This window comes from Cygnus atratus, chromosome 4 (assembly GCF_013377495.2).
Source record: "Cygnus atratus isolate AKBS03 ecotype Queensland, Australia chromosome 4, CAtr_DNAZoo_HiC_assembly, whole genome shotgun sequence".
Classification (NCBI taxonomy): domain Eukaryota; kingdom Metazoa; phylum Chordata; class Aves; order Anseriformes; family Anatidae; genus Cygnus; species Cygnus atratus.
Window position 1 is genome coordinate 12,315,582 of NC_066365.1, and position 144,179 is coordinate 12,459,760.

General features: G+C 42.1%; 4 protein-coding genes across 4 annotated transcripts in view; 2 read left to right on the forward strand and 2 right to left on the reverse strand.

Moving 5' to 3' along the window:
* Positions 1–10,381, forward strand: part of REST (RE1 silencing transcription factor) — a 15,339-nt gene extending 4,958 nt beyond the window's left edge. The window contains exons 3-4 of the mRNA XM_035545178.1: positions 1,897–1,980; positions 5,036–10,381. Of these exons, the coding sequence (XP_035401071.1) occupies positions 1,897–1,980; positions 5,036–6,738 (1,787 nt within the window). The 3' untranslated portion in view covers positions 6,739–10,381. The remainder of the gene's footprint in view (positions 1–1,896; positions 1,981–5,035) is intronic.
* Positions 10,382–14,545: 4,164 nt separating this feature from the next.
* On the reverse strand, positions 14,546–22,967 carry NOA1 (nitric oxide associated 1). The gene is made up of 7 exons (XM_035545169.2): positions 22,007–22,967; positions 20,961–21,125; positions 19,906–20,102; positions 17,747–17,878; positions 16,238–16,354; positions 15,900–16,017; positions 14,546–15,326 (listed from the first exon to the last, which is right to left on the reverse strand). The coding sequence occupies exons 1-7, from the start codon at positions 22,944–22,946 to the stop codon at positions 15,121–15,123; spliced, it is 1,875 nt and encodes a 624-aa protein (XP_035401062.1). The 5' UTR covers positions 22,947–22,967; the 3' UTR covers positions 14,546–15,120.
* Positions 22,968–23,019: 52 nt separating this feature from the next.
* On the forward strand, positions 23,020–40,424 carry POLR2B (RNA polymerase II subunit B). The gene is made up of 25 exons (XM_035545163.2): positions 23,020–23,162; positions 23,347–23,419; positions 25,003–25,153; positions 27,852–27,964; positions 28,226–28,445; positions 29,327–29,485; positions 30,532–30,696; positions 31,221–31,417; positions 32,197–32,316; positions 32,696–32,882; positions 33,013–33,156; positions 33,421–33,560; positions 33,672–33,783; positions 34,129–34,283; positions 34,537–34,735; positions 34,832–35,000; positions 35,473–35,569; positions 36,800–36,894; positions 37,129–37,379; positions 37,466–37,555; positions 37,838–37,945; positions 38,441–38,554; positions 38,644–38,804; positions 39,116–39,311; positions 40,168–40,424. The coding sequence occupies exons 1-25, from the start codon at positions 23,144–23,146 to the stop codon at positions 40,255–40,257; spliced, it is 3,525 nt and encodes a 1,174-aa protein (XP_035401056.1). The 5' UTR covers positions 23,020–23,143; the 3' UTR covers positions 40,258–40,424.
* IGFBP7 (insulin like growth factor binding protein 7) lies at positions 40,370–59,919 on the reverse strand. The gene is made up of 5 exons (XM_035542263.2): positions 59,430–59,919; positions 44,710–44,819; positions 43,508–43,624; positions 42,268–42,394; positions 40,370–40,607 (listed from the first exon to the last, which is right to left on the reverse strand). The coding sequence occupies exons 1-5, from the start codon at positions 59,902–59,904 to the stop codon at positions 40,588–40,590; spliced, it is 849 nt and encodes a 282-aa protein (XP_035398156.2). The 5' UTR covers positions 59,905–59,919; the 3' UTR covers positions 40,370–40,587.
* Between the last annotated feature and the right edge of the window lie 84,260 nt (positions 59,920–144,179).

Sequence of the window (144,179 nt, forward strand, 5' to 3'; positions counted from 1 at the left end):
CAGAAACAATTTCTAGGAAACTTAACCAAAAGTCATTTACAGGGCTATATAAAAAAGGTGCCTTCTTCAGGCAGTCCCAGTGTTTGGTGCCTAGCTTTGAACTGCTGTATTTTTATTTTGTTTGCCATAGGAGATCTCTCTTGTTTGCCACACTGGATTGGAAGTTTGATGGAAGCAATTTTGTTTCAAGCAGAGCTTTTAGTAGCACAGGAAGAAAAGCTTTAGTAAGGAGGTGATCTTGAACTTGTTCACTGACATCATTCTGCCTGTTCATTTGCATAGAGCTGAGTGTCTGCTTCAGCTTTTGCCAGGTCGGGGTTTATTCTCTGAGTGTCTCGTAGAGAGTTTTTTGGTGGCTTGTTTGCATATAATGAGCTTGTAAAATCACAATATTTGGCGAATAGCACTTTATAAAACAGCCCTTGTGACCTAGCCAGGCATAAAGACTCATTGAAAGCCACAACCATTTCTGTGTGACAAAAGCCCTACCCATCTCTTGTACATGACTTAACCTTAACTGGAAATCTGGGGGGGGGGGGGGGAAGAGGTTGCGTGGTGCAGGAGGCTATGATTGTTGGGGTGAATTTGTGTTTAAGTTGCTGATACAAACGAGTGATAATCCAAATGATTTAATGGGAGGAAGGAAGGGGGGGGGATTTGTCTGCATTACAAAGACTGCTCCTACTGCTAATTCAGCAAAGACCAGCAGCTGAGCCTCACGTCCTATACTAGCAGATGGAGGTCTTTGCTGCTACAGATAAAACTACGCTCTGAAAGCGAACGCATAGGCTGTGCACAGGATTTTTGCTGATGTCTGGATCTCAGTGGTTTGGGGAGGACATTGGCTGTATGCTTTGATTGATGTAGCAAACTGCTGTGGTGTAATGCTGAGTATGCCTTGAGTAATATTACAACTGAGAATATCCTTTTCCCTTCCTACCATTACTGCCGTCCCCTGTTAGGCATATCTAAAATAAAAAGTTGTTTTCACAACTTGTAGTGGAGACAAAGCAGCCTAAATCTCTTGAATGTGCTAGCAGTTTGAGGCAAAAAATAAAAATAAAAAATTGGGACTTATCTGGACCTGCCTAATGGATGTTATTTCTAAAACTGTCAGCCTTAATTTTGGGCTTGTCTTCACTTGAAAAGGATTTTTCAAGTGTACTGGTAGTTACACAAGCTAACTCTCTTGTGGAGACCTAATTTATGGCAGGCTAGTTTCCATTAGTTCTCCAGAAACAAAAACTGCAGGTGGAGGAATTTGAGTCTTCAAAGTGCTGCTGCTGTGCTAGCAGCATAGTTTCGCTGAGCAAGGCATTGTGCTTGTCCACGTTCCAGACAATTTCACTTTGCCAATAAAAGATTGTCGTTATGTCCCAGTCTCTTGCACTTGCATTCTGGAAAATGCAGTTCTGAGATGTGGGGGTAGTTTCTCTCCACCCTTAATCCACATTAAACATGGAGGTTTCAGGTAAGGTGTTAAAGGAAGCAAAAATGTACCTGGCTTTTTACAGGGTCTATATCTTCTGTGTGTCTTTGGACTGATGACAGAAAATACTGTAGAAAAATCAGCTCTGGTGGCTTATGATTTCCTCGAGGTGGCCGTCCCGATCACCTTTTGCCTGGGGTTACTGTCTGACCACAGCAGGGTGTCCCTCTCTAATATTCTGTCCCGTCATTACCGTCCCTCATTCATAAGGCATGACACATCTGCTGGCTCAGCTCAGGCACATGCTTCTCGCCGTGACCCTTTTCTGAGAGATAATGTGTCTTGAAATGCAACTGGGGGTTCTGTGACAGCCTGGCATATATGGTTTGGGAACCAAGTACGGGAATCAGCTGTGTTTCAGTGATTAATCGCTGGTGTTTTTGTTTTCTTCTGTTTTGTTTTCGCAGGAGAGCGGCCCTATCAATGCGCTATGTGTCCCTACTCCAGCTCTCAGAAGACCCATTTAACCAGGCACATGCGCACCCACTCAGGTTGGTAAGGGGGTGGCGGTGGCAGCAGCAGCAGCATGGCTCAGGAAAAGGGGGTGGTTCTGGATGAGATGAGGCGGTCATCTCATCCAGTATGGCCTGAGCTTTAGCTACTGGTTTTATCAGAGAAGGCTGTCCTTACCTGCTAAAAAAATACTGCCATTAATAAAAGTGATAATGGGGGAACATATTTTTTTTCTTTCCCTTCACTATCCAAGATGCATTCTGAGGTTCATAGGACTGCCATAGTAGTCTTAGTTAGTCTAGTAGTAAATACAACATTGTAATGATGTAGGAACAAATTCTTGCCTTCTGTCTGCTGCAATAACTCAGTTCAAATCAGTGAAGCTGGGAAAGGTTTGAATAGCTGAGAATCTCCCCTGTGATGTCTGTGATCTCATCGCATCGAGGAGCTCCGAGGAAACCCTTAGTTTTTGCTTAGTATTACAAAAAGATTCAAAACAGTGCCTACTTCTGGCACAGGGGAGAAATGAGCAAACTCAGGAGTTTTTTACAAATGATGATTCAGTCTTGTGGCACTACAGGGCAGAATTAGCAATTTTCACTAGCATTTATTTCCCATCATTGATCACAAAGCTGTGGTGTTAAAAACTATCTCCTGCTCTCTTGTGAATCTTTTTGTTTTGTTCTGTTTTTTGAATAAAATAGCAGCATTTTTTTCTGAGCTCTTACTCCGTAGTCATGCTAAACGCAAGCACAGGTGTACTTAGTGACCCTCTTAGGATAGCTGAGGTAGATGCTTTTGGTTTGCTAAAATCTGAATTGACCAAACCTAGATGAATTCCTATTCCTAGCAAACAGTAATAAAAGCCTGGTGAACAGTGGTTGTTTTGATTTCGATAGTTGACACCAGAAGGCATTTTTAACTGTTGTGGGATGGGGGTTTGGACCCACTGAAAATAGCCAGCTTAAAAATGACGTGCCAGTATTTTGGTTTGAGAATTTTTCAGTTGAAACATCCTTTCAGAAACAAAAACAAAACAAAACAAACAAACAAACAAAAACCCACATTTTTAAACTGAACCTCTGGGCTAAATGTGGATTTGCAAATGGTTTGGTCAAAACTTACTGAGCCTGGAAACTATTTCCTGAGCATCCTCTTCTCCCCTTGTCTGTGCAAAAACGTCTGAAATCCAAAGGGGACAAGGAGTGGGATTTGCCCTTGGTCATTGAGTTGAAGCTCTGGGAAGGAGGGAATGAGAAGTGCTGACAGAAATGGGATTGCACATAGGACATTGCTCTCAGGGTTTTTTATTAACAGCTGTCATAACTTCTGTTGCCCATCTTGCCTTGCCCCCTTGTCCAGGCGTTTCTGTGGCAACTTCTGAGCAACTTCCAGATTCTTGCAGTTCATAGGCTGGACTTTTAGGGCAAACCAGTGCTGATTCTAACTATCTTCAAGTGTAAGGCAGTGAAGTACAGTGCTTTATAGTCTGCTGCATTACTGTAGCTATCTTAGCCGCCTTAGCATGTCACTTCCACTTGCACAATGAGAACTTCGGATTTGGTAGAGGTGACAGATTCAAGCCTTCTGTGTATAACGTGTGCGTTACCCTGTTGGATATGGCTTTTCAACATTTCTGAGCACTCTGTGCGGTTGGAACAGCTTGTTCGAGCGCATGTAAGAGCAGATCTTCTTGTCCTCACTGTATATAACGTGAAGCTGATGCATGAAGCGTAGGTGAATAAGGTCTGTCCTTGGCAGAAGTATGACCAACGAAGCACCTCAAGGTTAAGCTTGTGGAAAAGGTCACTGGGAGTCGAGAAAGAGGTGAGAGGAAGGAAAGAAGATGGGCTGAATCAAACTAATCCTTCATTAAATAATAAAGAGATGCTGCAGGCAGAAATGAAATGTTCTAGACTCCTCAACAAGTGTCACCAACCCTTCTTGCCAGGGAGGCAGCACAACCTGTTACAGTCTGTGTGGCTAACACACAAACGGACACCGCAGTCACAGCGACTTCACGTTAATTGCAGGCTGCTCTGGTCTCCTGAGTCACGGGGCTTCAGAGGAGCAACATGAGTAGGGGCAGTGTTGGGGCAGCGGGTTGGAGGGATGGTAGAAATACTATTGTGCCATGGGCATAAGGGCCTGGAGTGGCTTTTCAGTGTACCTTCGAAGTGGCGTGCATTAGTTCTGCAGGTCAGTTTTGAGATGCTGGTTTAGAGCTCGAGAGCATCCCGAGTTCCTCAGCTGAATTTGCATATGTACAAATATTCTCAAAGTATTTTTGTATTGATTTATTGTGCTGAAAGTGTTTTTCCTACATGCTTTGATGTGTAAATGGAAAGCCAGTTCGGCTGCAGCAGCGTGCACTAAACCTAGCATTTCGAAAACACTTATGCAAGAGTAATTTCAGAAATGTAAATGCGGATTTCAGGAGTAACACGATGGCTTTAGAATGCCTAGGATTGCCTTGCCAAGAGTAACCCGCAGCCAGCACATCGTGTTTGAAACATAAACTCCAGCAAACTGAACTATCAGAGGCAAAGATCATCTAAGCAGGGTGTTTCTTTCACAGGCGTTGGTTTTTGCTAGCTTATTTTCCCTTACTTCTTTTTCAATGCAAGCATGAAGTATGCTAAATCTGTGTAAAGTTGGACTTTTTGAAACGTTTGTGTGAAACTGCTATTCATCAAATGTTACATTTCCGTTTTTCTACAATGCATTCAATGGACCAGTTGGGTATGGATTCCATTTGCTAATATTACTGTAGAGAGATCTCTGCCGGTATGTATGCATAGCCAGAACCCGTGACGTTGTTACCGCTTGTTTGGTTGTGGATCCCCTTCCTCCCAATCCTTGCCCCTCCTCTCTTTCTTTTTTTTTTTTTGTATATCGTTTTTGGTGTCTTGTGGATGTGTTTGTGACTTGTGGATTTCCTATGTTGATAGTATTTAATTTTAAAGGCGCATGGATAATTTTTCTTTCCTTTTTGAGTTTCGTATCTCTGTGCCTGTATTAGCACAATGCCATTTCCTTTCCACCCCCGTGCTTAATAATCATCATCGTTCCCTTCCGCCCTTCCTTCCTTAGGTGAGAAGCCATTCAAATGTGATCAGTGCAGCTACGTGGCCTCAAACCAGCATGAAGTAACTCGACATGCACGGCAGGTTCACAATGGGCCGAAGCCTCTGACTTGCCCACACTGTGACTACAAAACAGCCGACCGCAGCAATTTCAAAAAGCATGTTGAGCTCCACGTCAACCCGCGCCAGTTTCTCTGTCCTGTTTGTGACTACGCGGCATCTAAAAAATGCAACCTGCAGTATCACATCAAATCCAGGCATCCCGATTGTTCAGACATCACCATGGATGTCTCCAAGGTGAAGCTACGGACTAAAAAGAGCGAAGCTGACTTTTCTGAGAGCGTTAATGACAAGGCGGAGAAGGAGCAAACAAAAGGGGAGTCAGCCGCAAAGAAAACGGAGAAAACTGTGAAAGTGGAGAAAAAAGAGAATTTAGCAAAGGAAAAGAAGCCAGCAACCAGTGTTTCTGCAGGCCAGGTGACAACCAGAAGTCGGAAATCAGCTTCAGAAAACAAGGAGGTAGATATTAAAACTGAGAAAAATACTGAGAAACCATGTAAAACAAAGAAGATCAAAAGAAAGGCAGAGGCAGAAGTAAATTCCTCAAAGCAAGAGCCTGCAAATGACACCTCAGCAGTAACAAAAAAGAAAAAGAAAGTGGAAACTAAGCCCAAAGACTACCAGGAAGCTCAAAAAAATGACGCACCAGAGGAGGAGCCTAAAAGGCAAAATTCTTGCCTTAAGAAAAACAAAAAAAAGAAAGCTCTGAAAAACAAGCACAGTAGGAAAAGCGGTAGACCTGATCAGGAGAAGATCGAGGAAGAGGAGATGCCAGACAAGTGTCCTCTTAGAGAAGAAGATGGGTGTGTGAAGCCTGACAGTCTGAGCAGCGACCGGGTGAAGGAGCAAGATCCTGCTGGCACAGCATCATCATCAGATGATGATGGTGGTCATGCTCGCGAGGGGGAGAGCGTCAGTGCTAAAGGAGGTTGCGCAGAAGACCCAGGACAGCTTTGTCTGCCAGAGCAGGATGCAAACGCAGAAGGTGAGGTGAAGGATCAAGACATGCCTGCTGCAGCAGAGGAGAGCAAAGACGCCGTTTGTGAAAAAGAGGAGAGGAAGGTGGAATCAGAGGAAAACGCTTGCTCTGAAGAATCTCCTCAGGAAGTGTCTTCTGAACACACGTTGGATGAGCCCATGGATGCATTACCAGATCTGGAGCCGGAGAAGGAGCCAGAGGAAGCCTGCGTGGCAGAAACTGTGAGTAACCCAGACCCGATGGACCTGACTAAGTCGCACCTGCCGGCGACAGAGCCAACGGGAGATGCCGTGCCAGCACCTGCGCCCCCAGAAGGGTGCATGCAGAGCCCTAAAGTAGCGCTGGCCTTACCATCTCCGGATAACGCAGCAGGGAATGAATCTCAGGAAATGGAGGAGGATGAGGGTATCCACAGCCACGAAGGCAGCGACATCAGTGACAACATATCAGAAGGAAGCGATGATTCGGGGTTAAATGGCGCTCACTCTGTGCAAGAGGAAGCGAGTCCAAAGGCATCACAGGGAGCTGCAGACAGCACAGTGGTCAGGGAGAACTATGTGTGTATTTTTTGTGACCGCTCGTTTAGAAAGGAGGGCGAATACAGCAAGCACCTCAATCGCCACTTGGTCAATGTATATTATCTCGAGAAGGCGACAAAAGGGCAGGAGTAGAAATAAATAGCTGTGGGTTCGGGGTATGTGTATCTTTTGTAAGATCTTATATAGCTCATGTACAGATACTGTAGATTTATTTTTTTTTAAGCATGGTTTGCTTTAGAGTCTGCGTTGGGATTTATTTTTCAGTTGAAAATATTTTTGACAACTTTTTATGTAATGAACTCATTAACTGTTGGATCTCTTCGTTAGAGAAGGCAGGTAGGGTGTATGAGGCTGTGTCCTGTAAAGTCTGTCTGCTTCTAGTCTGTTAGCTTATGCAGTTATTTTATAAATAGAATTTTAGGAACAAGACTGTAGCAACTCATACACAAGTTGGATGTTTATAGAGCCACTGACAGTTGCTTTTTGTTCTAGCAGCCAACTCATCTCTTTCCCCTCTCCTCTGCCTTTGTTTTAGTTCTTCGTAATGTGTCTGGACGTTCGAAGTGGTAAAAACTACTCAATGTTTTTTCTACCAGGGCGATAGCTTCTATTACATAAAAGAGCACTTTGTAAAAACAAATCAAAGTTGGCTAGCGATGAACATGACTGTTGAAGATAATTATAATTGTGAGTGTACATTTCAGATCCCCTAAGTGTGAACAGTGAGCCAAAATTTGGGGTTAGTCCTTCCAACTTTTGATTGGAGAACCTGTCTTGATTAATGTCTTATTAACTATGATACATACTTGGCTCTGCTGTGGGGAAGTAAATTTGTTATTTTTAATTTTCTGCTTTTTTTCTGTGCTTTAAAGGCTTAAAATATTGCACATTGTTTTTGTTTTTACCTATGCAGTTTAATCCTTTAGAAATAGCGCTTGTGCAGTACATGTACACTTTATATATGCATGTTTGGTTTTGTTTGTGTAGCCATTTTTATTTCAAAACATTCAGATTCGTTGCTTACCATGGGCCAGTTTTTTTTGTGATGCTCTTTACTGCATATTTTTATTGTTTTCGTGGGGTATTGCTAATTGTGCATGAAATTATGAACTGTTTGGCTATATATTTTTGACTAGCTTTAAAATTGTATAGCTGTTGAGCAAAAGGATACCAATGCAGTTTCAAAACACTATTTTACATTTTTTTTCATAAAAATGTCACTTCTGATATTTTTAATACATATACAGAAGAATAAATTCTAATTTATAATTTGGGATCACCAGACGGGGCAATACATGCTCTCAGTGGAAATGTCTGCAAGTTCTGCAAAGTCCAGTTGATCTTTTTTTCCTGTTTTAATTTCCACAATGGACAGCAGTCAAACTTCATGAACATGAAAAAAAAAAAAGTAGCACTGATGTAAGTATGGTTCATCAAAATCTAATGTCTCACCAAAAACAAACAAACAAACAAAAAAACACAAATAAAGATAACTGGTAAGCAACAAACCTGGTATTAAAAACTGTAGGAATTCCTGCTCCTTATTCATTCAAGTTGCGTTTAATGAAACCGTCCTGCTTCCATGCAGAGAGAGAAACACGTAAGATTGTGATCTTAGGTCTGTATGCAAGAACTACCACTGCAGGAGTTTTTAATTCTAAGCAGATTTCTCTTCTGGCGCACACAAACATGCAAGAGATTGCATGCCTGCTGCTTATAGTAGTAAAGTGTGAACAAAATCCAAATAAGCAGGGAAAGAGCAAAACACTCCCGTCTCATCTGTGCTGCAGAACACCACCTGTAGCTCCCTTTTCAGCCGGAGCAGTTGGGGGTAGCTTCTTGTCAACTCCAAAGAAGCAAATTTGGAGGCAGGTGTTTGGAGAGAAGAGGTCAATCAGTATTAGTGCGTTTTATGACCTAAAATGTTCTGGAACATACCCTGTTTTTCTCTGCCTGTCCCCATGTCAGCTTCCTCTCCAAACAAACCCTCTTGAATGAATAGAGAACAACAATACTACGTTGCTTCTCCTTTTGGGAGAGATTGGTATAATAGGAGGCCAAAGATTTGAGAGGGAGGACATCCCTCATGGCAGAAACAAGTTGTATAGTGAGATTTTGTTTGCTTAGATAGCATTCAATCCTTACCTTGGCTGTGACAATCAGTGTCAACTAAAGATCATGTTGCAACTATATTTATGTTAAACATTAAGAAAATAAACCTAGATGAATTGTTTTCCTAGACAACCAGCTGTGATAGTCTTAGATATTTTTTTTTCCCCAGTGATATATAATGTTGCCACCATTTGTGAGCAATGTGAACAGATGCTGGGAATTCCAGTACTGTGTAGAGATTTTATAGCTCCCCTTTGGCATTTGCCGTCTTCTGAGAGACTTCAAGGACTTCAGCTATGTTCAGATAAACTTATGGACTGGCCTGATAGTTTTTTTTTTAATTTTTTAAAGGAAAATATGGTGTAGACTGACTTGAAATCTCTCTCTATGAGATTAAAAAAAAAAAGTGTGTTTTTTTGAGATACTCCTCAGCACATTTCTGGGAAGTGGTCAAGGTTTTAATGCTTGATCTATCAAGAACTCTTTGAAAACAACGGTGCTTCTGTTAAGCAGTGTTTTTACCACAAGATAATCTTAATATTGAAATATTAAGAAGAAAAGTCTGTTTGAGACCCTTACCAGCAATGTCCTGAAATACCTACTGTTGGTACGTAGCTGTGTTGGAATTATCTGCTTGGTGAAGGCCAAGATTTGGGAGTATGTTACATTAAAGCAGCAAAGATTTTACTGTGTCACGTGTATCTAAAATGTTAGAAATGTCTAATATTGAATATTTGATGTGGAGTGTATGAATTAGGTAACCTACCACACGTGGTGGTTTTACATTGCTGTATCTCCTTTTTAAACAATGACTTTTGTCTTTTTCAATATTCTTAAATTATTCTGTGTCAGTTTGACCAATACTAGCAATTTCTTTTGTCTCGGTAATAATAACCTACACGAGTGTTCCAATTCATGGTTGGAGGGATTAGCGCAAGGATAGCTCTACACTGCCAGTCCTTGGCTGAGCAACGCGGTGTGTGGGGTTTTTGCCTGTGTGGATCCATACACTCAAAGTAACTGCCCTAAGAAATGATCCAGAAGTGGATTGCATTCATAATCCAATGTTTTTGGATTTTGATGATCTAGGCTGAAACTTCATTACTTGAAAAAAAGAAGGTTTGACAACTGACAGGCCAGTTAAGATGTGGTAGCGTCATTAATTTCAACAGACTTAGATTCAACAGATGTAGCTGAAAAGTATTAACCAAATTCAAGTTTTCTTGAATGGCAGTTCTGTAGATATGTGGCATACGTACAATATTAACAGAATCCAAATAGCTTATGGAATTATTTTACGTGTACATATATTTCCTCCCTCTAAAATTATACTAGCTAACAAACTTTTGTAAGCTGGCACGGAAATGTGTTTATGATGTTTGGTTGCACCATGTTTGATGCTTTTACAGTGCAATACTTGTATTCTCTGAATTAAACCAAAGGTAATTTTTTTTCATGCTCTTTCTACTGTAGTGCATGACAGCCTTTTCTACATTTTTAATAGATGTAAAACAAGCCAGATCATACATCCTGTTTTTACTTAAGACATGTATAAGTCTTTTGTCCAAAATGTAGTGTAAAGTTAAACTAAATTGCATTATATTAACCCTTACAAGTGTATTTTCCTAAGCATAGTTATGATTAAATAAACTTTATTAAGGAACTTGCAGCTTCTATCTACTACTTATTAATAGCTACCAGAGATGTTTTTAACTGAAGGCAGCAGCAATGCAAGCATCATTGCATCTCTTCAAGACATCAGGACAGAATGATGTGGGGAGCCAGTATATAGCTGCCAAGTGCATGCATGTGCAGTCTTGACTGCAGAAAGGGACTGTGGCTCCAGAAATATGTTCTTTTTCCATTTAATCATGTTGTATTCATTTCTCTGCCCACTCCAATTAAAGCTAGGCACGAAGTGAGAGATACAGACTCGGTTCAAACGTAATGCTGGGCCTGTGTGAGAAGTACAGCTTGATGGAAGTTGCAGATCTGAATTTCAGGTTTAATGCTGGTGGCAGTTCCTCTTGCATTCCCAAAGGATGTGTGGTTCTGATGATTTGGGGAATTCATAGTAGATTTATAAAAATGAGGTCACCTGTCTTCCCCATGGCTATGGTACTGGCTGTATAGGGATACTGAAAATGTCTTGAGAGCTGTGGAGCCCGATGTATCCTGCATCTCTGATGCTAACCTGTCTTCCAAGGCTTGGCCATGCTTACCTGGTACTAACGTAGGCATCTTCTTCTTTGCCATGGGAACCACGGCAAATGATGCTTGATTAAATCGTGGGGATAGTTTTATATGCAGTTACTGAAGCTTTGAACAATTTGGAGTGCTCCACAAAGCACAAGAAGTGAGTGTTTATGTTTACTGATTGATCGTTTTCTTATATACAACTTCTCTCATTCCCCCAAGGGTGGTGGTCAGTCTGTCAATGAAAATTTGGGTTTCAGGTAATGCTGAAGCACCAAAGAGCAGGGGGCACGGCTGCTACAGGACATGGCCTTGGAGGGTGCAGGATGGAGGGGTTGGGACCAGGTATGGGGCACGTTTTGGCTTGCTCTGCTTGAAGTCTTGTAGATAATGTGTGTAGGTTATCATAAAGGGGGGGGCGTGTTAGGACAGGGAACAGGCGTGGTACCCAATCCTAATTATGAGCTGCAAGAGAGATGGCCTGAGAGTGTGGCATAGAGATGGAAGGGTACTTCTGTGCCTCTCCTCCGCCTGTGCTGTGTGAGTTAATTATTTCAGAGAGGATCAATAGAGGAGGCCCTGCCCTTTACACAGCCAGCTCATGCTTGTTTCCCTCCAGAAAGAGACAAAATCAGGTGAAATCTCAGAAATAACACAAGTAGGTTGCCAATGTGAGAAACAATTTTCCCTTACACCTATAGTCAGGTCATCCTTCAACCAGCTTCTTGCACTGCTGCAGAAAACAGGGGAACACCTACTAGGCTGAAAACTTGCTGCTTTATGCTAAGTTGTGCACCAGAAGTGCACGGCTGTGTGGTACCAAGGCAGCATGTGAACTCGATGAAATACAAAGCTCATGATTTTGGCCTGGTATTTTTTTGTTTCTTTGTGTTGTTTTCATATGTAAATAGCACTTGTAGCACGTATCTGCAGCACTGTACACATACTGGCAGCATAGCACATGCTCCTGTCTAACACACGTGCAGCACAGCACGTTTGCCTGCCCCCAATCCAGCCTTGCTCTTTGCACTGTTTTTTCAGCATGCCTGAGCCCTGCAGTCATGGAGCAAAACTGAAAAGAAGGCTGAGCTGGAGAACCTGTTTTTTATAAACAGCTTACACTTTTTCCTCCCCTTTATGCTCTATTCCTTCCAAAAAGCATTTCAAGCCCTGCTCAGAGCTGTCCAGAGTAACCCTGATGGTTTGAGGTTCCCGTCCCCCTTTCTTGATTTAGTGCTGCACGGTGGGGCTAGGTTGGGAAGGTGAGGCACAGACTAATTAAAATTTCTGGCCACAGCCACACCAGGGCACCCAGTCTCTGTGAAATGTGACATTATCACCAACTCATTGTCATCCTTGAGCAGCTGGTCAAGAGCACTCTGGTGTTTCAGGCTGCTGTGAGCCCACCTTCATAGGCACAACTCTGCTACCAGGGGGTTGGAGAGGGCAAGTCAATGCCCACAAGGTACCTCGGTCTCTGTCCTGAATGATGCTGGACAAGCACCGGCAGTTTGGCTACAAGGTCTGTGAAATCAGTTGCCAGCAAAGAGTTTACAGGTAATTACAAGTCGTGAATCACATGAAAATAAACCATCAGGAAACAGATGCTTGAAACTTCTGGTCCATCGGGCTCCCGGCCCAGTGCACCTCTTCCACATTACGGGCTATTTTGGGAGCATTAACAGTGAGCAAAAATCTCAAGGTGACGTTTGCATGGCATTTTGTTCTTCTCTTGCCATGAAAAGCAGCAGCTTTTTTTCCTGGGTTGGAGGTACCTGGCCATGGTACATAGCTGCTTTTTATTTATTTATTTATCTATTTCAGTACTCCAGACAACTGAGCTGTCCTGCTGATAATGCACTTTGAAGATTTCCTCACCTTTCTGGAGAATTTATAAGTCATTGCACCCAGCACACTGATCCATGAAGATGAGACCTTCCCAGAAGGTTCAGCCTTCCCAGCCCTGTCCTTACACCTCATTTTTGCACAGAGACTCGAGCTCCATTTGCTTTTGGCTCCCATGGTAAGATTAAATTAGCTGTTGTCCACAGACACGTTAAAAATTGTCTTGCCTCTCAGGCTGTCTGGCATAGGTGTAAAATAGACACGAGCTATCCCTTTGAGAAGTGTTTCTGAGTAGGTCCTCAGTCTCAGTGTAATCCAGCCCTCAGAGCTCATATAAAGTATTCCTGTGCTTTCATCAAGGCACTAGTTGCTTCCACATTAAACCTGCACGCTGAGGTTTAACATTTGCCAGGAGCACACATTTTTGTTCCTAGCTGGGGCTGTTGCTAACTGTCTGCTGCTCTTGTGGTCCGTGGAATCGATAGGTGCAGCATGGGCTCTGCCAAAGCACAGAACACCCCCACGACTTCCAGCCCTCGTGCTGCCCCACATGCACGTCTCAGGAAACACCAAATGACACAGCATGGAGTCGTGGTCTCCCCTGCACATCCTCACGTTGGCAGAAAGATTCTTCTCCTAGATGCAGTTCTAGCACCTGCTACACCAAACACAGCTCACCTGCAATTTTTCACGTCCAGCTTCAGCGCTGAGGACCAGTGCTGTAGCACAGAAAGGTCTTCCAGTTTACTCTTTCTGCATCTGGTATTTGTCTTCTATATCGTGTTTTTCCCCAGACTTACAGCAGCAGAGGAATGTTATAGGAGATGCCTGTTTTGTATTTGTCAAGCTAGTTTTAGCAGGCCGCAGCCAGACCCTTCTCCTAACCTCCAGTTCAGCTGACAGAGCTGTGCCTTTCCCCATGCCCGCACAGCAGAGTCCTTATGGCCAAGGACCCCGGGTGATAACCCAACAAAATGAAGAGTTGCTGGCAGGTGAGGCATTTTCCTCTGTTTTCGCTCATGCCATTATCAGAAAAAGCGTGGCCAGCAGGACCAGGGAAGTGATTGTCCCCTCTGTACTTGGCGTGGGTGAGACCACACCTTGTGTTTGGTTCTGGACCCCTCACTACGAGGATACTGAGGTCAGAGAATGCATTCAGAGAAGAGCAACAAAGCTGGTGAAGGGGGGAGTGAAAAAGACATATGGGGGTAGGGGGGCACAGAATCACATAAATAGTTGAAGAGAGGGTGCAAAGAGGACAGAGCCAGGTTCTTTTCAGTCATGCCCAGTGACTGGATGAGAGGCAACAGGCACGAACTGAAACACAAGTTCTCCCTGGAGAACTGGAGTCAGACCACAGGTCAGAGCATCTGTCTGTGGTGACAAATAGGGTGCAGGAAGGCGTGCAAGATCATCATCACTAGTGAGGATCAAGCTGGACTAACAGGACAGGAGGTGACATGGCCTACTCAGCCAGAGGGGAGCAGGATGAGTCTGCTGGTGCTATGTTCACCTCAGCGTTGTGTGTCTGTCTGCCAACTGTGTGGCCAGACACGTAAGTATGTCAGCTCTGCGTGCGTGTGTCTACTGTAAACACATCTTCAGCTGCTCCAGTGGTTGAACCTGGCAGGACTTCGCTGTAGCAGTCTCATCCCTCTCGGGCTGTCAGACGTGGCATGATACATTTTCCTCTAACACAAACCATCTTGCTTGTGCTTTTGTGTAGTTAGCAGGACACATGCCCATACAAGAGTGCTTTGCCAGCGATTTCAAAAGGAGACAAAGAAGTCTCTAAAAGGTTTTTATTATACACCCTCAGTTTCAGAAATCTTTATACAAGCTACAGAAACCAAATCCAAGCTGTGAGTTGTGAAAGTTTGTGTCAGGCACCTGCGCAGACCTGCTTTTTGTTAATTCATTTTTCCTGTGTCCAGAAGTAGGGCATCGCACTCCCCAGTCTGCCCCAGATATTGAAGGACTGAGAGGGCCTGATTTTTGGTCAGTAATATTGAACTACTGCCAGCCCCTGAGAGCATCATACCCACACCAGAGCACTCCCTGCTCCTCTCCACACCCTCCACCTCCCTCATCTTTGAAAGCAACGTAAAGTCCATGAGAACTCGGTGATAGTTTCTGATCAGCAAGAGCATGTCTGCTAGAAAAGACCTACTCTTTGAGCAGCAAAGTCAGCCCAGGGCTGGCAGCTGAGTTCCATCCTGTATTTCAAGAGGGAACAAGGAAAGGAGTTGCTCCCTGATACTCACAGGTCAGTCAGAACAGGTCAGTCAGTTGAACATCAACAGGCAACAAGGCTCTCCAAAGGCTGTTCTGTCTTCTATCTTGTTCAGATGATGAAAAGTGCTAACTGTTCTCCATGGTTTTCAGATTTTCCACCAGGGAAGGCGGCTTTTTGGTCCTGTAGGCAGCAGAACCTGCAATCCGGGCCCCTCTGATGCTGCTGATGTATGGTAGAAGTGGAGGCTCCCGCACCACCAGGTCAGTGCCCCTGGGAGCGTAGGCTCGGAGCAGCAGTTCCTCTTCCTTGTGAGCTGTCACTGTCACCCAGCCTGCAGAGCCAAGAAAAAAAAAAATGCAGTCAGTGAGAAGAGTCACCCTTATCAGAACAAGGGTTCTCACACCAACTCAGCACTCCTCTATTGGCTAAGAACTCATGCTATCCAGGTGTGATTTCTTTGAGAAACTAAGCTCAAAGGTAATACCAGAGCTTTTCCAGTAGAAGGCAGCACCTAAAGCCACATCCTGCTCTTCCCAGGTACATCTCTTTCCTGCTCAACTTGGAGGGATGGTGGAGACTACCAAAAACATTAATAAAGCTTTCTGATCTGCGGCCCCTTCCCTCTCACCTGGACAGCAGGCAGGATCACATCCATTCCTGATGCTATAGTACCTCTGTGGCAGCCAGAGCATCAATGCAGTCATCCTGTACAAGCATGGCTGTCAATCCCTATTCCTGTAGGCTGCTGAGCCTCAGCTGTAAGTCATGGCTGTCCTGGTTTTGTGTTAGTGACAGTCCTGCCCTTAGCAGAAACCGGCGCTTGAGCCCTTGCTAGGCTACTTTCCAGTAATGTTTCTAGGATAGAGACCCCATACAGCAAACTAATGAAGAAATGTTAAATTACCTGCAGAGGAAAGTTTGATATCTGCAACTGCCTCAGTGGTACCAACTCCTTTCAGTGTAATGTCCTGGGGGACAAGTGGGGGAAACTCCTTCATTCGCTCTTTCCCACCCATGGGAACCTAAAAACAAGAAAAGATTTAGCAGCTAAGAGACGCTTCAGTACTGCCACCTTGAACTGGCAAGCAACGCACAAGTGGGAATAAAGATATTAGACCTTTGTTATCCAAGTAAGAGCTGACTTGAATATCACAATACGAGCTACTTCACATTTGCAAAGAGCAGAGCTTCACCAGGCTTCACCTGCAACCGAAAGCCCAGGACAGCAGCTCCTTCTCTCACCTTTAGTAACTCTTGGCCAGCATGCTTCTCATAGACAGCATCTGCATTACTCAGGGTAGAAATGTGGACTGGCAAGAGGTTAGAAGCCACAACAGAAAACCAGGCAGGTTTTTCTCCCTGAAATAAAACGAAGAGGACGTTACTTATGATAACAGAAAAGCGTCTTCAAACTGCTCTCTTGCTCCATTTCTTTTCTGCGTGTTGAAAACCTGTCTGATTGTTGTCCCCGCCCTGACCAATGGTTCTTGCCTGTGTCACTGCAGAGCAGCCATGGTTTATGCAAACAGAGGAGCACCAACAGCTTCACCTCAAAGCACCCCCAACACCACAGCCCCTGCCACTGGATCCCAATCAGCTCAAGCAAATCATCCAAGAGATGTCTGCTCAAGTTTAATTCCCCAAAACAAACTCGGATTGGTTATTTAGCAAGAGAAGTGAGTGACATCTCTTGTCTGGTGTTCCCTCTCCTACCACTTTGCATTTCTAACACCCCTCAAGACAAAAACAACCCCTGTGGTAACCCTGTGTCTGAACTGCCAGCCCTATCCTCTCCTTCTGCGTCACGTGCGAGAACTGCTTTGGCTTCATCCATGCTCACAGGCTGTGCTGATCTCGCAGCATTTCATGTTCTGGATTCTCTGCCCATGCTGGAGCTCTCCTGCTACACTGGTACACTTCTACTTACAGCAAGCACCCTGTCACCTTCACCTTTCTGCTTTTCTTCCAGCAGGACAAGAGTTTCCTTAGCAAAGTAAGGATCCAACATTTCTACGTTGATCTTGGAAAGTTGACTGAAACAATGGAATAGCCACGTACACAACCCCCTTCTCCAAATGGGGCAAACCACTGCGAAGGGCATTATCTATCATTAGTGGTAGATCCACATCTGGAAGAAACTGCCCCTTCCACAGGTAAGGTGAGGGAAGGCCGGGTCCACGCTGCTCTGTAAAGATGTATCACATGGGATTTGTAATAAATCAAAGAAGTTGGGAGGGGTGCGGGAGAGAGACAGCGTGTTTGAAAAGTATTTTTTCAGAAACTAAAATCCATGTACATTTACTTGCTTCCTCAGACAAATTCTTCAGAGTTCTGTGTCAGGAAAGAAAAATGTCCATGCTTTTTTCTCTTTGCAAAGAGCTTTCACTAAACACAGAAATGAGGAGAAACACTTCTTTTCCCAGTTAATTCTGTCACTTACTCTCCTCCCTCACTGCCTTGTGCCTTTTTATGTCATGGGAAGCCCTTCAACCTGAAGGCGTCTGTCAGCATTCAAAAACAACTACAGCTACACAATATAAAATATTGCACACTGGTAACAAATATCACACCTTTCAACTGCAACCCCCCCATCCCAAGGCATTTTTACTTTCTGCAGTGCTTTATTAACAGCTTTGTCATCTCAAAGGCAGCTCAGAAAGGGGCTGGGGAAGCTATCCAAGCAGCCTTTTATTGTTTGGTACTACAACATGAGATGAAGGAGCTGCTCTTAAAAACCCTTTTTTCCCCTACCTGCAAGTAGTCAACACGTCCCAAAGCTGCTAAAAACAAGACCATTCCTGGCTTGAGAATGAAGGTCCGTGGAATGATGGCTTTTGTTGGCATAACCAGCTTTACTTCTTTCTCTGTCAGGAGATTCAAAACCTGCAAAATAAATTGTATAGCTATGAGACACTGAAGGTGTTTCAACAGTGACAACAGATTAATATTGGTAGAGGAAATAGATCAAGTAGAGCAGCGTGAAGAATGTCTAACACAGGAGACAGAGGGGAAATGCCGCTAGCTCTGTCCCAGACATGCCAGTCATGCAAATACAAGTCTTTAGCAGTCCGGCCACAAGGATTAATCTTATTTAGGCATTAAAAGACCAAACTAACAAGGGCTGTGGTGCAGCCAGAACACTTAATGTTCTTCCTATAGTCACATGCAGACAATCGTTAGTTTGAAAGCCAAGGCAGCTTTTAACACCAATTGTGAAAAACAAAAACCTCTGTCCTACTAGCTGCAGGTTTTCTGATGTAATTGGCAATGCTTAAATGACAATTTACGTTATCAATAGCCTTTGCTATGCTTTCCAGAAATTTGACTTTGAAAGGAGGCATGAGGAAGCAGCTAAAAACAAAGGAATTCCTCCAAGGAATATGGACAAAAACATAATTCCATCATATGGTAAGAGCCCCCTCCCCAGTTCCACCTCCTTCCAAAATACAAATCAAACAAACAAACCTGTCTGTAACTGTAAGCTTCCCCTGCCAAAATGTCACACAGACCATCTTGGTTGTCCTCCAGCCAGAGGACAGGAGCCCTGTCTTTACAGCAGACACTAACTAGCTATCACAGAGTTAAATGCCACAGTAAAGCGGGTTATGATCTCACAGACATCTACTAGAAAACCAGTAGTAGTGTTAAAGACCTTAAAACGCTTAATTTGTAAACACTTACAGCCTACAGTAGCTTGGCTAATCTTATCTATCAACCAAATCAGAATCAGTATGTCCCTGGACTCCAATTATCTGGGCTGCAGAGTCTAATAGGATTAAGTGTTTGGTGCACTGTCCAACATTACAGTCCACAATCCTAGTCAGAGAAGTTAAAAGACCAGCTCACCACTGTAGCAGGCATGACCGCTTAGGGGTCTGAAAAGTCATCAAAGCTTGCCCTCTTAAATGTTGATTGTTCCCTAGTGATTTATTGACAGAACAGAAGAAGTGCTCTATACTGCACTCTAATTGTACGTATGAGGCTAGGAAATGTCATGGGAAATTAAATCCAATTTACAGTTTGATGGTTTTATGACCTTGGGAGACATACCTTCTTAATAAGGTCTTACAGCTGGAGAAATTTATGAGGTTAAAATCTAAGCTAAGACCTTACCTCCTCAAAGGGGGGGACTTTTGTTTTTTTTTCTTTAAGTAAATATTTCCAATGGAAGATAAAGTACTCAAAAATTTAATAAGGGAATGTAGTGTGAAATATCAAGCAGTTTTTCTTGCACTTTGTTCTCTTCAGACCTTTCCTATCTCCCTGTACTTTTTAACATTCCCAAAAAGATGACCTGCAGCTCTGTACAGACACCAAAGCAATGGAAAAACAAAATACAACTTTTTTTGTACATATACATTATATCAGCACTGGCTTCAGTGCCATTGCTCTATTCAAACACTGAGGAAGGCCTCACATATTGGAGCTATTAACAGGAACACTGCAGATCCTGCTGGCACCAGGAGAATGCTTCAGGTCTTTCTCAAAGATTTAGTTTGGTCACACAACACTGATAACCCTCCTAAGGTTTTTTCAATAGGCTTGCACTTTCAATAGGCATTATTGCCTTTCAATAGGCATTTTTCAGTAGGCTTGCACAGCTAAAAAGTGCAGACTTCCCTGAGCAACACTGGTAGAAACTTGCTTTAACAGTGTCATTTACTTCCCTTCATTAGGAACATTGCTGACATAGTCACGCAGTTCCTACAGATCACAGCACGCACCATTCAGAAACACAACACCAGTAACGTCACAGATACTCCCCAGGCAAAGAACAAACCACATTTTCACAGTTGTCCAAAACAAATGAACTCCAGGACTGCAGCAGAAACTCTCCCACGTGTGTAACAGAGGCAGAGCAGTCCTCCCAAACTGTGACCTCCTCAAACATGGAACCAGAGAGGACCTACACAATTTTCCTTTACAATCCCTGGAGTGTCAAAACACCAGCGAGCATCCTTCACTTCATTGTACGTGAACTCTTCTCTCTCCTTAGGCTTCCCGTGTGAATGGCTGGGATCTTCATCTATGCTGTATGAGAGCATGTCAGGGTCAAACTCAATTAGAGGGCTAGACTTCTGATGTTGAAATGTTCTTCCAACTCTTCCTGGATTAAAATGAAAGCGTTTCATTTCACTTACTCGCAATTAATTTATTAATTGCATTTCCTTCAATTGGAAATCTGCCCCTTCTCTTGCTTATCAGCAGCAATATAAAAGTGATAAAGATGTTACGTGGCTAGAAATGTGCGTGTTCAAAAGCCAAAAGGCTAATAAATCCCTTCTATAATTCTTTATTAGCACACCTCAAGCCCCAAAACATTAGCAGGGACCAGATCACAGATACTCCAAAATTTCCTTTACCAGTAAATCAGGCTGCTTCCCCTTTTTTGTGTCTTTGATTCTCGCAGAATTATTCATGTCAGAGCTAGCTTCTGGCAACCCTCCTTTTCAGGATATATACTAAACTGATACACAATCCCTATGGCCTGCAACCTAACATGATAATTAAAAATTGAATTTGTCATCTTCCTCTCGGAACGAAAGGCACAGGCTAGAATGCAATATTCTTGTAAAGTACCAAGCTACCCACACCAGGTCGGCAAGTGTCCTATTGATGGGAGGTGCACTGCACAGAAGAAACCTCTGCCATAGCTACAATGGCTACTACAATTTTGAAAGAAATACTACTGATGTTACCAAGAGAAGAGCCAGATGCTTTGCATCTGTTACTCAGGAAACAGTATCTGCTCAAAATAACTTGAATACAATTTATTTATTTATTTTTATTTACTACAGATACAATGTTCCTCCCGCAACTAAATGAAAACAAGTTCTTTCAGAGTGGGAAGAAACTGCTTTCCAAAACCAGCTGCATTCTGCAGCAGATTAAGGGGTTAACAGTCCCTTGTGTGAGTATCTTCATCAGGACAGAAGGGTTACACCTTTACTTGGACAATACTCACCCACTAAGTAACCTTGCTTTTTAAGGCGATTAAGGTACCGTTTTTCTTCACTGCTTAGCTGATCTTCTGTTTTCAATGCCTCTTCTTTCAGCCTCTCCTGCCTTCGGAATATCCTGTCACACGTAGGATTAATAATTGGAAATTTCAATAGGTTCAGTGTTGTTCCTGGAAAAAAAAAAAGGCACATCTAGACCCACAACTACCTGTCATATTTATGCTCTGAGGAACAAGAATAAAAAACTGCTTTTCCAACTTCTGGGTGAAACCCAGTTAACACAAAGTTGGAGGTAGAGCTAAGCATCAGCAGGTGCTCCCGTAAAGTAACAGCCTCCCCAGACAGGGTGGCTGAAATGAAGTATCCACCTGCTTGATAGTGCTATCCAGTGACAGGACCCAAGGGAATGGTGTCAGGCTGCGACAGGGGAGGTTCAGTCTGGATATCAGGAAGAGGTTCTTCACTGAGAGGGCTGTCGCGCACTGGAACAGGCTCCCCTGGGACGTAGTCACAGCACCAAGCCTGTCAGAGTTTAAGAAGCGTTTGGACTGTGCACTTAGTCACATGGTCTGAATTTTTGGGTTGACCTGTGTGGTGCCAGGAATTGGACTAGATGATCCTTGTGGGTCCCTTCCAACTCGGGATATTCTATGATTCTACTGAGATCTGTTTTCCTGTTGAAAGGGGTCTCTCTGCAATCCACAATTACCCTCACGTGCACTCTCACAAATTAAAATAATGCTAACGCTGGCACAGTCATGGGTCATCCGAGACACAACAGCCACCCGGCAGATTTTTGGATGGTCAATTAGACACCTGAGCACCAAAGCACAGTCCTAGGGCCAATTTCTATGAAATTAAGGGATTGGAATTTGACCAGCAGCAAGATTTGGGTCAAGAAAACTATGCTGCTGGTTGACTTTTATCAGGGCCATACATGGGGAGGCCCAGACCAGCTTGCAGAACAGGGCCTCGCTGGCGGCAGGACTAAAACCAGACAGCCCAAACGCAGCCCACCGCAACGGGGCACTGCGGCAGTGGCACCCCTCACCTGGCCATGGCGAGACGGTGGCCCTGTCGACGACGTCGGGGGCGCGGGACTTGCAGTAGTCGGAGCGCAGCAGGGCGTTGAAGAGCGTCGACTTGCCCGAGTTGGTGGCTCCCAGCAGGTAGACGTCCCCGGCGCACTTCCAGGAGCGCTGCAGCCGGCTGACCAGCCCCTCGAGGCCGAAGCCCGTCCTGGCGCTCACCAGACGGACGTCCACCAGCAGACCTCTCCGCAGGCCGGCTTGGACGCAGGCCGCCTCCAGCCGCTGCCGCAGCCGCCCCAGGTGCCCGGGGGAGTCGGCGGGCAGCAGGTCCACCTTGTTGCCCACCACCAGCAGCCCGGCGGCGGGGACGTCGGGGCCCAGCAGCGCCGGTAGCTGCGGCAGCACCGGGTCTGGCAGCTCGAGCACGTCCAGGAGGTAGAGGAGCAGCGGTCCGCGGCCGTGCCTGGACGGGCGGCGCAGGGCAGCGCTCACGACCTGCCGGTGCTGCTCCGGGGGCAGCTGCAGCCGCAGCGCCCGGCCGTGGTGGGCCAGCAGCCAGCAGCGCTGGCAGACGGCCCCCCGCAGCCCCGCGACTCCTCCCGGGCCGTCCGTCAGGCTCCGGTACTTGTCCGCCGGCACGAAGCCAGGCTCCGCTCCGTCGCGGCACTGCAGCTCGGCCCCGCAGCCCGAGCAGCTCACCCCGCTCGGCGGCACCGCCGGGTCGGGACGCCCCGGGGGCACCGCGACCCCCGCCCGCCGCTCCCTGCCCGCCGCCGGCCCTCGGCGGTGCTCCGCTGCCACCGCCTCGCTCCTCGCTGCCTCCAGCTCCGGCTGCGGCTCGTACTCGAGGAAGACGAACCGCTCCTCCTCGTCCCTCACCGCCGCCCCGCGACGCTGCGCCACCGACCAGGGCCGGGCTCGGGCCAGGCGGGCCAGCAGCGCCCAGGCCGGGCGGTGCATGGCGGCACCGCGCTGCCGAGCAGGGGAAGGGGAAGGGCTGAGCGGCCGCGCCTGCGTCTCCCAGCCCAGGGGGCGGCCCTCTTGCCGTCACAGGGAGCGCAGGCGCCGCCGTTCCGCTCCGACCGCCGGTGCTCAGGCGCCCGCCGCGCTCCCCGTTCCCGCCCGGCCGCCGCCCGCGGCTCCCCCCTGCCGCCGCCATGTACGACGCGGACGAAGGTGAGGGCGCGGCGGGCCGCCCCCATGGGCATTCCTCTCCCCTCGGGGCCTCCTCTCCCCTTGGGCTTAGCTCCCCTTCCCCCCTCATGGCGCCGCGGCCTCCGGGTGCCGCTGAGGGGAAGGGTCCTTGCGCCGCCGGGGACAGCGCGGTGGCTGGGGGCTCACCTGTATGTGCTTCCCGCAGATATGCAGTACGATGAAGACGACGATGAAATCACCCCGGACCTGTGGCAAGAGGCGTGCTGGATTGTGATTAGGTGACTCGATGAAGTTCTCAGTTCTTAATGCTTCCGTGTGTGTGTGTGTGTGTGCTCTTGGTGCTAAAAGGTAAAATCTAGCCAGCAACGTGTAACAGCTGCAGGTCAGGTTGTGTTACATTGTATGCTTTAGTGTTTTCAGACTAGAACAGCTCTCAAGAAAAACAGTGGGGTTGTTCTGGGGGACTAAGGAGCCCTGCCGACACCCGGTGGCTGGCAAGCTGCCTGACAGATAGGGACCTCGGGTGTTGGTCAATAGCTGGCTGAACATGAGCCGGCAGTGTGCCCAGGTGGCCAAGAAGGCCACCGGCATCCTGGCTTGTGTCAGGAATAGCGCAGCCAGCAGGAGCAGGGAGGTGGTCGTCCCCCTGTGCTTGGCTCGGTTCATGCCCTGCTGCATGCCCAGAGATGGGCAACGAAATTGGCAAAGGGTCCAGAGAACAAGTCTTGTGAGGAACATCTGAGGGAACTGGGCCTATTCAGCCTAGAGAAAAGGAGGCTCAGGGGAGACCTTATCGCTCTCTACAACTGCCTCAAAGGAGGTTGTTGCAGGGTGAGGGTTGGTCTCCTCTCCAGAGCCACGAGCAGTAGGAGACAAGAAATGGCTTCAGGTTGCACCAGGGGAGGTGTAGGTTGGATGTTAGCAAACACTTCTTCACTGAAAGGGTTGTGAGGCATTAGAACAGGCAGCCCAGGGAAGTGGTTGATACATCATCCCTGGAGATACTCAAAAGATGTGTAGCTGTGGTGCTTAGGGACACAGTTTAGTGGTAGACTTGGCAGTGCTAGGTTAACAGTTGGACCTGATGATCTTAGAGGTCTTTTCCTCCTTCCCTTTATGTGATAGCAGGCTGTGCTGACAGGATTCACTGGCAACAGCACAATAGCCATGGCTATTCCCCTTCTTGGGGGAAGCTTGAAGTTACTGGTACAAAGGTATTTGTTACCAGTTTTCTCGAGAGATCCTGGCAGGTGTGGGTTGCTTGGATGGCTTCAGGAGTTTGAGGTATAGGAGCTAACGCAGCAGATTTGTTTAAGCTATGATCATTAAAAGCTAGGATGCAGGTCTTAGTATTTAGGCTTTGATTTTTACAGTTAGGATGTGTTGGGTTGAATCTAGGTGACACAAAGGCTAGGGGAAATCCGGAGAGGAATGAAGCTGGGAATCTCAGTGTGGCTGGAATAGAGGGTATCAGAGCTAAGAAAAGTTCTGAGAATTGTCACCTTGATTAGGAGCTTACATTTACATACGTTGTTGAAAACTTTGGCTACAGCCACCTTTGCTGATGTTTGTCATCATGTTTCCTTTCCTAACTGAAGGTAGAGTGTGCATACACGGCTTAGCCAAGAGGTGGCAGCAAGTCAGTCACTTTGTAGTGTCTGTCTTAAAGCACTGAAAGAGAGTTTAACGTTTCTGAGCATCTATGAATGAAACTCATGTCTCATGAAATAAGTGTTTTCTTGCTGTATTTCATGGCATTTGAAGGTTTTGTTATAAATATGTCTTAAACTTGCTGACAAATAAGGTACATGAATGAAATGAGATCTTAATTTAATTAGTGCACTTTTTTTTTTTTTTTTAGCTCTTATTTTGATGAAAAGGGTTTAGTCAGGCAACAGTTGGATTCTTTTGATGAGTTTATTCAGATGTCTGTGCAGAGAATTGTTGAAGATGCTCCACCAATTGATTTACAAGCTGAAGCCCAGCATGCTACAGGAGAAGTGGAAGAACCGGTAAGTGGAGGCCGGGGATGGGATTTTACAATGCAAAGTGATTTTTCCCTTGCTTAGGTGGGTTTTATTCAACCTCCATCTTGAGAGACTGAAATGTATCCAAGTTAGGATGTTGCTTATGCAGCCAAGAGGACGGAAGTGTGAACTGCTTGGATTCCATAAGGAACATGCCCAAGTTTTTAGATAATCAAGTATGCTGCTGAGAAACACATGCAAGAGTTTTGTTATCTGTGGTATCAAACTTCCCTCTCCTATAGAATCACTGTCGCCTGCTAGGTAAATTGTTGGTTGAGTTGAAGAATGACCAAGAACAGTTGGCTGCTGCAGTTTAGCTTGTCAGTAACTGTATAAAGGTGCTCAGGATGGGAGCAAGCATCACTGACAAGGATTTAGTGGAGTGTGTCTGAGAGTTTCGCAAAACAACACAATTAATATAACGATCTGCTTAATCTATAGAGGAAACTAAATCACCTAGCTCAGGTGCTGAATGGGTCGTTCCTGTGGTTCTGTGATGAATAGAATGTGTAATTTGCACCTTTGTCTTTAATAGTTTTTCTGGAGAGAGGGCTGGGTATGAGGACTTTGAAAATATGTTGTGGGAAGGCTGCAATTGCTTGCATTAAGAAGATGAGTTTTTTGATGATGTTTTTGCTCTGTACTAGAGCTTGCTCTGCTACAGCAAGTGTTGCTTTTGTAGCGTGCTGCAGCAGAGTCATTATAGCTGAGATACAGATAGATGCTTGCAGGGAATTCCAAGTTTTGTTTTCGTAATAAGATGTTCTTAGCTAGCTTCTAGGCAGGTATACAAGTGGGGTGGCAGCACAGCTGTATTTTATTTGGGTTAGCTTCTGTTCTGCAACCGGGCACACTATGAAATAAGAACTCAAACTTTGAAGGCAATGCATCTTTCAACCTGTATACGTGCAAGTGTAATGATTTGTTTGTTTCCATACCCATGGAGTTTACTCTGTGAAGCAATGCTTTGTGAATAGAGAAAGCTCATCTCTAGGTTCTTGTGCATGCAAGGAGGCCACTCGACAAATGCCCTTGGCATGCTTTTGCACCAGGACTGAGACCACACATGAAGTGCTTGAACAAAGTAACCGTTGCTTGCTTTCCTTAAGTTCATAGAATGGCTCGGGTTGGAAGGGACCTCAAAGATCATCTAGGCAGGGATGCCTCCCACTAGAGCAGGTTGCCCAGGGCCTCATCCAGCCTGGCCTTGAACACCTCCAGGGATGGGGCATAAACAACCTCTCTGGGCAACCTGTTCCAGTGCTTCACTGCCCTCTGAGTGAAGAATTTTCTTCCAACCTCTAATCTAAATCTCCCCTCTCTTAGTTCAAAACCATTCCTTCTTGTCCTGTCATTATCTGATTGAGCAAAGAGTCGCTCTCCATCTTTTTTATAAGCTCCCTTTAAGTACCAAAAAGCCACAATGGGGTCACCCAGAGCCTTCTCTTCTTTAGGTTGAACATCCCCAGCTCTCTCAGGCTCTCTTCACAGGAGAGGTGCTCCAGCCCTCTGATCATCTTAGTGGTCCTCCTCTGGACCCACTCTAACAGCCCCACGTCCTTCTTGTGCTGGGGTCCCCAGGCCTGCACGCAGCACTCCAGGTGGGGCCTCACGAGGGCAGAGCAGAGGGGGGACAATCCCCTCCCTCCACCTGCTGGCCACTCCCCTGTTGATGCAGCCCAGGATGCAGCTGGCCTTCTGGGCTGCAAGCGTGCGCTGCTGGCTCATGTTGAGCTTTTCGTCCACCAGAACCCTCAGGTCCTTCTCTGCAGGGCTGCTCTCAGTGAGTTCTTCTCCCAGCCTGTGCTCATGTCTGGGATTGCCCCGGCCCATGTGCAGCACCCTGCACTTGGACTGGTTGAACCTCATCAGGTTCATGTGGGCCACTTCTCCAGCCTGTCCAGGTCCCTCTGGATGGCATCCCTTCCTTCTGGTGTATCAGCTGCACCGCTCAGCTTGGTGTCATCTGCAAACTTGCTGAGGGTGCAAGTTCCAGCTACCCTTACTAATTACACAAAAGCACTTTGTTCAGAGCATTGTTTTAAAGCTTTTACACCTGTATTATAAATGCAGGCTTTTGATTTAAGTGAACTGAATGCTCTAAATCTCAGTGCAGTAGGATTCTGAGGGATGAGTGGCTCTCAGAGCAAAATGAAGATCCTGAGAATTGTTTTATTGCTGGATGATGCCTGTCCTTTCATGACTTGTTGTAAAACATATTTTACTATAACATGTGAAAGGATTTGTGTGGAAACAGATTTGATGTGAGCTATCTTATTCTATGTGTTGAAGCAGATTCACCGTTTGCATTGTAAAATCGGCAGTTTTATCTAAAGCTACATACACAGTAAATATTTAAGTATATATAAGGCATATTCTATTAATATATTCACTGACTTGTCAGATTTTGAATTTGTTAGCTATTTCACATGAAGAAGACCTACTTTGATACTTTATTCTTCTCTTACCTCTTCAGTTACCTCTGTGTTTTTTATTAACAAGGTGTTCAGAAATTATTGAATCTTTTTGAGTGTTTTGTTCACCTAGCCATCGAAACAGGGATCATTTCTATACCTTGAGCTGAGGATATGCAGCAACATTGGGAATTAAGCTATAGGGCTGCTCTTGAATAACCAACATGGATGTTTTTTCCATTACAGATAAATGTCTTCTTGTTTTTCAGCCACGCTATCTCCTGAAGTTTGAACAAATCTATCTTTCCAAACCTACTCATTGGGAAAGAGATGGAGCACCATCACCTATGATGCCCAATGAGGCCAGACTGAGAAACCTTACGTAAGAAAGACCTTTGTGTTGATTAAAACACGAGGAAGGACTGACAATTGTTAATTGATAATCTTTTTCAATTTAGTAATTCTGAAGATATGTTCTTTATTGCTCTTATTAAATTACAATGCCTAGTTGTTAAATACAGATGATGATTTGGTAATAATGCTTAGTATTACAAGTGAGGGCTTGAATAACTGCATTCATTAGCCTTCTGTACAGGCCGGAGTAATAACTGACTGATAATGCAATGGTATTTTTATTCTGTAGGTATTCAGCCCCCTTGTATGTGGATATAACTAAAACAGTTATTAAAGAAGGGGAAGATCAGTTACAGACGCAACATCAGAAAACTTTTATAGGGAAAATTCCTATTATGTTACGATCGACATACTGTTTGTTAAATGGCTTAACTGACCGTGATCTTTGTGAACTGAATGAATGCCCTCTTGATCCTGGTGGCTACTTTATCATTAATGGATCAGAAAAGGTAAGGGATGATACCTTGCACAGTTGTCTTTATAAACACTGGAAGTTTTGTTACTTACTTCTACCTCTTTTGCCAGGGACATAAACGCTTTCATTCCAGTTTCTGCAGGTACTTGTGCACTTAGTATGAACTTGTGATGAACTTAGTCCTTTTCGAGCCACCTTCTCTTTTTCTTTGGGATGTGTTTCTTTCTACAGATTCATTTTCAACATTGCAGAGCAGCGTGCACTCTTAAATGTCTCAGCATCAGTGTGAGGAAGGTACTTCCTCACTTGCATTCTCCTCCAGGTTGTTCACAGCTGTATAGATGCATCTTAAGAATAGCATAAACCTATTCCTTTCATTTTTTCCCTCTATGGCTGTGGATTCAGCTTTAGCAAAGCATATCCCCTCCATGCTTGTGCCTCACCAAACTGGTATTTTTTTTTTGTAACTGATGCCTGGGCAACACACCAAAATAAATCTATTTTTGTTCTTGGAGGAAAAAAAATGTCTGGCTTTTACTATCAGAGCTGGCATTTGAATTTATTTGCATGGGTAGTTCATTGGCCTTGGAAACAGATAGTGAAAAGCTTTCTTTATCAGTATTTTGGCTAAAGCTAACACAAATGTCTCAGCACAGCTAGCAGATATGGTGAGTGCATCATAGAAAAGTGTTCTCCAAGTCTTTTATTTTGGTTATTCTATCTGAACGAGGTATATGTTTTGTTTAATGTGCTTTTAAAATGGAGAATATAGTCCAACTGAGTTTGGCAAATTGAAATCATGCTGTGGAGTGCTTTAAAAAGTAAGGCACATGAAGGAACGGTAGAAACCCTGTGCTTGTTACTTTCACATGCCCTTTTGTGAGTTATTTAGTGTTGTTTTTGTTTCTAACACAGGTTCTGATCGCTCAAGAAAAAATGGCTACAAACACAGTATATGTGTTTGCAAAGAAAGATTCAAAATATGCCTACACAGGAGAGTGTAGATCTTGTCTGGAAAATTCCTCTCGACCAACAAGTACTATATGGGTTAGCATGCTAGCCAGAGGTGGGCAGGTAAGCCTAAGCAGTAATACTCCCTTTCCCCAGGGCTTACACTGAAGATTGTTCTAGGGGTTTTGTTACTGTCCTGTCTCTTAATATCACTTTCTTGTGCAATTTTAAGAAGCCATTTCTTCTGATGTTAAGTTGTGAGAAGATAAAACAACTCATTTTCATATAACGTCAGATTATGCCTATCTCTGGGATAAATAATTTGAGGATTGAAATGAAGACTCTCTTTGTGGCAGAGTAGAATGGGGTTAAAAAATAATCTTACAATTAATTACTGTAAATGAGTTTTTAGAAAATCCAAACAAACTACTTCCTGCTTTTTGACAAAGGAAAAGAGTATCAACCCTGTCTATGCTGAGGGCCAAACTAGTGTTTCAGATGAGTTTTGCAGACTGCATGTTAACTAATATTTAACATCTAATTGTGCCACTTGTCACAGTCCAGGCACTGTGCAGTGGCTATAAGTGACATAATTTCAAAGGCAGAAAGTGTTGGTACTTGCTTGCCATTGCACTGAACATTTAGAAATTTCCAAGCATTCTAAGAGCAACTTTAATAGAAGCTTTACACCACTCTAGTGCTTCATAACTGGGACACTCTTCAGCGATTGTCCCTCAGTATCACTCAATGTTTGATCCTTTCTGGGGAGGAGGGAGCACCTACTTCAGTAATCAAGAGAATGGAGATTTGTGCACCTTTGATAAGCTGGACTTAAGCTGACAGAAAGAAAACTGAAGATAGATATGGTTCCTCTTTGCAAATACTCAGGAGGGAGGAAATGATGCAGATGGGTGAATGAATGGTGTTATTCAAATTCCTTTGTATGAGGAAAAACATTCAAGTTTTTGCAGACTTCTGAGGTTAGAAAAAGCTTAAAAGAAGTCAGTTCTGCAGTAAGGTTTCCGAATAGATCTTCACTTAGTCTGCTGAGGAGTCATGGTTTCCTGTAGTAAATACATTTATAATACATCATCTAAGTTCAGAGAGAGTTTTTTTATTTAAAGGCAAGATCATTTTTGACTAATGTATGTTTTCCCCCATCTTTTTAGGGTGCAAAGAAGAGTGCTATTGGTCAGCGCATTGTAGCAACTTTGCCATATATCAAACAAGAAGTGCCCATCATAATTGTCTTCCGTGCACTAGGGTTTGTGTCTGACAGGGATATTTTAGAGCACATAATTTATGATTTTGAAGATCCAGAAATGATGGAAATGGTAATATGTTAAATAACTTATTTTCTTGCTTAATGTTAGATGATGTCCAGGTGTGGTTAGTCTTTTATTATCGAGTATTTTGTTAGTTTTCATATTGTAATTTACTTACTTTATTTCTGTGGGTTGTCTGTTAGAAGTGCAAAGAGTTGTCTATTTAAACCATTCTAATGAGTACTTTAAGTGAATGGATTGCAATGGAAATTGAAAAGAGCTAATATATTTTTGGAGAGGTAGGTTCTTAGCCTGCTGCCACTGACTTTAATTATAAAATCTCCATTTATATGCGCATCAGCAGCAGGCCTAGAATGTAATTGAATGAGAGCTGTTTTCTGAAGTTTAAACTGTTTTGTTTGCTTTCTGTGTGCTCCATTGCTTTCTGCTGCTCTTGAAAGAACTACTATAGTAAAGTCAGAAAGCAGTAATTAGTAGTTCCTGAGAAGAATCATCAGCAGGCTACTGCTTAGTTTCCGTCAACCCGAACAGGCACTGTATGATTCAGGATTTTACTGTATTTTGTGTGTTAGGTCAAACCTTCTCTGGATGAAGCATTTGTCATTCAGGAGCAAAACGTTGCTCTGAACTTCATTGGATCGAGAGGTGCAAAGCCAGGCGTCACCAAAGAAAAAAGGATCAAGTATGCTAAAGAAGTCTTGCAGAAAGAAATGCTTCCGCATGTTGGTGTCAGTGACTTCTGTGAAACCAAGAAGGCCTATTTCCTGGGGTATGTTAGTATATTCTCAAGTGCACTGTCACATGCTGCAGCTGGTCACTGGATACAGATACTATGTGCATGATTGGGAAAGCACTCTGAATAGGAGTTGTTTTTTAATCTCAGTGTTCTGGATACTCAGTGGTAAATTTTAGAGCACTTACAGGTTTTCCTAGCTGAGAAAATGCAAATGATGATGATAAAATAACGAAAAAAAAATAAAAAGAGAGAGAACAAAACAAGCCTCCAACACACCCTGGATTTAAAGTTAGATGTGATGATACTGACCAAGTGCTTTTAACATCTCATTGCATGGACAACATACAGAGGTTGATAAGTAAGTTGTAGAGTTTGACAACTATTTATAAGCTGTATGTAATGTAAATGAATCGTTTAAAACTATTGGTACATCCTCCTGATCGCCACTTACTGGTATACAGATAAATGATAGCATCAGGAGACCTGTTGTTTTACTTCAAATAACATGTCCTGTTCACAGTCTCACTAGCTTAAACATAGACTGTAGTATGATATGGGGTAGACGTGTAGCAGAAGATGTATCGCTATCATCATGTAAATATTAACTTTGTTTTGGTTATCTAAACTTAGTGTGCCATTCAGCTCTAAGGACGTAACATACTTGAAGAGACCTGTCTTAGGTCCAGCAGTATTTTAACTTCATCTAGAATGAGCAGCCTTCAGGACACAGTTCACTGATGTATCTAATAAAAGTATGTGTTCTTCGTTGTGAATGTCTGTTGTTGGCTTAAGATATAAACTTATTTTCTTAGGTATATGGTTCATCGATTGTTGCTGGCAGCACTGGGAAGGAGGGAGCTTGATGACAGAGATCATTATGGCAACAAAAGACTGGATCTTGCTGGGCCACTGTTAGCTTTCTTGTTCAGAGGGTAAATATCTAATCTGTTCTTTGGAGATAATTAATGGAAGAGCCATTGCCAGTTCCATGCTTCTAAATAAAACAGACCATTCTGTTGAGTCTGATAGCCAGTCTTGGGCAGCACAGCCTGTATCTGATTATGGCTTTGTTTGTGGACTAGGGTAAGTTTCCTCTAATAGTGGGTGGCTAGTATCGGTTGTTTTAAAGTATGTATTATGCGTGTTCACAGGCAGATTAGTTTGATGGGTTTTGTTGTTGTTTTTTCCTCTCCTCCCCTAGTTACAAATCACTTGCTTCTGTCAAGGAGGCCAGTGACTTTTTCCAGACAGTTCTGGGTAGGCTGAATTGCTGTATTACTGTTTAATTGTGTTTCTTGACATCTTCTACAGAATGTTTAAGAACTTGCTGAAGGAAGTGAGAATATATGCACAAAAGTTTATTGACAGAGGGAAAGATTTCAACTTGGAACTGGCCATTAAAACGAGAATTATTTCAGATGGTTTGAAATATTCATTGGCAACTGGAAACTGGGGTGATCAGAAGAAAGCTCATCAAGCCAGAGCAGGAGTATCTCAGGTACAATTTTGGTTCTTGTCAAATGCATCATTTCTAGATGCTGTTGATCCTTTGTTCTAATGTATTATGATGCCTGTCAGAACAACACACTTGGGAAGCTTTCACTAACTGAGTTCCATGCTACATCCAGGTGTTAAACCGCCTGACTTTTGCATCTACGCTTTCCCATCTGAGACGCCTGAACTCTCCAATTGGTAGAGATGGTAAACTGGCAAAGCCCAGACAGTTGCACAATACGCTGTGGGGGATGGTTTGCCCTGCTGAGACTCCAGAGGTAATTAAATCAGTACTTACTCATGCCTAACTGCTTTTATCTGACAGTCATTTTATGGCCATAGCGCTTGCAGTGATCATTTGTATTTTATTTGAAGCAGTGACATGAATGTTTAACTTTATAGCTAGCTCTGTAGTTGAATGGTAGAAATTAAGAGTATGTTTTGTGTATAGTTCCTTGAGGACTTGAAACTTCAAGTTCTCTGATCTGCTTAGGGGGGTCTGTTGGTTTGGAAATGCAAAATAATTTTTGTGTTTTCACTAGGGTCATGCAGTAGGACTTGTCAAGAACTTAGCCCTTATGGCTTACATTTCTGTGGGGTCTCAGCCATCTCCGATCTTGGAATTCTTGGAAGAGTGGAGTATGGAAAACCTGGAAGAAATATCTCCAGCAGCAATAGCCGAGTATGTGCAAATGAAATTGTTTAAACAGATATAAAGTTTTTATTACCTGCGCAGAGCTTCAGAGAATTGTGGGTTGTTTTTTGTTTGTTTTTTTTTCTCCCTTCTTTCTAGTGCTACTAAGATCTTCGTTAATGGCTGCTGGGTAGGAATACACAAAGATCCAGAGCAGCTTATGAATACGCTAAGGAAGCTCCGTCGTCAGATGGATATCATTGTATCAGAGGTATAACCTTTTCTTTTAGACTTTGGGTTACCTTTTTAGATACGGGAGGATAGTACTTTGAGACTACTTTGCAAGCTCCACATAGTATAATTTGCAACTGTTTCTGCACACATTGCTTTTTTCTTGTTGTTAAGAGGAACCAGTTGAAAAATACTCATATTGTAAATAGTTAAAAATAGTCACTTGAAATGCTTTTGTTTGTATGAGTGTTAAAAGTTTGTTTGCTGTGCTGCTGACGGCACCTGTAGGGCCTTTGCTTCTGGGAACTTTGCTATCCTATTTTGTGTGCTGTAGCTCTGATTCTAGACTAAGACTTTGTACTCTGTGTGCTGCTTTCTTGTGCAGGTCTCAATGATTAGGGATATTCGTGAGCGAGAAATCCGCATTTATACTGATGCAGGCAGAATTTGCCGACCCCTTTTAATTGTGGAAAAACAGAAGTTGCTGTTGAAGAAAAGGCATATTGACCAACTGAAGGAACGAGAATACAACAATTACAGGTGCGATGTTTTTCTGAAATTCAACTGAATGTCTAATATTCCATCCTGGTAGCTGCAAGCTCCCTCAGATTGAAGGGAGAGAAATGTTTAAAGCAGCACAAAGACACTTTCTCTGCCTGGCAATTTAATTCATTTTTTATGAGACTTTTTGTGTAGTGGTAGTAATAATAAGGCAGAGAAGTCCTTGTTCTTGTTAGTGCTGAAGAGACCCATTTTGTGTGTTAGTTGAGTATTTCAAACATTGATTATTCAGTTGGCAGGATCTCGTGGCCAGTGGTGTAGTAGAGTACATTGATACACTGGAAGAAGAGACTGTGATGCTGGCAATGACTCCAGATGATTTGCAAGAAAAAGGCGTTGCATATTGTTCAACATACACACACTGTGAGATTCACCCATCAATGATCCTGGGAGTATGTGCATCTATCATTCCTTTCCCTGATCATAACCAGGTCAGTGCATCAATTCTGACATTCCGCTTTTAAGGTTAATAGAAAACCCAAATGCATATGTGCATAACATATATGGGTATTTCCTTGTCTGTTTAGTCTCCTAGGAACACATACCAGTCTGCTATGGGTAAACAGGCTATGGGAGTTTACATTACAAACTTCCATGTTCGTATGGATACGCTGGCACATGTTCTATATTATCCTCAGAAGCCCCTTGTAACAACACGCTCCATGGAGTACTTGCGTTTTAGAGAGTTACCAGCAGGTATGTTGTCAGTTAATGTTCAATAAACAAAATTACTATTTTTTTTTGTCTAAACTGTCATAAACATGTGGAAAATATCTAAATAATCAGCATATTTATGTAATTTAAAAATGTATGGTAGGTTAAATGTTAACTTAGACACCTAGACTGGAAAAAAAAAACACAAAACAGCATTCCTAGTGTTGCAGCTGGAACTCCTTTTCTATAGTCTGTTTAAAATCTAACTGGAGATGGTGCATTTTCTACATAGGTTCTCCGCATGGGGTCACTCTTCAGTTGATAAAAAATTTAATCTCTACCCAAAACCGCATTTACTGACACGGCATGGTTTTTGCTCATGGGATGTGGATATTTTAATATCAGAAGAGGCTAGGAGAGCTTTAATTTAGAGAAATCAGCTCATTTTTAGTTGTAAGTAATGCCTGTCTGTTACGTGTTCATCTTTTCAAAGTATTCACTCAATGTATTACAGGTATCAATTCAATTGTAGCCATTGCATCGTACACAGGATATAACCAGGAAGACTCTGTCATCATGAACCGTTCTGCTGTTGATAGAGGCTTTTTCAGGTGTGAATTTTTTTTTTTTTTAAGTTTTGGAACTGTTTGAAAATAAGTAGTGTACTGAGTTGTCCAGAGGCTCAAGAAAAGTTCATCTTAAACTGGAAGGTATCCTTAAAAGGCAGCAGAACAAAAATGGTGAATGTGTATCTTAGCAAACCTCAGTGAGTTCGTTCTTTGTTTGACTTGCCAGGAAGGCAGAGTGGTCTTATTTGTTATGTTAATTGCTCTTTTTATGCTGGTTAAATTAAATGATATTCTGAGTCTTTGCATGACTTGCCAATCACATGAACTCCTTAATGTCAATATTGCAGCACTGTAATAAAATATTTAGTAGCATGACAGTTACTAACTGGTGAGGATTGGCATGTTCTTCTCCTTAGTAGGAACTGCTGTTGAGACAACTTGCAAACGATATGTCTGTGCGTTATTGCTATTGCTAGTTCTTAGGTGGCTGTATAACCTTGACTGGTCAATTGGTTTCTGGCTTTGTTCATTTTCTTTTGTCTGAGTTGCACCTAAGAAGTGTGTGCCTGCTGTCTTGCATCTGCTACCTTCTAATGTAGAATATGTATGGGACTATAACATTTTTAAGGCTTATATGGAACTTTTATAGAACCTTCTGTGTTCATGGGAGCTATTAAATGTGAACAATATTTATCTTAAAGGTTGTGGTTTTGGTATGCTAGCAAATAAGGTAGCAAACAGAAACCCTCAAAGGCCCAGAAAGAAGCTCATATAAATTGAAACATTTCCACCGAAACTCTGAGTTGAGTATTGAGTGTGGCATTGCAAGGTATCAGAAGTGAAAGTGCTTGCAAAATGGCAGATTTAAGGAAAAAAGTCATACGAGATTGATACGATGAAGATATGAATTGTCCTCAAGAATAGTAACTGCTTTTGAGATGTCAGGCAGATTGGAAGATCTCCATAGTTCATCAAAAATAAGCATGTTATCAACAGGTATTTTGGAAGTGTCCAAAAAGTGACCACTAAGATGCTAATCTGAAACTTTTTTTTTCTTTTCTTTCCTTCTTCTTTTTTTTTTCCCCACTCCTTAGTGACAGTTAGATTAACCGGACTTTAAAGTTGTTTGGCTTGTGAATGTTATTTGTTTTGGTTGTCATTAGTAACAGTAGCCACAATATGTGTTAAAATGGTGGTTTTAATGAAATTGAGATGTACATATTAAGAAAAATTATACTGTTTTACAGAGAAGGCTTTGTAACTTTGTTTCAGATCTGTGTTTTATCGGTCCTACAAAGAGCAAGAGTCCAAAAAAGGATATGACCAAGAGGAAGTTTTTGAGAAGCCTACACGTGAAACTTGCCAAGGTAAGATACAAAAGTATATTGAGACAGAGTTTGTTAAGCATTTGTGGGGAAGGTTGTTGTTGAACTGATTCAGTCTTTATTTTGGGACGTGTAAAGTAGCCAAAATGTCTGTGTTAATAGCAAAATGCATCAGCTTTACACATTTTTTAGCAGCAGGCTGGTTGAATTTCCATAAAACATCAAAGTCAATATGTTACAACATGTGGAGATCTTTTTTTTTTCCTTCCCCCCAAGGTATGAGACATGCAATCTATGACAAACTCGATGATGATGGCTTAATAGCACCTGGGGTGCGTGTGTCTGGGGATGATGTCATCATTGGCAAAACAGTAACGCTACCAGAAAACGAAGATGAACTGGAAAGCACTAACAGACGCTTCACAAAGAGAGACTGTAGCACTTTTCTGCGAACTAGTGAGACTGGTATTGTCGATCAGGTCATGGTAACACTTAACCAGGAAGGATACAAGTTCTGCAAGATTAGGGTGAGCACCAACATGTATGTGTTTTCTACTTAATCGTTTTTGCTCGGTACCTAATTTACCAGTTAATGTTTTCTTGTGGCTTTAAGGTACGTTCTGTAAGAATCCCACAAATAGGAGATAAATTTGCCAGCAGGCATGGTCAGAAAGGAACCTGTGGTATCCAGTACCGGCAAGAGGTAGTGATTTCATTTTTTTTTTTTTCTTTTTTTCCTCCTTAACATTTCAGCTTTGATCTTTTTAGTATTGTAACTGCTGTGAGTCATCTGCAGAATATCTGCTAGGGTGCAATATATAGACTTAAGTTTAGCTAGACTGTATTCAGAATGGGACACAACCCTTCCTTACATAGTACTTCAGGGCCCTTGAAATGCCTTAAAAGGATTTAATTTGAATCTATGGACTGCTTTTCTTAAAGCTGGTATTTTGGGAAGTACTGACTGTCTGTTTCTTTGCTGTAGGATATGCCCTTCACTTGTGAAGGCATCACACCTGATATAATTATCAACCCCCATGCCATCCCTTCCCGGATGACCATTGGTCACTTGATTGAATGTCTTCAGGGGAAGGTAAGAAGAATGTTTTATGCTGTGTGCCTAAGGAATATGAATTTATATATATATATATATATATATATACACACATATATATTATATATATATATAATAAGTTTGTTTTAAAGATACTACTGCCTGGTAATTATTAATGCAGTTTTTTTTTTTTTAAATAAAAAGTTCTTCATTTATGTAATAGCACATGCAAGTTTGTTGGAGGACCTACAATCCTGTAAATTTTGTCCAGCAAGTCAGATGAGTATCCTAATCTGTTGCTTTTATTCCAAATGTTTCCTGTAACCTAGAAAAAGGAGTAATGATATTATTGATACTGTATATTTTTGAAAATCTCAGCTATAGAATTTTGCAGCTGATAAACAAAGCAGGATACAGCGCTATCATGGGTGTTGAATCTCAGGTTCTGGCATTAAGAGCTAAAATTGTTTGAAATGTGTTGTTTGATCAGTTTTTGAGAAATCTTACAAGTTTCTGCAAATCTCTTCTCTGTAGGTGTCGGCAAACAAGGGAGAAATTGGTGATGCTACACCATTTAATGATGCTGTCAACGTGCAGAAGATTTCCAATCTTTTATCAGATTATGGTTATCATCTAAGAGGAAATGAGGTATAATCAAAATATGATTTCATAGTAACTTTTTAATATATGTTTGGACGGTAAGGCTTATGTTTCAGTGATTGTATTGACTACCTTAGGTCCTCTACAATGGCTTCACTGGTCGAAAAATCACATCACAGATCTTTATTGGTCCTACATATTATCAGCGGTTGAAGCACATGGTAGATGACAAAATCCATTCTCGTGCAAGAGGGCCAATCCAGATACTTAACAGACAGCCCATGGAAGGCAGATCTCGGTAAGGATGTTTATTTTCTGTATAGTGTTTTGTTTTGGTTTTCCCCCCAAGTCTTTAGCCCTAAAAATTAGCTGCCTAATTAACTGATTTTCCTGTGTAGAGGAGCCCACGCTAGAGGATTTCATCCGGCAGGAACTGTGGCCAGTTCATGTTTGAACAAAGAGAACTTTTCTGAGATAGAAGAAAATTAATGCACAGATTTACTTGTACCTTGGAATATTACTGTTTATTTCTGTCAAGTTACATTTTCTAGCAACTGATGTATTTTGCCAGTGAACTCAAGTTCTTTTATCTTTTTTTCTTGTCTCCAGTGATGGTGGCCTTCGTTTTGGAGAAATGGAACGAGATTGCCAAATTGCTCATGGAGCAGCCCAGTTCTTGAGAGAGAGATTGTTTGAAGCTTCCGACCCGTATCAAGTCCATGTATGTAACCTCTGTGGGATTATGGCAATTGCAAACACCAGGACTCACACCTATGAATGCCGGGGATGCCGCAATAAAACGCAGGTAGGTGTGGGCTTAATCAGGATGTTTTAAGAAACACCAGAACAATTGCTGTTTTAGTTTCCTAAATACTTAAGCGTTCGTAGTGTCCTAGTTGATTTGGATGTTTCCTTACTCATGTTATATAGTGTTGGCTTGTCCCTCGGCAGGAAATGCTGTTCAAATATTTTGCAGTGCAGAGATCTTAAGAGTAAACAGTCAGAGAGCTTATTTTTAGAATAAGCAGTAAATCTCAGAATTGCAGGAATTTACGGTTGTCGCTCTTGTGATTGTTCCCATGGAGCTATTTTATGCCTGCAAGCAGGGTTCCCATAGGAGGTCTTTTGCGTCGCACTTTTAAAGGAGTATTATTTATAGCATGTGTTCTTTTTTTAATTATTATTTACAGTGACAGCGTGTGCTTGGTTACAGAGTTATGTCAAGGCAGAGTGACAGCAGAGATTAAAAATAGTTGACTTAACTAGGCTCGGTGGTGTGCTGGGAATTGACTGCTGCACCTCTAACCATGACATTGGGGTTACTGAAGAGATGCGTGCTGGAAATCTTAACTGTAGTTACTGCACAACATGCATGCTTTGCTATGCATGTTGCCTTGTTAAAGGGCTTTCGTTTTTTAGAACCCATCCCTTGGCTGCAATTTTTCTATCTAAAAAATGAATTCTGCATAGTTGTTTTGCAGCCTCTGCAGAATGTCTCAGCTTCCCTCTTGCTTTGTTACTGTCTTTAAGCAATTCTTGTTAAATGCTTTCAGATTCACCTTTGAGCTAAAAAGGTGACAAATTATTTGTGTACTTATTTGTGTGATGGAAGCTGATGATTTAGAAGTGCTCATCACAAGTCTTTTGAAATCTTTTCCCAGATATCTTTGGTTCGAATGCCCTACGCCTGCAAACTCCTCTTCCAAGAACTGATGTCTATGAGTATTGCACCTCGTATGATGAGTGTTTAGCCTTTAAAAGTTTTTTTTTGTCATTTTTTCAAAAAATGTGAGACTGAAATGTTTAGGTTTTGTTTCATGTGGTTTTAGGTCGCATTTAAAATAGTTTTACTCATCTGCCACGTGCTGTTCAAAAGCATGTTTATTTCCTGTAAATAGAATTAAAGTTTGTAATCAAACTTGTGAATCTCTTTATTTGTATATCTGCAAAAGAAGTGTGCAAGCAAATTGGTAATCAAAGAATAAAGGAAGTAAGAGAACGATTAGTGAGCTAGAAAAAGTCAGAAGTTGGGGCTTTCCAAAATACTGACTTAAAACTGTGCATAAGTGAAAGTCCTCACATCACAGCTCTGCACCATCATCTGTGGAAAAACAAAAACATGTTATGCTGCACCCTGTATCAAGGTGTAATGCCACAGCTTCGGCAGTAGCACAGGAAGTGAGTTTTCTGATGTCTTAGCTGAGCATGAGACCTTATAAATCTGTTCTGACCTTCTTTCCTTCCCTCCCTACTGTAGGCCTCCAGCTGGAAGGGGGGTGGTAATAGATAGCGTTTCTCTGTGCTGACATCACCTGGAACCTCCCTAGGCATGTGGAGTGAAGCTAGGCAGAAGCCTGTTATATCTGACAGTGTGCTCCGTTACTATTCCCAACTTCCTCTTAAGTTATTATCGATTGCCAGCTTATGGCTTAGCTACAGCATGCATACTTGAGATCTTTGCTATAGCTGAAAAGAAACAGCTGTAGGGTGTATGCATAGAATTAGAACTCCTGGCTCTATACAGGACCACACAAAGATTAAATCATATGTTTGAGAGTGTTGTCCAAATGCTTCTTGAAATCCATTGAAATCCTCGGGAAGCCTGTTCCAGTGCCCAGCTCTCTAACATGTCAAGGTCTCTCTGCAAGGCCTCTTTAACCTTGACTGAGTCAGCAGCTCCTCCCAATTTAGTGATGTCTGCAAACTTATTCAGTATACCTTCAAGTCCTACATTTAAGTCATTTATGAAACATTAAAGAAAACTGACCCTAAAATGGAGCCCTGGGGAACCTTACTAGTGACTAGCTGCCAGCCTGATGTAACCCAATTTACTACAACCCTTTGAGCCTGCCTCATGAGCCAGCTGTTCACCCATTGTACTAGGTAGTTGGGGTAGCTGGATGGTGGACATTTTGTCCAGAAGGCTACTGTGAGAAACAGTATTAAAGCTTTACTGAAATCCAAAAGGATTACATGAACTATTTTCCCTTCTTCTACTAGATGAGTGACCTTGTCATAAAAGGAAAGTATGTTTGTTACGCAGGAGCCTCATGTTGGCTATGACTGTTGTACAAGTGTTGCTGCTCATGGTATAACTCAGTAAAACTCAATTTCATTCTCATTCATAAGAGTGATGTTTGAAAAGAGAGGCTTTTAGCTAGTCTCTATGCTAAAGGTTTCTATGCTGAGAGTGATTCTGGGATTCATTTTATGCTGTTATCTCAATGCCAGATGCTGTTAATATTCTCCTGAAGTCTTTCAGCTGTTCCGAGATACAAGGATCCAGTTTTGTCATCCTGATAAAGCCACTAGAATTTAAACTAAGAATTATGTCCAAGAGAGGACGTGGGGGTGCTTGAAGTCTCTCCCGTGTGTCTCGGTGATGGTTATGCCAAACCTGCTCCTAGGTGAGATGGGCAGGTTTAGAAGCCTTCCAAGAACATTGTAAGGATACAAAGTAAGGTCTGGAAAGCCAATGAAAGCTGCTTTGTAGAAAAACAACCCAAAGCTGCTTTTCATATGGCATCTTGATCTCCAGTACCTTAGAGCTCTTGGGGTTATTTGACAATCCCTTGAGAACTCTAGCAGCTGAGATTTCCTGAGTGTGTTTTGCCAAACCTAGTGCATGTTAATCTGATATTTCTAGTATGTTTTTTTTTTTTTTTTTTCCAGAAAGCATTAAACAGAGGTGGTCCTTCTGTATCAAATAACTAACTAAACTGTTAGGGGAAGGCTGTTGAATATTCAGCCATGCTACCTACCTTTGTTCAGGGCTATGTCATTCAGAGTTTCCACAACATGGATTTTTGCAGAAGCTGTTGCCTCTCCTTTGGCATTTGATGCATGACACTCATATTCTCCTTCATCTTCTTTGCTCAGAGGAGATATCTAGGGAAAGAAACATCCCTCAGTATCTAAGTATGAAAAGGCAGAGGTACTTCTGTCTTAAGGGATCTATTATAACTCGTTAATTTCTTGAGAAAAAATGAGATGAACAGAATGGATGAAGTATCAGTTAACCCTTACAGACCACACTGCATGATTTCTTCTGTCTGCTCTAAATAGTTTGGTTCAGATTGTGGTGTTTTTCTCCAGTCAGCTTTGGGACAAGCCACTCCTGGAATTCAGCCTAGCTTTCTTCTGCTTTGCTAGGCCAGACTGAGTGGGTTCTAACACTCGCTCCTTTTCTTTTAGTGCCTACTTAGTCCAGAGATGTATCAGAGCACTGCACGCTTGCAAGGAAATGGAGGCAGGAAGACAAATCCTTCCTGGAACATGCTGCATCCAGTCTGTTAGTTCTGCAAGATTGCAGGCTCAGACTGTTCCCTCTCCCTGTTTTCACCCCTGCTTTGGCAAGTGGTGCAGGAGCCACTCCCCTGACCTGTGCTCCCCAGCTGCTAGCTTCCCTGCAGCTGGGAGCCATCAGACTTGCAAATGGATGCAACTCCATCACAGGGAGGCACAGCAGCTCCCTCTGGCTTCCCTACTGCTTCCCTCTGAAGCACTTGCTCAATAGACTGCAGGAACTCCTCTGCCTTAGGAAGCCTCTTGAATGACAGCTGCTGGCTTCTGCACTGTGCTCTTCTGAGGCAGATGATGTGCTTCATCGGGGCAAGGAGAGTTGCTAAGTCTGTAAGATCTCCTCAGATGTGAGTTTTCTTAGGGGTGCCCTGCCCTCTGTACTGATTACTTCCTAGTCGTGGAGAGGGCTTCTTTCCCACTACTGGCAGCGGTAAAGTAATGGCATACAGAAAGGAGATCTTTTATCTAAGTCGTACTTTCTCTGATCATAGAATGCATGCTTTTACTCCATACTAGATAGAGATGAGATGGGAGGCAGCAACTACCCTTAGCCTTCAGGTCTAACTCCCACAGGTTTGTTTTCTTCTAAATGCCCTGTCCATTGCCACATGCCTTCTGCATTGCTCTTTGTTCACGGGTTGCTTGCAAACTGTGCTATACTAGCGTTTGTGCGCCTCTCTGCATACGTGAGATACTTACCAGTACCCAGCCAGTCACTTCGTGTTTCTCAGGGCCACCTCGGGTCTGAATAGCCAGATTTTCCCGGTCACCAGGCAGAAGCTCCATTCTCTGGACACCATATTGTCCCCTAATGATCTAAACAGAAAGGTAGAAAGGTTTGAAGATTTGCAGGCTTATTTATGTTAGAATTTGTTACGACCACGCCTGCACACACACAAGACCAACACTAGTTTTCTATGAATATATTTTGCGCAGCAGCAGTGTTTTTCTAGTGCTGGCATTTCACCTTATCCTCCGTGTATTGCAGCTCCAGCATCTGCTCTAGGACTGTATTCCCCTTGCCTCAGTGGGAATGGGTAGAGCAGCACCGCTTTCTGGTGTGCCTAGTGCTGGGTAGTGGGGCATGCAAACATGCGCTGTGCTGACTTTGTCTCACAGAACACGTGTGTGCTCCCACAGGAAGAGTTTAACCCATGAAATGATACCTCTGCTGAACAAGGCCATAAAGCAAAGCAGCACTGGCAGTGTAAATACAACATCTGTTTATAAAGGAGCAGAAAATGCTGCTGGATTGTATGCTAACTCAAGAGTTTCCTCTGGGACCCTACAAATAGGGCGTGCTGTCTCAGAATAGTGACCTTTGGGCCAATCTATTTTTTCCTCTACAGCATTTTTAGTGTAGTATTGTTTCAGCTTAATTTTAAGACCTCTCCGAAGTGTCCACAAACTTCTGGCATTTGAAGAGGCTACAGAGGCCGTGCAGTGGCTCGCAGTCCTGTGGCTAAGACCCTCTGTGCTCAAGATTGGCTCCTGCCCTAAGCCAGGTGTTACCAGTGAGCTGCCAGCTATCGGAAATAAGTGCCCAATGTCGCAGCAGTGCTTGATGCTGGGGGAGCTGTGTCCAGCTGCCTCAGCGTCACTGCAATCAGCGAGTGAAAACAGGTCAAGAGACATTCCCCACATACTCTGAATACCAGGCACTACCAGGAAAAACACAAGTCCTGTTCCGTACTGGGGTCAATAAATGTTTAAAAAAGTGATGACTAAAGATTAAGCAAAGCCAGATGGCTGGGGCTGGCCAGAACTGCACAGATGGGAGAACTCAACGAAGACGTGTGTTTCTAGGGAAGGATTTCTTATGACTTGGTCCTGTTACTTACCAGGCAGTTCCAGTTATCTCAGCTTTGCTAGACCCAAAAAGGTCCTGGCAAGGCTCTTACCTTGTTCCAGATGAGGACAGGAGTTGGAATGCCCATGACTTCGCAGCTCAGGTAGATCTGTGCTCCTGTCACGTTCCATATGTCCTTAGGAGGGGTCACGATGGAGGGTCCTGCAAAGAGGCAGAAACACTTCTAAGCACTGGGTGACTGCAAGACCTTTTAAGTGGGGCCAGTCATTTCTGATGGGTTTTGAGGATGAGGTGAGGGGGCCACCTGCTATGAGCAAAGCATGCAGGACTCACGTCACAGCACTTCTCTCACCAAAGCTGCATCCAATCTTAAACTGTTCAGTTCTGAGCAGTTCAGGCCATCAGTCCAGTTACTTGCAAGACTGAGAATCACAGAATCACAGAATGGTTTGGGTTGGAAGGTACCTTAAAGAGCATCTTATTCCAACCTTCCCACCCTGCCATGGGCAGAGACACCTTCCAGTAGACCAGCTTGCTCAAAGCCCCATGAAGCCTGGCCTTAAACACTTGCAGGGGTAAGATATCCACAACTTCTCTGGGCAGTCTGTTCCAGTGACTTGCCAACCTGGGTAAAAAATTTCTTCCTTATATCTAGATCTACCCTCTTTTAGTTTACAGCCATTATTCCCTGTTCTATCACTACACTCCCTGACAAAGAGTCCATCCCGAGACCTTGCACTTGGTCGTGAACCTCATGAGATTCACAGAGGCCCACCGCTCAAGCCTGTTAAGTTTCCTCTGGATGGCATCCCGTCCCTCCTGCGTGTTGACTGCACCACACAGCTTGTACCACCTCAGCAAACTTGCTGAGGGTGCACTCAATTTCACTGTCCATGTCACCAACAAAGATGTTACATAGTGCCGGTCCCAATACTGACCCCTGAGGAACACCACTTGTCACTGATCGCAACTTAGCCATTGACCACAACTCTTTGAGTGTGAACGTCAAGCCAATTCCTTACCCACTGAGTGGTCCACCCATCAAATCCATGTCTCTCCACTTCAGAGACAAGGATATCACGGGGGACAACACCAAATGCTTTGCACAAGTCCAGGTAGATGACATCAGTTATTCTTCCCCCATCCACCAATGCTGTAACCCTGGAGTGGAAGGCCAACAGATTTGTCAGGCAAATCCGAGGTTAGAGGTAAGGCAGCATTTGTATTCTACTATCTTGGGGACCATGCAGGACTTCATGAACTGCTGCTGCCTTTGCTCACCATGTGGCCACCAAGTGCAACTTCGACACAACTGGCATGGAGGAGAGGACTCCCCCATACAAACACTCCCCAGGAGACAGAGGGGTCCCAATCACTCTCCCTTGCTGCATAGAGCTTGGCCAGCTTTGCAACATCCTTTTCCCAGGCATGATTTTAATATGCAAAAGTTTGTAGCAGTTGGCTAGCAGAATTCAATGCTATCTGTGTGCAACAGTCAACCAGAGAAGGCTGGCTGTGGAGGGTGCCAGAGCCCTCGTGGGGAATCTGGGAGGGGATCAGGTGAATGCAGATCTCCGGTTTCCCCAGGGAGTTGTTTCCAAAGCCAGATGTGAGCAGAGCTGTTTTGCAGATCTGGCTGGAGATGTTTATCCTTCAGGCACGAAAATGTCAAAGACACAACCCATATTCCATTTAGGGAAGAATGGCATTTCTGATTAGTCCCTCTTTAGTAGAGGAACCACGGCTGCTTTGCAAAATGTGGCTATTCATTTCCTACCATAGGAAGTGCAGAACAAAGGAAGACATAGTGTTTATTTCCACTTATTGATAGCTTGAAGAACGTAGATGATTTTCCCCTTCTGCCCTAAAGAGGTAGGCAGTAATGGGAAACAGGCTCCCATTAGGCTTCACCAGGACAAGTCATTTCCAGTGCAAACAAGAGACCCTGACGCAGCCTGTTGCTGCTGGCTATGCTTGCTCACAGACCATGGCTCCTTCTGGGGTCCTGAACATGCACCGATCTCAGCTGTACCCTACTCTGCAGCCCTTCTGCAGATGTTGGGGGAACAGGTTTCTGGTGCATCCCAGCGCACCGACATCTTCTAGCAGACAGCTGAGGTCTTTTTTTTTTTTTGCTGCTGGGGATCAAGGGGCAGATCCACACCAGCCAGAAGACATCAGCCATCCCTGTGTCTCAGCACAAGGGATGCTAAGGTGGCTCCCCATTGCTGAGCAGCTGCTGTGACCCCAGAGAAGTGTTTGCTCTTCTCTTCCAAGACCTCCCTGTTCAGGGGTAACTGTACACAACCTGTTTGTGGGAAGCCATGAAGAGCCTGGGGTGGCTGCAGCCCATGCCCTCCCTTACAGACATATCCCATTCCTCCTGATTTTATCAGGAGGGAGCAGCACAGAAGCACGGGAGCTATCTGTGCAGCCCTGGGGGGTAGTTAAAACCACACCTCATGATGAGTAAGGGCCAGGTACTAGGTCTCCTCACAAATATTATAACCCATTTGTACAGAACTGATGCCGTCAGCTGAGAAATTAAATTAAGCAGTGTTTCATTGCATGTATTAACCTGTTGCTGGTTGTGCTGCTGCAGACATTGACTCTTGTGGCCAGGTGTGGCGTTCCGGAGTCGCAGTACCCTTTCCAATATGCAAGGGACTTTTTTGCTGGAGTTATCATTGCTCCAAGCAGTCAAAAGCAGGGCTGCACCTCCAGGCAGCAGCACACACAAGCCTGCACTCTCAACACCACCCTGCTGTATAAACATAGCACAGTGCAGAGGAATTATCCCTGGAGCACATCGCTGCGTGAAGCACTGCCAGACCCCTGCACAGCAGCAAGGACTGGTCTAGCTCACGCTATAGGCTCTCATAACCAGGCCACTTCAGGTCACACACTGTTTTCCGGCCCCTGAATGGCCATTTCCTGAGGAGCTCTGCCATTGTTTTCCTTAAACAATATGCTATGTCCCTTAAACAATAAGGTGCTTGGCAGTTCCGGTGGTACCTGGATGTCTCTAGGCTCTTTAGCTCACCCCCACACCCTGCAAGCACCTCCCAGGGATATGTGTGATTGTAGCCTGTTGCTGTAAGCTTCTGCTCCTCAAACTGCAAGATGCCCTTCTGGGGAAGGGGCAGGAAGGAATACGCTCATCCCCTTAGGACACCCTCCTCTTTATCACCAATTGCTTGGGGTCTCCACGAGGCAGGAAAAACACAGCTGCCCAGAAATGGCCACAATCTCCCACTGCAGAAAAGGAGAGGTCCTGAGTTGTATATTAAAAGCCTGGCAGACTTTAAAGCACTGTTATGCTCTTACCAGATCTGTCTCAATTCTCCCCTGACTGCAAACTGGCAATATTCACCACACCACTAAATCCAGCTGACACTGAGTCTGGCCCTGTATCACTGCCATACTTATTATGGACACGGAGTGGAAAGGAGCCAGCAAGGCAAACTGATGCACCAAGTACTGGCTCACCCTGTGAATCCAGGTCATACCAGTATTTTTCTCTAGCAGCAGCTGGCAGGGAAAAAGAGAGGAGTCATTTCAGCTCCTATTTAGGGTGAGGAAAAATTGTTTATCTCCCCTGGAAAAGGGCATCACCAGCACAGCTTCACAGCTAAGCTCTGGCTGGCTTGGGGCTGCAGCCAAAGCATGGTGAGCATTTGGCCATTATGAGGCAGCCCCACGCTCGGGATGTACTTTTTGATCTAATAACAAGGAATGTGAGAATCTGGCTGCAAAATGAACTGGAAAAGTTCACAGGCCTCTGTCTCTATCTGACGCAGCCCTGAGACCACGACGGAACACACATCCTGAAAGATGCGAGTGTCATGGGAAGAGTCAGTTCGGTCCCCTGGGATCTTTTACTTTAATCCAGGCTTCCAAAACTCTAGAGTTGGGCTTTTTCCTCCACTAAAAATAAATGAGAAAGGCCAACAAATTTTAAGTAAAATCACAACAGACCACAGCAATACAACAGTAGCTAGACCCCCATAACATCGTGATCTCTCCCACAAACCCCCCCAAGTAGCTTCTACCCTGGAGATGGGCAGGGAACGTGGGAACCTGCAACAACAGGAGATGCCTGAGCCTTCCTGGGAATTCAGATGATGTGTGCACATTCCGCCTTGCAAGTGACCCCTCCCGTTCAGGGGACCTTGTGTAGGGAGCAAGGCCACCACGCGTTGTTCAGTAGAACTGGAAACAAGCCTACCCCTTACAGAGCAAAAGAGTTGATTTCAGACAGCAAGAATCCTCTCTGGCCCTCATCTTACATCCTGCATCCTAAAGGTTGTGCTGCTCTAGTTGCAGCACTGCCCACAAAGGGGAACCTTTCTCTGTCTGCTTCCTTTGGGCCGGTTACTTGCAGGTTGTACCTGCTTATGAAAATGGTCACCAAGAGCAGAATCCAGCCCCAGATGACAGAGACATCAACCTGGCTGAGCGGTCTCTGCTCCCTGCCAGAGACTGACCCAGGGGCCCTACGATGTTTGGAGTTTCCCTCGTGGTACTTGCCCTGAATGTGCAGAAGCTTTGACAGGACACCGCAGACTGTTGACAGAGATCAGCTGCTCTCCACAGGCACTTCCCAGCTGCTCTGCCCACTGTTTGTAAGACAAATAGCTCTCCCTGGCCAGGAAAGGGGCTTATTTACAGAGACAGTGTGCTCATTCACCTGGGAGAGGAGCCTGAATATGGCAGGCTTGTTTTTTCCTGCAGATCACAAGGAGCCGACAGTCTGTATTGTGTCAGCAGTCAGAGAGGAGTTACTGTTTAGTTGCTTTTCTGCCAAAGCAGCATGTGGCAGAGCCCGTGACTTCCTCCGTGAGGCTACCAGTTAGCATACTCGTCCCAGGTACCTCTTCTCTGCTCACCATGCTGAGATGCCAGACTGCTGCCTGTCAGCTCCCAGCCCACCCACATGCCCCCTGCTCACACCGCAAGGATGGTCCATCACAGCTCGGGGTTAGCTGCTCCTAGCTGATCTCTCTGTGGTGTTCAGGCCCACAGCCCTTCCCCTTGGGAACACAGACGTGTCTACAACCACGGAGGGTGAAGCATCTGGTCACAGTGGAGGCAAAACCACCCTGCCCCACATCGCGAGAAGCTGCTCTGAGCTCAGGGAGAACAGACTGTGAGGCCACCACGCCTTCACAGAAGCCTCAAAAATTGTTTTCCCAGGAATGACAACATCACAGGAACACCTTAAAAATCACATGCTTTTCAACACAGAGCAATTCAGCCTTTTCAATTCTTGGTCTTCCACGGCAAGTGCCAACAATCTTGTCAGAAAGCAGAGATCACATGTGCGGGCAGGCTGGGCCTCAGCAGGGAATCCAGTCAGAGACACTCCCTCTTCCTGCATGCTTCTGCCTCTGAACAAAACATCCAAATTCTTTAAGACTAAAGGACCCAGGCTTCATTAAAGCACGCACACACAAATCATATACCAGCAAGCAACAACTCCTTTGATAAAATCAAAGAGGTTGCAGGTAGGTAACTACAGACAAAACCAGGCCTAGCACTAAGCACCACTGGGTAGGCTGTGGCACTCGGGGGTGTGTGTATGAAGTCCTGACCAGAAAAATATCAAGAAGTGTACTACATGCTGAAGCTTGCGTGGGTGTCGGCCTGGTTCCCAGCCAGCCTTCCCGAGGGCGGCACTGCCTTGTTGCAGCCCCAGATAGAACACAGACTGGAAAAACTCAGACAACAAATCAAAGCAAAAGCTAGACAGTTTTCACCTACTCAGGCTCTGGCAAGCCTGGCTATAGACCCACTACAGTCTCTTAAATCGCTGGGAAAGTATTTTCCCTTCAAAATTGCTTTATATGGAGAAGGGGAAACCTTCTGTAAGCAGCGCCTGCTAATTCTACCCTAGAGGCCCTTAGCCGCTCCTTCCCAAGGCAAAGCTCTGAGAGGCAACAGCGGGTGGGAAGTGTGAGCAGTGTCTGCCCTTCCCCACGTTCCCTCTCAGTTGCTCTCAGACTTTATCAGCCCAATGATTCTCAGCCACTGTGACAGACTGAGGTGTCCCAGGGGCTGGGACAACACCTGCCATGGATCTCCTGCTTTCCATCCCACCAGACTCAGCACGGAGCACAGACTGATACAGCCAAGAAGGCCAACAGCATCCTGGTTTGTATCAGGAGTAGTGCAGCCAGCAGGAGCAGGGAGGTGATCGTCCCTCTGTGCTCTGCTCTGGTGAGGCCACACCTTGAGCACTGTGTTCAGCTTTGGGCCCCTCACTATAAAAAGGAAACAGAAATGCTGGAGTGTGTCCAAAGAAGGGCTATGAAGCTTGCAAAGGGTCTAGAGAACAAGTCTTGTGAGGAGCAGCTGAGGGAACTGGACTTACTTAGCATAATGAAAAGGAAGCTCAGGGGAGATACCTTACTGCTCTGTACAACTACCTCAAAGGAGGCTGTAAAGAGGTGGAGGTCAGTCTCTTCTCCAACGAACAATATTATTGCAACAAGCAACGGCACAAGAGGAAATGGCCTCGAGTGGTACCAGGGGAGGTTTAGGTTGGGTATTAGGAAACACTTCACTGAAAGGGTTGTGAGGCATTAGAACAGGCTGCCCAGGGAAGTGGTTGAGTCAGCATCCCTGGAGGTATTCAGAAGATGTGCGGCTGTGGTGCTTAGGGATATGGTTTAGCGGTAGACTTGGCAGTGCTAGGTTAATGGTTGGACTTGATTATCTCAGAGGTCTTTTCCAGCCTAAACGAGTCTATGATTCAATGATGCTAATATAGAGACCCTGGGCATGACCTTTATGTGGCTCCATATCAGTCCTGCTTAGTAGTTCACACCTAGGGTAGAAGGGTTGGGGGTGGAATTACTGCCAAGAAGAAAACCTTAATCCATTTTTCACCTAACGAACAGGATGATGGGGCTGCACTGGCTCCAGTGATACACTCAGAGAAATGGCTTCAATTCTGCATGCCTCATGCCACGTACAGTACCTTGCTGCATTCAGCATCCTAAATGCAATGCAAATTTTGAAGCTGAAGTAATGGGTAGGCCAGTGTGGCTGAGGTCACTCTGAAGCTCAATTGCAAGCTTATAACCAAACTTGGCTCTGGAAACAGCAAAAGGTGTCTGTGCTCCCTGTTGCATGAAGGGGAAAGGCCAAGACCTCTGAATAGACAAGAAACAGGCCTTGCTAACAGAGTGCCATAAGCCAATGTCTAACAACTGCCTTACCCTTTCCCCCTCTCTTGTCAGTCTCTCATGTGTGCTGTCCCCAGTGTCAAACATACATCAGCATTCTGCAAACACCTTTGCTGCTTCACAGCCATGGCCTGATGTGTATTTGTTTTTTATCCTAGACCCGTTTGGACAAGCTCTATCAAGAAACTTCTTTACTCCCTCTCCTCCTGGCCTTGGCTTCCCCTCTTCTCTCTGTGTGACCTTGGCTATTTTACTGAGAAAGCTGTCATTATGGCAGGAGGACTGCAAGCTAACGCAAGGCAAGATAAGGGCTAAACAGTAGCTCAGTGTCTGTCTGCTAAGGACAGGAGAACGTGCTCAGCCCAGTATTTCATTCATCCCAGCTTCATCATAGCACACCACCCAGTGCTGCTCCCTTTAGCGTGCCAATAGCAAAGAGTTGCAAAAAGCACTAGGGTATGTTTGTGGCAGTGCACTGCAACAAGACGGGAGAACTAGGAGACAGCTCCATTAACCATCTGTTGAGGATGCCCCTGTCAGTAATCAGGGCTTGCAAGCCACAGGCTAAGCTTTTTTGGTGCCATACAGCATGCTAAGATGATGCAGGACATGCTGTAGAGCAGAAAGGACCTGGCTTCTGCATAAAGCAAAATACAGGCTTGCCTCCTTCCAAAAGCTTTTTTGTTAGGGAGATGTGAAGCAGGAAAGAGTATGAAAAGCTTGCACTGTGAGAGCTGGGAGACATGGAAACTAGGCATGGCAGCATTTATTCATGCTAAAGCAAGCAGGGCTTTCAGAAGTCCAACCTGATTAGACTTATTACTTGATAATCTCCTATTTAGTATGAGCCTCAATGAACCTCAGCCCAACAATGGATTAAAAAAAAAAATTTAAAAGGAATTTAAACACAGCATGCCTTTCCAAGAGCAGAAAAAAACAAACATGGAGAGGAATTTGCTGATCCAAAGTCATTCCTTCCTAGTGAATTCTAATTTTCTACAATGACTGTGAATGAAGACAAGTAAAAAATACAGGATCTCCTTGGATAGTGGAAGTGTTGCAGAGTCCCAGGTATACTGGTGCTTTCCTAAAAGCATGCCAGTGAACATGCTCTGAGCTGTTGAGTAATATATTAAACAGCTTCCCTGATAAGATCTTAGCACAGTAACCATAAAAACTCAAACCGTATTAAGCTCCAGTGAACCAGAAGACTTTTCACATAACTAAATGCATTTTAAAGGGAAATTAAGGACCTATGCTACAACAGTGGAAAAACCCAAGGTTGTAGACGGTTTTTAAAAACACAAGCATAAAACTCCAGCCATGAAAACTCAAAATCCCATGTGCTGGAAAAGCAAGGGGCATACTGAACCCCACTGCATCCCTGCACTGTGTTCCATGTATTTGCCCCTGGTGCTGTCAGTCTCCACAAGAAACTGACAGCCATGATCCTACATCTGTCAGCTCAGTTTTAAGTCCTGTAGACAGCAGAGAAAGCTTGCATCCACCTTCTCCTGAGCCCCAGAGCTGGCAGTAGTCACCCTAACAAAACAAAATAAACAAAAACTTTCTAGGAGGGATGCTCCCTGGGCTTCTGGCTAGCCAAAAACTCACCCCTCTGGGGGACAGCTCAGCTCCACCAACTGGGATATCCCCAAACCATACATTCTTTAGTGCTGGTTATAGTCAGGTTTAAAAGAATTTCTCTCCTGGTCCTACTTGGCCTAAATTTTCCTATACAAAGGCCTGCTGGCTCACCCAAGGTATCTTCCCTCCAGGTAGAATCACAGAATCATCAAGGTTGGAAAAGACCTCCAAGATCATCTGGTCCAACCATCACCCCACCACCAATGTCACCCACTAAACCATGTCCCTAAGCACCATGTCCAACCTTTCCTTGAACACCCCCAGGGACGGTGACTCCACCACCTCCCTGGGAAACCCATTCCAATGCCTGACTGCTCTTTCAGAGAAGAAATGTCTCCTAATTCCCAACCTGAACCTCCCCTGGCACAACTTGAGGCCATTCCCTCTAGTCCTATCACTAGTTACCTGCGAGAAGAGGCCGACCCCCAGCTCCCCACACCTTCCTTTCAGGTAGTTATAGAGAGCAATGAGGTCTCCCCTGAGCCTCCTCTTCTCCAGACCAAACAACCCCAGCTCCCTCAGCCGCCCCTCACAGGACTTGTGTTCCAGGCCCCTCACCAGCTTCGTAGCCCTTCTCTGGACACGCTCCAGGGCCTCGATGTCCTTCTTGTAGTGAGGGGCCCAAAGCTGAACACAGTGCTCGAGGTGCGGTCTCACCAGAGCAGAGCACAGGGGGACGATCACCTCCCTGCTCCTGCTGGCTGCACTATTCCTGACACAAGCCAGGATGCCGTTGGCCTTCTTGGCCACCTGGGCACACTGCCGGCTCATGTTCAGGTGAGCATCAATCAGTACCCCCAGATCCTTTTCCTCTGCACAGCTTTCCAGCTGTGTTCAAACACATCTAAACAAAACCACTGTGGAGGCTGGAGGAGGGGGCAGGCACTTCCTTGGAAGCGCTGCAGCCTGTGGGATGGGCCAAATCCCTGCACGTTCCCAATGCTGGGAAAGGACTTTCACGGGAAAACTGAGATGCAAGCCATGTTCAGATCAATATTATAAAGCAAGCTCCTTGGTATGTTGGCATACCTACCCTCCACCCAGAGAGGCCCCGAGTTTCTACCTCCATGAAGTATTTGTAGCTAGGTACAAACCAGCACCGATTTCCTGACAGTAAAACACTGTTCTCTGATGTCCACCAAGAGCTGCTTTGTGTTACACTGTGTCTGTGCAAGAATGGGAAATTGGCTTCTACGTGGGATGGAGAAGGGATTGTAAAATAAAGACAAAGCTTTGACAGTCATGGCAAAGCAACCTGGAGACCCAAACCCTGTTGGAACAAGTATCAGGGATTTTAAACCACAAGGCCCTTGGGCTGTAATAAGGCAACTTCAGTATTTCCAGCAGTCACAACATGCTCCTTGAAGCAGGTATCTGCTGGTAGCTAATGATAAGGGTAACTCAGGAAGATCTGTCCCTGCTTGCATTGTTTGAGCAAGAAGCGTGTGCCTGGTATTCATCAGCTCAGAAAGATCATCAAGCAAAAAAAAACTTGTAGCTTTTTGATGGAAGTTGGTACTTTGAGGGTTTGTTCTGCCTGTCTTGAGCCGCGTCATGCGACTCTAATTTCTTGTGGCAGGGGGCTTTGCATGACACTAGGTACCACGGTCATTCTGCCTTGGGCCTTGGCTACCTGTAAACAGGTATGCATGAATAGTGCATGCACTAAAAAATTAAATTCAGTCAAAATTTAAAGAAGCCACCGATTCTGTGAAAGTCTCTTCTTAGCATCCATGCACGCCAGGGTGACGCCATCTGAGTGGCCACAGAGGTCAGCTCCCTGGCTGGCACCAAGGCCTATCCTCACGCCATGGGGAACACTGGAGTTAGCACACCTGATTTCCTTTGCCTGTCCTGCCGGCAGGCTTCTGGTTTGTCTGTGGGCCTGTCCTCACTGCCAGAGCTGGCAGCAGACCCCAGCGTAGCTATTAATATGAACGGGCAGAGAGCAAAGAGCAAATAAATCCAATCCATTTAAAGGCAATGCTGGAAAACTTCACCACATTCATCTCCTGCACGGCCTCAGGACTGGGATTAGTTACAAAGGGGCACGGGTAAGGAAGAAGTGTGGTAGCAGCTCCCTGACAGAGTGGGACAAACTCAGAGACGTCTGTGAGTGCTCATGAGGGCACAGCACGAGGAGCACCATGGTGTCACTGGCTGTTCATCCCCAGCAAATGCACGCCCTGACTACACAGCAATGGGAGCAGCCGTGCGGCATCAAAAAGTTGGGAATCTCTCCGTGGGCTCCCCAGCCATCAAGAATGTCTCTTCTTCAGCCCTTCTCAGTGGTCCTGCCCTTGTGCAACCCACCCCAGCGAAAGCTGGCTGGATCCTCGCACCTGCCAAGTACCGGTATGAAGCGGGTTATTTCCATCCTTTCAAACTCTTCTCAAGCAACTTCCTTTGCCCTCCAGTTGGAATTTTTGGCTGCTCTGGAAATACCAATATCGGTTCCCTTTGTTCTTGTACAAAGGACATAGGCAACAGATTAGAGAGGTCTGGAAAACAAGCAGAAGAAAGAGAATCCCGAGGAAAGATCTAAGCAAATTAGGTAGAGCCAAGGAATGGCTCCTTGCTTATGCTATTTAATAACAAAGAAACATCCAGGTTGTTCCCAGTTGTTGGGCAGTACCTCTTAGCAAGCAAAAACTGCAGAGCATTGCACAGGAAACCATGTGATAGGCACTATAAACAATATAGAAAGCTCAGCTGGACTTGTATTTTGTCGACTTTATCAAACAGCATTTTAATGAACTTTTTTTTATCCCCCTGGAAATTAATCTATTAAAAAATGTGTGCCCCTTAAGTAGTATTTTGCATGCTAAGCCTTATGTAATTTCCTCTAAAATTAGTTCTTTTCTTCTAGGTTGCTTTGTAATCTCTCCAATAGTCTCTCTGAATTCCAGTGTAAGTATACAAGTGGTACTTCCTGTGCATTTTAACTTCTGGGACATTTTGTTGGACACTACTGTGCAAATTGACCTTTATCACGCAAAAAAATTGGCCACATGACAGAGACAAAAGTTTGCTCTGTAATACTTCTCTCAGTTAAAGTAGGAATAGGATCCCCAGCCATTTAAGTGCCTGTGGCTGATCACCATGTCTCAGAGCATGTGTTTTAAGGCAGAAGAAGAGGCTGTGGTAAGATTCACTCCCACCCTCCTTGGGAGGTGAAATTTGGGCTAACAGTTGCATGAATGAAGAAAAGGCGGCATTAGACCTACTTGCACCTGTGTCCTGTCTCCTGCCTTTCTGCCCCCTCTTAGCATGCTGCAGAACTAGGGTGGGTGAAGAGGAGCATCTAATCATTCCCAGATGCATTCCTTTCTTCTGCTGTATGCCCCATCTCCAGCTGCCTCCCTTCCTGCTGACGACAATGAAGGCCAACAGCAGTCACAGCTCTCCATTTCCTCCTGCCCAGGATGAGCTTTCAAATAGGATGTACAAACAAGCAAAGCTAAACCAAAACAAGCCCTCCCTGTTACACCTAAACAAAACAAAACAAAAAACAAAAACTCTGAACAGTCAGGACCTGCTGCTCTAAACATGCTTTTCTGGACCTCTTCTCAGACTTGAATGGCTGCTCTCTGTTGTCCCCAAAGGACACAAGCCTGATAGACCACAGACTGCATGCTAGAAATGCATGCTTTTTTTTTTTTTCCTTTAAGAAATCCAGAAAAGTAGATCTCCCATCTGGAAAGATTTGTTCTGCTGCAGAAATGGACAGTGAGACCTTTGTTCCATGTACCCGTGCTATGCTCTACTGCATACTCAGTAGAGCAGTCTTCTCCCATGCTAACTTGCTTTGATTCTCAGTATATTGTTCCCTCTAGGAGTTAATACTGTAACACAATATTTCCAGCTAACATCTAAATCTGATGTTTTGCACAAGGTTTGTCAAGTGACACAGGGCATTTAAGCAGCAACCCAATCCTTAACTAACCTTTACTACTTTCCTTGGGAGTTTCAGAAACATTGCTTTTCAAGATATACTTGGCTCGAGTTGTGGGAAAAAAAGAGAATGAGGAGGGGGAGGTTGTCACCCTCCACATACTGTGCTTCTAAAATTACTCGCTCTACCAAAACGGTACTGGTGCTGAAATATTGCCCTTGAGACGTTCAGTAAATGGTTGGTATGTCATGCTGCCTCCCCTGGCTTCCTGGCAAAATCCACTCCCCTAACTGCCTGGCTCAAGCTCCACAGTAGAACCATTTCTTTCTAGAGCACTGTCCCTAAGCAAAAGCTTGGGAAGAACTGAGCTCCTGCTAGGATGCAACCCCTATCAGAAATGTTGTGAGTACAAACTGCTATGTGTGATTCAGAGGAATGCCACCACCTGCTTTAATTGCAAACTAAAGTAAGCCAGTGACAATAACATTGGCTCTGAATTTCTGTGACTTTTCATATCCGTTCAATCAGAACATTTCTCTTTCTCACTGCTTGCAAACTTCCTCTGCCAAATCCTGCTCTGGATGGCTCATCCCCTTTGTCACAGCATCCTAACTTGTACACCACAGGCAAAGTATCTATGACTGTGAAAAGCAGGGCTTTGTGGTTCCACCCCAGCTGGAAACCAAGGAAGACTGACTACATTTCTTTGTATTTTTGGGGCTTGTCTGAAGTCTTACACCAAATTTAGGCAGCTTCACATGACTGGGCCTCCTTCTCAAATCCATTTAAGGTGGTTTTATAACTATTATATTTTCTCTTCCTTTTCTGTCCTATTAAGCTGTCTTTATCTCAACCCACGAGCTTCTACATTTTTTTTGTTTTTCTGCTTCAATTCTTTCCCCCAGTCTAATAAACCAGCATTACACAGCACAGCAACATGATAACATTAAACCAGCCCCCAGAGGTGAACAGCACAACACGGAAAACATGCACTAAGTAATGTGCTACACAACGCAATTCTGAGACCAAACACAACAAACCCAAAAGCAAAAAAAAACAACCCACAACATTGTGATCTGCAACTATTAAACCGATCTAATGCTTTTAACAGTCTTGTTTTAAGATGACCTGGTCAGATATGTTGTCGTCTCAACCCTTTGGGCCCCACACTGGTTACAAAAAGGATGGTTGTGGCTTAACCCAGTAGGCACTAAGCACCACACAGCCGTTCTCCCCCATTCCCCAGTGGGATGAGGGAGAGCATTGAAGCAAAAAAAAAGAAAAGTAAAAGATCATGGGTTGAGATAAACACAGCCTAGTAGGACAGAAAATGAAGGGAAAATAATAATAATAAAAAGAATATATAAAGCAAGTGACGCACAATGCAATTGCTCACCACCTGCTGACCAATGCCCAGCTCCTGCTGATCGATGCCCAGCTTGATCCCAAGCAGCGGCACACCCACCCAGGCCAACCACCTCATATAATTCTTCAGCATGATCCCATATGATATGGAATATCCCTTTGGCCAGTTGGGGTCAGCTTCTGGTGCACCCCCAGTCTCCTTGCTGGCAGGGCAGAAAAGTCCTTGGTGCTATGCAAACACTGCTCGGCAACAGCTAAAAACATCAGTGTATTATCGCCGCTATTCTCATCAAAAATCCAAAACGTAGCCCCTGCGAAGGAAATAAGCTCTGTCCCAGCCAAAACCACGCCACGTTCCTAAAGCTCCATCTACAAGCACATAAACTACCCAGCACGAGATGCCCTCGGGAAGCAGATGCGGCTGTCTGATCTCGAGCAGCAGGTAGCTACAGGAGGAGGACAATCCCTTGGGCATCCTTACGCATACCGAGGTGCTTGATGTTAATTTCTATTTACTGCGCACCAGTGGTGTGGCTAGGCACAGCTGCGAAGCAACACTTGTTAGTTTCTCCTGATGGACTCAGGCAAGGGATTCAGGGTCCCGGGCCGCGCCCTGAGCCGTCACAGAGCGGCTGGAAGAAGCCGGATGATAAAAACAAGCCGCCTCCTCCCGAGAGGCGCTGCCCGCACCGCCCCGTTACCGCGACCCCGCACCTTGCTCGCAGGCTCCCTTGCTGCGCTGGGTGATGGCCGGCTCCCCGCGGCTCTGTGCCCGCAGGCTGGCGGCTCGGAGCTGGCAGCCGCTGCCGTAGGTCAGCCCGTCGCTGCCGCACACCGGGTAGCGGCTCTTGCACAGGCACACGCCCACCGGGGCGGCGGTGCCGGAGAGGGCAGCGGGGCCAGCGCCCGGCTCCGGGCCGCCCTTGGCCTTGCGGCGCTTGCGGCTCTTCACGCACTCGAGCCCGGCGGCGCAGCGCCCCCCGCCAAAGCCGCCGCACGCCTCGCCCTCGCCGCGCCCGCACTGCCAGCAGCAGCCGCAGGCGTCCCGCACCCGCCCCAGCGGGCAGCCCCGCGGCGGCAGCGCCGGGCACCGCGCCGCCTCGCACGGCCCGCAGCCCCCCGATGCCGCCGCCGCGGAGAGGGCGGGCGCCAGCAGCGCCGCCACCAGCAGCAGCACCGCGGACGGCATCGCAGCACGGCGCCGCCTTCCCCCGGCAGCGGCTTAAGCCGCGGCCGGGGAAACTCCTCCCTCGGCGGCGGCCGGCCCCTCAGCGCCGCCGGCCCCCCGCCCGGCCCCGGCCCCCTGGTGCTGGCCCGGCGGCTCCTCGGTGCCGCCGCCATTTTGGGGGCCGCCCTGACAGGGGCTGCGTGAGGGGACCCGGTGGGTTGGTTTCCTGCAGGAATGGGGGAAAGAGAGAAAAGCGGAGCTGCCGGGTGTCTCGTCATGCTTGGGACAACGTTCTCTGCCTCTGTCTGCCACCACTTCACTGGCACATCCTCCGCGGGATGCAAAAATGCCTTGGGGTCAGAGTGGTACAAGCCCTGGTGCCTCTTGGGCAGCAAAGCAGAGGAAAGGCAGTGGCAAACCTTTCTGACCTGCAGTCAGTGGTGTGCTTGGCAGGAAGAAAACGTAGTGGAAAGGGGAAGGGAAGGGAAGGGAAGGGAAGGGAAGGGAAGGGAAGGGAAGGGAAGGGAAGGGAAGGGAAGGGAAGGGAAGGGAAGGGAAGGGAAGGGAAAGAAATGTCGATCCCTTTCTTTTCCCCTTTATTCACTTACCTCAGCATGGAGCCCCTTTCCTCTCTTGTGAGGACACATTAGCTCATATTTGGGTGCAGAGGGACCTCTAGTGTACTTTTGCAGCTCGTGCTCTTGTGCATTCATTGAACTTTGCAGCATGAGCAACACACGAATAAATGGCAGAACGTGGGAGAGCAGCTGTTGAAGTGCACGTTTCGCACCCATCACTGTGAACAAGGGAAGAGACATTTGTGCCTCTCTGTGAAACACTAGGACATCCAGTGAGAGATGCAACAGATGGATGGGCTTCTCGTACGATGAGAGGCTGAGGACACTTGGTTTGTCTAGTCTGGAGAAAAGAAGGCTAAGAGGCAACCTCATTGCTCTCTACAGCTTTCTGAGGAGGGGAAGTGCAAAGTGCCGCTCACAGGATGTGTGGCATTGGCCCAAAGCTGTGTCAGTGGAGGTTCAGACTGAACATCTGGAAAAATTTCTTTACTGTAAGGGTGGACTTTGCTGGAACAGGCTTTCTAGAGAGATGATTGATGCCCTGTGCCTGTCACTGTTGAAGACATAATACCCTCATTAATAGGCTTTGACTTTTGGTTAGCTTTCAAGAGGTCAGGCACTTGGACTCAATGATCTTCGAAGGTCCCTTCCACCCGAACTATTCTATTCTATCTGGAGCTCTTTCCACTCTAATGACTGCAATATATTTAAGCAAGGAAACATGAAATGTGAATCTTTATCAGCCATTAATACAAGTGTCCTAGTCATTTTGTAGGAACAGTGGAATTGGATGGATTTTAATTATGGTTTGAAGGATCAGACCAAGCAGGAGGATCCACTTCTGACGTAGAGCAGCACACCCATAGTCACCAGTTGAAGATCAAACCTAAACCAGCTCTATGGGGGCTGACTGAAGGTCTGTCTAGTCAGGGCCCAGTACAGACCGCTGAAGATGAGACTGTTCAGGTCTCATTCCCACTGCTAGTACTCATTATGTGAATTTCCCAGCACAGAGCAACATCCTGTCTTCCTATGAAATGATGGCAGTTGTTTGCATCACAACACACTGAACAGCAAACCAACTTTAGTAACACTGTTTTACATTATTTAAGCTACTTCGAAGGATTGCTTTCTTACATTATAGCAATAATTTTATTCATTGCAAAAATGATGAGGAAAAAAATTGAGATAGTTTTCCAATTATGCTCTCTTAATGTGGGCTAGACCTCATATGGAATATTTAATTTTCACTGTCCTTAATCTGACAGCCATTTGTATGTACTCTAAAAAACAGTAAATGGGTACTTTATACTACAGTCTTATTATTTAAGGGAAACTACCCAAAAGTGATGATTTAGAAGCAATCTACCTTCAAAACGCACATGCCACTCTCTTCTTTGTAAAAGTCTGTAATGTGAATAAGTGTTAAAGTATAAGAATAAGAAAATAAGAAATACGTAAAGCGTAGTAAGTGTTAAACTTCTATCTGAATTTTGCATATCAGCTTTTAATCATGGTGTTGAAACTAAAGCCTGAGGCAGGTCCAACATCAGTCCACAAGTCAGGGTCCAAGTCAAGGGTCCGGGGACCAGTCCTCCTCAAACACAATTCAGGGCAGGAGGGAGGGACCAGGATTAAACTCAATTACAGAAGCCCCTGTAACTGTGGGCAGGGTGTAGACAAAGGCCCTAGGTGAGGCTGGTCATAAACATTCAGGGCCATCAGTGCAGTCTGGGCCAAGACACTTGTGACTGTACTCCCCAAAGAACACTTCAGAAAAGAATTAATTCATATTCAAGGACAGGAATAGAAGTTAGTGAAACTCAAACCGATAAGCAAAATCCATTAGTGTTACAGAGTCAGCTGTAACCAGCCTGTAGCACATAAACAACACATACTATTCTAATATGCTATGTCAGGATGTAAGTGTTGCTGCGTATTAGTTCTGTTTTCAGTAAGTGCTTTTATCAAGGCTGTGTTTACAATGAGGCAAGTTAAATTCTCAAACGCTATGCAAGACAATGTTTTCTGCACTCCACCACCATCAGTCCCATTAATGATCCTTCTTGAAATAAACATGCCACTGCATCAGTAGTTTTCGCTATGGGTGAAGCAATTCATGGCAATTAATGTTTAATTTATTGCGGGTTTTCAGTTTTCATTAAGCCTTCTTTGTGCTAGTTGTGTTTCTATGAGGGTGTGGGTTTAGATATTTTTCATTTTTGTTGTTGTTCTTCTTTATATAAAACATGGAGTGGAGACAACTCCTGCTGCAGTATTTAATGGAAAAGTTTAGCAGTGGAAAAATGGCTTGAAGAGCTTGAAGGCTGTTTCAGTGGCTGAAGGAAAATAAGTAGGATTCTTTACATCCTGGCTAATAAGAGTCTGACAGATGGTAAAATTATGTCAGTATCGTGTTTTCTCTTCAGGTGACCAAAGTCACTAAAAACATTGATTAATGTCTTCTGACTGCCCAAATGAGCTAGCGATGGTAACAGCCAGGTAGGTAACAGAGATGATTAGAGCCCAAAATAACAGCCCCAAATAATTGCTGTTAGTTTAAATCCTGACATGTTTTATGAGATGCAGAAACCGGTCTCCCAATCTCCATCTCCCTCCCCACTAGGCCAAGCAGAAAGGCAAAATGGAAGATTGGCGTAAGTCCACTCCATCAATTCATGTTATTATTCACCTGTTGTCTCAGGACCCTATCTTACATTAACCCTCCTATTTTCTTCATTAGCCTTTTCCAGGATTAATATCCTTTCTTCTGGGTGGAGGATGGCATTCAACAGGACTTGCATATCTTTCCAGTCTATTTGAAATACTCTGTATATCTCTTTTCAGGATTTGCACAATAAGAACCTGTTGACTCTTTCCAATTTATAAAGTCAGAGGATAAAAAAGGATTTTTTACCAAGATTGGCAAGCCCTGTGGGCTCACTGCCTCCTGGAGTGGGGCCTGCATGATTGGATTCCTAGTTCTTGTCCTCCCTGTGATAAGGCTGAATCCTGATGCTGCTCTAAATTCTTTGTATCCTCCTGTCTCTCATCACCACTTCCCCTGTCACAATCTCTCTCATTTGGATTTGCACCCCAAGGTACTTTTCTTCCAGGCACCTTTCCTCTCCAAGCATGGATTGTTATGACCCAAGTGCAGGACGCACGTTGTTAAGCTGCAGTCAGATCTGGACTGCAGCTACTAAGGACTTTGGAAAAGGTAGCTCTCAGTCCAGTGCTTCAAGAGAGGAGAGGAGAACATAAGTTTTTGAACTCACGGTATTTTTCCCAAAAGATATTTCTTCTCTCCTCTCTTCCCTTCCTTCACTTCCATGCATGATGCAATTCACCATGGCTTTCAGTCTTGCAGCTTGAAGCAAAGGGAAGAAAAACAATTCACTTTTCTGCTTCTTCTATATGCTTTTTATAAGCAAAGAAGTGTGAGAGAGTGAATGTTCTTCCTCCCACCCAACTTACTGTTTTTTTTTGTTTGTTTCTTAAACTAGCACTTTTTTTCCAATAAATCCAAAACGATCTATTCACTTTAATTTCCTTCACAAACTTTACTTATTCTAACCGCACATTGCCCTTCCACAATGAAAAGGCATAAATAGCCTCATGCTGAAATGTCCAAAGAACACAAAACTTGATAGTCCATCTCCAGCTATTAACAATGCAAGATTAATTAGCTTAAAACCCATTGATGAAATGAGTTCAAAAACATTTACTGTGTCATTCAGACATTTACTCTTTCTTCATCAATCTCTTATTGCTACTTGAGTTACAATTGCTGTCTGGCTAATAGATGAAGCTGAAACTTTCAGGTTATTCCTATTAATGAATTAACTTTTCAGGTATTTATTAAAGTGACAAATGAAGGGGTTGGAAGATAATAAATCTACTTGAAATGTTGAAGAAGGTAAAGATTGGATTCCAGCTATTCCTTTAATCGACATTTACCTTTACAGAAAGTAAGCACAGTAGATCAGTCAGGAGAGCAGTCTGTGCAAGAGGAGGTGTTCAGAATATTTTCAGATTGCATTGACTAGAGAGAGCAGAAGTGATGGCAAAAGTAGGTTCATACTAAGTGGATTTTTGGGAGACAAAAGATGTATTGTTCTGGCTGCTCTGAGTTCACCTAGCACCCTCCTGGGGCATACAAAAACCACTGTAATTAGAAAACAATACTGCACCTATAGTCAATTTTTCTCAAGAAGCCCTCGGACAAGGCCTGAATGCTAAGACCATTTAGTTGGACTGTGGTGTTTGTTTTGTTTTCTAGCACCTCAAGGTTTATCTGTTTTTTAATCACCGCTATTTGTACTTCAAAAGCATTGATGGCCCTAGGTGAGTGCTGAGATGAGATGCTTTGAGTGATAATTCCCTTTTGAAAAGCCCTTTGAACTCTATGTAACCCAGGCAAGGAAGAGAAATTTTATTATTCTCTGTATTGCAGAGGGGAAAAGAGCTATGCTCGTTTTAACTTAACAGAACCAATGTTTCACCTGGAAGCTTGAAATGACTCACCCAAGACCATTCCAAAAGTCAGAGGAGTCCAGATCTTCTTTATTCCTTTAAGTACATGCCTTCTTTTTTGGTCCCATGGTTTACCAGTTACCATTAGTGTCAATGGGATATTTCCCTTGGACAGCAGTGTGAAAAGGCTCCTCAACATCCAGTAACAGTGGATTCCATGGGAGAATACAGTGGTCCTTTTGCTATTTCTCTATGTTCCACTTTGATAGGGTTTCAGGTAGTGGACAAGAGCAGCAACAAGCACAGGTGACAAGGTCACTGATCCTTCAGGCAACATGCAAATTGTAATGCCACATTAATTGACAACTTACCTGAAAATAGGAGAACAATGAAATGTTTATTATGTGTTTTAAGTTCAAGAATTGATTGTTTCTTTATATTTAGTTAGAGAAACTAGAATTAGTTCTAAGTACCAGAACGTACTATGAAGTAGCTGCGATTATAGGTAGTCAAGAAAAAAGAAAAAGAAACTGAAACATATTTTATAGAATGCAGCCAATATACAATGTTAGTCACAGAATCACAGAATCACAGAATCGTCTAGGTTGGAAGAGACCTCCAAGATCATCTAGTCCAACCTCTGTCCTAACACTAACAAGACCTCCACTAAACCATATCACTAAGGACTACATCTAAACGTCTTTTAAAGACCTCCAGGGATGGCGACTCAACCACTTCCCTGGGCAGTCCATTCCAATGCCTCACAACCCTTTCAGTAAAGAAGTTCTTCCTAATATCCAACCTAAACCTCCCCTGGCGCAACTTTAGCCCATTCCCCCTCGTCCTGCCACCAGGCACGTGGGAGAATAGACCAACCCCCACCTCTCTACAGCCTCCTTTAAGGTACCTATAGAGAGCGATGAGGTCTCCCCTGAGCCTCCTCTTCTCCAGGCTAAACAACCCCAGTTCCCTCAGCCGCTCCTCGTAAGACTTGTTCTCCAGACCCCTCACCAGCTTCGTTGCCCTTCTCTGGACTCTCTCGAGCACCTCCATGTCCTTCTTGTAGCGAGGGGCCCAAGGTGCGGCCTCACCAGAGCCGAGTACAGGGGGACAATCACCTCCCTAGACCTGCTGGCCACGCTGCTTCTTATACAAGCCAGGATGCTGTTGGCCTTCTTGGCCACCTGAGCACACTGCTGGCTCATATTCAGCCGACTATCAACCAATACTCCCAGGTCCTTCTCAGCCAGGCAGCTTTCCAACCACTCATCTCCCAGCCTGTAGCTCTGCTTGGGGTTGTTGCGCCCCAGGTGCAGGACCCGGCACTTGGCCTTGTTGAACTTCATACAGTTGACCTCAGCCCATTGGTCCAGCCTATCCAGATCCTCCTGCAGAGCCTTCCTTCCCTCGAGCAGATCGACACACGCTCCTAACTTGGTGTCATCTGCAAACTTACTGAGGGTGCACTCGATCCCCTTGTCCAGGTCATCGATAAAGATATTAAAGAGGACTGGCCCCAGCACTGAGCCCTGGGGGACTCCACTAGTAACCGGCCTCCAACTGGATTTAACTCCATTCACCACAACTCTTTGGGCCCAGTTATCCAGCCAGTTTTTAACCCAACGAAGTGTACGCCAGTCCAAGCCACGAGCAGCCAGTTTCTTGAGGAGAATGTTGTGGGAAACAGTGTCAAAAGCCTTACTGAAGTCAAGGTAGATCACATCCACAGCCTTCCCCTCATCCACCAGGCGCGTCACTTGGTCATAGAAGGAGATCAGGTTCGTCAAGCAGTACCTACCTTTCATAAACCCATGCTGACTGGGCCTGATCGCCTGGTTGCCCTTCAAGTGCCGCGTGACGACATTCAAGATAATCTGCTCCATAAGCTTCCCTGGCACTGAGGTCAAACTAACAGGCCTATAGTTCCCCGGGTCTACCCTCCGGCCCTTCTTGTAGATGGGCGTCACATTTGCTAGCCGCCAGTCGACTGGGACCTCTCCTGATAGCCAAGACTGCCAATAGATGATGGAAAGCAGCTTGGCCAGCTCCTCTGCCAGTTCGCTCAGTACCCTCGGGTGGATCCCATCCGGCCCCATCGACTTGCGTACATCCAAGTGCTGTAGCAGGTCGCCAACCATTTCCTCGTGGATAGTGAGGGCCACATCCTGCTCCCCATCCCCTTCCACCAGCTCAGGGTACCGGGTATCCAGAGAACAACTGGTCTTGCCGCTAAAGACTGAGGCAAAGAAGGCATTGAGTACCTCAGCCTTTTCCTCATCTTTTGTAACTAAGTTTCCCCCCGCATCCAGTAAAGGATGGAGATTCTCCTTAGTCCTCCTTTTTGTGTTGATGTATTTGTAAAAACTTTTTTTGTTATCTTTAACAGCAGTAGCCAGATTGAGCTCCAGATGAACTTTGGCCTTTCTAATTTTATCCCTGCACAGCCTCGCAACATTCTTATAGTCCTCTTGAGTAGCCCGCCCTCTTTTCCAAAGATTATAAACCCTCCTTTTTCTCCTAAGCTCGAGCCACAACTCTCTGTTCAGCCAGGCCGGTCTAGTTCCGCGCCGGCTTGTCTTTGGGCACGTGGGGACAGACCGCTCCTGAGCCGTTAAGATTTCCTTCTTGAAGAGTGCCCAGCCTTCCTGGACTCCTCTGCCCTTCAGAACCTCCTCCCAAGGGACTCTGCCAACCAGTGTCCTGAACAGCTCAAAGTCAGCCCTCCGGCAGTCCAAGACAGCGGTTTTACTGGTCCCCTTCCTGACTTCGCCAAGAATAGAGAACTGAACCATTTCGTGGTCACTCTGCCCAAGACAGCTCTCGACCACCACATCTCCCACCAGTCCGTCACTGTTTGTGAACAGAAGGTCTAGCGGGGCACCTCCCCTGGTAGGCTCTCTAACCAGCTGCATCAGGAAGCTATCTTCCACGCTCTCCAGAAACCTCTTAAGACTGCTTTCTCTGGGCTGTGTTGTGCTTCCAGGATATGTCTGGGAAGTTGAAGTCCCCCACAAGAACAAGCACTGACGATTTCGTGGCTTCTGCCAGCTGCCTGTAGAACTCCTCATCTATCTCCTCATCCTGGTTCGGTGGTCTATAACAGGCCCCCACCAGGATGCTTGCCTTGTTGGCCTTCCCTCTGATCCTAACCCAAAGAGACTCAACCTTATCATTCCCAGCCTCAAGTTCCTCAACATCAAAACACTCTCTAATATAGAGAGCCACACCACCACCCCTTCTGTGCTGCCTGTCCCTTCTGAAGAGCCTATAGCCAGTCATTACTGATTAGCCAGTCAATATAGTCATTACTGTATAAAGATTTCCATTTCAATGACATTACCATATTGTACGCTTAATCAGTAGCTTCTTGTATAAGTAATGGGATAGTTCATTGATAAAATATGCTATTTCTAATGCTTATTAGACTGTCAGAGTCAGGCTTAATAACGTGTTGAGGGCTAATTAAGTATTCTATGTACTGTAAAATTCTCAGAGGTTTAGTTTATATGAATTATCAGCAGGAATATAGTATTAGCAAAGTGATGTCTTACAGGGAAATGACAGACAGAACAGGGGGGAGTTTAACTTTCTGAGCTGAGCAGCTGCATCCAGCACAGAGATGATACTCACCCAGGTCACAGTGAGACATTTGAGTCTTGGATGGATTCATTCTCCTCTGGAAAATGAGTGAAAGGATAAAGACCTGAGGATGTTGTAATGGTTGTGATCTCTTAACAAATCTATGGTTATTATGATTGTTTGTATTTAATTTTCTCATTGTTATTTTTATAGTGGTTGGAAATGAACAACTCTTCTGCATGGCAAGAACATATTCCTTAGAGCAAAACCGTCAGGCATGAAAGCGTAACTGATATTTGCATGAATTTGATATTCATGCTGAATTTTGAAAATCTATTTACTTTGAAACACTTCTGCTTCCCTATCTTCCTTCCTTCTTTCCCTGCTCTACATTTTCCAGGCTCCTTGCATAAAAATACTATCTATATTTCATAACGGTTCATCTGCTTCAGCTACTTATGCCTATAACTGAAGTCACAGTACTGTATTTTTCACATCATAATTATTTCCAATGTAACCAACTGTAATTTTGTAAATTGACTTCAAGTAGTGAAATAAGCAGCAGGTGCAGATGAGCCCTTAAGAAACAATGATTCTGTCCTTGAAAACAAGGAATGAGGATGAACTGTGGAACAGTATAGCAACTTGTAAGCAGAATTATTGGGGAAAAAAGTTTTCCTTTTCTTTTCTACCCTAATATACATCTAGACTACATCCCTACAAGCCAGAAATTGATTCCTAGTTCTTTCCTAGTATAGTTGATCAGGGTGTAGACCCCATATTCTGCTCCTCTGCAAACCCATGATAACAACTGTGAATGAATTGTGAAAGCTTTTCTCTCTGTCACATTTGACAATCTGAGAAGTTCTTTGGCTGTGCCTGTCCTTAAGTCACAGAAAAGCTTCCAACAGCCAGTCATTAATGATTCTGCCAAATGCCTAAGAGGGACACTTCAGCATTTTACTGGAGTACACAGTGATAATATGCCTTGGACTGTGGTATAAAAATGCAAGGTTGAGTGACTTTAATAACTTTGGAAATATAATACACATTTAGAGATATTCTGTCTAGGGTGTGGAATTGCTGTTAGGAGACACAATTTATAAATAAAAATAGGGAAAAGAATTACAGTTTACTCAGCATTCCAAAATCTAGACTAGTTAAAAAAGCAATCTCCTTCAGTTTATGCTACAGGAAAACGGAGTTAAATAGTAGGAAAGCCAGTAATAATATTTATGCTGTTTTTTTCTTGGTGAGAATCTGGCCCCAATTAAGACAGGGACAGAAACCAGCCTAAACACTATTCTTTTGTGCAGCATGAACTGCTTAGTTCAGCAATATCATACTCAAAATACAGCTGGAAAAATATGCATTTGAAATGTTTCAAGCTATTTAGCAGTGGGCAAATGAACAATAGCTAGATATAAAAACCTGTTCATCAGTAAGACTGATTACAAAGAACTAATTCTCTGAGTATCAGACTAAGGGTATTTTCATTCTGTAACCTGTGAAACAATTCTAGCAGCAGTTGCCTATATTGAAGGTTTCATCCTCAGATTCCTTCAAACATGAAAACTTGGCAGAACCACTTCTGAGCCAAATCGAGAGAGCAGGAAGAGTCAAACTTGGTCAATTTAGACTGCTGCAGAGATCATAGAATCAGAATGGCTTGGGTTGGAAGGGACCTTGAAACATCATCTAGTCCAATCCCCCTGCCGGAGCAGGAACACCTAGATCAGGTCACACAGGAATGCGTCCAGGCAGGTTTTGAATGTCACCAGAGAAGGAGACTCCACAAGCCCCCTGGGCAGCCTGTCCCAGTGCTCTGTCACCCTCACCATGAAGAAGTTTCATCTGATATTTAAGCAGAACCTCCTATGTTCCAGCTTGCACCCATTGCCCCCATCATTGGATGTCACCGAGAAGAGCCTGGCTCCATCCTCCTGACACTTGCCCTTTACATATTTATAAATGTTAATAAGGTCACCCCTCAGTCTCCTCTTCTCCAAGCTAAAGAGACCCATCTCCCTCAACCTTTCCTCGTAAGGGAGATGCTCCATTCCCTTAATCATCCTTGTGGCTCTGCGCTGGACTCTCTCAAGCAGTTCCCTGTCCTTCTTGAACTGAGGGGCCCAGAACTGGACGCAATTTTCTAGATGTGGTCTCACTAGAGCAGAGTAGAGGGGGAAGAGAACCTCTCTCGACCTTACCCTTCTTTCTTTCCTTTTGGAGGCAGTCCTGAGAAGTGGTGTCAGCTGCCTCTTCTGATGTGACCTTGTAGGCAGGCCTTCCACCACATCCTCACCTACCTCTCCTTCAAGATCCAGGGCCTTCAAGAGGCCCATATCTTTGAAGAGGGACAACCTGGACTTTGTAACTGGTAAGAAGGGAGAAATGACAAAATTGAGGGTTTAGGATATTTCAGAGGTCGCCATATTAATGCCTTCTGTGTCTGCGTATGTCTCTTGGATATATGATCAGCTTTGCTACTGTTTGAACTTGTAAATGCAAAAACAGAAGCTACATTCATCAGCCTGGAATGGAAAGGTTCCTGGGTCTCCAGGAGCACTGGGCTGGGATCCAGCTTCTGAGCAGAAGAAATTCCTAGGTCCCAGATGAGATGACCTTGTAATATCCCTTAACATCGAGTAGGACTGGGTCACTCCCTTGCAATATATTTTATCCAGCCATCCTTCCTCTAGTGGGATTAGAAAATTCCCAGGTAGAAAAAAATGTATCTCACTTCCAGATACCATGCTCATGTATTTCCACGGAAACCATTTCTTCACTCCTGACATATCTAGTAAGAACTACAAAAGGGAAGCAAAAAATCACTGGCAAAAAGCGCGCTCACTGCCTGGTCCAAGGAGTCTGTGGAAAAGGATTGAGTTTTTCAAGTTTTCTGCGAATGGATCTTGACAGGGAAAAGGATCACTTCAGCATTGCAGTCTGAAAAATCTCTGGATTCTAACTGACTTTTATACTAAGTTTTCACTATACCTGCTGCAATACAGTCTCAGTCTTGGTTCTTAGGTTGGATGGAACAAATGTAGTGGATGACGATGATGAGCGAGCAAAAAAAGAATGAACAAAATTATTATCTGCTCCAGTTCTTCTCTTCGTCTGTTCCTGAGCACACACAGTAAGCCCAAGGCAGGAATTTCCTCAGTGCCAGAATCAGTATTTTTCCAGCTAAGTCCTTTATTTTCTCTTTTCCTCTCAATTCCAGTTCCCCAACAAGTCAAATGTGTTTTCTCATAAGATGCAACTCCTAACATTCTTCTCCAAAGCACATGGGGCCAAATACATCTGGTACATGCTGAGAAGACTCAACTGACTGAAGATGTGCCTGCTTCTGGCTATTGGAATCATAGAATCATAGAATATCCCTAGTTGGAAGGGACCCGTAAGGATCATCGAGTCCAACCACTGGCACCACATAGGTCTACACAAAAATTCAGACCTATGACTAAGAGCACAGTCCAAATGCTCCTTAAACTCCGACAGGCTTGGTGCCGTGACTGTGTCCCTGGGGAGCCTGTTCCAGTGCGCGACAGCCCTCTCAGTGAAGAACCTCTTCCTGATATCCAGCCTGAACCTCCCCTGTCACAGCTTGACACCGTTCCCTCGGGTCCTGTCACTGGTCACTAAAGAGAACAGATCGGCGCCTGCCCCTCCCCTCCGCCTCGTGAGGAAGCTGTAGGCCGCCATGAGGTCTCCCCTCAGCCTCCTCTTTTCCAGGCTGAACAGGCCAAGTGACCTCAGCCACCCCTTGTACGTCTTCCCCTCTAGGCCCTTCAACATCTGTGTAGCCCTTAATCTGATTGCTGAGCCTGATATTTCTTCTCAATATATGGCACTGATCACCCATACACTAGGGAAAGGTTTGCCTCTGGAATAGCTACAACTACATATTCCCTGGAAGAGGATGCCAGCCTAAAGGGGATGCTGATTTTGTTTCATCTTCATTCCCATTGGATTTCATACAAGGAACATGGATGAGACATATTCAATGAACATAATCTGTCATGACCTCTCTGCAGGAGTAAGCTGTTAAAATACCTTCCAGTGTTCTGGAAGACAGGAGACCCAGGCTTCTCAAATGATCCCAGCACCTGTCAGACCTTTGAGACCTCTGGCATCTGTTCTTGAGGTATTTTTGGTCTCCAGCATATGGAAGCAACTCCTTGTTAACCCCTCCACCAAAAAAAAAAAAAAGTATAAAGGTGTTTTAACATAATTGGTAGCAAAGAGTAGCTTTTTTTTTTTAATCTAGAAATGTATTTTTTGCTGTTGACATTTCAGTCTGAAGAGTGGTTTTGCTCTGACAAAAGGCTGCAAAGATTCCTTAAAACAACCTAAAATGTTCATTCTATTTTTGAGATCTATCATCAGTGACTGTGAGAGTTGTCTTTGCAGGTTTTATTAGGAAATTTATTTATTTATTTATTTAAAGTTGATGTGTATAACCGTGAGTTCTTGTCAGGCTTCCTGCTAGTATTTCAGTTTCCTATCATATATTGACCCTATGGAAATGTTTTAGCATTGCAGAAATACAAGAAGGGAGAATGGAAGCTTGGGAGGCTTGCTGGAGATAAATGAGTTACCTTGTATTCAAGTTGATGCAGAAGCTATCCTATTACAGGAAAAGATCTAGTATCCTTCTTAACAGTTAAAGAAAGAAATATAGTATTTTGTTCTATTTTATTTACTTTTATTTATTTATTTATTTATTTTGGCAGGGGTGGGTATCAGTGAGTGGAAGCTTAAGCTTTCATAGTAATGAAAGATGATAATTAGCATTGACATAGACCCCCATTACGCTTCATTAAGTGTCACCCTTTAAGGTATTTATTAACAAAAAAAAAAAAACAATAAAGATGTGTAAAGGTCAGCAGATAAAATAAAAGGCTTGTAATAAAAACATTAAAAGGATGTTTCTTGATCATGCCAGGATGTATTAAGAAAAAGAGAGTCCTTGGATTTTTACAAGGGAGAATGATAAATCTTGATTTCTGTAAAATTAGCAAAACTAATAGTTCTAGCTTCATATACATGGTAGTTTAGGTGTCTTGTAACCTGTACTTTCTCTTGAAGGACCCCTGTGCTGAAAAAGGTGAAAAGTTTTAATATATAAAAGAGAAAATATAGGGAAGAATCCCTTGTATCTAATGTTCCCTACAATTCTTGCCACATGTCATTGTGAGAAAATAAGTGCCTAAGTACTGAAAGTTCACCAGAAGGAAAAAAAAAAGAAAAAGCCTATTTGATTTAGATTAAAATCAAATCCTTCTAGTCTCAGCAGTGGCTTTGCAGCCAGATCTTCACAGTCCAACTGAGATGCAAATGAGGAACCTAAATAATAGGCAGATGTCGTGATGGGTTCAGATACCAGCAGCTCCTCTGTCCGATAAGTAAGGCCATATTTACAGTAAGAGACCCAGTGGGCTACAATCTGCTGCCTCAACCCAGTGCAGCTCGGTATGCCCTCAAGCATCTGAACCTGCCACACAAGGTGGTAGAGCTTGTCAAGCTGTTTCTCCTGAATAAAGAGGCCTGGATGATATGTCACCTGCAAAGGTCACCAACAATGCTCTACTGGGCAGCATGTTACAGTTTATTTTCACATCCTTCTACGCTCTTCATACACAGGGTATATCTCACAGCAGTAAAGAGAGCCTCCTGAGGAAGTAAGACTCAAATCTGAACTCCTAAAGGACCAGGCAAGATACTTACTCTCATCTTCAGTATGTTGTTTGCAAGAACATACAATAATCCAGTCAAGGGCAATAGCAGGTTTTATGCAACATACCAAGCTGTTTAACACCATGTGGCTGACATCATGGCCTTTTTATCCATGTGCCGATCTCACTGCTCTTGCACTCTTTTGCATCTTTGCCCAATAAGCATCCCTCCCATGTGCTAATGCATTATGTAAACCACAGAGCCATCTGCTGGAGCAATTTATACTTTAGAGAGTTCATCTTTGATGTAATCTATTTTATATACTGGTCAACAAAAAGTAAGTTCTCATTATCACCTTTGATATTCTTCTCTGCAGTGAAGGGCTTATGTCACCCTTGTAATTAATTTTCAGGAAGATTCCCCACTGATTTCTTTTATAAGCACAATGCTTTCTGTTCCTTAAGAAATAGCAGAAAAATAATAATAAAAAAATCCCAGTTCTCTTTCCTTATAGACTAAGCAAGAAACAATACACTATTATGAAAAGTAACAAAGGGAGTAGCCCATGTTCATGTTTCCCATATGGTAGAGAGTACATCTTAAGCAATACGACCAAAAAAGGTTGTTTTACCAAAATACAAAGTCACAGATCTTCAGTGAATTAAGTGAGAAACAGTTACAAAGATATATCAAGTGATCTCTTCCTTAGGCTCTAGGAAAGCTCATTTCTTTGATTCAAGTTAAGAGAGGAAAGTCTGTATGCATAAAATGAGAAATAGCCTATAGTCTGTTCATGTTACATTACAGAGACCAAGTGAAGAATCAGTGGCAGTGTATCAAAAGCCAGATAATAATTTTTGATTCATCAGATATGATAAACTGTTGCTAGAAGAAGTTTTCTCAGCTTGACAAAAAATCATTGGAAAGTCCAGGCGTTTAGAATAAAGATTTTGCCTCATCATAGAGGTATACCCTGAATATTCTGAATGGGTATTGACTCAGCATGATGGAGACCCAGAATCAAATCTGGCACCAAAAAGAGGAATTATGGACTTTTACCTAGGATGCCACCTTCTAGGTAAATTAGTTAGGAACCTGCCCTTCCCTTGCTGGTTGCTCAAGGGAGAAGAATATACATACTCCTGAATCTCTCTCAACCACTGTCTGATGTATAATAATTTCAAAATCTCTCCACATTTGCAAGTCAAAATTCTTGCCTCCCAGGCTGTCCTAGTGTTGCTAAGACAAAAAAAATAATATATATCCATATATATATTTCATTTGGATCAGCAATTGAAGAAAAAAAACGTGAAAGCAGTTGTGTGTGTACATGTGTGCACATAGGTGTCTTACACATTCATAATGGTCTAGGAACACAGTATCAGAGCTCCACTTAAAACAAAAAAGACTGCTGCCACAGAAACTGGATTTAGGGCAAAATTAATTTTTGTTTGTTTGTTTTGTATTTTATTTTCCCCTTGAAAAAATTAAAAGGAGAGACTTAGGCTAGGAATCACAATTCATTTGCATGATCTACATTCTTACCGTTATTCCTAGAAGAGTTTCAAATCATTCTTGCATGGCATTTCAGAACAACAAATGGATCCTGAATTTCCCATCAGTCTTCACTCATCAGTCAGAGCTGAATGTAGACATTTCAGTCACTGCAGAATTCGTTGAATACATCATCTCCAAGACAGAAATATTTAACACTATGCAAAGCCAATCCTGAAAAAATATAAATGTGCATAAAACTGAGTGTTTCATAATTACAGACTCTCTTAATTAAATGCTAAGCACTGTTCCTTTCTGGGGTGCAGACAATAGGCAGAAATAAGGTACCTTCACAGCAAAGGGATGACCACAAAATCTAATAGAGCTGCTGTATCAGATATGTGCTTGAAGAACATATGGGAATCATAAGAGCACTTGTTCTCCATGATCCAAAGCGGTGCCACACTTTGCTTTTTTCTTACCAAACTTTGAAACTTACACTTGAAGAACGGCAGCTATCCGGAACTGTCCAGATTTTAGATAATCTGAAATATTTTTCACCTGTGGACGTTTTCAGCCCTTGGCAAGACAACACCATGAATGTCCTGACCTACTGATCTACCTCTGTCTGTAGTTATGCTCAGGGTACGATGAGCAACTAGAGACATACAGAATTCCTTCTCAACAGTACTTTTATGAGTCTGTGCTCCAGGCCAGGGACTGAAAGAGGGCTGGTGACCTGCATTTCTCTGACCAGTCAGATTAGCAAACCAACCTACCGTAATGAACTAGGGATGTGGCTGCTCAGGAGGCAAGCATGTATGCATGTCCAGCACTGAAGGACCCAACACTGAGTCCTACAGCAAAGTGACACTGAAGGCTGCAGCAATGAATAAAAACTCTGTTTGCATACAAGGCAGAGAGAATGATCACAGCAATGGAACCAGACTGCGGAAACGGAAAGGTGCTAAACACTGCACTATGGTCAAAACATGGCTGGTCTCACAAGCAACTTGGAATCAATCCAAATTAACATAAATCCATTCAGTTTAACTACAAAGATTACACAAGACTTTTATGCTGTGCTTTTTCAAGAGAACAACTGGATCTAATTGTGGATGGAAAGCCACCTGTTGGATTGTCATTCCTGAAGACAATATAAGATCAATACAGAAAACAATTTTTGAAATGGAAGTAGAATGAACAGCTGCTGTTCAGTGATACATTATATATATTAACATATACATATATGTTATATACATATATATACATATATACATATAATATATACATATACATATGCATATAATATATACATATACAATATACATTAAAGAATGTAGAGAAGTTCTTGCAATAGAAACTAGAAGAAAATATACTTCAAAGCTCACAAAAATGTACCCAAAAGTTAAAAAAATAGTTGTAATCAAACCAGAAATTGAAGAAATGATGCCAGGAAAAAAAAAAAAAGAGGATTGAGAGAGAAAGGACAAACAGATAAAATCTTAAATGTCAGCCCACAAATATTTTAAAAAATAAATAGAAAGGGAAGATGATAGAAAAGAAAAGGTAGGAAAAAAAAAGAAGCACTCTCCAGAGTACTCATTATTGCTAAAGATCTCCTGACATTTGCCCATTTCATTTCTGAGGAATCTGCAGAAAAGTTTTCAAACTAAAAATCAAACCAATTATCTGGTACTTCCTCAGATGTTTAGTATTGAAATATGAAAGCATTTTCAAATCTTTTAAATGTATTTTAATGGGATATTTCTGAGGTCTTAAACTAAGTGTGCAAAAAACTGTGAAATGGTGTAATAATGCAAACTCTTCTCAGTGGATATGTACCTGCTACATATCATAACCTATTGGTGTGCAAATGGTATAAGTAATGGAATGGCAGAATTATAAAACAAGTGCTGACTCCATGTCAGTGGACTTTTTTTCCATCTTTGGAAATACCATTTAATTTAAATGTATTCCAGGGGAAAATCCCAGTTTTTAGTGTGAAAAAAATATTGATCTTTTCCATTATCTTCCCAGGCACAGAGGTGAGGCTCACCAGTCTGTAGTTCCCTTGGTTCTCCTTTCTACGCTTTTTAAAAATGGGAGTGATGTTTCCCTTTTTCCAGTCACCAGGGACTTCTGAGTGCCAGGACTTTTCAAATATGATGGAGAATGGCTTGGCAACTACATCAGCCAATTCCCACAGGATCCTGAGATACATGTCATCAGGCCCCATAGAACTTGTGCTTGTTTAGTTTCATCAGGTGGTCTCAAACCTATTCTTCACTTACAGTATAATCATTTTAAACAGTCATGATTCCCACAAAGAGTAATTGAAGGTTTTAAATAATACAACCATACTTCAGGTTTTATTTCACAATATTGTCTATATTTATATATTCATATTATTTTCATGTGTATCCAATTTTATTATTTATATTATTTATATCTAGTTTTATTTCACAATATTGTTTTTATAAACAGCTGACTTTACAAGTTAATTTCTTTAGGTATTTGCTCTAATGTTACCCAGTCTAGAAGTATTGCAACAATCTTACCCATACAGAAAACCAAACCAAACCAAAAAAACCATGTCCCTCACTTTTTCTGTTTAAGTAACTACATCAATTATACTGTGCAAAGAAACTCAACAACTTCCCTCCTTTTTCAGCAGAGACCATTTAATTCCAAGGTTGGTACATGCAACTACCAGAGGAAATAAACAGATGTCCTTAAAAAGCCAGAGAAATTAATGGGTACTATAAAGAATGACCCAATAGGCTTCCTAGAACTTTCGTAGGCAAACTAGCATGGCAGCAACCTTAGGTTTGGCTTCACTGATCGCAGAATTAGCAATAGTTATTATTATTATTATTATTATTATTATTATTTATTTATTTTGCAAAATTAAGCATATACCTGCTACAAAAGGATATATCTCTAGAATAAAATAGGCGTTCGTCTCCTTGTTTGTCCCTGTGTCTATGTTTACCATTCTAGAGCAAATCATGACCATGCCGGACAGCTGCTTTGATGAATCCTATGTTTATCACAGCAGAAATGAGAGCATTAAAGCAGGCTGATATTTTCAGTTCATAGCATTGTTCTGATACCACTCCTCATGAAATTGGTTTCCTTAACCTCTTTTTCGCTGAACAACGTTTAAGCAGGGTTAGTGCCTGAACTCAGGACTTCAGGCACTCGGAAACACCAGTCACTATTGGAAGTTGTAGCCTTAATTTGAGAGTCTGGCAGGTTGGCTTTGATGGGTAGAGCAGAGCAGATTTCACTGCAGGCAAGCTCATACTAAGATCTGGCTCCAGGAGGTTGTAGCTCAGAGATGTGAGCGCAAAACCAGCTCCATAGGCAGAAATCCTAGTAAATGTGAATAATTAAGGATACCATTTCCATAACCGAAATGAGTAACACCACAAGCACCAGATGAAAAGCAGCCAACTCCTTGCTTGGTGTTATAATGAAACAATACATCATTCACCTCAGGGGTATCTCCTATTGTTTTGGAATAATGAGAGGAAGCAGGAATCATTACAATGTCAGCCCTTCCAATTATTCAGTTCTACCCACTCAATACAGAGCTGCCTAAAGCAATAAATATATGTGCTAACACTACATGTATTCCTTTTGTAGCTTATAGACCTATCCTAGTGCAGCCTGCAGGTTCAACATTAGGCACTTCCTGCAATTAGAATTTAATCACCCTGGAGAACAGCTGAGAATTCCAATCTTTATTTTATTTATTTATTTATTTTTCCCCCCTTGGGCCCATCAATCTTATTTCTTAAAGTAATTTAATTTCCCCCTCTCTCTCAAAGAGTAGTATATCTTCTCTGTGGTAAGAGGGAGCATGGGGGGAGGAAGAAACTAAATTTCAGTGGAAATTTAAAATACAATGATGATTGTTTGCTAGGAGTACTCCAGTGTACTTGCCGCTGAATACTTCAACACACAAATGTGTGGTGCTGTCTTTTTTTCTGCAAATACCTGACTTTCTGGAGCACTGCCAGCTGTGATTGGGTGAACCCATTTAGAGCTGCAGGCACTGCATGTCTTTGCCATGGGACAACACTTTCTTGTCTAGAGATCAAGGGGCAAAGCACCAAGGCCAATGACACTCAAAATCTCACACAGCAAGGAACAAGATGTTATCATTTCCAAGTAAGGCTTTAACCTTATGCAATATCCTGACGTGATAAATGAATTAAGCTAAACACAGAATACCAAATAAATACCTATTAATTTGCAAAAATCCCTATTTTTATTCAGACAATGTGAAGCAAACATTCCTCATCACCTTTCCAGTGCAAACAGAAAAGATTCTCTCACAGAAATTAATCATTCAATGCACTGTAAGTTACATCTGTGCACCTAGGTAAGAATCTGGACCTGTGTAGCCAGCCGAAACCCAAGTACTTCCTGCTAGCTATATCCCAATACAGCAGATGCTAATACCTGTTCATATCAACCTCATGGCACTGCATATGGGTCTGACTGTTGTCCAACAGCCTGACAGTGGAGGTAGCTTTACCTACACTTCTATAGCCATTTTCCTACTACCTCATGTTATTTGTTAAAGATATCACACCATGAGTTAGTAACTACAAGGATGGCTTCTTTTAATATGTTTTATGTTTATATATTTTTTTCTTTATCATGTGATTCACCTCAATTTGGTAAAAAAAATCCATGTTGAATTATTGGAATTTCTCACAGGATAGAAATTCTGAATTCTCCTCTAATGAATAATCAATTGCTAAACTAATTAAATATTAAAATCCATAAAGATCTGGAAGAGATTGACATATGTTACTAGCATAAAATATTTTATGATTGCAGCTGCCTGTTACTGTGTTTGGCAGCTGCTGTTTGCAACATCTGTGCCACATGGAAAAAGTCAGAGTATCTCTTCTTGCCTTATTTTCTCTGACTCTCTTTTACTTGCCTCTGCAATTCTAGAACCTGTTGAGAAGACATGATTTTAATTTAAGTGGTACTACTAATAAAGTTTGCAAATATGTGGCAAAAATTTAGCATATCTGGCCAAAACTCACTGAAATCTATAATCAGTGGACCCTCTTAGCATTATTAGTCTTTGAGTGAAAGACGTATCTTCGATAGTCATGTCCTGCACTCACTTCCCTGGCTGCATACACCCACTGGAGGCATACTGACTTGAGCTGCTTTTTGCTGCCTACCCCATCCCTCTAACTCTCTCCTTCCTCCATCTTTCCTAGTTTAAAGCCATTTTAGCAGGTTGGCCATCCTGTTTGCAAAGACAGGTGAGACCTCTTAGTGAGGTGGATCCCATCTCTCCCCATCAGTTCTCGGTCTTCAAACAGGCTTCCATGGTCAGAGAAACCAAAACTCTGTTGCCAACACCAGCAACACAGACAGTTGTTAACTTGGAATATCAGTCTCCTCCTCCTCCCATCCTTCCCCCTCACTGGAAGTATTGAGGAAAAAATGACCTGGGATCCCAGACCCTTGATCGCCGTGCCCAGAGCTCTAAAGTCCTGCTTGATGGTTTCTAATTTACCCTTGGTGTCCGTAGCGCCCACATGGAAAAGCAGCAGAGGGTAATTATCTGACTCACGGATGGACTTTTGCAGTCTTTCCGTGACATCTCTTATCTGAGACCCTGGCAGGCATCAAACTTCTCTAGACAAGAGGTCAGGGTGGCAGACAGATGCCTCTATACCCTGAAGTAGGGAGTCACCCACAACAATCACCCTCCGCTTCTTCTGGGTGTGCTCACTAGACACAGGGTCTGTCGGCCCAGCTGCCTCCCCTTAAGCCTTGCCCAGCTCCTCCTCAGCCTGGAGGGCCCTGAACCTGTTCCTTAATGGCAAGACTTCAGGAGGAGTAAGAGCCTTTCTCCTTCTATGAGAAGTGACCAGCTTCCAGCCCTCTTCTGTAGTGTTATGATGTACTGCTTCATGTGGCATGGAGTCCTCTGACAACTCCCCTGCTGTACAAGGCTGGGACTCCTGGAGCTGTAGGGTCTCCATGAACACCCTGTATATCTCCTGCTCATCTTCTTGGATACTTTGCAACCTGCTGACATCCTCTTGTAACTCCCTTACCTGATGACACAGATCATGGACACCTCCTGCAGCATTGCTGACTGTCAGTACAGGCTTCCTGGAGGGGCCCCAAGAACTCCCTGCAGCTGGAGACCTGAGGAAAGACATCTGCTGTCAGAGGGTCCTTCTGGGTTGGCACCTCAGGCATAGCTGATGCAGTGACTCCAGAAGCTACCGGAGAATATTCTCTGTGGTGTGTCGTGACCATATCTGAGGGAGTGTACACTACAAGAAATGGAAACAAAGGTGCTATTACCAACCAAATTACCAGAATAATGCATGCCCGAGATTGGATGGGGGAGAGAATCAGGAGGAAAAAAGTAAGAGTTCACAGGATGAGATAAACACAAGTCAGTGCAATTGCTCACCACCCACAGACTGACATCCCTTCCATCCCCGAGCAGCGGGGATGGACCTCTGGTGTGAGCCCACCTGGTTACTATCATGTTATGTTAGTCTTCAGAAGAAACCTAAGACTGTTTTCCCAGATGCAGGCAATGTGCACATCCTGGCCATTAGCCCTTGATTTCATGCTCCCTGAGCACCAGGTGTGTAGCAACGCTATTAGGCAGGGTCATATACAGATGCTGGGGAAATAAGAAAGGGAAACTCCTGTTTCTATACACCGAATAATTCACACTTAATAACTCTTCCAGGCAGATTCCACCTGCTACAGCCTGAAACTAAGTAGAAGAAAATAACCTGCAGAAAGAGGAACTTGAGCTTTGAAGCCTTTTCCTGGCATAAATCCAAGCTGAATAAGAGAAGGACAGAGCTTTTACTGATATGATGAGTACTCAGTCCTTTATTTCATACACCTAGCAAGGGAGAGAAAACAACTGTGAAACTGTGCCAATAGAGAACATAAATATGGATGTAAAATGACAATTATATCATATCCATCTAGCTGGGTAGAAGTAAGGAAAAGCAAAGTCCCCTTCTAGGTTAGGTAATTTATAAGTAAGTATTAAAATTAATTTATTTCCAACTTCTTCATTATTCACTTTTTAAAGCTCAGCACAATGAGAAATATTACCACAATGTCCATTGCTAACTTTGCTACCAGAGCTAATTTATGTCCTTTTAGATGTAACAGAACATCCCTTCCCAAACAGCCTGCTCTCTGGTCTCAGGATAGCAACAGGACCCTGAAGTGCCTTGGCATTTACTGTCAGATGTTCTCACATTTTCTGTCTTTTTGGCTTTTGCTTTTTATTTACTTATTTTTTTCTCTCCAGAACTGAGGCAGACTCTACTTCCTTGAATTATCCCATGATCTAACAATAGTAACCTCAGGCTATCAAACCAGTATGAGAATTTAGATTGACTTGTCTTAAATGTGCCTTGATTTCATGTAGGTGTTTATTCAAAGTGCATTTGTAGCATGGGCTAAGCAGGACCAAAGGCAAATTGTAAGCTTCCTTAGCAGCATGTTGAAGTTATTAGCTTTCCCTTTGTCTGGAAAACAAAATGTTTCACAGGAACCCTGCCTGCCAGCATCCTGAGACACAGCTGCAAGTTGAAGGGAACACCATCACTGCCTTACCCATAGCCATACCCATAAAAACACGAGAAACAATGCAAAAAAAGAAGCAACTCAGCCATAGATTTACACTGAATGGAGGGGACCATTTGCAGCACTACTTTCTGTAAAGTCTTGGATAGCAGGTTGCAAAACTCAGCATCTCCTTCTTGGTCTTTAAAACCACTGGAGGAACATCTCTTGTCCACACATTGTCAGTACTTCCCAGCTTAGACCAAACCAGGTCTGAAAGCAATGCTTCTCTTCATCTAACACCCAACAAGGAGCCTCTCATGCTGCAGACTTTATGAAGGTAGCACTGGAAAGTTCAGCATCCTAGCTCTAGAGCTTCAGATGTTTCCTTCCCTCCAGCTTGTCCTTTCATCTGGCTGTGGATGCCTCACTGCTCTCAGCACACCACCTGATGTGTTGCCCAGGTAGAGCTGCCCAGTTCTCCCAGACACTGGCCAGTGAGCCCATAAGCTCACACATCACTCTGGATGTCATTGTCACATCAAAATGCTTTACTAATTATAATCCTTAATCTCTTAGACTCGGACCCCCTCAACAGGAATAATAATGCATCAGTCTGCCATCTCTAACACATCACTTGCTGCTTGGGATGGCTGCCGTCTGTGCACTACTGAGTTCAGTGACAGTGTGGAGATTACTATATAATTTTACTCGTAACAAATGCAGAATAACATGGTTGCAAGTACAGTGTCACTGTCTTCATGCAGTTGCTTAAGTGTATCTGGTATCAGCACATTTTCTGCAGGTTAACATCTCCCAGCTCTCAAATACTTGCTTCAGCCTGAGTCTTCCTTTATGTTCTCTACACTGACATGAATAGAGCAGGTAGATGATAAATGTTGTAGCATTGTGTGCTGCTCCTGATAACGTTATCTCCAAAGATTTTAATAACACACACTATTACAGAGAAGTTACCCTCTGTAACTCTCTGTACCCCTAGGTAAGCACAACAGCTCTTTTCCCTGTTATAAGGACTGCAATCATTTACACACTAACTGAGACAAATTTTATGGCTTTCTGGACTATTTTGTCATGATGGTAAAATGATCTTGTTTGTTCAAGATCCTCATTTCTAATTTGCTTTTGGTTTTCTTGCTAAGGGTAAGAGCCACTCAAGTCTCATAGATACTACACAGAAATGCTGCCTTCACTTAGTAAAGAATATGTACATAGACACGTGGCTTGTTTGCAAGAAGGCAGGGCTGTTTTGTACTGGTACTCTATACCCTAGAGTATGCACTTCAGAAAATCTGCCCTCACAGTAGCAGAACAGGGCAAAGTAATATATATATTTGTTCTAAGTTTTCAAACTATCCTTTCTGGCTTGTAGGAATCAAGCATGTCTGCATGACAAAGGAAGGTACAGAACAGAGCAACCTGTGGGACTTGACAGGAATAACGTCAACCAGCCCAGAAGTCTACACCAGACTATCTCAGATACCAGCTTGAGAGGCAGCCCTTTTTCTTCAAGAGGTAAGAGGGAGAGGGGAAAACATTCCTCATGTTCAAATGACTGGCATCAACTATGAGGAAACATTATGGGGCAGCTCACCTCATTATCCCTCTTGCGTTCTTTCCACTGTCTTTCACCCTCTCCTGACACGTTCCTTTACCATTCTCCGGTTCTCTCAGGTATTTTTTTAACCATCCCTGTCCATGTCAGGGTTCCCCCACTCTCCATTTCCAATGTCAAGCTTGGCTAATTTAATCACCTCCCTGATCGTCTCACCATCTTTCATCTCTACCCTCCTATACATTCACAGGCTCTGAGTCAGAAAGTCAGCTCTCTAACGTCAGGCCCATGATCTGTCTCATTGTAAAGACTTTTCCACCATGTTACTTCACATCCTTCTTCTCCCCCATAGTCTTTCATTGGCTCAGAAAGAGCTGATGCTTTTTCCCATGTGAATTTTCCCACTGCCTTTGTACAGAATTGGTCAAGATTACTTGTGGGGTGGAGAGGGCATTGTTATTTTTCTCCCACACAAATTTCTTCTTTGAATGAAATAAGGATTTTCTTTTCACCTTTTATTTACCCACAGAAAATATGGAAGTTCTAGGCAAAAACTGAAATATCATAATATCAAAATAATGATTACTGATTATTGAACACTTTAAATGCGCACTGGAGCAGTGCCTCTTTGGAGCTGCGGTTAAAGGGCATGGTGCTGTCACTCTTTTTCTGTGTGACCAGATAACAGAATTTATTTTCCTTTTTTTCCACGAAACAGAAACCTTGGTGGAAGGGCCAACTTTTCTAAACACTGCGCTATTTGCCAATTAACTTATACAGCTGTAGTCTCCCTTGTAGGACATCTCTTGGAAGGCTGCCAGAACAAGAAGACATGGGTACATGTGTGAGTCAGCACAGGCAGGCAGCAGGAACAACCACAGACCAGCAGCCAAAATGCAAAGAGTAGATTTATTCTCATTACTTAGCCAACAGGGGATCCCCAAAGCAGCACCCAAGCAGAGGCACACAGTGTCCATACTAGGAGATCTCCAGCCTGCTGGTTTCACCTATTTTTATCAAGAGTTCATGCAGGCGCAGATTTTACCACCGTGCTGTGATTCTCACTGTGCTTTTTGATCTTCTCTGTACCAAGGCCGTGAGCTCAAGCACACCTGATAGGGCACCTCCAAGTCTACCAAACACCTACGTTATCTATGCACGGATGTGCTACTTGTCAAACACACAGAGCACAAAGAGCAGCAGACATAATTTATATGTTTTTCTACATTGCTTATCCTCAGACTTTATACATTCCCAGCTGCAAGGTCACTTGAGCGTATTTACAATCCTTCTTGCCATTCTGCCATTCTGATCCCATCCTCCTCGCCATCTTCTGCTTTTAACCCATTCTTCCCAACAGTAAGAAAAGAGTATTTGACCTCTCTGACACGTATGACCACATATCTTCCAACTTTGTGAACCAGAGGATGGGTAGGTCCTCAGTTAGCTACACAAACCAAGTTCAATTACTTAGGAACTTACTGTACTTTGGAGTAAGGAGTCTTCTAAAGCATTACATCTCTCTCTACCCAGTACTTCCAACAACAAATTTTGGAAAGAACATTTAGCAGCAAAAAAGTGTGGGTTTAATTTTAACACGCACAAGAGATCAATTAATGTATTTCATATGCAAATATGACAATTATGACCCTGATTCAGAACGCTTGTTATTTCTGGAATTGGGCATATGCTTCTCTCTAGCAACAGGCAAAATAATTGCAATAAATTGGCTCCTAATGCCATGTAACGAACTCTGATTTATGTTAATTTGGGCAGTACTTAGCAATTTCATGTTAATTTTTAAAATCAGTTTTGGAAGACACTGTATGTGAATTCAGCTTCGTGTCTGGGCTTTTAGCAATGCTAAGAATACAGCCTGGCATTTAAATTCAGGTTTTGTTGCAAAACCGTGTATTGTTAACAAAAATATTGAAGTGCAACAAAGACAGGCCTGAAAGATACTTTCTCTCATGTGCTAATTAACATACAAGGTACTCTTTTTTTATTCCCAGTTCTATGTTTTTGGAGAATCACTCATTGCTTGTTATATTAAAAAGCCATTTCTTTCAACCAGCAGGCTTTCGTGCGGCAATGCTTTGAAAGGGATCTAGGATAAGCACTATAATTTTGCCCCCAGTGAAACCTCTGGTCAGCAAAAGTTTTAAAGCATCTTAAGAAGTCAAAGAAAGACCTTCATTGATTTCACCAGGATTAAAATGAAGCTCTTGGTGTATTAGCAACATATTATAATTCTTCAAACAGCTGCCTGCAAGGAGTATCTGTATAAAAGTCTCCCGCCACGTTAGAAAGAACCGGGGCTGCTTTGAGTGAGACACATGAACTTACTTCCACCTTCACTGAAGAGGTAGGACACTCGGAGTGGGCTCCCAGCATATAGGCATCTCATTCATATATTCAGTTGCTTTGAGATAAGGAGATATCTGTGACAGGTATTACAGTATCAAATAAAAATGGACTGCAAATTGCCTGGGGAAGGATTATTTTTGTTTGATGTTTGCACAGCATCTTGTACACAAGAAGATTCTTAGTACAAAACTGGCACTCCTTCTGGACAAATCATGTTATGACTGCAGAAGTACATGCCTCTTGTGCAACTTGAAAGACAAACGGGAGAGAATAAACTAGTAAATTTTACAGTTTTTAATACTTGGCTTCATTTTATTTACTACTGAATCTATGTACTGTATTCTTCTGGATTATCTGTGCAGGCAGAGCAGCTGTAGACATGCTTAATTAAACAGCCAATGGGACTTTTCATGGGCTTAAAATTAAGCAAGACTTTATGTTCACTGCCAAGCAGGGATGAAATTACATGCTTCAGTTTTTTCTTGAGTTGGTGCATTAGTCAAGATTTAGTGCCCAGGAGCAAGCTTTTCTTGATTAAAATCTAATTCTCGATGTTATCGACACTTTATGTAATAAAATCAGAAAATGATGTTGAACTTATAACAGAAACTAAATGCAGCTTTAAATTTAAAATGGCTCTTACATTGCTGTGATAAAACAAACCTATTAAGAAGCCACATTTGCAATGCTAATTGTTTGGTCTCCCCTTTTCTGCTGCTTCTTCCTGCCTCCTTATAAACAGCTTTCCTAGGGTTCCCATGAAGATAACTCATGAGTAGTAAGGGAACTCTCTAATATTATATAAAGTTTGATAATCATGTCACATACTAAAGTGACCGTGTGGGTTTAGGAGCCTGATTTTAGGCTGCTCTTCATAAATACTACGGGTAGATAAGAAGAGTGGTAAAGACTGATATTTTAACATTGCAGTGTGAGTCTAAATTATACTCCTTGATCACTGTAAAATAGGATTTTATAGCAAGATTGTGCTGGACCATCTGACAAATCTTTGTCCGAATAAGAGGAGAAAACTGGCAATATAAGGGGAAAACTGGCTATAATAGGAGAGGCTATATAAGGCCATATAAGCTGTTACTCATTGAATAGGTGTTTTCTTCCAATTAATCCTGGATTAGGTAAGTGGATTGATAATACAAATATTTGAGTATACATTCTGTTATTGCTGGACCAGTCTTCTGTGTTGTTCTTATTTGTTAAACTGAAGGACAAAGCTGTATTTTTTGGCTGTTGTTCACCTCTCCAGTATTCAAGTTTGATGTACAATAAACTACTGGTGACATCTTTGGTTCTTCTGAATATTTTTATGGTTTACTTCTGCCTACTATTGTTTCTTTCACCTTGCTGATGCAGTTTTGAATGGCCACCAGGTGCCTTGGATCAGAGCAGGGTTAGATGCTGCATGTAGGAACCATTACTGAGACCCAGCTGAGTGATAGAAGAGTTGCTTCCTAAGACAGGTTTAAATGACTTCAAGTACTTACACTGATTCCCATACGTTTCAGTCATGACGCTCCCCCTTTTTCCTGCAGACCAATTCTAAAATTGTCCTGTTCCTCTCACTGTACAATTCCCTCTTTACTCTTCCAACCATCATGAATAAGAACAGATGGGGAAAGATATATATTTAGATCCTCATAATGTCCCTCTGAGCATTCACCACTGTCCTCTGAACCCTGAATGCTTTTTTAAATAGCAGTTATTGTGAACTTGTGTGTAATTTCCTCCCAAAGTGTAAATGTAGTGGAGGACACCGTAATAGTGCAGCTTCTATTTTGTATGAACACATCATGCAGATGATGTGCGCTGTCCTTCTGCAGTTGCAAAGTATAAGCTTCCCTGTTGCTCCTATGAACATACAGCTCCTCTCTTAGCAAGCATCTCTGAGGTATGGCTGCATACGTACCTTCACATGCCTGTGAAGAGGTCTTCACTAACAATCGCTTTCTAAACTAATTTTTAAATTCTCTTTTCTGAGTATCCTTTTGGATGTTGCAATTAAGTTTGTTCTCCATTCCAGTGACACTAAACACAAGTATTTCAGTGAAGGAAAATATGGGGATACTAGATAATCACTAACACATTCACTTTGCATCACTAAAGGAATACACTGCTCTATCTTCCTGTTCACTGACTCTTCTCAGGTCAAGAAATGAATAGTGAAACATGGATAGCTATTGGCCTCACAAAAGAATGGTTTATCCAGGGCAGTACATGAATTTCCACCCTCTCTTTGTACAGTGTATATGAAATCATAGAATCAGAATGATTATGTTGGAAGAGACATTAAAAGTCATCTAGTTCCAACCCAGCTGCCATGGGCAGGGACACCTCCCACTAGCCCAGGTTGCTCAAAGCCCCATCCAGCCCTGCCTTGAACAATTCTAGGGATGGGGCATCCACAGCTTCTCTAGCCAAACTGTTCCACTACCCTATGTCTCTGTTTCACTCATTTTGCAAAGCCACAGACAGAACGTCTGGATAAACCAGCCCCATAGAGAGTCCACTTAAGACCTGTACATGCCTGGGACAGATGCTGTCATTATGTCATTTAAGGCCCAAAAGGCTCCTTATGATTAATCCTTATGATTAACCTGTTCTTGTACAATGTTAATACTCTTCTTTCTTAAAAAAAACCCACACATTACATTTGTCATTTATTTTACATCACTTTCAAACAGAGCTGGACACAGCATGCCCCAAATAAATTAGAATTCTTTCTTCCCCATCCTAATACAGGTTTTTCTTCACAATCACAGATGTTAATTGAATGCACTTTAAGAATGCTACTCTGCTCCTGGCTATTTTAGAAAAATAATGCTCATGGTAGAGCTATCCATAGACTTACTTGCTTTTACTAATTTCTCATTGATCTTATGGTTTGTGCTCTTGCCATTCTTGGTGTTAATGTTCTGAAGATCAGTAGGACTGCTGATCTTTCTAATTTCATTTTGTAGTCAAAAGCCTCTAGTCACTCTTTGTCAGGGACTGTAGTGATAGGACAAGGGGTAATGAATTTAATCTAAAAGAGGGTAGAGGTAGATTAGATACTCAGGAGAAATTCTTTACTCAGAGGATAGTGAGGCACTGGAACAGGTTGCCCAGGGAAGTTGTGGATGCCCCCTCTGTGGAAGTGTTTAAGGCCAGGTTGGATGGGGCTTTGGGGAAGGTGTCCCTGCCCATGCCAGGGATGATCATTAAGGTTCCTTCCAACCCCCACCATTCTATGATTCTATGACACAAATGTAGGGCTGTACCTCAGCAGGACTATTATTCTAGCCTAGACTGGACAAGACTAGCACCATTTGGAGCAAAGATCTTAAGATATTTTGCAGGTATACCAGCTTTCAGATTTTTTTTTTTTGCTATTTATTCTGAATTATTTTAAATGTTTTTCATGGCCTGAACTTCCACATGCTTGTGTCACTGATGCCTAAGCAAAGTGCAATTAAAGCATTACTTAAAAAAGATGGCTCAGCTGTCATTATTTGTTGCCCAGCACTGAGCATGGCAGGAGTGTTGCAATGCTATTTTGCAATAACAGTGAAGGACTCCCAATATCAGTTAGAAATACAGAAAACTGAGTGTGGCTTCTAAGGATGAGGCAGATCACCAGGGATGCAGGATAGCACTTACTTACAGGGCAGAAAGAGGAGTTAACCTACACAGTGAAAGTATGTCATGCAGATGCCTCACCGGCTGCTGGTAAATGAGAGGCCACAGATCAGTAAGGAGTAAAATACCTTAAAAGAAAGGTTAAAAGGACAGAGGCATAGTTTTGTTATCCCTGCTGGTCTTTGGAACCCTCTGCCATCTGACAGGTCACTTCTGGCATTCTGCGATACCTTTCATCTGCCCATCACAGGGAGATCCCTCACTCACCTCCCAGTGCCCTGAATGAATTAAGAAACTGTGAGTGAAATAAAAACAAGTTGTTTCCACTCGTTTATTAACAAACAATATTAAATTGATACTTGCAAATGTTTTCTTAATGCCTTTTTACAGCCAACTTTAATTAAAGTTTTCAATAGCAAAATTATGTTACATTTAGGGAAGATGTCTTTGATAATGGACTGTACTCAGCATGGTATATTAGGTAGTAGTGTTGAGGTGGAGAAAAAGAAACACAAGCTGTTTATGCTTTTAACAAAGTTGTTTTCCTTACAATTTACGGATTTCACTGACTTTATGAAAACAGTTAAAAATCAGCCATTTGTATCATGCTTTTATTCTTCTCTGAGTATCTACAGCAGATATGTTTTTAACAGCATAAAGGGCTTTCTTCTGGGAAGTCCACTCACAAACAAGTTGGTAAGTGTAAATTTGGTTTATGAGAACATACCCTGCATAACCACAGCTCAGAGCAAGGAAGCTAAAAGAAGAGCCATCCATAGACATACCAGTTTCATATGTGAGCCCACTTCAGTCATGAATGTATGATCATATCTGAAATATTGCTGTGCTGTTGAAAAAGTTAATTACAATGTTTTGGATTATGGCGTACCAGAACAGACAGCCTGTTAGTGGTAGTGAATATGCTCCTCTATATTTCATGTAAAAGTGGAGAGCAGATTTTCAAGCATACCAATTACCTGTATTTTCCTTCTGCGAAAAATTGTTGAAGCGATGTTGTCTTTGATTTAGGCTAACTTGAAATGGGAAATAGCTGGGTTGGTGTCCCATTCTGATCGCTCGAGTGCTGCTCATGAGTCACCCACAGCAAGATTAAGACACAAACGAGGTCAGATGTTGTCCAATGGTTTATTACATCTGTATAAAAATATCAAAAGAGAAACGAGAGTTAAGAAAGGAGCAGTGATAGAAAAGGTACAGACGTATACGCAAAGGTGTCTTAGAGATTGCAAGAGATAGTCACCACCATGGATCCAGCAGTGTCCTGTTGATCCGTTGTCTTCAAAGATACAGTGGGGAGGGTCCCTCATGTCTTGAAAAGGCACTGTCTTTTTGTAGTGTCCCCTTGTGGTCTTTTTACCTGGTTTCCAAGGTAAGAGCAGGTAGTCAGTTCATCACTACACACGTTCTTATTCCAGTTGGTCGGGACCGCTGTCACTGGGCAGGGAGCCCTCCAGTACTATGCACCTAGCATGTGCCCTACTTGCATTTTGATCTCTCTTAATCACTTCAACTTGGTGATGATATCTGCCAAAGAGTAAAACTGCTTTCTGCCCTTTGTTAGAGAAGCATAACCTGGCAGGCTGGCAGAGCAGGGTCAGACCTTCCTAGAGTATGTATGGCACACAGTTTCAAAACGTCATGATCTGAAAGGGCACAAGCCAAACGGGTTTCAACTAATGGCATGTCTTCAGTGTCTGAGAAAAGTAAAAAAGTTGAAAAAAAAGTTGCTTATTACAAAGTCTTACTGCCTCTTCAGTAACTCATTTTGATTCTTTGTAATTTGCAAAAATGTGCTTTTGTGATCCCACAGAGTCTTAACTACTTTGTAATGAATGTCTATGAACAGATGGAAAATGTTTTCAATTTCAGAGAGAACCACTAATGGATGTCACCAGCTATTAGAAAAGCTCAGGTGGTTCCATTTTGGGAGAACAGGTATTGTCATAAACCACTTCATATTTAATGAAATGTTTGTTCATTTGTATCTTGATGGTAAGTTTAAGGCTGCCTGTACTAGTCAAAACAGATCAGAACTTGATCTGGAAATTATTCATAGTTAAATATTCCAGAACCTGAGATCCAAACATTTTACCTGAAAATAACAAAAGCTTGTTGTAGGTCATTCCAATATGAGGGAAAATTAATCACTAGAAAAATATTAATTTCAGCAAGGTTAGACTACTTCTCTCCTCTTCTAACAGAAGTATTTTTTAAAAAAAAGTCTGTCTTCTTATCTGAAAATCTAGTATTTCTTCTAACTTTGCAGATGAAAGGAACTATTCTCCTATCTAAAATTTAAAAAGCTTGCTCTGTCTGTCTACTTAGATTTTTATCTACCAATCTTGATGGGATTTCATACTATTTCTGGGCTCACTCTGGCCTCAGACACTAGGATCTTCTCATAAGAAGAAATTTAGGTACAAAAAGATAAAATGAAACTTGATAGGCAAATTTTTCCTGATATTCCTTGCTGGAGGGCATGATTAGTACAGCAAGTAGGGCTAAGAATCAGCTAAAGAGACCAAAATGTTTTCCTGGATGTAACCTGTGTTGAGAGGGACTGGGGGGAATGAGAAGGGGTGGGGAGGGAGAGAAAGACAAAAAAGCTGAACACAACAGAGTCAGGATGTAATACCCTTTTCATGAGGTTCCATACTTCACACATCTCCTGTGAACAACTTTAACATTTATACTCTTTTTTTTGCTGTCGCATTCAGCGATTCCAGGCATAGAGAACAGTCTCTGTTGTGCAAGGTGCTGTATAAATGATATTTTCCTGCCACAAAAACTTTACACTCAGAGCTATGAGTGCCAACAGTTGATTAGCTAGGTGAAACCCTGAGCACAGCTAACAATTCTCTGTGTATAGGTAAAAGGCATTTCAAATAAAAAGTACATTTCAGTTTCTACATGGAAAACTGAAGCAATTTGATATTTTTACTTTCATTCTGAGTGAAGTATTTGATACATGAAAAAAAAAACACAACAAAAATGAAATGAAAATGTCACAGTTGTTTTTTCCTGTTTCTTTTTCTATCTTCTTATTCTCCTTGCAACTTAAAGAAATAGAAATTTTTGCTGCTTCTGGTATGTTAACTTCATCTGATAAAATAAAAATGTTTTAATGGCCTCACTTTGGGCAGGCCCGCCAACATTTCAGCATCTTCCCAATGAAAATCTTCACAATGAAAAATGATATTGCAAACCATCAGGCATTACATGAGACTGCAGATCCTAATTCTGCGGTGTATTTTCCTCTGCAGACAGGCTGAAATTGTAGGTTTATTTTATTTCAATTATTCTCCCAGCAGAAGAAATAGAAAATTCATGAGCAGCTGGGATGTGGAAAGCCCTTTATTGAGACTCATAAAAGTGGCAAATAAACTAACGAAAATCTATACCAAAAGCAGAGAATAGCAGTCACTTCACTTCTCTCCAGCTCTGCACCAAAGGTAACAGATGCTTTTCTCTGAAACCAGTCTGTTGGAATGTCACAGGGAGAAAAAAAAAGTGAAATAAAAACAAACAAATAAATAAAAATAATAAAACAGCTGTCAGGCTCAAAGTGGAGTACTATTTGGTACTGTTTCGTTATGCACTGATAAAAGCGTTCTGTAAAAGTGCTGTTTCACCAACAACCACCTGGTCCAACAGTACAGTGTCTTTGTCCCATTTCTTTGATGTCGTCTGCTGAAAATGCTGTCTTTCAAAATAGGTTGCTTACCTGCCCAGCATGATAACTCAAGGTTCCTTTTTGAGCAAACTGTGTACTAAACCTCACAGAAATGATGACCCAGGACTCAGAGGAGCTGTCAGTTTCACATGGCTCTTCCCTCCAGCATGTGCAACAAAATGAATGCGGAGGTTAATTGACCCATCCTGGCCATGATGAACCCCTGGGCCATGCCAAACATCCACCATGGCAAGACATACTGGGCACAAGCCCTGCTTTCCACCCCTCAGGATTCTATTAACAATGATAAACTGTCTCTTTAATCAATTTATATTGATTATCAATTTATGTTAAAATGCGTAGATAATGTTTGATAATACTTGATAATGTGTCACAATAATATGAATTTGAAAATTTGTAAAGCTTGAAATGCTAAATGCTAAATGAATTATAGAATTTGGAAATTAGTGCAAAACACTGAAGAACGTATTAAAATGATTTGGACAAGTTAAATTTTTTTTTTTTTACAAATACATTTTTACAAATAAATTTTTATTTTTACAAATTCACAAGGATTTTTAGTTTCAACAAGTTTGTATCATATTGAAGGAAAGAAAAAACATTTATTTCCCTGGACTAGTTCTTCCATTTTTGTCATTATTAATTTTACCCTTGGAATGTTACCTGTTCTTTTATCTGTCATCACTGTGATTTTTCACAGAGTAGACAAACTTGTTTTTCTCCTTTTTCACAAATATTTTCAAAAATTAAGAAAGGAATAACACAAATGTTAGTTTTATACCTTGGCTCTGCATTAGCAGAACATGTTTATACGTTGATCTGCTTGTCTGTTTTCCCATGAGAGAGCAAAGTGTCAGACTCCCCAGGTGTCTGCTGGATTTATTTGTGTAACAGAGAAGTGTGCAAAGCATGAATTTTGCTGCTTCCAGACACTACCAAAGCACATTGCAGAGTGGAGCTTTGCCGAGAAGTACTACAGGGCTTTAATATTAATCCTCCTACAACCCTTGTGGTGTACTGGCCTGGACTTTTCAGATATCTGGTAGCCCAGTTGGTATAGGACTGATAGAAATCTAGGACAATTAGGCATTGAGTATGCGCCACAAATGCATGGACTGTGAGGTAAAATTCCACACACAGAATTCAAAATCATTGAAATATAGAATGGCTAGTGTTTGAAGGGACCATAACCATCGCGTAATTCCAGTCCCCCTGAATTTGCATGTGAAATTAAACAACACTAGGGACGCTGCTCTGACTGGGTCACTCATTTTCACTTTTTATTTAATACAAAATGTCCTACTTCTGAAGTTATCTGAAGCTACCAGAGGGTCTCCAGTAGGATGCACCAGACAGCTGCAGGAGCTATGGACCTTTTCGCCAAACTTTGAACAGAATAAAATAGTTCAACTGGATTGAGAATATACCTGACTCCTGACTGGTACTCTTGAGCTTACTGTTAACTGCTCAGGAGGTGTAGCCGTGAAAGCTGCCACGAAGGATCACATTGAATCATAGAATCATAGAATCTTTAAGGTTGGAAAAGACCCCCAAGACCATCAGGTCCAACCACCCCCCTACCACCAATATCACCCACTAAACCATGTTCCTAAATATCGTATCCAATCTGTCCTTAATCACCCCCAGGGATGGTGATTCCAATGTCACTCCATTTGCTGCTTACTTCCTGATCACATGTTCTTCTAATCAGCAAAATAATGAACAATCATTACACTTTCTTTCTGGAAAACCTTTCTCTTTAACATGATGGCTACAATTGACAGGCAAAGAGTAACGTGCAGAGTAAGCACCTTTCCACTCCAAGGCATGGGATCCCTAAAGGGAGCTACCTACCAGGAGAGATCTCCGAGTACACACTGCCAGGTGACATTTGGCATTTCAAGTATCTTTTCTATTATTTCAGTACGTGCCTCTTTGGGAACCCTTTCTGCTGGGCCTGTTGGATGGATTCTAGCAAAACGAATCAACATACCTCTCTCAAAATAACAAGTTTCATGCTGCCTCAGATACGCAATTCTTCCTAGCCCTCCGTTGTCCACAGCCTTCACCGTGACCTGTCAGTGAACCCCTGGTGCCTTCCCCACTACACTGTTCTTGCTTCCGGGATCAGTGAAGCTGGGCCTAGTAGTTAGGCCTATGGTTTTCAGATGCCACTATGGAATAAAAGACGAGACATGCATCTGAGCATTGTTCCTAGACAATAATGTTTGTTTTTTTGCCTGTTTCAAACCAGACTGAAGAATGTGGAAACTTCAGGTAATAGCTCCTGAAATCAAGAGCTATTTCCTCAGGGTTTACATGAAGATTAAGTGAGTCAGTCAGTGGTAAATTGCTGGGACTACAGCTCAGGTTTCTTTACTCTTTCAAGTGTTCCATCCATCTGACTTCACAGCCTTCCATGGTTAATTTTTAACATCTGCAAAACTGTAATGAAATAATTTATATGCTTAAAACAAAACTTTTTGTTTGCTGCATTCCACTAATGTTGTTTAAAATGTACTTCTACAGCTAAACTGCAGAAAAAAAAAAAGTCTTGGACAATTTAGAAAACAATTGACACTCCATAGCTACAGTTATTGTATTCAGATTATTTTTTTTACTAGGAACAACACTTCAAGGACAGATGGATTATTACCTTTCCAGAAAAGTACTCACATTTCTGCTGAGCACCTTCTTCATCTCCTTTTATTACTAAAACTTAATGAGATAGTAATATAAAACTTGATTAATTTTATAATCATTTTTTAAATTAATGTGATAACCAAAGGGGAATTCCATCTACAGAACACGTTTTGTGTCTTTAGTTACTCTTCTAAAATTGCAAACAAATGTCCATCAATTATTACTATAGGTGATGATTACCTCTGGGATTTCATTTCTAGGCAACAGAGAACGATACTCCTGTCAATAGGACATCAAGAAGTTATCAGATATTAAAAACCAACGAAGATCTTATAATCAACAGCAAAGAACGATGGCTCTGCATTTAATGGACTAGATAGGAATTAAATAAATCACAATTTAGTTTTCCTCGAGTGTACTCAGCATCCTTCAGCTATACATACATCACACATACATACCCACACATCCCTTACAGCACAGTATTGTGATCACACACAGTCAACCAAATGGCTTACGAAAATGATTTTAGGTGACAATTTATTAAAATCCAGTAACTTGATCACATTCAATCAGTGCCCACATGCTCATGCCCAGGTCTTGAGTTCAATAACCTTGGGCATCTGGGTCCAAAGCCCCAAAAACAGGAATTATGTGATTACTCTTCAGCACTATGCAAGCAAACACGCTGTGCTTGCATGCATAAAGGAAGCAACTTCATAAATACCCATCAATGAAGGCCCAAAGTGATCTCTGCTTTTGTTTCCCAGGTATAAAATATAATCATGAATGCAGATCACTGTAGGCTGTGAAATAATTTATTGTTTCAGCTTTTAAAGTTCCAGTCCTTCAGCATATACACAAACAACCTTATCATTGTGACAGTGTTGATGTCAGTGTAGCTGCACTAGGAATGAGGTTGGCAAGTTCATACTTACGAGGCCATGGACTGAAAAATATTTGGGATGAGATTTATTCCCCAGTTAAGAGCTCAAACAGTGACAAGGCAGCAGATCCTTTGAATGTTTTGTGGCTTTCCCAGTAAAAATATATGTAATAATAATAATAATAAAGTGAAAAAATCTATCCTTTATCATTTCTCAGGACTGCCATATTTCACATCTGGTACTGTGTTTGACTTTTATTATTCTTCCTGTTAATATATGATACATTCATAGGACTGGAGACTTGGAAGATTGATTGGCCATTTCTAATAAATATTAAGCTCTGGTGTTATACAATTGCTAATCAAGAGAAAGGAAAATAGATCTGTTTTGCAAAGTTTTGAATTTCTACTGTGCAGTTGGCCAAATAAGATATAGAGGTTTCAATTAATAGTGAATCTATTTATATGGACTGATGTACTTCAGACAGGCAAAAAGAAGCATGAAAGACTAAGTAGATAAGGAGTGTTGCTCTGCTTTTATTTCAGTTTCTTTCCACAAGGCTGCACAGTACTGTTACCAGGTGAGGGACACTGAGCAGCATTTCATGTATTATTTAGAAGAAACCACAGCTGTTTTAGATGGTAAGAAGGTGTAATGTAAAGTGAGTATTATCCATTATCTTCACTTGAGCTGAGAAATGTTTAGCTCTGTTTCCAGGGAAACCCAGGTAGTGGGTCAGTTATCATTCCTATTGCTGAGACCTTGAGAGCTGCCTTAATGAATCCAGTGCTAGCTCCTTGCTGATTATTGATTCCATCTTGCTCAATGAACACAAATAAGTAGTTCCTAATTTGTTGTGACATTGCATAGATGTGTTTATTTATTAAAGGAGAGAGCAGTGGCAGCATGCTTTCCATTCAGCACTGGTGCTGAATGGAAGCTTTGTGTTGGAAGGTGCTGGGGAGAGGAAGCAGGTCTCTGCCACAGAGAGGCAGGCTATGCCTGTTAGCTTGTGTGATGAGATACTCACAATTATTGCTCCTCAGCAGCCTCTGGGCTCCCTCTCCTTCTCTCTCCTCTTGCCATTTTTTTCCCTCATTTTCTAATATTTAGACTGCTGAGAATTTAAAGACAGGGGATATCATTTTGTTCTGGCTCTGTACAAGGGTGTCACAGCTCAGGCCAGGTCACAAGCTCCTGTTTATGACCTAGAAAGGCTTATTGGCCTCCATTGCATCTCACAGCTCCTTTTCCAACCTTTCCAATAGCCTGCTTATGCCATTATCACAGCCATAGTGTCTTCATGTCAGTGTGTCAGCCAGGGAGTGGTGTGGCAGTTCATGCTGGAGGGCATGCACAGAGTGCGTAAGGTGTGTTACTTTCTTCTGTTCTGGGAGAAACAGAAGAAGGAGCCTTCTACTGAAACAAAAATCGTGTTCACCCACCACTACGAAGTTGTCTAGGAAGACAACTTACGGTTCTTTCATTTATTTCCTCTAAAAATAGTTACTCAAACCTGCAAATTGGAACTGGAATCGCATGTTCTACACTGACGATTTAATAATCCAATTAGCTCCAGAATTTAATCACTAAATATTCTGGTTGAAGTGTATTTGGAATATATTCTTACAATTATATTTACATTTTTGCAGACAATGAAGAGCAGTAAGCTGGAGGAGAGCGTCTGCCCTCAGCCTATACCTGATATCACTGCATTTTTTGACTAGGTCCTTCATTCCCAGAAATTACTCTGTTTCATCATAGTTAGTTTAGGGAGGGAGAAGTTGTGTCAGAAATGGAAGTACAGAATTCCCTGTTCAGCAGGGCATTCTTCACTGAATGAGTGATAACCAGACCTCTACTCTTCATTGGTTATAAATGTGGATAAACAAATAAAAACTCAAGGAAAATAGGTTTGCCTCTTGTATCTCTAGCCTCTTGTATCTCTATACATCTCTTGTATTCTACGTTGTTCCTCACTCAACCCCTACTGAAGAGAGGCAGCACTTGATCAAAGAAGTCCTGACCACAGTTCCAACATCCACCACTTTTGTGCAGATAGGTAAGGGCCCATTCTTTTATGAAAGTACTCAGTTATTTGTTACAGTGCTTATCTGTCTGCACAAACACAGCATCCATTCTCACACAGATGATAAACTGGAGCACTGTTGTGGTTTAGCCCGGCTGGCAGCTAAACACCACACAGCCGTTCGCTCACCCTCCCCCCTCCCTCTCTGGGATGGGGGAGTGAAATGGGAAAGTGAAGCCTGTGAGTTGAGATAAAGACAGTTTATTAAGACAGGAAAATAATAGTAATAATAATAATAATAATGATAATAGTACTACTACTAATAATGTGTACGAAACAAGTGATGCACAGTGCTATTGCTCACCACCCGCTGACCAATGCCCAGCCTATCCCCGAGCAGCCGCCCCCCCACCCCGGCTAGCCACCCCTATATATTGTTCAGCATGACGTCAGATGGTATGGAATACCCCTTTGGCCAGTTTGGGTCAGCTGTCCTGGGTCTGTCCCCTCCCAGCTCCTGCTGCACCCCCAGCCTGCTCGCTGGCAGGACAGAGGGAGAAGCTGAAAAGTCCTTGGCTTGGTGTAAGCACTGCTCTGCAACAATTAAAACATCAGCATGTTATCAGCGCTCTTCTCATCCTAATCCAAAACATAGCACCCTGCCAGCTACTAGGAGGAAAATTAACTGTCCTAACTGAAACCAGGACAAGCACTAGAGTCCAGCAGCTTACTGGACAACAATAGGAGGGAGAAAATGCATATTTATCAGATGGTCGAAATTGTTGAAGCTTGAAATGGGAGCATTTTCCCAACAACATTGTCAGCTGTCTTGGAGGAGTTGTTGAGATACAAGCTGTGTTTCCCTCCCACAAGTATGCAATTTGGTGGGAGACCAAAGCTCACGGGTTGGTGAGTCAAGCAGCCACCAGGCAGCTAAACATAGTTGCCCTCTTCCACACTGAGCAGGATTATATTCCACAAAAGCTTCCCTCAACTTCTGTGAAAGCCCCTGAGCTGCAAGACTCTTACTCTGATTTAGGGATATCAAAATCTGACCTCTGATCCTTTCTCTATCACAGTGTAAGAGTTTTCATATAATTTTCATTTGAATAGGCTCCATTGTGTTGCAGACTGGAAATATTATAAATGCTGTGCATACTCTTCTTCCCTTTCTTCCCCACCTTTTTTTTCCCCTTTCATCCCTGTACAGTTGTCTTTTGACAATCTTTCTGTACTATCTCTGTGCAATCCTGAACACAATGCCTATTGCTTGTGTGATAATGTGAGTATTAAACAATAGGAATAATGATAATGTTATCAGCACTGCTAGTTGTTTAACATTAACTGCAGTTTTCCAAATTTCAAACCTGTAAAGAATCTTGCCTGCATACATGGAGGTAGTGCTAATCTCCCTTTGAACAAAAAAAAAATAAAATATATATATATATATAGAGAGAGAGAGAGAGAGAGAGAGAAATTATTGTTCTTGTGTCATGCATGGGTTTATTTTAGCTAGCTATTTTCAAGGACAAGGTTGCAATTACCGGGATCTTTAAAGAAGTCCTTTCAAAATAATGCTGACTGAATAAGCCAGTCAGGGAGGATGAGGACTGTCAAAATGCATCAGGACAACTAGTGTCAAATTGGAGCTCATGTTTACTCTGCAGTCTTATTTATCAACAGTACTGCTCTGACAAAGAGTTTGTTTCAACACCATCCCAAGTTAAGGGAAACTTGATTCTGTTTTTTAGGGGTTTTCACCAGTAAGATTAAAGGACTTAAAACCTAAAGATAAGGAGTTCAGAAAAGGGAGCACATACTAAACTTTGAGAAAACCATGCAGAAATAAAGCAACACTGTAAGAGAGAAGTCCTGTGCCTAAACAGCTCCACAGGACACTTAATACCCGAGTCCCTTTCCAGCTGATAGTATCTTCTTATATTAACCCTTCTTACGGTCCAATGTTGGATGTGGCCTGGAGGTATGACAACATCTATCCTGTGGATAGACTAGAAGAAAAAACACAGATGAAAATGCTACCAACCCTGCTGGAAGGGAGTGCCTGCCTGCTCAGCAAGATAACACCTCCGCAGTCAGTACTTCTGTCAGCAGCTGCTTATTGCCAAGGCACTGCCTGTGTCCAAGTGAAGGGGAAGAAGAACTGCATCATTTGGGGTTGTAACACAATCCCTGCCAGGATAAGATGGTTTATTCCGCCAGAGAACGCCCTACTATATAGCTCTAATCATGCAATGTTGATATTCCCACAAAGAAAGCACCATGACCTACATCCTACATGGCCCATCCTGCCATCCTATCTGGATGTCTTTCCTGTGGAAGGGGAAAGCTGATGGACCAACTAAGATATGGGCATGCTGGCTCTGCTGTTGTGTCTACCTGAAAAAAAAACTTCTAGAATAGCCTGCTTGTATCCACTGACATCTGGACTCACAACTCTTTCCTCTTTTTCTACTGGCCCTTAATCACATGCCATGGGGAATATTTCAAGAGGAAGCATTAAAACTTTTAGCACCAGCTGATGAAATGTATCACCCATGTCTTGGGATGTAGCTGTGGACGCACAGTTTACCCAGAGAGACTGTTTGCACTGAACTCCTGTCCTGCTTTTATAACTGAAAAGTTTTCTATATCTGAACTGTATTAAGGACCATCTTAAAACCTATTTCTTTAGACACAAGAAATAAGCTACCTCCTTCATTTCGCCAGATTTTTCTGCAGGCAATAAGGTCAACAGAAAAATAAAAATAATGAGGAACTTGCATCAGGTGCCTGACACACATGCATCATGCAGGATTCATTTATAAACACACCTATAAAATATCATCCATTGCAGGTATCTCTGGATATGCTTCCAGCTTTAAAAATTCAGGACCATTCTTCCATGGCTCTTTGCAGTGAGAATTCCTTACTGATTTCCTCTGGGCCTCATGGATAAAAACTCTGAAATTGCCAATGTACATGTGACTAGCACCAAACTGCTCAGTGCTGATTCAATAAGGAATATTTTATGTTCATAAACACCTGAAAGGTTCTCTCTGCCCTCCCTTCACATTCTTCTCCACACATTCTAGATTATTCTAGCTCTTACTTGCAAAAGCTCATATTCTTCATGCATAGACATATGCCAGGTTTTGGTGGCCACTTACAGTTGTTTCTGCGTCTGTGTGAGCTCACTTAAGTTGTTCTGGAGACTTCAAGAGACAATGGATCTGATTTTTACTTCCCAGAGAGAAAAAAACAAGTCCAAAGCTACTATAAAACCCAGACCTATGGAATGCAGGACAGTCCTAAAGTTGGAGAGGCTATCACTGGCTGAACATAAGGTTAAGCTTTGAAACTATCCACGACTGCATTTTAGCTTCTTATTTGAAAGTGGGTACCAACCTTCCATAAAATAATCATTAGTCCTTCTAGAATAAGAAACTGCAAATGACCTTGATTCCCTGCTCAGCTCTACAAAGTTCACTAAGCAGGTATTGGTAATTAGCTCTGATTTTTACTACAGTTGAAACATTAATTATTTAGTAAGTTTTGAAGAGCTTAAATGTGTTTCCTTCTCAGTGAAATATTTATGCTATAGGACAACCAACAGCTTTTTCTGTTCATTCAAAACGAAGGCATTTAAATATATAAAAATAATGCTCAGCCCTGGGGGAGCACAAAATGTATTTGGAAACTGGTGAGCTGAAGAAGTTAGCAATGAGATGTAAGGAATGTGCTACCAAACTTGGAGCACAAATTGGGAAAGGCTTTCTGAAGATCTCCATTTTGTGTTTCAATCCAACCCACACGTGAAGCCAAGTAAAAGTCTACCCAGGAAATACCACTATATGATCATTTTTTTCTTATACTCTTCATCAGGTACCTGCTTTTAGCAACAGCTGGAGACAGCATGCTCAGGGAGATGGAGCAAACCCAGTCCAGCCACTACTGTGTCCTAACATTTTGTTGGAAAGAAGCCTAAGCGTTCAAAAGTAAATTCAAACCAAGGTGCTACCATGAAAACACATTCTGGTTACAAAATGTTTAGTCTTCAAGCAGTGAATAGATAGGTTAGACTCCTAAGCACAGCTGGCTTAGCCAGCCAAGTTATTTTGAGACCTCTATGGAAAGATTTCCAATTGCGTGCTCTCTCCATGGAGAGAAAGTCACTGGGGCTTCAGATTACTTCTAGAGGTCCTGACAGCAGGAATGGCAACACTCCGCCTCATACCCAGTGTGAGCTAGCTTCCCAGCAGTCAGTGTCAGATGAATTGGGACTACACTTTTAAAAAATGTATGTAGTTTATCTGAGAGAACTGGAACTGTAAAAACTTATTTAGCAAAGCATATAGTCTAACAATTTCATTTAATTATGTCAGGAGAGAATAGGCAGCAGCAGCAAAGCAGATATAGCTAGATCTTTCCTAACCAAAAAAAAAAATAATCCCTGGGAGAACTGAAATATCATCACCAAATGTTGCATCCCTAATTATAATATACACTTACTATAAAGATAAACAATGTTTTATTTATGCTTAAAGTACACCAGTAACTACATTCTGGTGGAAAAATGTACTGCTTTGTTTTGTGGCAGATTGATTTCTGGGGAGTGATACTTTTGCTTACTATAAAATAAAACTTAGTTCTGAAAATGTTATTTCCATTAAATTCTAGTGAATTGAATAAAGACCCCGTGAAGAATATGACAAACTTCCTGTTAATCATCTAATCAATAACCATTATAAAAACTCGCCTCGATATTTTGTTCCACTTTCCAATAATTGCTGTAGAGATGTATAGTGATTAGCACTGACTTGAATTTATTTGAAAGGTTTTTATCATTTAATGAGTTTGCAAGAGTTTGTGTCTTTTTAAAAATACCTATAATCAAATCCTCAAACGTGCAGACCTTACTAAGTGGCATTCTTTTTCTAGAAAAGCACCAAAAAAACTATTTTTTTTTTAAAGAAAGTTCCATTTTTTTTGAGTCCATCACTAGGAAAACAAGAATGTATGTGCAAGGTCATTCAGGAGGCAATCATTGCTTTCTCTGAACCAGAAAAATGAAAGAACAGTACCACATGAAAATTTGTAATCTGCTAGATAGGATAAGCAGCAAATTGGATGTTTTGTGTCACTAGCCCCTCTCACCTTCACACACACACACACAAACGGTGACAGAACTGAGCAAATGTGAGAAACGATCTTGAAAAGACGCAGACACTTACGCAATGCAGCATAAAGAGACAAATGAGGAAAATACCTTGGAAGTAATATTTGGGGGGATGCTAGAAGCCTTAAATGTCAGACAAGAGTTTAAGAGTAACAAGTGACAAGAATTTAAGAGTAAGGCTCAAAAATATGACATAAATTACTAAGAATCTGAAAATAGCTCCCATACTGCTTAGGCTTTACTGGATTTCAGAGTGTACTAAAGACTAGTTATCTTGAAACACAGTCGTTCCTCAAATATAAAGCAATCATTTGCCTGTCTGGACACCTACCTGGGCAGCCTGCTCTAAGGAACCTGCTTTGGCAGGGGGGTTGGACCCGATGATCTTTCAAGGTCCCTTCCAACCCCTTCAATTCTGTGATTCTGTGATTCGAAGCTACTTATTAAGAACCGGGTAGGAACTAATTTTGATGGAACTTGATGAGTATCCAGAAGAAATTACTATGGGAACTAGGAATTGTTTCTCTTGAAAGAGTAAGAACATATATTTTAAGTAGAAGAAACCCTTAAAAAGAGACCATTTGTGACAAAGTATGGCGTGTCTGTAAGTCTATTCCTTAGAAGACTATCAGCATGTATTTGTGGAGAAAAGAGGCTAATGCTACACAAAAATTTAATAATGATGGAAAATAATTCTGAAGCATTAACAATGCATTTTTCACCCACAGTTCTCAAACTGATTGGTTGATGATGCTAATGCGACTGTGGCTATTCCTCTCCTCCTCTTATTCACAATGAAAATCTGTGTTAAAATATTGAATGGAAATCATCGCAGTATATGATTTGTATTAAATTATAAAGCTTAATTAAATTATATAAGTACTTTTACCAAAACCACCAATCCTTTAAACCTTAGTTTCAAGAGGAACGTATGTGTGTGAAACTGTTAGAGACAAGGTTGTCGTTGGGCACCAGAGATCTGTAAATAATGCTCTCAAAGTCATAGGTTCTTTCATTCTTTGCTGAGATAATTGAATTAAACATTGGTGGGGAAAAGAAGTGAGGTGGTTGTGATGGTGGTGGAAAAGTAGATCTATTTTCCTCCTTTGAATTGTGAGCTGAACACTCTTTGTTTTGAGTACGTCTGTCATTGCACGTAGCATTATGAGTAAGAGATGGGTCATAGCCTTTCCCAAGGAATGCATGAAGACCTCGTGAGAAACATCTGCAAATTAAACTTATCGGAAAGCCAAGACACTTTCCTGTTTAGTGCAGCCAACTGATGAAATCAGTTTGCAGTGTATGAATTAACAAAAATACCTATCTTTAGATTGTGTTTCCCATGATAAAGCTGACAGTCACGTGCAGCAGGATTTAAGAGATCTCCAGTCTTACAAACCTAACCCTTGGATGGGACTCACAACCCACATGACTAAGTCAGACTTGTTGTTTTTGTTCTACCAGATAGCGCATTTGACATAGAGGCAAACAGAAATAATGCCCTATTGGCTCTGCTACCCCCAGTGAACCTGTAGTTCTGTGGCTTGATCTAAAGCTGATGTGCTGCCACTAGAACTGGCAACACCTTGCTGGAGCAGCAGATATTTATCCCAGACATGGATCTCAAATAGCTGAGGGGATTAAATGGCTTATTCTGTTCAAACTTCAGAGTTTGCACAAAGCCTCTAAACAAAATACAAAATTCCAGCCTTACAACTTCATGATTCAGAAACACACACCAGTCACAGAAATACCCATCAGTAACAGTCCCTCCTAAGAGTCCTTCCTCTCCACCGCTCCACACCTTGCCCAAATTTCCACTGACTTCTGGTGAAATAACCTTATGTAAAGCACTGTATACTTCCACAACACATCACTATTAGCCCAGATGAGACACCGTACCGCTGCTTTATGGTCTGACCAGGAAAAACAAAATTATCCCTTCTCCTAATATTTATGAGATTTTTGACTACATCACACACTCTGTGAGCTGTCATATATTGCATCTACTTGCATAAGGATTTACTGCTCCTTCTTCCCATATGCCACCGAAATATGTGCCATTTGCTACTGTTCCTAAACCTTCCTTTGCAACATCTGCTGCTCTAATTAATAAGGCTGATGATAGTAAAGTGATCACACAATTCTAAATATTAACACACAGGGGGTGTCAGTACTCTTCCCAGCTAACAAAAGGCTGTCATCCAAGTCTCCAGAGAAGGATGTCATTATAGTGAAAGAAAGCACTGCCAGGGCTTTGAAAACTCTTCAAACAATTCAAACCAAACAATTCAAAAACAAAAAAAAGCAATTCAAACCATGTGTGATGATTTAGGATATACTAAGTCTGTCCGTACACTTATTTTTCACACTTGTGTAGAGGTGCTTATTACTCCTTCCAGGTAAATACTTATTATGTGTGAAATGAAGTACCAAACTATTGTATGTACAAAGAAAATGAGTCCCTCCTGGTCTTTCTTGCACTATATCCACTGTGATGTGTAGTGAACACATACATAAATTCCCCTGGAGCTAGACAATTTCATGCCCTATTTAGAATTCTCCCTTTAAAACAAAGTGATAGGGAGTTTAACTCACAAAGAAATATTTTGCCAATCTGATATGTTATTTATATTGCACCTGTGACAAAAAAAAAGGCGGGAAAATGATCAAATTTGCCTTTTCACTTTGATTTCATCTTTCAACTTTTTTTTTATTATTATTATTTTTTATAGGCTTTCCTTTCACGCTAACAGGGCACATTCATTCTCATTAAAATTTTTTTTTTCATTTGACAATTCTGTCAACATCAGTCAACGTCAACATTCTGTCAACATCATCTGTCAAACATTTTCTAAAAGATTAGGATCATTGAGTCCCATCATTATGTGTCCTTCTCTCTTAAGAAAAATCAATTTCTAACTTAGTATCTCACAAGCTACATTTCAACGGTAGAATGGGTGTTTATCTTAATGGTCTCTTAGTCCTGAAACTCAGAAATATCCTCAAAGTCAAGTGTATATAAATGTACATATAAATATATGTGTATGACTGTATATACATATCTATATGTACAATACAATACATATATATGTATAAATTAAGTCAATATCGGCATTTTTAAAAATGATTGTAGCATGCATAACCACAAGTATATACACATCATTATAAGCCTCTAAGATAACACAGATCATACATGTTTCCAGACTGAAAACTGAAAGATCAATGTTTTTTTGACAGAGAGCAGAGAGGAAAAAAAAATAAAATCAAATGAACCACAATGACTTATTCTTGGACTTCATGACTCTAAACAATCTTAAAAATAGGAAATGGATTTTGATAAAGGTATAATGATGTCTGAATGCTGAAATATAACTGACTTAAAGAACTAACTATGGGAGCCATACTAGTGTTTAGGAATTGTAACTGTTCTTGAAAAACCCCAGAAGCTGGAAAATTCGGATTTTCTCAATAGAGAAGAACCACCCATTCTGGCAAGACACCATGTCAACAGCTAAACTGAACAGCAAATGAATATCACATAGATTTTTTGAGATATAAATATTGTTTATAGTAGCATGCTTATCTAAAGTATTTCCTCCACTCACAAAAAAAAAAAAAAAGAAAAAAAGAATTCTATTTAATTATATCTAACCCACAAATTCTGCTCTAAGAAGTTTAATGATTGGACTTTCAAGACTTTAAACTGCTTAACCTTTTGATCCTCTGGCTTAACAGCCAAACTCTCTTCAGCAGATTTACATTACAAGAAGTAAATCTGTTGTGATCTGACTCCACTGGCAAATATTTATTTATTAAAGACCGTAAATGCTGTTTATTCTTCTCTGCATGTGTAACTTTCCATAAAAATCAGCCATGTGAAGGAGGGGAAAAAACAGCTGTTAGCTTTTATTCTTAAAGGAAAAGTGTTTTTAATTTCTTTTTCAAGTGTTGTCAAGAATGAAACAGAAATATGTTCTGTAACCTGCAGTTCACTTCTCTTCCTCCAGCTTCTGTAATTTGATATATTCTTTTTCCCGTGTCTTTTTTATATGCCTATGTTAATTATAATAGACACACTACTCAGATCCTTTGTCCATCAGCCAATTCACACCCAGTTTAATGACTGTGAGATATATTATTTAATCTAAATGTGCTCTGTATGCTAACAAAAATCTTTGAGTACCTAATGAGCAAAGGACTTCCACTACCACCGTGGAGAAAAAAACAGCTTAATGACTTCTCATATCCTGTGCCCAATCAGATATGCCAAGCTGATGTAACACATTAAGCCAAACTTCCACCAACCATGTTTTTCCATGTTCTCCCTGAACAGTACAACTATCTAGTAACTCGTTTACTTCCTCCAACACACTCTGTGAAGATGGCCTTGGACAACCCTCCACATTTATCCCCTAAGATTAACACTTTTAGGGGAAGGAGCTGCCTTGGACTTGTTTGATCTTCTGTCTCCATGTGCACTTTTATGTGTTCTTCCAAGTAGCAGAGGAGTTGTTTCTGTATTTATTATTATTTTTTTAATAAAGTTGCTTTTACTGGAAAACTTGTGGTTTCCTCTTACAACTATCTGCAGTCTTGACTCCCTGTAGGTGATTAATGGACCTGCTGATAGTACCAGTCATTTTCTTAAAAAAGCACTCTAATAGGAGGCCTTAGATAAAGAGATTTTCATGCATGAGTGATTGTAAGCTCATTGCATTTTTATAGGGAGACGAAGTGGCTGATTGCCACACAAATGTTTCCATGGCTATTATGTGAAACTGTATTTACAAGGTAGATGCAGTCTCCTCTACAGCAGTTATTACCAGCTCTACTTCGGAGCTTTGTAGACAACAGGAAGCAAATCTGAATTCTGAATAGCAACAAGTCAAAGAAAGATGATGGCTTTTGTTCCAGAAACCTCTTTATGCATAAAATGTTTATCTCTAAAGCAGATCAGATCTACCTGCTGGATATAAGGTATACTGAAGTTTTTTTTTTTTTTTCTTCCAAATCTACAACTGAATGAAGTAACAGGATTGCACCACAGATTCTTCTCTCACTGTTATGAATTTGGTTCAAATAAAAGATATGCTGTCAGCACATGTCTATTATATACAAAACACAAAGAGGGAAGAATTAGCCCATCAATATTCTACCCTGAAACACCTTCACAAGATCCTTTTCCCTCACTTTTTCTCTTTTGGCAAACACCTAAGCCCCAAAAGCACGGTTTGTGATGTTGAAAATGGAACTGGGTAAGGACCAGGGGGAAAATTAGGTAATAAAGTAAATATCACACTTCCTACATTCACCTCAAACTTTCTGCAGTGTTCTTCTCCTAGAGTTCAAGAAGTTCATGGCATTAACTCCAACCTGAAGTACAAGAATCAGAAGTTTACAAGGTACAGAACATTTATGCCTTTCTGTGTTTTAGGTAGGACTACAGTCACCAAGTTTTAGGTTTCTCAAAGCTACAGATTAGGGCCTCCATAACCAATTAAAAGGGAGAAAACCTCCAGGGGCGATGAACCTCTTTTATTTTACATACTTAGTCACAGAATTAACCACTGTCTGGAAATTTCTACGCAAAACAGAGTGAGTCTAAATAATCTCTTCAGATGATGTGCATAACTTACAGAAGACTAAGATGGGCTGTGATGGGTATCACCATTATTTTGTAGTCCAAGTCTTGGACACAATTACAACGTTAAAGGACTTGAATAGGAAGCATTCATTAATGCAGGGTTTGCCATCTTCTGTCTCTAGCAGAGACAACTGACTTCTGGGTTTCCTTGTGGGAACCCTGAACTTAGACAACTGGACAAAATGCTCCAAACTAAGAGGAATTTTGTATTTGATGCGTACTACTAGAGACAAAAAAGAGCATTAATATACTACCCTGGATTTCACTATCAGGATTACCCTTGCTGCAGTAACATCAGTGTTGGCAGTTAGTTTTTATGGAAAAATGGCAAAGATTGCAAACCACTCACACCTAGTGTATCCCATATCCAGTTCTACAACTGCAGCTTCCAGTGATAAAATGCAGATTTGTCTCTCCGGTACTGAGCCATGATACATGTCTCCAGTGCCGGAGGCTCCCTGCAACTATAAAAATCCACTTCCTACTGATAAAACGATTCTGCACTGTTGGTGTTACACTGCGACAAGGCAAAGCAGTTGGTGCAATAACAGGGAGTGCCAGGCAGGCAGCACTACTGTAGCTCTCAGTAATATCCTGAGACAGTAAGACATGTCAATTTTACTTGCTATCAAAAAAAAACCTCTGTTTGTGGAGCAGAAAAGACAATTTGCAGGGAGATTACTGGTAAGATAAACAGTAAAAACAGTAAAAATAGGGGTCGTATGTCTGTACTGCTGAAAGACAGTCTTTACTAAAGACATAGTTTCACCTGATACAGCTTCAGAAGTGTAAATGTGAATGGTCTAGGTTTAAGCTAGCTGGCCAGCATTCATCTTCCAACTGGCCGAGGGTGCTGTTTGCAGTCTTCTAGAAACGTGAGTTTTATAAAGCCTGAACTAGGACTCAGTGGCATGCTGTAACAAACCCAGGCTTTTTGTGTTTATCATTTTTAGGGGAGGGACAGGACAGAAAAGTTTCCCTAGCTCAGAAATATGCAAGAATGCACTGGGCTTGTCACTCTGCAGAGTTCCAGGTATGACTTGGGTGAGGACAGTCCAAAATTGCATTAGCGTGTCACCTTCAAAAGGCTGGAGAGGATGGCATCTGACAGTTCCTGGAGAGCAATAACTGAAGCTGGTACCTGTTCAGATACCATGGAAATGGGCGCAGATGACAGTGTGCTGACTGGAATTTGAAAAAGCACCATCCCTTGCATCTTCTCAGTTGCCTCTCTTTCTCTCACTATCCTATCTCATGGAGGTTTTGTACTGCCATCTTTTGGCTAGCCTTATCACCACTGGAAAAAAATAGAGAAAGTTTGAGAAATACCTTGCATCTCCTCCCATCTTTCTCTGCACCTGTGACAAAGAAGCAGCCCTGTGGTGGACCTTCATGTTTACTTCTGAAGCCTTCCTAATCAAGGTCGTAAATGTGCTAGGAAGCACATGCTCTGGTTTTGACCACAATGTCCAGTGCAGCTGCTAATTACAGTCAGGGACAAAAAATCCAGGATTTTCAGCCTCCATTCTGACTGCGTGGCTGCAATGTTGTGCTTGATGCACAATAAGATGCTTTAGTTAACATGACATTGCATATCTATAAACTTGCTTAAACAATTTCCGCAAAATGGATTGAATAATGCTTAACTACTGAATGTAGCCAAGGAATATAAGTCACATTGAACATGAAAATGTTAAATACTCTTTTCATTCCATTGTACAGAAATGCATAATCCTCCTGGATTTAGTGACTCATTAGTGAAGTCATTTTTTAAGGAAAAAATAAACTGTATATTCGTCATTCAAGTAAAAAAATCCATTCAACATGTACTTAAATCATACTGAAACCATGTTCTTGGGTGCTGCACTGCCTAAGAAGAATTCAGGGAATACTTCTTGTATTAGGAACCTTGTGCCTCTTTTATAAATTCTTCTTCAAGACAAAAATTTTGCTTTTACTTAAAGAAGAAATAATTGTTTCGGCAGAGGAGGAGAAGACTTGGGGAATGCTTTACTTTTAAAAATAGTCTTTGCTATTACTTAGATGATTTATGAACATCTTGAATGCATCTGCTAAAAGCATTAATATGGAAGGACTATAATTACAAGAGTTAGGAAAAGAAAAGGGATACATTCTTTTAGGAAAGTGCCTCTAAATATTTTATTATTTTATTTTATTTTATTTTATTTTATTTTATTTTATTTATTTTGTTTTGTTTTGTTTTGTTTCATTTCATTTCATTTCATTTTTTTCCAAAAGTTGTGCTGGACATTGTTCAGCTGTGACCCAAGTACAGGAAACATCTTGGAGATCATTGCAATAGGAAACTACCTCTCTGGGAGGATGTTTCAGTGAATAAGCCACTTAGCTGGCCATGATGAGAATCAAAGAATCACAAAACAATTGGGTTGGAAGGAATCTGAAAGATCATCTAGTGCCAACCCCCCTGCCATGGGCAGGGATACCTGCCACTAGACCAGGAAGTACAGACTGAACATGTGCTCAGTATGACAGAAAGGGGGCCACTCTTAGATCATGGCTTCGCCAAACCCTGATTTGCATATGCATGTATCTCTTTGTGCTTGTTTATCAAGAGAACAAATCCTCAATGAATAAATGACAGTGCCAGGTTCAAATATTGACTGAGCAACTAACAGGATCGTAACATTTTTTCTGGGAACAACAAGATATTTTGAACCCTGCAATTTCAAGATCAGCTCCTGCCTAAATCAACTTGGAATCTAAGCTCTGGGCATACTCGTGGGCTTTGCACCAAGACAAGTTTGGGTTTTCTAGCTGCCCAATCAAATTTTTGATTAAAAAAACACGTCAGACCAAAACTTAGGCCTTCTTCTGACTCTCTGCCCCTTGATTTCTGCATCTGTATCAGTGTAAAGAACAGCACTCGTAAGACTGAAAATAATGAACTTCCGAAGGTTCATTTTGACTTGGACAGATGCCTTCAGGCAGAATGAGGCTGCATAATTTAGCATACTAAGTTGCTTTATAAAAAATGCATGTTTTAATTTGTGAGAGGAGATTTTCAAAGTGTTGTAAAAAAAAAAAGCTTTAATGCTGGATCAGAAAGGAAAGAGGCTGCAATAGGAACTTATCAAGGCATCTGCCACAAAAATTTTAGTTAAATATAGAGGGCAGGCAAACATCAAGGAAGGAAGACGTGTTATAAAAATCTTTCTATTCTAGCAGCATCTGTAGTAGCTGTGGCATGAATGTTATACTGTCTATAAGGCTTTGACAAAGGCTCAGAAGAAGAAAGAAAATTTTTTTTTGGCCTGAGAACTAAAAATCCCTCCAAATATCTGAAGTAGGAAGAAAGGCCTTCAAATCCTCAAAATGCAAGCTCATGCTGGGAAAGAAGTTCTGACTCAACTCATAGCTGGAGAGTCTGATTATTATTAAAAGACATCTGTGAGCAACTATAGCTCTTATGGATATTTTCTTGTGCAATTCCTGCATAGCTAATCCTGATATCTGTGATAGTGTATGCAGTACCCAGAGTTCAGCTCCCTAAATGGTCTCATCTTGTGTGTATCAGCAAGGCTCTTCTGCAGTCATTGCAGATACATTGATTACACCAACCTTATCTACTGAAACTCAAGACCTGTCTATACTCATAAAAGTGCTTTAGCTTTTTTTTTTTTTTTTTTTCCCTATCAGATCCTATATCTGACAGTGAGATCAACACTTTCTGTTTAGGGGAACAGTTTTACTCTGAAAGAAGCAAGATTAAGATTGGGTATTAGGAGGAAATTCTTTATTCAGGGGGTGGTGAAGCACTGGAACAGGTTGCCCAGAGAGGTTGTGGATGCTCCATCCCCAGAGGTGTTCAAGGCCAGGTTGGATGAGGCCCTGAGCAACCTGATCTAGTGGGTGGCATCCTCGCCCCTGTCAGGAAGGTTGGAACTGGATGATCTTTAAGGTCCCTTCCAACTCAAGTTGTTTTATGATTCAGTGAAATTCAAAGAGATGCTTAACAGTTTCTGTGTTGTGTTTCTATCATGTCATTTATTTCTATACAGCTTCAGGATTCTTTTTCCCGTGAGTAAATACTTTTGCCTAGAAACCTTTCTGTTTCATCACTGACCTGCCACTTCTGCCTTTATATCTGTATTTACATTGTATAAATATTTGCGGGTAATAAGAGCTTACTTTCATCAAGCGTCTCTCAAAGATTTGGTATTTGAGGAGAGATTAGTGAAAAATATTTTGCATAGATCACTTCTGATTTTTTTAAAGGCCTTCACTTTATGCTACCGTTAGCTACAGAAGTTGTGCAACTGTTTGATAAGCAAAAGACTTTAGCTTAAAAATACCTTGGAGGCATGAAATCTTATATTTTTGTAAGATGAAATTAACTCAGGCTTTTAACAATAAATGAAGTTGCCCACTAGAGAATTAACTGTCTACTTGGGGCAGCAGGTGCGGATTTCAAGACCAGGATGACAGTAATAAAACCCATTTGAAACACATACAAACATTTTGCAGAGGACCTCAAAGAGTTCAGAACTGGATACTATATAAATAAATAACACTACAAAGAGAAGTGAACGAATGACTCGTGCCCCCACAGATGACTCTCTAAACAAATGTGGGCATACTGTTTTGGAACATTAACATCTTTTTAATATTTTGGGGTGGGGTGAAGCAACTATTATATTTTATTATTATTATTATTATTTATTTTGCATAGACAGCCTGCTTTGCAGATAAATGAGGAATTGTTTCCACTGATGCAGAAATAGGTACAAGGGCAGTAACTGAACCTGCATACTTGAGCTGGTTGGGAGCAGAACCAGGAGCAGATGTTCGGAGGGGATATATGTTGTTATCCAGCTGCAGCTGTCTGGAATTTAACATCTTGTGCAAAATCTCACTTCTGATTGCAGAAAAAAAGATCAGTACCTCACAAGAACATGTTACCCCACATTTCTTAAATATATATCTGAAGACAGGCAGAATCACTGCGTGAGGTTCCTATCACTAAACTAGTGAGGTTCCTTCACTAACTAGTGGGGTACTGTATCACCAGTGAAAATTAGATTGGGATAGATGAACCCCACTGCACTGTATATACAGAGCCCCAAACCAGCAAATTCTTCTGCTGCCTAGTACAAACTGATAAAAAAGCTGCTTTGTCTGATAAGCCTGTATTAATGTGAGAATGGAGAAGCAAGTAAAAGAGGAACTCTTTTTCAAGGAACTGTCTTAATACAGCCCAGGGTGCTTTACAACAAACACAAAAGACAGAAAAGCCTACCTTGGAACTGACATTTTTTTCTAATGTCCTTTATGTAGACCTCTTAATCAATGCTTATATCCATAAATAAATAAATTATTGAAATGTCCCCAAAAGTCTACAATCCTAAAACACCAATCCTCTCATGCTTACTCACTCTTGGGTACTAACTCGTGCAAGTTGACGCACTTTTCTCCTGAGACTACACACAAAGACATCAGGAAAGAGGGCAGTGGCTCCTCCATTTGAATTTTCTTCATCAGTTGCATAACATTGGTATTTCTAATTTATTTCCAAAGTGTAAAAGGAGATCTCTCCTTATAAACATTTCTGCTGGCAATTTGCTCACTCTGTTATTGGTGTGATCAATGATGAAGGAATTTCTTATCTTGAAATGTTTAGATGGAAAGTTAGGACAAATTTACTCTGGACTTAAGTTCATGAGAATTTGCTTGTTTTTCTTTTTACCATCTCCAGTTGCCACCAGCAACATTTGGATAGCTATAAACAGTTTCTAAATATTACAGAAGTGTATTTTTGTTCTGCTCGAAAAACTTCAAACAAGAGGCATGACAAACTGCATTCTTTGCTGGCAGGATCCCCTCTAGACAGGCTTCTGCTAACAAATCAGCATTTATAAAAATTTCATATTGACCCAATTTTGTTCAAGTATAGAGAAAGAAAGATATTCACGAGTGAACACCATGGACCATTTGGAACGACTCTCTATTTCAGATCAAAAATCAGTTGGATCCAAATGCTGACCTAAGTTTTGGGGGAGCTTTGTGGTTAGTGTTGCTCACAACTGGCAAAGTCAAAAGCAAAATCCTTTCTCTGAACCATTTTGCTGCGGAATTGGTAAGAATGACAAAGATCTTCTCTTCTGTGGCAAAAAGCCTACATCAGTCCCAAATTCTCATGTTGCGATCTGATGACATTGCAGTTTTTACACAATGGTACTTCCAAACCGGTGTGGCTGATGGCACATGCTGCTCTGACAATGTTCCTCTCAGTATATTAAATTAGCTCTACCATTGTTGTGCTTTGAAAGTCAGTTATTCAAAATCTGGCAGCAGATAGGGTTATTTTTGTAATGTATTTAGAATGAAAATCATAAAGAAAAATCTCTTTTATTAAGTGCTTGAAGGATGCTTTTTCTCAATGCCAGTTCCTTTAAGAAATGTACATGCTAACTGTATAGCAATATATTTTCCGAAGAAAGCCCAGTCATATGCTATTAAGCAAATTTGTTTTCAATGGCTGTGGAGTAGAGCTGATCACATTATTTCTTTCAAGTGAATTATCCAGTGAATACTTTTTTTATGACTACTTCATTTCTGACTAGGATCTATCATTATTTGAATGCTTCTGCAGAAGGAAAATATTCTCTGGTGAATCATTTTTTTCCACATTGCCCTCCGTATTCCTGTTTCATAAGTTGTCAAACAAATTAGCTGGCATATTGTATGAGGTTATTTATTTCTGTTGTTTAAGCAGCTTTCAGAAACTTATCATTTCAAAGCAGGGCTGCTCAGAAATTCCCTGAAATACTTTTGATTTCCAAACCAATTATATTCTTTCAGGAATGCAGCAGAATTATTTAAACTTTCATTGGATCCCTATTGCCAGCAGAAACTGAAAAACAGTTTTTTGTGCCTGGGCCTCCAATATCCCATGTGAGTCCATGGTCTGTAAAGTCACAATCTTTACTTGGATGGGCAGAGTGGTCTGTCCCCCAGTTAATTCACCACTTTCCATCCACAAGCAGGTGTTCAGCCATTTCCAGGAAAGCAGGGTTTCATCATGCATAACAGTTACATGGGAAGACAAACAACATAACTTTGAATGCCTTGGCCCTCCTTCGTTCCCCATGCTTTTATTGCTGAGTATGGCATCATACGGTACAGAATATTCCTTTTGTCAGTTTGGGTCAGCTATCCTGGCTGTGTCCCCTCTCAGCTTCTTGTGCACCTGCAACATACTTGCTGGCAGGACAATGTGAGAACCAGAAAAGACCTTGACTCTGTGTGGGCACTGCTCAGCAAGAGATAAAACAAGGGCATGAAGGAGGATGTAGGAAACAACAGGCCAACCAGCCGTACCTCAGTCCCTGGAAAGGTGATGGAACAGCTCATCCTGGAAGCCATCTCTAAGTATGTGCAAGGCAAGAAGGTGATCATGAGTAGTCAGCATGGATTCACCAAGGGGAAACTGTGCTTAAGCAACCTGGTTGCCTTCTATGATGGGAAAACTTGACACAGAGTCAAACTAGAGACCGTTAGCTAGCAGTGTCCCCAGGGTTCAACACTGGTTCCAGTATTATTTAACTTATTCATCGGTGACTTGGATGAAGGGATAGAGTGCCTCCTCAGCAATTTTGCTGATACAAAGCTGGGAGGAATGACTGATACAGGTACTAGAGTGCTTTGCTGCCGTTCAGAAGGATCTCAACAGGCTGGACTAATATCTTGAAATTCAACAAAGTTAAGTGCAATGTGCACTAGGGAGAAATAACCCCATGCACCAGTACAGGCTAGGGGCTGACCTGCTGGAAAGTAGATATGCAGAGAAGGACCTAGGGATCTTGGTGGACAACAAGTTGAGTCTTCCAGTGTGGGATACCTTCCTCTTCATCTACCAGAAAATGCTTAAATAAACAGTCCCTGTGCTGCTGTGCTAGATGCAATACCACTTTATAAAGAAAATTCTCACATTTAGATTTTAACATCTACAAGCAGATAATAAAATATATAGTAAGTATATATATTAAACTGTGGTTTGTTTGTTTTTATCAGACATCGGGATTATTTCATTCCTGCTGCATTGGTCCTCCAACGGTTGTTTCCCAAAACACTAACTTTGAAAACCACAAAGATGCAGAGAGCTTTACACATTACAGCTATGTGTCAAAGGAATAGCCTAGAGCAAGCCTAGCAGCCAAGAATAAACAACTACAAGAAGGTCTTCCTGGGCTGTAGCAGTTAGAGCATGGATTCATTTACTAAAACAGTTTCGTATCCTGAGCTACCAAAAACACTACGAAAAACTAAATGGATCTTAAATTTACAGCATGTCTATGCAGCAGTGTGTTAGGGATACCTAAGCTAGCTCTGAGCACAATAACGTTTACACAGTATATTGTCATGCAGAAATGCCAATTCTAGTACCACGAGGCAGCACAGCAGACATGCAAGGCCACACAGCTAGGTCTCAGCAAGGTCTGTCACCACCTAGGCTGCTTCCACTTCCTGAGCTGATGTGTTCAGCACTTGCCCTGCAATCATCATGGGGCCTGACGACATGCATCCCAGGGTCGTGAGGGAATTGGCTGATATAGTCGCCAAGCCTTTCTCCATCATATTTGGAAAGTCTTGGCAGTCAGGCGAAGTCCCTGGTGACTGGAAAAAGGGAAACATCACTCCCATTTTTAAAAAGGCAATAAAGGAGGACCCAGGGAACTACAGACCAATGAGCCTCACCTCTGTGCCTGGGAAGATCAAGGCAAAGATCCTTCTGGAAGCAGTGTCAAGGCACATGCAAGACAAAGAGGTGATCTGAGATAGCCAACATGGCTTCACCAAGGGTAAATCGTGCCTGACCAATCTGGTGGCCTTTAACAATGGAGTGACTGCAGCAGTTGACAAGGGAAGACTGACCGATGTCATCTACCTGGACTTCCATAAGGCCTTTGACACGGTCCCACATGATGTCCTGGTCTCCATATTGGAGAGGGATGGATTTGATGGATGGACCATTCAGTGGATAAGGAGTTGGCCTGAAGGTTGCACCCAGAGAGTAGTTGGTCAGTGGCTCTATGTCCAAGTGGAGGCTGGTGACAAGTGCTGTCCCTCAAGGGGTCTGTCCTGGGACCAGTACTGTTTAATATCTTTATCAATGACATAGGCAGTGGGATAGAGTGCACCCTTGTGGGTAGACGAAAGGCTCAACAAGAGCCAGCGGTGAGAGCTTTAAGTCCAGAAAGACAACTGCATCCTGGGCTGCATCAAAAGAGGTGTGACCTGCAGGTCGAGTGAGGTGATTGTCCCCTCTTCTCTGCCCTTGTGAGACCCCACCTGGAGTGCAGCATCCAGGTTTGAAGCCCCCAGCACAAGGAAGATGTGGACTTGTTACAGCGAGTCCAGAGGAGGGCTACAAAGATGATTAGAAGGCTGGAGCTTTCTCTCTTCGCATACCTTTTTTACCTGCTTACTCTTTCCTAGGCAGAGATTAGAGACAGCTCAGAATGGATGATCACAATGGTCATTTCTGGCACTAGCAGAAAACCCAAACCTTCTTTATGCAAGGGACACTCATTCTTGGGAGTTTATCTTTTTTTGTTCTGCACAGTCATCCTCCAGATGCCTGCTGGATGCCTGCTTTCTGCAGTCAGCATGTCCAAAATGGGACAATGTGACATTTTGTAGTTGGCAGCCCCTGGCCATAATCATACTTCTGTCCTGCCCTGCTGTCCAATTGTGTTTCTTTGCTGCGGAATGTCACGTCTTTGTATTGTAGAGAAACACAGTTCTGTTCCACCTTTCTGAGCAGAGCCATCTGATTGAACATATGTAGGTAAATATCCTGGCAGCTTCCACGTTAGCCAAAGCATCAAGAGACTCACCTGATCATTTTCATTTTGCTTGCAGAGACCAAAAGATATTTTAATGTTCTCCCTATGAAAGAGCACTTGGTGAGTCTTTCTTAAGTATTATATTTTGTAGCTTCCTTGCCAGTAAAATTATTTACTCTGTACTTCAGTGGAACATAAAAACTCTAACCTGTCAAGGACAGGAGATGCCATGGAAGTGTGCAATGGCCATTTCCAGGATAGTGCATAGGCCAGGAACCAGAGGAAACCACCCCTTGTCAATGGGACCCTGCTTCCTCTTCTGTCCTGTGGCTGGGGAGACTGAGACCCTGGGGCAGGTACAGGTGTATTCTGGTGTAAACTGTATCCTACTCTATCCAGACCCTAACCTAGCAAGCTACAAAACACCTGTCCCCAGCCTATGGAAGCAAGTATACCTTGGCTATGCAACTTTGCCCTAAGGAGATATCCTTTGTGGTAATGCTTTCTGAACAGGTGCGGGTTGAGACCATGAGGCTGAGTATCGACTACTGAGAAAAGACTGTGTGTCCTTGACCACGAAAACGTCATCTATTTTGCCCCCCATGTTGGGGCAGGGAAAAAGAGTGACCATGAAGGCATGGTGGAGACAAAGAGTTGTGGATTGACCACAGTCCCCATTTCCTGTTCTTCTGCAATACTCAGGAGGAGGGATGTAGAAGAGGGTGGATGGAGGGAAGGTGTTTTTAGTTTACTTTTAGTTTTTCACTGCTCTAGCTTGTTAATAATAGGTAATATATTACATTATGCTGATCCTGTTTTGGCTCTGACAGTAATTGTTGAGTGATCTCCCTGTCCTTATCTCAACCCTTGAGCCCTTTCCATCCTATTTTCTCCTTCTTTCCCTTTGAGGAGGAGGAGCTAGATAGTGGTTGTGGTAGAACTTGGCTGCCCAGCTGGGTGAAAACACCACAAATAGTTCCTCTGAAAATTGGACTATATCTATGGGACCAAACGTATCACAGTGTTTCTACTTTTTTTTTTTTTCATGTACTTCATCCATGCATTGAGTTAATTGTGTTTCTGGGTTCCTCCACTAATTGTTTTTAACATTTAACTTCCCTTCCTACTGAACGTTTCCATTAACTCCTTTCTTGAAGGTAGTGGTTTTCACCTGGCATATGTTTTACTAACCAACTAGCACCTTAAAAGTGAAAGCTGCACAAAATGGCCAAAATCCAGTTTTTCAAAGATGCCAAGAAATCACTGTTTTCCAGGCTTGCACAATTGCTGCTATTTCTCCGATCTGTTTGCCAAGAGAGGACATTGGTTTTATTTGCTTTTTCTTTGTGAAAAGTGATTGCATTTGCCAGGGTATTTTATAAGCCCATCCTCTCCCAAAGTGCAACAATGTTCAGTGCTTCTTATGGTCTGATTTAATCTCTCATGTTCCCAAATGCAGGTATATAAATTCCAATACAAGAGGATATCTGACAGGAGAAAACCCTTAAATCTAGCAGATCAAAGTCTAACAAGATCCAGTGGTTGGAGGTTGAAACTAAAAAACAAGCAATCTGAAATTAAAGGCACAGGTTGTTGCCTTTTTCTTTTTCTTTTTTTTTTTTTTTTTAAGAGGAAAATTATTTATTTCAACATCTAGTGTCGGGGATAGTTAATAGATATTTTGTCACCACTTCAAGTCCAGACCAAAGACAAGCAAAAGTGGGTACAGGGGCAGGGGTCTCAGACCACCTTATTTTATGCATGCAATTCAAGTGCCTAAATTAAGTGATCAAGCTTTCTAGGTCCTGATAAAGGCAGTGAAGAGAAAGGGAGGTTCAAGACAAGGCAGATTTAAAGCAGCAGCCTAACAGCTGATCTTAAAATCTCTTCTCAGTGGATGTAGGCTATAAGGGTAGCCTTGGGGTATGGCTTAGCATGATGCAGCTAGTCTACACCTGAATGTGACAGATGAACAACAAAACAGCCCATTTGGATCATGGTTACATACAAATAAGCTCCCTTTACCCCTGAGAAATCCTTCTAGCACTGCACAGGAGATGGGGTTATGCATGCATGAACTCCTGCTGATCTATAAGTTACTTATACAGACAGATGATCACAGGGCCATCATAGTTTACACTGCAGAGAGACAGATAAAGTAGGTACTGCAAAAAGAGAGAGCAAATGCTGGTCTTCCCTAACTCTCATTTCCCACTAGTGGTAACCAGGGTGACCAGCACTGCCTTCTCAACCCAAGCTGATTCAAGGCCAGTTCTGATGCCTCAGAAACCTCCAACACATTGATGATTTTTTTGGGGTCTCTGAGTCTGCTAAGCACTTTAGTCCCCTTTCCAAATCTCTCTCCTCTTTTGTCTATGCTTCCACACAGGACCAAACCTCTACTTTTGCTCCTGGACAAACATCTAAACTGAGAGTAAATACTGAAAATCTGCTTGGTTGGACTGTGAGGACAGTAAAAGAGTATATCTTTCCTTATTTTTGCTGCACTAAAATCAGCCTTTTTTTGGGGCATACATCCTCTCCTTCTGTTCATCCCCATCATTGCAGTACTATGTCATGGCTGATGCAGAGCCAAAGATTGTCCTCCAGTGAAAAACCTGTAACTTCCACAATCAAAAAAAATAATAGAAGAGAGATAAATGGATATTTCTGTCATTCTCGCTTTTGTTTTAGAGTAGGACATTAAAAGGAAGGCTGAATTTTCAAAATTAGAAGTAAATCATACATGAAAGATACTTTCCTGAAGAGTGAGGAAAGTTCAAGCCACAATCCAAATTTCCTGTAATCTCATGTGAAATATTAGATGTGAGGGAGAGACTTCGGTAGTGTAAAACAGTTTAGATCTCTTGCCTGAAATGAGTTCTGCTGGTACAGCACAGACAAAGATGGGCCTAGAGTTTTTGTGGTAGATTTGTGGCACAAATTCCAAGCCATGTGCAGACAGTCTATCTCCATCTGCCACTGGCATCAATTTTGACTCCTCTGGTTGTCCTGCCTGGTCCTTGTGGGTCCAGGAACTGCCCCAACACTGATGATGTACACATAACAGACCTATATTCTGCCCTGAGTAAGCAGTTCCTGACTGAATGAAGGTTAAGTGGGAATGCAATCTCCTTTTCTATACTTCTGAGATTTAAAAGAGAATGCCTTACCAAAACAAAACAAAACAACCAAACAACCAAAAAAAAAGCCCAACACACACACACACACACACACACACAAATAAAATATTAAAATTACAAATGGGGAGAGAGAAGAGAAGGACCACACGGAAAGAAAAATATTAAGGTAATGGAGAGAGGACGAGGCTGTCAGGCAAACTTAGTGGCAGTGAAACGACAGATGGGCTATAATTTTAGTGAGCAGTCCCACAGATGGTTCAGCAGATGGATTCTGCTGGGTTCATACTGCTTAGGTGCAGATTTCAGCTGCTGACTGTGACAGGCAGGGCAGCTTCAGCAGAGAGAAGACCCTTATTTTGCCTTGTTTAATGCATGTGCTGTTCTGAAAAAAACTGGCAGTGCAGGAACAGTAAGTGCCACTATATTAGTCAGCCTTTGCACTCTTTACATGCCTCTTTGATTCAGTTTTTCTCTGTAAGTTTTAGGAAAGGAAAGGTTTGCTGCAAACAGATTTACCATCTCATTTCTTCCAGTCAAGTTAAGTGACAAATGCTACTCTATGGAAAACAAAGTTCTCTGCAGATTGTGATGATTTATTTTCACACACACAAAAAAAAAAAAAAGAAAAAAGAAAAAAAATGTTTGTCCTTCTGGATAGATATGTTTTTTTGTTTTGTTTTGTTTATTTTGATGGAATGTAACTTCTCGAGGTGAGAAACCATCTCCTCACCTTATACACGGGGTCTAGATTCTTACAAGTATTAATGCAATGACGAGTAATAAAGCACAATGACATTTCCAAGATGCAACAAAACACTTCCTCCCAATTTTTTTTATTTTTGAATGTTCATGGAACTTGTGGATATGAAGGAAAGGAATTTTTGAACATTTTTTCTCCTAAAGTATATATTGCAAGCTAAGGAGAATGACTAGCCTATAACAATCTTCCTTTTATCCACATATAGAGTTCATCTTGCATATGTTCTTCTCAACAGACTGTCTTCACCTCACATTCTATCCTTTTGAGATTGAGGCTGAGAGGTGGAAGAAAATCAGATAGGTAGGAAACTGTCAGGAGACATTCGTAAAATATCTGGGTCTGGTTTTTAAATACTGCTAGAGAAATACAAGCAGCTGGACAGCAATGAATAAAGAAATGGTAGAGGGAGGTGGGAAAGAAAATAATGGAATAAAACAGAATTGATTTAGGTCAAGATCACTTCCAAAGAAGGGCAATAGGAGAGATTCTTTTAAGGTGTCTTTTTTAAGCTGTGTAGTATAGGTTTTATATTTATATATTTATATATTATATACATATATTTATATATTTATATAATAACTTATTTATAATAAGTTATTTGAATTTTGTTTTGGTAAAAAATAAAGCTATTGTACAAGAACAGGTTGAAGAAGCTATCAGGTGATCCTGAGTTGATTTTGTTTAAGAAATATAAACAACAGTAGTCCTGTGATAACAGTTTGCAATTTTAAAAGGGCAGACTTTGACAAGGGAAGAGATTTAGGTAGTGTGTAAATCATGGACTTGAAGGTGGATGAGATTCGGAATGTATTTTTTTAAGTAAGAGAAGAAAAGTTATTTGAAATTTGTATTCCAGGATGAAATAAACAAATTAAAAAAGAATAAAATAAAAACCCTTCTAAAACTGTTTCTCGGCAGTTATTGAAAGAATAGTCTTCTCCAAGGGAAAAGATGGACTTCTTAGCAAAGACAGCTATTTCCAGTGCTGAAGACGCATAGTAATGAATTAAGAATTGCTGAAAATAATTCTGAATGAGGTACTGTAAAAGAATTATCAGAAAATCCTCAGATAGACAAATGGTGGCCAAGAAGGCCACCGGCATCCTGGCTTGTATCAGGAATAGTGTAGCCAGCAGGACCAGGGAGGTGATCGTCCCCCTGTGCTCTGCTCTGGTGAGGCCGCACCTCGAGCGCTGTGTTCAGCTTTGGGCCCCTCACTACAAGAAGGACATCGAGGCCCTGGAGCGTGTCCAGAGAAGGGCTACGAAGCTGGTGGAGGGCCTGGAGCACAAGTTCTGGGAGGAGCGGCTGAGGGAACTGGGGCTGTTTAGTCTGGAGAAGAGGAGGCTTGGGAGAGACCTTATTGCTCTCTGCAACTGCCTGAAAGGAAGGTGTGGGGACCTGGGAGTCAGCCTCTTCTCACAGGTAACTAGTGATAGGACTAGAGGGAATGGCCTCAAGTTGCCCGAGGGGAGGTTTGCATTGGAAATGAGGAGACATTTCTTCTCAGAAAGAGCAGTCAGGCATTGGGACGGGTTGCCCAGGGAGGTGGTGGCATCACCGTCCTGACATGACCAGGGTGCCTGTGCCGCTGTTGCTCATAGACTGCCTGGGCATCAGTTGGCTGGTGGCCAGCAATTGCATTGTGCATCACTTGATATTTTATTTTATTTTATTTTATTTTATTTTATTTTATTTTTTCAATAAACTGTCCTTTTCACAAACAATGACTTCTCACACTTCCATCTTTTTTGATTGTATCCCACTGTGGCAGAGTAAGTGAATGGCTATGTGGTAGCCAAGCTACCTGCCAAGTTAAACCTCAGCACAAAGTTATTAAACATTGAGAGATCTGAATGTGACTTTCTTGTTAAAGGACATCTTGGCACATATTTTTTTTTCCCCCAGAGGGAGAAGGCTGATGCCATAGAGGCAGTGAATGGAAGCCAAGCAGAGCATCCTCTCAGAGTGACAGAGTCAGCAGTACAGGGGACATTTATCTTCATTAAAACACAACCTCAAAAATTCCACAGTCCTGACCCTGGAGCTCCAAGGACACATTAAGTGAGTGTCCTTCCACTCCACTGCCCAAAAGCTCCTTTTTGACTCATTCAGGAGCTGATCTGTCACTGTCACCTTCACTCTCTTGCCAAACTATTGCTATTGCAAGGGTAGATACTGCTCCCACCCAGACGCAGCTGATCAACTAAACACACTTGTTCTAGTAATGCTATTCATCTCCCTCAAATCAGTGTGGGGCACATGTTGAATCCCTCCTTCCTAACACAACCTTCAGGTTAGCAGTGAATCAAGGCACCATCTTATATACTGCACAAGACTCCAGGGGATATTTTAGGTGTTATGTTAACATACATCTCCAGTCCCTTGCCAAAGGACCAGTTGATGGGGAAGCATTCTTGCTGATACATGGGAAATCGAAGATCGGAGGCAAAACTGGCTACACTGGCAACTGAATTTCTAAGACAGAAAAATCAGAAAATAGCTGTGTGCTGATGACAAAAATGCTGGCTAACCTCAAAGAAAACGCGTACATCATTTTAGTCTCTTTCCATAACTAGGAGGGAAAAAATATTTTTGCAGTATGTTTCAGGAAAAAGTGACCTGAAAACAGAGATAAATAAAGCATGTTAACTAACTAAATTAAGATGGGGGGAGGGGAGAAAAAAAAAAGCACATTTTCAGCTTTAAGGGATGCTAAGAGTAATTAAAACCATATAAAATTCAAATACTAACTTGCAGCTTGTTGGTATTTAAAATTATATTATTCACCCATATGTTAGTTAGAATACTGCTACTAAAAGTAATACTGCTTTTAACTCTTAATATAGTAAGTCCTGAAATGCAATTATTAGAGCTCATTTTGGTGCTAAAATTAAAAGATTTCCTTCATTTAACAACAGAAAGATACAGAATCAAAGGAGTGACTGGAAACTCTCTTACTTGGCCTCATACTGGACTTGGGCTCTTAGAACATACCACAGAGTGAGTTTCACTGAGAAGAATTCAAGATAAGAGGGAATTTGGGAGATTGGGAACAAGTGCTGTGATGGCAGGACAGTACTGTGGCCGCAAACAGATTCTTAAAACTTGGAAGGAAAGCCTAAGGTGAGTGTGTGACAGTCCTGCTAGCTGCAGCCCAACAGATAGGCCAGGGTCAGCCTGCATGGTAACAGCAGGGGAAGCAGGCCATCTTAACATTTTTGTTGATAGTTAAATAAAGCACAAAGTCTCTAGGGTGAAGAGTGTTACGAGTGTTGTGTAAAGAACTATGCACTTTACTCGTAAGAGGGAAGCAGAATATATTTATTGATGAAAATATTGATTTAGCAGGACTTAATCGTGAATGAGACAGCAATTTAACAAAGTTCTAACAGTAAAGGAGACATTAACAAGATTTGGGATGGCAAGGTCACTGGATAATTTACCACATAGAGGACAGGATCAGACTACAAGTGTATAGGAAATGCTCACGTTAAGTCACAAGGTTCAGAATGGAGCCTCTTTTTTCTGTCCAAACTCTGAGGAGTCTAGATACAACCAGATCCAATCCCAACCCCATACTTTATGTTTTATGTGTAAAGGATTATATTCACAATCTATCCTTTATATCACTTACAGAATCACAGAATGGCCAGGGTTGGAAGGGACCTCTGAAGATCATCTGGTCTAACCCCCCTGCCGAGCAGGATCACACACATCCCACAGCACATCCCACAGGATGGCATGACAACAAAGTTTCAGCATGCTTAGAAAATTACTTGCAAAATTTTAACAAGCTAGCTTTTAGTCACTTACTGACTATCTGTTGCAGGCAACGACTCTCTCCACCTGGAGGAGTAACCTTGAGAGGCATCCCTGCTCAAGAGGAAGATCCTGGCATGCAGCCCGCTTCAGTACAGGAGAGCTCAACAGCCTGTCCCTTATTTATGGGGTAAAATGATTGACTACTAGTCAATATATAGCATGCATGCTCTGTTAGCCCTTGGAACTGTCTCCCCTGAATCCACCTTGAGCCTGGTTGGGCTGCCACGATCAGGTGCATTCATCACAGCTGCTGAAAGGTCAGGTTGGGGGGAAGGCAGGGACAGGGAGGGTACACTGCCACAACAGGATGTTTTCTCCAGCACCATAAACCTGGTAGTCATCAAACTGAATGTGAGGGGATTGCCAAGTGTCAGCTGTGGTGACCAGATGCCTAAAAGCCCAACAACCACCTTGTCCAGTGCAGCCATTTCACTGCAACCATCTCTGTAAATGGACTACAAGACTGGAAATAAAAGTTGCCAAATTTTAAGCCAGTGGCATCAGATGAAGGTCTAAGTTAATCTCCCGGTAATCCACCAGTTTTGTCATGGATATATGCATGAGGATAGCCTTGCAAATGTATGGTACTTCATAGGCCAGAATGCTCTGTGTTGCGGTAGCAGATTGTTGAAGCTGAGAAGTGACATGTAACCAGAGGAATTGAGATAATATGGCACAGACCCCCATGGAAGATGCTAAGGGAGGTAAAAATAAGAAACCAAGCATCTGGAGATGAAAGACAAGGCATGAAGATGAGGCCCATTGTCCCATACATGGGACATTAGTCCCCATGTATTGAAAACATTTTTAAAAACATAAGAAACACTTAGGGTGGCTGTGAGATTAAGGGAATGATTGAAGCAAGCTATTGTAAGGTAAGTCTAGGAGAACCAGACTGTGACTGGGTACAACAAGGGAAAATGCAACAGCTTCAGACAGCATAAAAATGCACATTGTAAGTCAGTCCTTACAAAGCAGGAGTGAGTGTCAAATTGATTTAAGGGTGAACAGGATAATTTTACTTTGCTTTTTCTTCTGCTCTGAAGGACCAGCCACATCCACTTTACTAAATCCTTATATTTGCAGTTTAATCACCTTACTGTCCAGTTGTACAAGTGTCATATTTGAAAGGGTATGCAAGTAACTCCCAACGGGTTTTAAAGGAATCACTAACTTCAAAACAAATTTAAAACAAAACAAAGCAAAGCGAAGCAAAATAAAACAACCTTAAAAGCAAAGCAAGCAAGTAACCAAACTGAAGGCCATGCTTCTTCTTGGAATCCCACTCTCCACATCACTTCTGCTACCATTTTTCCTTGAATGTCAGTGGGGTGATATGGACCCTGATAGAAGGATTCCAGAGATGCTGACTGACAGTGCTACTCAGAAAATAAAGTAGGCTTTGGCAGAGGGCATAAGGAGCAACTTCTCATCTTTCCACTATATTCTGCCTTATTCCTCAATGACAGACCCCACATAGTGAATATAAGACTGTAACTTCCTTATCGGTTCATGGACAAGAACACTAGCTGGCTTGCTGACATTTTCTGGTAGACAGTGGCATATGACACAAAGTCTATGTCTCACTATTTCCTGCAAGCAGATATGTAGGGAGTGTGCTGTGCACACCAAAAATTTTAAGCTGGTACCACTAATTGAATGGAATAATTCTCTTTATGACAGGTGCTTATATACATCTTGGGTACATCATACATGCAGTGTGCAAAATTAAAATGTATTGCCTTGCTGAAGAATATTTTGCTTTTATTATATAGTCTGAAGTAATGTTTTTTTGTTTGTGTCTTTGTTTTTTGTTTGTTTGTTTGTTTTTGGGTGGTGGTGGTGGAGGGGGGAGTTATGTTCTGCCTGCAATAGTTGAATGATGAAATACTCAGCTGATGCCTGCACTGAGCACATTCCAGTAAACGTTGGTGAAAGTTAGAGGCTCTGCTGAGTTCAGCAGAGAAACATTAGCATAAAACCAGTATACAATCCCACCTGAACCGCTACATTTTATAGCTGTTTTTCAGAATTTGTGAGCTACACACTGGCCTTAGGCAACAGGATCTCTAGGCACCCACAACTCTTGAAAGCTATGAACAGAGAGAAAACATGTTTCCACAAAAACATAAAAAGGCTCTGCTTCAGAGAAATGTACTTCATAAATGCTCATGCAAGTGTTTGTAGAGTGAATGCAATAAATCAGAACCACAATAAAACATCAAATACCTTATGACCCATCAAATACAAAAATAAAACACTTATGGTGAGGATACACAATCTATACAGGTATTTCTCTTTTTCTGTTTGCTTGGATCTCATTTCCAATTAACACTGATCCTTCTATAGTATTTCTTACCTGATGCTAGCATATATTATAATTATGTTAAACTTGGGTTAAATTAGATTTATTTCTAGTCCGCATTTCTATTTCAGGATTGTCTATTGTTTAGGTTCTAACTACTATTATAACATGAAAATAACAGGAAATTAAGAGCTGCTTGATTTTCCCCCAAATTGCCTGACAGCTGTCATCATCAATGTCACAGCCACGATAAATTTATAGTCTATGAAAATGACATAAAAATATCAGAAGGTGCATATGAATATATACATATTTTAGTGCACTTGTATTCTATGAAAGCAGCAAAAGAGTTAGGTGCCATCAGATATCCTCAGCCACTAGTATTTACCCATGGTCTGCGTCCAGTTATTTATACATAACTAATTTGTCTGAAATAAAAAATTCAACAATTTTGAATCATTCTCCACTTTTGAATAAGCACACATGGTTGCATGGAAATTTGGATTTTTTCAATTTGAGGATACGACTGAGTTGGTCGCTTCATGGATAAAAGGTCTTTCTAGTCCAGTGGTGGGCATCACCTGTCACTTTGTCAGAATTCACATTTTCATCTGGAAAGTCATATCAAGCACACAGGTGCATCTCAAAGTCTTCTTGCCATTTGAGGGCGTCAGAAGGCCAGATTCTCAAAACCAAATTTGATCTAATGCCAAAGCAAAGGCAAATGCCAAAACCATCATGGACTTGAGAGATTAATAGGTATTTACATAGTTCCCTTTCCCCAGCATTATTAATCCCCTCTCACTCTCCTAAAATTTACTGGAGTTAAGAAATCTTGATGGGCTGGGGAGGACACGTGGATACTGGATGCATTCTCTTCTACCAGGTTACTTTAAGGAGATAGAAAATAGCTATTCTGTGTTTAGGCACCAAAAACTAGATATTTAAGGCAGCTGAGCACTTAAACATGCAGATTGGCTCCTAAAGGGGATTTCAGTGGATGCTGAGGGCCAAAAAGTCACAGTTGGAAAACTGTTTCCCTGAAAATTTCATTATTATTATCTTTTTCTGCATCTTTAGGCACTCAAACATCTCTAAAATTCCAGCCCCAGCCAGTATACTTCTCCATTGTCCCATAAAAGGATACAAATCTAGATTAAGAGGTTGTTTTTTTGTTTGTTTGTTTTTACTATGTCAGTGCTTCCCCTGTTCTTCTCCCCATTACAAAGTTCCACAGCAGCCCTTGATCAAGTCAGAAAATACTGGGAAAACATTAAAGATCATCAGATTTAAATTGGGTGCTTCAACTCTGTCCCTGTTGAGAAACTACAGCAAGCAGAGGCAATATTTAACCATTATTCTGTCTTGGGGATGCACTTAATTTGAATATCTTAGCAAAGCTCTGCCAGGAGAAAGAGTGCATCTGAAAGAATCACCTACTTTACAGCTTTCTTTATGAGTAAGAACCAACGTCTGTTACTCCCACCTTGAGAAGTGGAGACAAGGTTTTATGACTCCACAGTTTCCTGAAGAAACATCTCTGCTGAGTTTTAAATCTTTACAGTTTATTGTGGCTGCCAGAGATGCTGCTTTATCAAATGCTGAGGTTTCCTGGTCACCCGAAGAAAGGAAAGATAGATTTGCAAAAGTACCAGAATAAACAGTTCCCACAAGCACTGAAAAACTTTCTCCACACCTTTCTTCTATCTTTCAGCATTCCTCATTGGAACTGCAAAATATTTCTTCAGCTTCACTAATTCAAGAGAGTAAAATGTCAGCTGTAGCTGAAGTGGATCTCCAAGTGCTTCTCTGGTTATCAGCAAGAAATAATTTTTGGTGGATCTCCATGATTCCTGATGGCATATCATTGGCTTAAATTTTTTATAAACAATAAAAACATTTTTTTCTGATTATGTACAGGTAATTTCGAAGCAAAACGGAGACCGAACAGTTTTAAATGCCTCTGAAACAATGTGGAATTTAAACTAAACTACAAAAAAAGAACAGCGTGCCTGTTGTCAAATCAAATGATTGTACAAGCAACGTACTTAGGAAACCACTCAGAACCTCCCTCTGCATGTCTGAGGCATGTCTGAGAAAAGGAATGACATACTGTTCTCTCTCTCTTTTATTTTTAAATCAAGACCTCTATTGAAAGAGATGAAAAAGACTCTGAAAGTGACCTCCAGGTAACAGGTCCTTCAGAACAAAACCCCTTCCCATTGCATAGCACATCCTTCAGCCAAGTATTTTAGTGGCTTCTCCTGATGACTTTCTCAAAAATTGTCACCTTTTTTCCTCCTAGTTGCAGCCATGATAATTCAGCATATTTTTCGGGGAGAGCTCAGTTCATGGCTGTGATTAGTAACTGGAGCACTTTCTTTTTGTAAACCAGTAAATTTCCCCCAAGCAGATATTAACTACAAGGCTGAGCCTCCCTCAGTTTTATACAAAGGGGTATTGAATGCTGTACAATACTGCATTGTAGACATGATTTTCCATTAAAGGGACATTCCATTGTACAGTTCAGCACTTAAAAGTTTGCAAATTCCTGAATTAACAGTTATCTGTAATATCTTAATTTGCACAAGTTTTATGACACTACCTAATAATATGGTCCTATAATATTTGGCTCCCCCTGAATCTCTGTTTCACTTACTGAATGGAGAGCTCTTCATGATTTCTTTTTCATTCCAGGTGTGGCCTGATTCTTATTTACCCGGTACACACTGGTTCTTATTTACGTCACAGCTTCCAAATCCTCCCCTCAGGACAGAATTTCTAATTTTGCAACGTTCAACATCACTGCCGAATTGGATGGGTGCACACAATGAATATTCTGTAATCCACCTTTACAGCACACTTGTGAGGGAACGTGGTTTTACTGTTCACGCCGTCACTCCAACTACATGGCTGGTAACACAGGGGGTTTGTTTGTTAATTGAGGATGCTGCTGCCAAGCACATCAGATTGGAGCTTTGATTTTCCAAAGTAAATCTCACAGTATGTTTTTGTTGTTGTTGTTTGTTTGCTTTTGTTTTTCCTCAACCATCCAATAGCTTTGAAGACCAAACTGTGGGCTTTTTTTTCCTCTTTTTTTCAGAAGCTGCATTTAAGAATAAGTTTGTCACATGAATTGTGATTCTTTCCAGGTCCTCAAGCAAAAGCAAAACTGAAACAACCACAAAAAACTGAGCAACTCAGCAACCTTGTATTTATCACATCTCCACACAGAGCCACATCACAGGAGCCGAAGGGTGGCAAATGCAGGGGAAAATACATAGTTGTTGCAGTAGAGGTGGCAGGGGAAGGGAGGGGAAGTACTTCCTAAAGTGACTTTTTAATAAGGCGTCTTTATGATGGGAAAGTGGCAGCCTAATCTGACAGCTTTGCTTTTCATGGCCTTTCTTTTATCTTAGTTGCCAATGTCATTCAAGTCTCTTTTCCTTTTTCTTTCTTTTCTTTACAGCCCACACCCTGTCCTTGTTTGGTTCTCCTTTCACACAATTTTGTCATTCAATTTTGTCATTCATACTTCTCAGGGCCCATTAGTGTCTCCCTTAGTTGAGTTTTAGTTGGTTTACCCCCAGCAAATGGAAGCAATTTGCCTCCCTTGTTCATGCACCTGCCAAATTATTAACCCCTCAACAGTAACATATAATGTAAAATGACCAGGTGAAATATACTGGTAGCCCAGCTCTTGATTCTCAGATTACCATGCTAAGAACCAATTCCCATTTTTCATTTACCACTGTTATGCTTTCAGCAATTAGTCCTGAGGCAGGGGACTCCTTCACACGACACTGGATTTAGGTGTGGTATCCTTACAAACACACATGGACATAGCTTCCTAGTGGTAAGAGAGCTGCTTGGCCCTGAGTGCTTTAGTGCTTTGCTGTTTTTTGTTGTTGTCCATTTTTTTTTCCTGTGAAAGCTTATAGCTTGTATGCAGCCCCCTTCAGCCTGCTATTCAGGAGATTTCTTTAAGTGCATTAAGGGAAAGATTACATATTATCACCAAGTCTGGAGACAACCGCTAGGAAAATAATACAGCAGGTTGCAGAGCAGTGGTTTTCAATCTGTGGGTTCCTAAAATAGTTTATTTTGTGGGGTGACCTATGGGATAGGTGAGAACCTAAAAAGAGGAAACAATTTTGAGAAGAGTGACTGCAAAGTGATGAAGGTCAGAAATCTGAGCAGAGGAGGAGGACACCAGACTTGGAAAAAGGCAGATTTCATATAAAAAGAATTGGTAACTATGGTCTTTCTTTTCTTTTCTTTTCTTTTCTTTTCTTTTCTTTTCTTTTCTTTTCTTTTCTTTTCTTTTTTTCTTTTATTCTAGATCCTTCACATGGACTCCTTGGTCTGTTTCAGAAATCAAAACCCTTTCATTCTTTTTTATCATGTCTGAGAACTGGATGAGGCTAACTCAACTACCGTAACTTTTATTAATATTCCCTGATTAGAGCCTTTAACTGTGCTGTGTTGAGGAACGCGTTCTAGCCCTTCATACTTACTTGTGTGTAGAAGTTTCGATTTGATGTCCTTTTGTCCTTTCATCCTATTAAATGCCCAGCTGTACAGTGGAGGCTAGCTGGCTGGCTGTTGTATGTTTATTAGGGATTGCCTCTACTCCAATTTTACTAATGTTACAACTAGGAATTTTGGGTCTCTTGAATTTATGGATGGTGACTTACATGCCATTCCAGAGCTAGTTTTGGTTTCTGTCATGGAGCAGTACAGCACCCTCTTGTCTCTGTAAAAATGTCTCTGTAAAAACATAACATCAGTATGTGTGCTGTTGTTTGCAACTTTGATCTCTTCAAGGTGACTTCCAAAATGGGGGAGAAGAATGGAGCAGAATAAGCTTGTGCCTTTCTGCTTTTTGCTTTTGTTTTTGTTTTTGTTTTCTCTTGATAGATAAAGAAGCACTGAAAGATGCTTTCCTTTTCCTTTTTACAGCTTTTTCCAGAAATCTGGGCTACGTACACACCATGATGTATGCTGACTGGGATGTGCGTGAAATGACAATCTCAGAACAACTGTGTAAGGGAAAGAAGCATCGAGGAGGCTATTTTAATCAAGCTGATTTCAGTTTTGTTTGTCAACATTATTTTACTTCATCACCTAATTAGTGTTTTGGACAACGGCTCTGTGCATGGAAGGTTAAAGGCATTCAACCTTTTCAGACAGTAAGTTCATGCAAATTGGTTTAAGGGTCTTTCTTCTTTCAACTTAACTCAGAAATACTACAGAATACATACATTTCCTTTAGTGATAAAAGAGCAACCAAATTCAGAGTGATTACTCATAAAGCATCATCATTATTCATCATCATCAAAACATGAGTAAAAGGATAAGAACGTTTTCCTTAATTGTATAGAACTGAGGTTAGAAAGTTGCAGTTAGGGTTCTCAGAAACCATTGATCAGGCACTCATATATATGCCTATGTGATTTTTTGAAAACATTGGTATTGTCCTCAAATAATTTTACATGATTAAAGTAATAACGCTCTCATACTACTACAATATAAAAAGCAAGATATTAATTCAGCACATCTAATTTCTCAGACAACTTTCGATTCAGTTCTGATCCTGGAAAAGCAATATACCAGATCAACTTTATACACATCAGAAGATCACAGCCTAGGCTGGCCAGGATCACAGAAGAGCCACAAGGTAGTAGTGCCTAAATATCTACAGTAGTATATAAATATCTATATCTAAATATCTATAGTAGTTGTGCCTAAATATCTACAAGCCTGACTTTTTCAACCATATTGAGATTCATTAGGGACATGTGGTGGAGTTAGATCTTACACAACTCTAATGTAGTAGTAATTAAAGATTTTTATATACTTTTATAGTAAATAACAAGATTAGGTTATGATTTCTAACAGCACTGATTCAGCATTTAAGTACTAGTCAATTAACAGAATGATCTTAAGAACTTGCTACAATAGAAATAGTGGCTTAAAGGTTCGAGAATGTCAAAGTTCACCTGAGACTTACTGCAGGGTCCTGTGTGTGCGTGTGTTCTAAATTCAGCTTCACACTTCCAAAATCCCCCCTTAGAGTGAATTACTTACCCTATTCCCTCGACAGCGTTTATCAGTAGATAAGTTTGTTCCTTGAGGAGTCAGCTCTGAGATGTACTTCCACTCAGGAATACCCTGACAGGAATCCCAGCTCAGAGGGAGATCGAGGATGCAGCTCACTGAAGTCCCTGAAGAGCTTGAAGACTTCTTGCTTGGGATCACTATTTATAGGAACATGAAATAACTTACTTTTAGTCAGTAATTTTCCAAGATTCAGGTCTTTTTCACTTATGTTTACATTTCACTTCGTTTATTCATGCCACAGGGGCCCAGGAAAGGGTTGGGGGAAGGCCTGATTGTCCCAGTGCCTTTATTGCATAAACAACAGGGAAGAGAGGCAGTGTCAGGCTTCACCACACTCTGTAGGTAACAGAGGAACGATGCTGTGACTGCTTTTCTTTGAATCATAGACAACAGAAGAATGATGATGCTCCATATTTATTAGCTAAAGTGCTTGACTTGTAGTCAGACTCAGATTCCTTATCATGCTGTTCCTGGACTCCACTGTGGTTCCTCATTTTCCCTTGAGGGATTTCATTTTCAACTGCCTGCTTGACTTAGGATTTTGCATCTGGGATCTCCCCAGTACAAGAGTGACATAGATCTTCTAGAGAGGGTCCAGAGTAGAGCCACTAAGATGATTAAGGGATTGGAGCATCTGTCTTATGAGGAAGGACTAAGCGAGCTGGGCCTGGTTAGCCTAGAAGAGGAGATTAAGAGGGGATCTTATCAACCTCTACAAATACCTGAGGGGATAATGTAAAGAGGATGGGACCAAACTCTTCTCAGTGGTGGCCAGTGATAGGATGAGGGCAGAAAGGTATAAATTGAACCACAGGAGGTTTCATTGCCATATGAAGAAAACCTTCTTTATGGTTTGGATGACAGAGCACTGGCACAGGCTGCCCAGGAAAGTTGTGGAGTCTCCTCTGGAGATATTCAAGGCCCGCCTGGATGCCATCCTGCACAATGTGCTCTAGGTGATCCTGCTTGAGCAGGGGGGTTGCACTAGATGATCTCTGGAGGTCCCTTCCAACCTCAACCATTCCATGATTCTGTGATTTTATCCACAGGGAAAAGTACATTTCAGACAAATTTTGGTGCATTTGAAATGCTGCTGTTGATCATCACTTCATTGCTACATGTACTTCTGTTGATATAAACCATAGAACTGCATGATCCTTCAGGTTTAGCCATAGCACAGTCATACTGTATCTCCCAAAACATTGATCAAAAGAAGAAAAAAAATACATAAACTAATGCTATAGTTGGCACCTTGGTTCATGCTATCCAAAGGAACACTTCTTGTATTTGAACCCAGTATTTTGAACCTGGTGAGCCAGACTGAGAGTGGTTGAATGCACCAGGAAACAAAGCAAAACAAAACAAAAACCTCAAAACGTATTATTTTCTGCAAATACTAACTGTAAATAAGCCCAATTAAATTGATTCTCTGCTCCATACGTTTCAGCTTCCCTCTGTCCCCCGTACAAATCTTCTACTCTCAGACTACTGTCTCTGCAGACATGAAAAACTTGCAGCATGTTATTTATTTGTGGCACCATGAAGCTATTTTTGGGTTAGACCCCATTTTTTAATGGCAGTGAGGAGATGTTGCTGACTTCAGGCATTGAACTAAATAATTTAACCATAATAGCACCACTAAACTTAGAATAATTATGTCATGTTTAAAATGCAGGGTAATAGGCTGTTGTCAGCATATCATAATTCAGGCAGTAATGACTCCTCTGCCCTGCACATAGGAAAAGCAAAAGAAAAATAAAACAGAAATAATTTACAAACTCTTTACAGGACTATGGGTGTGCCACTAACAGCTCTGACTCTATATCTTCTCAAAATGAGATTTTAAATGAGAACCTGAATCAGGACTAGACACCTTGCTAAAGCAGCAAGGCAACACTGGAGAGCACCTGGCTTCAGTGGCACAGATTTCGTGTTAACACAGGCAGCCTCAGATGCCCCTTGCCAAAGATCAACATGTTTTGTGTCTTCCTCTGCAGCCCCAAGGATAAATACCCTTTGCCTGATTCATAAAAAATGAACTAGACAGATCCAGTCTCATCAACTGACTTCCCTGCTTGGAGCCCAGTGACATATATAGCATGACTCAGGTGCGGGAGTGAAGCTAACCATCTTAAATATCTTCCTCTCCATCCCACCCCTCAATATCTGTGGTCCAAATGTTTGAGAAAAAAGCACCTTACTGATGCCTGTAGGGTAATGTCAGTGACATTACTCAGTGAAAAGTAGAAGAATAGTTTTCTGCATTTAACTAAAAAAACCTTGTAATTCCCCATTATAACATGCCAGCAACTATATCTGGAGCATTTTTAAACGTACTCGTTGACTATGATAACAGAAGGAAAGAAACAAGCAAAATGCTGGTACATCTGCTTCCTTTTGTTGCTGTTGTTTTAAAGACTGACTATTGTATTCCTATGCCCTCCTCTTCCCCAACACAGTCATTCCAACACCAGAAAATAATGTAACTTTACAAATTAGTAACAATAATAAGCTTTTTTTTTCTTTTTTTTTTTCTTCCCCCACCCCCCCCTCAGGTATCCCACCTACCATTTTGACTGTACCAAGCTTATCTTGGATATCACCAGATGAGCTTTAAAAGATACTCCCTGTCTCTCAGAGGCAGTTACTTTTAAAGACATTTTAAGCTCTGACCAAGTGCATCCAACCTAGGTCCCAACATCAACTTACATGCCAACATCAGACCCTACAGATAGCAGTAAACTAAGTCACCACCCTTGCCTTTCCATTTCTACAAATACTAGGTAGTTGGATACTCCACGTACTTTGAAATAGCAGCTTCTTGATTTAAAACAACAGCTGTTGTGCAATTATGTTCTACACAGATACTATTGCTCCCCTGCCTGTTGGAAACAGAAATGGGTCTGTAGTTTGATAAAAAGATGAACAAAATGGGGCTAGTTGATGTCCACACTTGGGAGTCAAGTCCTAGGGACTTTCCATTCCTGGGACTTGATGTTCCCAGGAGCCAGACACAAGTGATTTCTGTGTATGGATTCATAGTGTTCAAATAATCTTTTTGAATTTGAAATTAAAGACAATGAAGTCTCTGCTATTAAGAAGACTTAACAGAAGCTTCTCAATGAGCAAATCCAAGAGAGCAATTGGAAAACAAGCTGAACTGATAACATCTGTAAATTTCTGTATCGCCACTGAATAGATATTTTGGTGATGCTGACAGGATTTTCAATGGACAGTGTTCATGTTTTGATCTGCCATAAAGAGTATGTCTTTCTTTTGAGTATCTTGGAGACTTTACAGGTTTGGGAGAAGGCAATCACAACAAAGACGTGTGTGGCTTTCAGCACTTTGCAAGGAAACTCTTGACTACTGGTAGGTTCAGGCTACTAATAAAGGAAATGGTGAGGTTGAGAGCCACAGATGGAGGTCATGAATCTACATGAAGCGTTACAGATGACACAGATGAAGTCTTAGGATTGTGAAGGAAGGGGGATACATTTTTTATTGCTTCAAGGCAACATATTCACTGAAATCAATGGCCTGCATGAGAATCAGTGATTTTATGCATATATGGGATTTGAGGGGAAAAAACAGAGAGAAGAAGAAAAACAAAACATTTGCTGCTCAGTGAAGCTGGTTGGAAGTTTTCCCTGTGCTTTAGATGAGCACCTCCGCTTCAGACACGGCCCAGCAAGCAGGATGCTTGCCACATACTCGTCTGGTGTTCATCGGAATTAAGTCCTGACTTTTGTATTGCTCACACATTGAAAAGGCTACTAACTCTCACAGGATACATGGTTGCTGTTGGTATGATATCGTTCCATGATGTTTTGTATCAGTGCAGGTCAACCTCGGTAAAAGGATTTGATGGATTCTGATAAGTTCAGTAAGTAATTCTTTTGTGGTGTGACTTGTTAGGGTTTTTTATGCAGAAGTCAAGCAGACAGCACATTAGATTCTGAATGTCACTTACTACCAGAATGTGTCTGGCAACACAGCAGTATTTAACACTGAAATGTATTATTAATGCAGACAGAATGATTCCTCAGCTGAAACAATACACTTTCCCTTCCCCTTAAATGAAGTATAATCCAGAAGGCATAATTGCATTGGATATATAGTAAACTTGAAGCTAAATGGGTCATAAATCAATAAATAACTCAGCCCGCAGCTTCACAGTTTATTGATTCACAAGCTGTTTATCCCCCACCTCTCACCATACACTCTGTATCAACTGCATTTATGCTTAATTATCCTTTTTTTTGTGTATGTATGGAGACTTACATGCTTCATCAGACCAAACAGACACCAGTTTTGAAGCTACAATAATAAGAAGAGGACTTTGCTGCCTTTTGTTTACTTTAGAAGTGTATTAAATTAATTTGAGCGTTATTCAATGCTCACCCAACATACATGCTCGTTGCTTACACACACACAATTATTGTTATTTAGGATGTGATAACCTGGTGTGGTGGTTTTAACCAGCTGGCAGCTGAACTCCACCACAACAACTCTCTCACTCCCTCTCCTCAAAGGAAAAGGGGGAATTCACACGCTTCTGTTATGCCCAGACAGCAGGTGTAAAAGTTGTTTTACGGGAAATTAAAAAGGGGAAAATACAAGCTCAAGGACACAGCCTACAAAAGAAATCAGATCAAGCATCGCATTGTGAAGTAAAGGTGTTACTCACACAGCTTGAATTCAAGATTGCTGCCAGTCATCCTGCTAAATCACAGGCATAGAAGACAGCATGCTATAGATGTTGTACATGTAAACGCTGCCCAAGTGACAAGCCTCCTGGACGAAGTGAATGGAAGAAAGGAATGAGAGGCGTAGTACTGCACCACTGTGTGACCCAGCAGAGCAGTTGTTTCACATTATGAACTGCTGTGAAAGCATGAAATCAATGACTTGAATACGTCATACTAACTCCATATTGAGGTCAATGAACTTTATTAAAAAATTGGTTAGGCTTGCTACATTCTCAATTAATTTCTACACACTTCACACCTTGTTTTTATCTATTTATTTATTTATTTTTCTTAAGGGGTGGCATTGCATGCAGTCACAACCCTTCAGGCAGATCTGTGATATCAACTTATTTCATAACCCTTTGGACCTCAAGTATATATTGTTATGCTTCATACAAAGTATTTACTTTGGCACCTGTCATTGTCACCTGTACTATGAAAGAAACATTTAAATAAAGGGTCATGTTATTACTAGAACGATGGCAAGTTCCTCCAAGCTCACACATGAACATTTGTCAGTAGTCAGAGCTTGTTTCTACATAAAAGCAGTCACAGCATTGAAGAAATGTCTAGTGGGATTGTACTATAGCTAGCCAAACTTTTGAATCTCTCCAGAGTAGGGGATGGAAGCAAAGGGCAAGTAAGGAAATAAATAAGAACCAGTTTGTAAATGAACACCAAATAATAATTCCACCATATTCAACAATGTTCTTTTGAAATGTCCACATATTCAACAATGTCCACACATTCAACAATGTTCTTTTGAAACAGACAGAGGTCTACACCTAAGTCATTGGGTCAAAAACTTTGTATCAAGTTTAATTTTATTCACAGAATCACAGAATCACAGCACATGTATGCCACAGCTGGGAAGGTGGGTGGTGGATCTCTGAGCCGTGGAGTTTTCTAGTACTAGAGTGAGATCTGTGCACAGATCATTTATAGCAGACTCAAGCTTTTATTTGTGTTGTTAGGGACCTGTGAAACAGTGTCCTTCAAAATCACTAGTGCCATATAGCAACACTTTATTTAAATTCCCTCAAGGCAGATGCACTCCCAGTGGACTGGAGGGCTGTACAATAATGCAGTCAAAGCAGATTTATTAAGCTCAAAACCACATGACTCAGGCAACAGGGATAAGAGTGTGAGTGAGAGGCCTTATAGTTATCCAGTAAATTTATTTCTTTCTCTGCAGCACAGTACATCGGACTTACTAATAAAATAATGGAACCATCATTGTCAGCTGCTACCACAGGCCTTTCAACAATAAATAAAGTTGGGTACTCTCCTCTCCCATGCATTTACAAGGATTATTCTCAATTAATTACTCCAAATAAAATGTAAATGGAACCGATGATGTAGTTGGGCCTCATGTCTGGCATATATATGTACAAATGAATTTACAGCACCTGTAGGTCTAAAAGCAAAAATGAAAGGAAGGAATCATTCAGAAAGAAGGAGTCTGTCCTCCAGTTATTATAATCAGCAAGGTCATAATCAGAGCTAGCCAAACCAGAAGTGCCCATTTCTGCACAGCTGCTCCTTTTTGCTGCAGTTACAGCCCAAAGACACTTTGTTGTTACGTAAGGAATTGATGTATGCTGTTGCTGCTATTGGCCTTGCCATGGTCTTTATAGTATGTGCTATTGGTGGTATCTCTGCTTCAGCCATGCACAGAGACACACAGCCACAGGTAATGCTTCCCAGGAATTTCCTTGTAAAGCAAACACAGGTCATCACTAGCAGAGAATATGGAGTCCCTGATTCCTCAATAAAATCCTACAGGAACCTGTGACAGACCAAGGACCTGAATCTAGGAACTGGTCTTTCTCCTTTTTTGCACAGAAGCTGGGAAAGAAGATGAAAAACACGTTGTTTGAACTTTGTCAGTTGTTGAAAGAAATGTCTGAGTTACAATGAAACAAGAAGTACAACTCCCAGCATCATCTGTCCAACCACAATACTGAACAGATGGCAACAGTGTTAGTGGAAACTTATCGCAATTTTATTAGCAAATTGAAAAGTATTTGGATAGCAATCACCACAATCAGCATTTTCACAAGTCCTAGAAATTGTAATAAGGTTCTAGAGACAAGTTGCCTTCACATCCTAATCAAGAATGGATGTGTTTAACTTAGGCATCCAAAAGCCAGAATACTCCATCACTGAATCTTTAACAAGGAATTTTGACTACAGATAACCAGGCCTTTCAAAACAGGAATTCATTCAGAGATAAATTACCCTTACATTTCTTCCTTACATCCCTGAGGTTAAGTAATGCCTGCTGAAGAATTTCATTTAGTTCTGTCTCAGGAAAAAGACGTGTCTTTTTTTTTTTTTTTTCATTTTAGTACCACAGACAGACACACAGACACAGATTTCTAGGTTGGAAGAGACCTCAAGATCATCGAGTCCAACCTCCGACCTAACACTAAGTGCTCCACTAGACCATATCGCTAAGCTCTACATCTAAACGTCTTTTAA

What these genes read in the sequence shown, in the direction of transcription:
- IGFBP7 (XM_035542263.2), bottom strand. Translation starts at nt 59,904, where the DNA reads ATGCCGTCCGCGGTGCTGCTGCTGGTGGCGGCGCTGCTGGCGCCCGCC. An exon ending in AAGTGACTGGCTGGGTACTG is followed by an intron (nt 42,395 to 43,507) that starts GTAAGTATCTCA and finishes TTCTTTCCCTAG; the next exon opens with ATATCTCCTCTGAGCAAAGA. An exon ending in TGACATAGCCCTGAACAAAG is followed by an intron (nt 40,608 to 42,267) that starts GTAGGTAGCATG and finishes GTTTTTCCACAG; the next exon opens with ATGATGGTGCAGAGCTGTGA.
- NOA1 (XM_035545169.2), bottom strand. Translation starts at nt 22,946, where the DNA reads ATGCACCGCCCGGCCTGGGCGCTGCTGGCCCGCCTGGCCCGAGCCCGG. An exon ending in AAAGCAAGGTTACTTAGTGG is followed by an intron (nt 20,103 to 20,960) that starts GTGAGTATTGTC and finishes ATTTTAATCCAG; the next exon opens with GAAGAGTTGGAAGAACATTT. An exon ending in GACGTGTTGACTACTTGCAG is followed by an intron (nt 16,355 to 17,746) that starts GTAGGGGAAAAA and finishes GTTTTATTTCAG; the next exon opens with GGAGAAAAACCTGCCTGGTT.
- POLR2B (XM_035545163.2), top strand. An exon ending in GCGTGCTGGATTGTGATTAG is followed by an intron (nt 23,420 to 25,002) that starts GTGACTCGATGA and finishes TTTTTTTTTTAG; the next exon opens with CTCTTATTTTGATGAAAAGG. An exon ending in TTTTAGAGAGTTACCAGCAG is followed by an intron (nt 35,001 to 35,472) that starts GTATGTTGTCAG and finishes AATGTATTACAG; the next exon opens with GTATCAATTCAATTGTAGCC.